Below are 144,179 nucleotides of genomic sequence, written 5' to 3' on the forward strand. Positions count from 1 at the left end.
ACCACCCAATCTCCATATCCCATCCCCTCCCCTGATAGCTTTCCCATTCTCTATCCCTCTGGGAGGATGGACCCAGGGTCGTTGTGGGTTGCAGAAGGTGGAAGGTCTGGCTTCTATAATTGCTTCCCTGCTGAACATGGACGTTGACTGGTCGGTGCATACTCCCAGTCCAGGCATAATGATTTATAGAATCTTTACAAAAATGATTTTTATATAATAACTTCCACAGTTTTATGAGAGCTCAGTCCAATAAGAGAGAGAGGTGAAGAAACAAAGCATTACAGTATCATGTGACAAATATCATGGTAAAGGGATTGCAAAATAACAGTATGGCATTTGATTGTGCAATGCTCACTCAATAGGTGAGAGAAAGACATCATCAGAACTGTATCTGAGAACATAGGTAATTATGTAGAAGGAAGAAATACCAGTTGGAGAGAGCAAGTAGAGGCATTTGCAAACAGGTCACTAAACCTTGATGATGTCTAGCTAAATATCTATCTGTTGGGACCCTGTGAAGAGAGGAGGATCCTTTACAGAAGGATCCTTTTTAGGAGTCATCAGTGAGAAGTGACAGTGAGACTTGACCAGATTAGTAAGATAATTCAAAGAAGCAGTGTCTTAGTGTGCATTGAGAAGAGACAGATTCGTGTAGGTGTATCTAGAAAACAGAAATAAAGGACAAGAAAAGGAAAAACAGGAAGGGAAGGAGAAGGGAGGAGAGGAAAGGGAAGGGAAAGGGAAGGGAATGGAGGGAAGAGAAGGGAAAGAAAAGAACAAAGGGGGGGGGTCGAGTGGTAGTGCACCAGGTTAAATGCACATAGTACAAAATGCAAGGACAGGTGCAATGATCCTGGGTGGAGTCTCTGGCTCCCCACCTGCGGTGGAGGGGTGGGGTCACTTCACAATCAGTGAGGCAGATCTGCAGGTGTCCATCTTTCTCTCCTCCTCTACCAATTTCTCTCTATTCCAACAACAATAACAGCAACAACAATGGAAAAAAGATGGCTGCCAGGAGCAGTGGATTCATAGTGCAGACACTGAGCCCCAGCAATAACCCTGGAGGCAAAAAAAAAAAAAAAAAAAAGAAAGGACAATGAGTGAAAGAGAAGACAGCAAATGAAACACAGAACTAGGGGCTGCATCCTGGAAATGCAGAGCAAGAGGCGGTTTTGGAAATGGATGAGTAAAGATGCCAAATATGGGAAGATCAAATAAGAAAGGAGTGAAGGGAAGCTACCAGAATCGACATGTTAGGGTTAGTCTCAGCCAAATATTGGGGCTTCATTCCAGATTGTGGTGAGCAGAAGAAAAAATGTTTGTTGAAGAAATGGGGAGGGGAGGGGAGGAAAAGAAAAAAATGTCTTTAACATGAGAAAGGCAGAGTCTATTTGGAACCACAGTCCAGGAACATGCAGCATTCTGCTGCTTTGTTCCTGTCCAGGAGACAATTTCAAGATAAGAAATCTTGTTAAATATTTTATGGGTCAAGAAACTCATTGAGAGATCGCTTTCTCTCCTCTCCTCTCCTCTCCTCTCCTCTCCTCTCCTCTCCTCTCCTCTCCTCTCCTCTCCTCTCCTCTCCTCTCCTCTCCTCTCCTTTCCTCTCCTCTCCTCTCCCGGATCAACTAGGAATACCAAAGGAGACCACCCGGACCGAAACAAGACAGGACTAGAATGACCACAGGAACCCAGTAAATCACCCGTGAGTACAAACACGCGTGGCTGGTGACAGAGAGGAGAGAGGGGCCTAAGGAGAGATTAAGTGGCTGCTAACAGTTCAACAGTTTATCAGTGGAGACACCACCTCCAGTCTGCTGCACAACAAGGGGACAGCTGAAGGGAGGAAAGGACTCCCCAGAGACTCACTAAGTGCAACTCTGAGTCTCCACTGCTACTACCCTCAGAATCTGGAGCAGCAACAGGGAGGGACACCAGGGGACACAGATCTAACCGGGAAACTCAGGAGAAGACCTATACCTTGGTGGCATAGCTGAGGGGCTGTGAAAGTCTCTTTGCATAACCACTAGATTATCTCTGCCACACCCTGCTTTATCTCTTGGTCAGGAGTCAGTGATTAAGCTAAGAAGCCTATTGATAGTTTAAAAGCCCTCAGGCTCCCATAGCCTACAGAAAAAAAAAAAGAGGCTTTTACACCACTGAGCTCCAACTAGGGATTGAAAAAACTGTTAACATATATAAAATGGTTAAAACAACAAGAAAAAATATTGGAGACTCGAACTAGGACAAGAGTCCAGCTAAAAGTCCTCCAGAGGGCGAAGCACAAAACAACGAGTTCAACATCCAAACATTAGCTAAGGAAATAATAATAGGAGTGAGTAAAGAATTTGAAAAAATTGTAATCAGAAATGCAGGAACAACAAATGAGAAAATGGAAGAAAATTCTAATTATCTCATGGTTATTAGAGAGCTGAAAGCTGAAATCGCTGAGCTAAGAAGGCAACTAGCTGAACAAGCTAAAACAGTATCAGAGCAGGGCAACAAAATAGATGAACTCCAGAAAGCAGTAGAGGGCAGAGAGAATAGAATCTATGAGGCTGAAAATAGAATTAGCAAGATTGAGGATGAATTAGAGACAACTAAAAAAGAAGTAAGAGATCTCAAAAAGAGATTAAGAGATGCTGAAAACAACAACAGAGTCCTATGGGATGACTTCAAAAGAAACAATATACGCATTATTGGCTTACCAGAGGAAGAAAGAGAAGGGGAGGAAGAAAGCATTCTCCAGGCCATAATAGCTGAAAATTTCTCTAGTCTAGACAACACCAAAGACACAAAGATTCAAGAAGCCCAGAGGGTCCCAAACAGAATTAACCCAGACCTAAAGACACCAAGACATGTCATACTTAGATTGGAAAGGAATAAGGATAAAGAAAGGATCCTCAAGGCTGCAAGAGAAAAACAGTCACCTACAAAGGAAAACCCATAAGATTAGCAGCAGACTTCTCCATACAAACACTACAGGCCAGAAGAGAATGGCAAGATATCTATCGAGTGCTCAATGAGAAAGGCTTTCAGCCAAGAATACTATATCCTGCTAGACTGTCATTCAGACTAGATGGAAGCATCAAAACCTTCTCAGACAAGCAACAGTTGAAGGAAGCAACCATCACCAAGCCTGCCCTGAAAGAAGTTCTGAAAGGTCTCCTATAAACAACCAGACCACCACAAATAGGACATATATCAAAACACTCTAAAACTCTACAAGAATGGCGTTAAAATATCTTCAATCTTTGATATCAATAAATGTCAATGGCCTGAATTCACCTATTAAAAGACACAGAGTAGGAAGATGTATCAGAAAACACAACCCAACAATATGCTGTCTACAGGAAACTCACCTAACTCAACAAGACAAACACAGACTTAAAGTGAAAGGATGGAAAACTATCATACAAGCCAATGGCCCACAAAAAAGGGCAGGAACAGCTTTTCTCATATCTGACATGACAGACTTTAAAATAGATAAGATTAAAAAAGATAGGAATGGACACTACTTAATGCTCAGAGGATCAGTCAATCAAGAGGACTTAACAATTATTAATATCTATGCACCCAATGAGAAGCCATCAAAATACATGAAACTTCTACTGAAAGAGCTACAGCAATATATTAACAGTAACACAATCATAGTAGGGGACTTCAACACCCCACTATCTCAACTTGACAGATCATCCAGGAAGAAAATCAGTAAAGATATAAGGGAGCTAAATGAAGAGATAGATAAACAAGAACTATTGGACATTTTCAGAGTCATTCATCCCAAGAAACTGGAATACACATTTTACTCAAATCCACATGGATCATTCTCAAGGATAGACCATATGTTAGGCCACAAAGACAGCATCAGCCAATTCAAGAGCACTGAAATCATCCCAAGCATCTTCTCAGACCACAGTGGAATTAAACTAACACTTAACAATCAACAAAAGATTAGTAACAGTCCCAAAATGTGGAAGCTCAACAGTACACTTCTTAACAACTTCTGGGTCAAAGAGGAAATCAAGGAAGAAATCAAAATGTTTCGAGAGTTCAATGAAAATGAAGACACAAGCTATCAAAATATTTGGGACACAGCTAAGGCAGTACTGAGAGGGAAGTTCATAGCTATACAAGCACACATTAGGAAACAAGAAAAGGCACAAATAAACAGCCTGATTGCACATCTTAAAGACCTAGAAGAAGAACAACAAAGGAATCCTAAAGCAACCAGAAGGACAGAAATCACTAAAGTTAGGGCAGAAATAAATAACATTGAGAGTAGGAAAACCATACAAAAGATCAATGAAAGTAAATGTTGGTTCTTCGAAAGAGTAAACAAAATCGGCAAACCTTTAGCCAGACTCACAAAACAAAAAAGGGAGAAGACCCAAATAAATCAGATAGTAAATGAAAGAGGAGATATCACAACAGACACTGCAGAAATTCAACATATCATCCGAGGCTTCTATGAACAACTATATGCCACCAAGCTAGAGAACCTGGAAGAAATGAATGATTTCCTAGATACCTACCAACTTCCAAAACTAAGTAAAGAGGAAGTGGATAACATGAACAGGCCCATCACAGCTAATGAAATTGAAACAGTTATCAAAAATATTCCCAAAAATAAAAGTCCTGGACCAGATGGTTTTACAAATGAATTCTACAAAACTTTCAAAGAAGAACTAATACCTCTACTTTTAAAAGTCTTCCAGAAGATTGAAGACACTGGAATACTCCCTGCCAGCTTCTATGAAGCCAACATCACCCTGATACCAAAAGCAGACAGGGACACAACCAAAAAAGAAAACTATAGACCAATATCTTTGATGAACATAGATGCGAAAATATTGAACAAAATTCTAGCCAACCGGATACAGCAGTATATCAAAAAGATTGTTCATCATGACCAAGTGGGGTTTATCCCAGGCATGCAAGGTTGGTTTAATATACGTAAGTCAATCAATGTGATCCACCACATCAACAAAAGCAAGACCAAAAACCACATGGTCATATCAATAGATGCAGAGAAAGCCTTTGACAAAATACAACATCCCTTTATGATCAAAACACTACAAAAAATGGGAATAGATGAAAAATTCCTGAAGATAGTGGAGACTATATATAGCAAACCTACAGCCAACATCATACTCAATGGTGAAAAACTGGAAGCATTTCCCCTCAGATCAGGTACTAGACAGGGCTGCTCACTATCACCATTACTATTCAACATAGTGTTGGAAGTTCTTGCCATAGCAATCAGGCAGGAGCAAGGAATTAAAGGGATACAGATTGGAAGAGAAGAAGTCAAACTCTCCTTATTTGCAGATGACATGATAGTATACATGGAAAAACCTAAGGAATCCAGCAAGAAGCTTTTGGAAATCATCAGGCAATACAGTAATGTGTCAGGCTATAAAATTAACATTGAAAAGTCAGTGGCATTCCTCTATGCAAACACTAAGTTAGAAGAAATTGAAATCCAGAAATCAGTTCCTTTTTCTATAGCAACAAAAACAATAAAATATCTAGGAGTAAACCTAACCAAAGAAGTGAAAGACTTGTATACTGAAAATTATGAGTCACTACTCAAAGAAATTGAAAAAGACACAAAGAAGTGGAAAGATATTCCATGTTCATGGGTTGGAAGAATTAACATCATCAAAATGAATATATTACCCAGAGCCATCTACAAATTTAATGCTATCCCCATCAAGATCCCAAGCACATTTTTTAGGAGAATAGAAAAAATGCTACAAATGTTTATCTGGAACCAGAAAAGACCTAGAATTGCCAAAACAATCTTGAGAAAAAAGAACAGAACCGGAGGCATCACACTCCCAGATCTCAAACTGTATTATAGGGCCATTGTCATGAAAACTGCTTGGTACTGGAACATGAACAGACACACTGACCAGTGGAATAGAATTGAGAGCCCAGAAAGGAGGCCCCACACCTATGGACATCTAATCTTTGACAAAGGGGCCCAGACTATTACATGGGGAAAGCAGAGTCTCTTCAACAAATGGTGTTGGAAACAATGGGTTGAAACATGCAGAAGAATGAAACTGAATCACTGTATTTCACCAAATACAAAAGTAAATTCCAAGTGGATCAAGGACTTGGATGTTAGACCAGAAACTATCAGATACTTAGAGGAAAATATTGGAAGAACTTTTTTCCGCATAAATTTTAAAGACATTTTCAATGAAACGAATCCAATTACAAGGAAGACTAAGGCAAGTATAAACCTATGGGACTACATCAAATTAAAAAGCTTCTTCACAGCAAAAGAAACCACTACCCAAACCAAGAGACCCCTCACAGAATGGGAGAAGATCTTTACATGCCATACATCAGATAAGAGTTTAATAACCAATATATATAAAGAGCTTGCCAGACTCAACAACAAGACAACAAATAACCCCATCCAAAAATGGGGGGAGGACTTGGACAGAATATTCACCACAGAAGAGATCCAAAAGGCTGAGAAACACATGAAAAAATGCTCCAAGTCTCTGATTGTCAGAGAAATGCAAATCAAGACAACAATGAGATATCACTTCACTCCTGTGAGAATGTCATACATCAGAAAAGGTAACAGCAGCAAATGCTGGAGAGGGTGTGGGGTCAAAGGAACCCTCCTGTACTGCTGGTGGGAATGTAAATTGGTCCAACCTCTGTGGAGAACAGTCTGGAGAACTCTCAGAAGGCTAGAAATGGACCTACCCTATGACCCTGCAATTCCCCTCCTGGGGATATATCCTAAGGAACCCAACACATCCATCCAAAAAGATCTGTGTACACATATGTTCTTGGCGGCACAATTTGTAATAGCCAAAACCTGGAAACAACCCAGGTGTCCAACAACAGATGAGTGGCTGAGCAAGTTGTGGTATATATACACAATGGAATACTACTCAGCTGTAAAAAATGGTGACTTCACCGTTTTCAGCCAATCTTGGATGGACCTTGAAAAAATCATGTTGAGTGAAATAAGTCAGAAACAGAAGGATGAATATGGGATGATCTCACTCTCAGGCCGAAGCTGAAAAACAAGACCAGAAAAGAAAACACAAGTCGAACCTGAAATGGAATTGGAGTATCACACCAAAGTAAAAGACTCTGGGGTGAGTGGGTGGGTGGGGAGAATACAGGTCCATGAAAAATGATGAATGAAATAGTGGGGGTTGTATTGTTAAATGGGAATATGGGGAATGTTATGCATGTTCAAACTATTGTATTTACTGTTGAATGTAAAGCATTAATTCCCCAATAAAGAAATAAATTATTTAAAAAAAAAGAAACTCATTGAGATTATTTATTTATTTATGCCTGATGATGAGAGACCCAAGGATTGAGAGACACACATTTTGCATATTCCCAGATAAAATTATTTATTATGTGAAAAGGAATATACTGAAGAGTTTGTAAGCATTTTCTTGGTTGCAGAAAAGCTATTTGAGGGGTTATTAGTTTTTTGGTTTGTTTGTTGGTTTTACTTTTTCTACTATAAATTCTCCCAGTTCAATATTTTTAGTTGCTCAGCGGGTTAAGCGCATGTTGCAGAAAGCTCAAGGACCAGAGTAAGGATCCCGGTTCGATCCTGGTTCGAGCACCCAAGCTCCTTACCTGCAGGAGAGTCGCTTCACAAGCGGTGAAGCAGGTCTGTAGATGTCTGTCTTTCTCTCCCTCTCTGTCTTCCCCTCCTCTCTCCATTTCCCTCTGTCTTATCCAACAACAATAATAACTACAACAATAAAACAACAAGAACAACAAAAGGGAATAAGTAAGTAAATATTAAAAAAAAAAGTAAGGATAACATTTAAATGCCACTTTGTCAAAGAAGGGCCTTTCACTATCCCCTTTATGAGAGCCTGCTGCCAATCCTGGATGTGTCCCCTTTCATGGCTTCTTTCAGTCAAAGCTATCATCATTATTGAATGCTGCTTGAAAAGATGAGTTGATTGTTAGCTGCTTTTTGTTCTGTATTCTATTAGAATGCAGGGACCTTGTTCAACTCTGAAAGCCCAGGAGCAGAACAGAACCTGACCCCAAATAAAAACCTGCCAATATCTGTTGAATGAGTGAATGAATCAAGGAGAAAATGAAGACAAAGCTCTGACTTATTTCAAATGAATGAAATTTGGTGTAAGAGTTAGAGTAGGTTTTAATGGAATCATTTCCTTCTTTAAATGCCAATTGAAAAATTATCTTTTAATTCATATTAAACTCTAGTTCCCCATTAAAATATGTAGATGCAAAAGAAAAGTAGAAAAATGTGTTTTTCAAAGATTATTGTTTTATCAAGTTTGTTAATACATTGTTAGTCAAAGCAAGTCAGATAGTCAAGGTCAGGGTCAGTGTAGAAGGCCATTACTGAAAATTTTGTAAGTAAGGGGGTGGGAAAACTGGGGGTAGGGATTCAGTAAAATTATCACGCTGTTTTTGAATTTACAGTGCTTCATTTTCTCTGAGACGCTAGCTGCAAGGCTTCTGGTTTTGTTGTTGTTTGCCTCCAGGGTTATCACTGGGGCTCTGTGTTGACACTACAAATCCACTGCTCCTGCAGTCATTTTTTAGATTTTTTTTGGATAGGACAGAGAGGAGGGGAAGATAGGGAGAAAGAAAGGTAGACACCTGCAGAGCTGCTTCACTGCTTATGAAGTGATCCCCTTGCAGGCAAGGAGCCAGGGTTTCGGAACCAAGATTCTTGCATGTATCCTTGCACTTCGTACTATGTGCGTTTAACCCAGTGCACTACCACCGGACTCCGGCTACAAGGTTTCTGTAATGCAGCTCTCACTTCTGTGCCTGCCATATACAAAGCTCTCAGTAAATGTTTGTACATCAAGGTGGGGAGGCTTCAAAGTCAGATTCAATGCTCCTACACCACCAAAAGCCAGAGCTGCCTCCCAGGAAGGCAGGCAGGCAGGCAGGCAGGAAGGAAGGAAATCACATACTCTAATGATGAGCTTCTTTAATTCTCTGGCTTATCACCAGAGGACAATAACATAAATGATATTAAGTTTTTAAAAAGAGGTGGATAAACATAAGTGAAGATATATATGTAATTGCAGATTTAAAATCACATGTTAAGAGGACTGGAGAGACTGTAATGGTTATGCAAAAGACTTTTATACTCGAGGCTATGGGGTCCTAGGTTCAGTTCTTGGTACCATCATAAGCCAGCAGCAGGATCCTTTGTGTTTTAAGTGGCAAAAATTCAACTCAGACTTTAAGAAAAAATGGACATGCACTTGAAGAATCCTGGGTTTTCTTTCATAACAGTCAGGCCACAGGTGGGCAGGGACACATGTGATTCCAGGAACCACTGGAGCCAAAGGCCTAAGATGGTGCAAGTTTTTTCTCTATATTTTCCATTCTTCCTGATGTTTCTTTCTTTAGACTCTTGAAGACTGCTGTTTCCATAGGTGAGAAATCTAACTATAGATAACTCCTGCACTTTAAAGTCTATGGCTTGTGGTCACTTTGGTTCTCAGCCCACCAAATTCAGGACTAGGCACTTAATCCAACCTGGAAAATGATTTTGTAGTCAAGCAATTGGTTGTAACCACTAGAATATGATGTAATAAGAGAAGAATTATGTGGAGTTGTACCCCTCTTATCCAATGTTTTTGTCAGTGTTTCCTTTTTATAAATACAAATTAACAAAAGAAAAATAAGAATTCCTTGCTTATGAAATGATGGAGTCATGGTTTTAAAGGAAGTAGGGCTGATTGGACAATCCCACGTACACCATTGCTGGCCTGGCTTTGTGCTGGACACTGGGGACAAAGATGTCTTTTTCTCTCTTTTTTATTTTTTACCTATAAACCCATATGTTGTCACTACTGAGCTACCACAATGTCTTTTTTTCCCCCCACAATGTCTTTGATGATGTCCCCCTAACACAGGGCTGCATGTAGAAGCAACTGAGACTATCATCACTCTGAAGAGGCTGTCCCTGATTTTCTTGAGGAAGGCACTTCCTGTTTCTTCAGTGTAGAAAGTTCACCTGTCAGTTGAAGGTAGTGAGCATGATGGAGATAAAGGTGATCATGGAGGAACTGGTTTGTCAACTTGGAGAGTCTGGAAAAGAGGCCAGTATGACCTCTTATGCGAAATAGCAGATAGAGAAGAGAGAAAGAAGAGATTACTTACTGTTAGTGGAGTGCATGTACCATTCACTCCAAATCATCTCACCTTTTCACTTCAGGGATGAGAAAATACTGTGCTTCTCAGCTCTTTGGGGAAAAAAATTTCTGAGAGGGCAAAGCTTTTTGATCTCAGACTGATCAACAACACCCCTTTTGCTTCATGACTGTTCCTATTGGAGAAAGGATTGGAGGCTGAATGAGTTATTCACCCCCTAGCTTTGTCTCCATGACAACTGATCCTCAAACACTGTATTGGGGCCCTCCTAATAGCCTTCCACAGGAGTATTTGAGGGAAGGATGGAGTTGGCTTATGTCACATATCTGGGCTTTGCAGAGATTTTCCAAAGGGCTGGCCTTTCCTCTAGAAATAGTTCCATTTTCAGTGCTTAAAACAATGATGATTCTTCCCATATGATTTGAAGTCAAAATCCTTCACTTTTCCCTTTAGAACACGATCCACAGGACCTGGAGTCAGCTCTGTTATTTGCTAGTCAAATGGGATAATGGAGGATACTCACACTTGGGGGCTGAAAGCAGGGCCCTGGTGCATCTTGACAGTCTGTCTCCTGCCCCACAATCCTCTAGGTGGCTTTGAGCAAGTCTATGTCATACTGTAATGTATAGTGTCTGGGACAGTACTCAGAATATGCCTGGCATATCCCAGTGCTTAATAAATTTCAAATAATATATTATTTACTTTTATTAGACTATTTTGAGATACTTTCTGAATCCAAATTCTGGTAAAGCCATCCTTCCACTTAAAATGCACAAGGGGCCCAAATAAACTACAAGACCTTTAGTATGACCTTCTAGGCTCCCCAGGACTGACCTTCTCCACCACCATCCCCTCCTCCCAGATCAAACATAGCTTGAAGACAACCCTTGCTTCTCCAAATACACGTTCTTTGTTCTGCCTGAAATACCCTTACCCCACTCACTCACTGGACTAAAATCAGTTTGTCCCTACACAAACCCAGAGATCTCTTCATCCAAGAAGCTCACACAAATAGGAGCCATGTGGCTTCAGGACACCTCTCACCAGCCTGAAACGGCTGTTTCCTGCTGTTTCCCCCCTAACACTGTTGACACTAGTTCCTTCTCTTTATTCATCATGGACTGTGTGCTCTTCTAAGAAATGGTATTATGTTTGCCACTGTTATCAAAGAGCAGTGATTCAATGCTCTTCAAAGGCCAAGAATCTTTAGAATAAAGGAGACTTAAATATGAAATCTCATGTTAGAGGATGGGCAAAAGAAATCTCAAAGAAAGAGTAACTCAGCCAGTAGAGCACAGGACTTGCCTGTATCTGAGTGAAAGCAGCACATGGGCTGATTCTCTGGTCCCTTCTCTCATGAAATCAGTCATTGACTTTTTACAATAAATAAATAAAGTGAGGGATCTGGGCAGTGGTATACCTGGTTGAGTGCAAACATTACCATGCATGAGGACCCAGGTTTGAGCCCCTAACCCCCACCTTCAGAGGGAAAGCTTGACAAACAGTGAAGCAGGTCTGCAGGTGTCTATCTTTCTCTCTCCCTCTCTAACTTCCCCTCCCCTCTCAATCTCTCTCTGTTCTATCCAACAACAACAACAAAAAAAAAAAAAATGGAAAAAATGGTTGCCGGGAGCAGTGGATTCACAGTGTAGGCACCGAGCCACATCGATAACCCTGGAGGCACTAAATAAATAAATAAAGTGGTCTGGGAGGTGGCACAGTGGATAAAGCATTGAACTCTCAAGCATGAGATCCCAAGTTCAATGCCTGGTAGCACATGTACCAGGGTGATGTATCATTCTCTCTCTCTCCTATCTTTCTCATTAATAAATCTTTAAAAAATAAATAAGTATATAAAAAGAGAAGTGAGAGAAAAATGCTCACCTATTACAGCTGCACCCTTTCACTTAAGACCTGGAATCTGCTTCTCTATTACCAAATTCCTTTAGGTCAGGAATGAGCCTGGTCTCTGAAGCTGCTACCTGATCTGCTTCACTTCCTTCCAATAACCTGGCACCAGCTCAGATCCTCATCTGGAAATTCTAAGCAGTTCTGCTTTCAAAATCCTTTTAAGCTGCTTATAGTTCTTAGAGGTAAGGGACCTGAGGCTCTCCATAAGCCAGATAATGCAGAGCCTGACATCAGGCCAGCCCAGCACTACACAAACAGTAATAGTTGCCTTTGCCATTATTCTGTGTCCTAGAGGACCAAATAATCCTTTAAAGCCCCCTGTGGGAGGAAATACCATCCTGCTATGCACAGATCTGGAACCTGATATCTCAAGGTGAAGTTCACATCAGCAGATCAGCTGCTGAACCAGAAGTTTGGACTTGCTGCCAAAGGGGTACTGGAGTCATATAATTCAAGCCAGTTTCTTTTTTTCCTTTGGCATTTTTGATTCTGGAGACAGTATTAGGAATTACAATTGAAGCAGGGAATGTGCTTAAAAACATATCTAAAAAAATCTGAAGTGGGGATGGGATAATGAGAAAAACATACTTGAATAAGAGATATATTTGTATGTTCAAAATATACAAATAGTAAAAAAAATAATAAAGTGTTTATGAAATTCCTACTTCCTGCAATCTGGAAGACACTAACAAAATACCCAAAGTTACTCCCCAAAATGACTATACTCACTTTTTTGGCATGAAGCCATCCACCCCCAGGGGCCAAAGTAATTAGGAAAAGAGTAAGAGAAATAATATCTCTAAAAAATCAGGAGCTAGATCTGTGCAAAGCAAGTTTAAAATTTGTGGAGGTCAGGGAAAGCAGGGCTGTGTCTAGCTCCTGCCCTCTGGTTGAGTAGGACAACAAAGGCTACCCACTGTCACCATGCTGGAATGTGTTGGTGCAACTCTGAGCCAAAGGCTGCTCTCCTTTCTTTTCTCTGCTCTTTTGGTCTGGTGAGCTTGCAAACTATGTACGTTCTCAGAGCTGCCCCTGTCAGGTCTCATATGCCTCCCTGCTCACCCAGGCGAGCACACACACACACACACACACACACACACACACACACACACACACACACTGAGGCTTCACACAGACAGCCTCCCTCCTTCCCCCCAACCCCCACTCCCACCTGCCCCAGGCCCTTATAGTCAGCACAGCTCCCAGAGACAATCTGCTGGAGGGGAGCATGTGCCTTGTGGGAGGACTGAAATGTAAGACAGGATGAAAATGCAATGTATTCATCTTCTGGGGTCCCCAAAGAAGGCAGTGTGGTTCATCCTCCTAGGCACTTAATAGTCTCTAAAATGGGGAACATACATTCCTTCAATCTAAGCACTTAAGACCTCAAATTGGTGATCTGATTGAATTTTAACAATGGGCTCAAATTGTTAATACATTTCTAATAATGACTTTTTCTTTGAAATATTTAATCATCTATAATCTTAGACCAGGGAGAACAGAAGCAACTGGTAGCGCCACTTTATACGATACAGCTATATGTAAATAGCATTATAGGATATAAATTATGGTGAGGTCTTGTGTGATACAGCAAATCCTAACAATGGGATTTTCAGAGTTAACCCAATTGCCAAATAATTTGGTTATAGCAATAACCATCTATTGCCTTCTTAAACCCTAAGACAGTAGGAAACGTCCCCATTCTCTATAAAGCCCATATTTCCCCCAGTCCTGGAACCTCTGGGGGGGGGGGGGCTCGCTTTTTTGCATGCTTTTCTCAATTCATACTAATTTTAATTTTCATACTGTATCTGCTGATCTCAATCTAATCAATGCAACTGATACCACCTTGGCATGTTTCACTTTGCACTGTGTTTAGAGACGACAGGCATGGGATGTCAACCCTCCAGCTTCATTACTTTGGTGAGACCTTTCTGAGCTCATAAGACTCCTTAATTCCACTTTGGATGGTGCACTTCCTAACAAAGCCTCAAAACTTAGATATTGACCAGGGCCCATGAGATAGGGCATATATACATGTATCCATAATTAAGGGGGAAAATACATCTTAAAAATCTTGTTTCCATGGGAAAATGACACCCTGAACTGACCACATGACAGTTTTACAGGGAGTATCTCACTTAATCCAAGCAATAATCACCATACCTTCTCTGAGCCTCAGTTTCCTCATCTGTAAATTGGGAAATAAATTAATACATAGTAAGTGCATTGGAACTGTGTCTGGCACATAGTCAACTCTCAGAAAGTGCTAGTGCCTATTATTATGGGGAATGGGGGCACAGAGATTAAGCTGGAAGAGATCACACAACTGATAACAATGAGACCGAGGGGCTGAATGGTGGCTCATCTGGAAGAACATATGTTACCATATGAGAGGACCTAGGGTTCAAGCCCCCAGTCCCTACCCTACCAGAGGGAAGCTTCATAAGCACTGGAGCAGTGCTTCAGGTATTTCTTCTTCATTTATTTTTTGTAAATTTTTTTTCTTGCCTCCAGGGTTATCGCTGGGACACAGTGCCTGCACTATAAATCCACTGCCACTGCTCCTGAAGGCCATTTTTTCACTTTTGTTGCCCTTGTCTATTGTTGTTGTTGCTATTATTGTTGTTGTTATTGCTGTCCTTGTTGTTGGGTAGGACAGAGAGAAAGAGAGAGAGGAGGGGAAGACAGAGGGGGGAGAGATAGACACCTGCAGACCTGCTTCACTGCCTGTGAAGCGACCCCCCCTGCAGGTGGGGAGTTGGGGGCAGACCTGGGGGCTTGAACTGGGATCCTTAGGCCAGTCCTTGAGCTTCACACTATGTGCACTCAACCTTCTGTGCCACCACCCAGCCCCCCAGGTATTTCTTCTTGTGTCTTTTCTTCCTCTCTCTGTCTCTCATTCTCTGACAATAAAAGTGGCAGATAGGAATAATGGAGTTGGGCAATGAGAACCCTAGTGGCAAAATAATAATAGTGATAATGATAATGATAATAATAAGGCTGAGATGCAGTCCCAGGCAACCTGATCCTATGTCTGACCTTCCAATGGCAAGATCAGTGCCCCAGCTGAAGAGGGGAGAAAAGCCAGGAACTAACTGGTACCTTTGGGTTTCATTTACCTTGACTGAGAGAAGTGCAAAAAGTGAATTTCTTTGGGAGCAGCAGAGAACTATCATGTGGGAGTACAGATTCATATTAGAAATCCAAAATGTGGGAGTTGGGGGGTAGCACAGCGGGTTAAGCGCACGGGGCGCAAAGTGCAAGGACCAGCGTAAGGATATCGGTTCGAGCCCCCTGACTCCCCACCTGTAGGGGAGTTGCTTCACAGGTGGTGAAGCAGGTCTGCAGATGTCTTTCCCCATCTTCCCCTCCTCTCTCCGTTTCTCTCTGTCTTATCCAACAATGATGACAACAATAATAACTACAACAGTAAAACAAGAACAAAAGGAAATATTAAAAAAATTTTTTTAAAAAGAAATCCAAAATGTCTGGAGTATCCTCAGTCTTTTGTCAGGGGTACAGTGGGCCTTTCTAGGGACTAACCTGCTCTCATATTTCCTCCTGTCATTCAAGAAATAACCCTGTGAAGAAGGTGCCATCTGAGCATGAGAATTCATTTGGCATTCATAGTTGCAGAAAATAGATTTCATTCCTGGTTAAGATGGTGGTTGCTGATTCCCACTGAAAGTGGACTTTTTTTTTTTTTTTTGAAAGTGGGCTTTAAGGGCCACTTTAAGTGGACTCTATGGGCTAAAAGCAATCATGGGATTCTCTGTGTGAAGGTCTATAGAGTGTGGGTGGGAGGCACTGCAATTGATACTGGGATTTTGAAGATTAAGTCAGGCCTGGTGGGAGGTCTAGAACCTCACAATAATCTTGTGGTTTCCTAAAGGCAGTTACAAAAGGGAAAAAATTCTCCAAGGATCAATGAAGGGGGTGAGGTAGTAGGAGGGGGCTTGCTCCAAGACGGGAGTAAGGTAAAGATTAAACAGCATTAAAAAGAAAAAAATATATATGTTTTAGGGAAAGACCAGAGAATCTTTTAAAAACATTTTTTGGGAGTTGGGTGGTAGCGCAGCAGGATAAGCACATGTGATGTGAAGCTCAAGGATCCTGGTTTGAGCCCCCGGCTCCCCACCTGCAGGGGAGTCACTTCATAGGTGGTGAAGCAGGTCTGCAGGTGTCTATCTTTCTCCCCCCCCCCCGTCTTCCCTGTCTCTCTCCATTTCTCTCTGTCCTATCTAACAACAACATCAATAACAACAACTACAACAACAATACAAAACAAGGGCAACAAAAGGGAAAATATAAAAAAAACATTTTTTTAAGAAAATTTATTTACAAAAGACGATATGCCTTTCACACATGCCTTTCACTTGCCTCAGTCAGAAGCAGCAACTTCCCAGAAGCTACAAGAAGCTTCAGGGTTGCTAGTGGATTCTGTTGTTTTGGGGGCACATGCTCTAGGCCAGCTACTGCTCTTTCTCCAAGTGTTAACATTTACCTAGATCTTGGCACAGATATTGTGAAAGTTCACTTACAGGAACATTATGTAAATGAGGTGGCATGACCTCATCACCACAGGAAGTGATATTCTCTCCCATTTCCCTGCCACCCCTGAAAAGGAAAGAGGCATGTACACCAACCAGCAAGTCCTGTAGAAGCTATGTCAAGTGATGCTCCAAAAAGGAGTACTGGCTTTGGTTCTAGGGTAGTGCACACTTATCCCCACAAGACTGCACTTTCTGGGGCTGGGTGGTGGCACACCTGGTTGAGCACATGTTATAATGCACAAGGACCTGAGGTCAAGCAAGGGCTCTAGCCTGCAGGGGGAAAGTTTTGCAAGTAGTAGAGCAGTGTTGCAGCTGTTTGTCTCTCTCCCTCTCTGTCACCCTTTCCCTTCTTAATGTCTCGCTGTCTCTATCCAATAAATAAAGATAAAAAAGCAAATATTTTAATTAAAAAAAAAAGACTGCACTTTCCAAATTGCCTTTCTTGTCATTTCTAAATAAGCCCATTTTGTTGGTGAAATAACTGTTGTTGTTTAGTAATTTGTCAAGAGGCCAACATGTTGCTCTGTAGTAGTGGTTGCTGAGTGTCTACCCTAGATGTTAGCTTAAAAGAGCTTCACCATGAGATCCAACCTCTTTGACAGAGATCAGGAAAGGAGGAAAGAGGGAGAGTGGGAGGAGAAGGGGACTAAAAACACAAGCCAGACTTGCTCCCCATTCTGCCATAGCCACACTCTGCCACTTGGATTCTCTGGGCTGGAGTTTGACACCCAGGACCTGTTCACAATGACATACGTATCACCACACATGCCAGGGAGCATCCTAAGATAGTATCAAAATCCAACCTTTCTGCACTTGGTTCTATAGACCTGAGACCCAAGACCTGTTCTGTGGTAGGCTTTGGACAGGACCTCCTGGTAGGGACCTGCCAGTTGAAGAGGCTGGTTTGACAGGTATAACCAAGTGCTCTCACATGCTCAGCCTTCCCCAGCAGTAACTACAGGTGATTACTTGCTCTGTTTCCCCCTAGGCATTTTCATAGGGAGGCTGGACTGCTTCCGGTTTCCCATTTCCATTGGAAAAACAAAATGAAAAGCCAGTTGCTTTCTACCTGGGAGATCACAGGTACCTGCTGAGGTTTCCAGGAAATGGCCAGCTCAACTCTGCTGATAACTGACTCTCTTAACACGTAGGCAATCAATTGTCAGTCCATAGTGCTGCTGACTATGGTAAATTGTTTCATTTAAGGAACACAAGGTATCTGTGGATACAATGAAATCACCCCTCTGCAGATGACAGAGTTGGGGGAAAGGTCAAACTGTTAAAACCTGTCAAGTAAACAGAGTACCCCCTTCTTGAGAGGCTGGTTCCTTTCTAGGACTCTGCCAGGCCCTGGAAGCACTGCTGAGCTTGAACCTACATCCACATCTAATCACTAGGTGGGTCAATTCTGCTGCTGGCCAGTGCTTAACTTTGGAATGCTGGGGGGCTGGTATAAGGAAGTTTATTTCAGAGTCCTCTTGAACATAGCCTTTTCTCAGATCCCAGTCCAGATTGTCTCCTTGCTTCCTGAACATTTTCTAGACCATCCAATAGATAAAAACCAAGTTATTATTTTCTACATACATTTTAAGCTTAACTTTGGCTTCAAATAAGGAAACAAAATGACCCTTAAGAGGCTCATCCTTGCAAAGCTAAGCAATGGCCAACATCAGACTCCCAGTAAGTGCTCAGGACTTGACCCAGACTCCCCAGTTTGAGCTCAGGGGTCATAAATAAAGTTAAAGTTCTCCAGAAAGCCAGTAGGGTTCCCCAAATCACAGAATCCCATCAGGAACTTCTTTCTAAGATTTAGCAATATCTTCTATGTATGGGTCATAGGGCTCGAACTAGAGTTAAACTAGTGAACCAGACAAAGTCTATGTTCTAATAAATATACACACGTGTCATAAAATTTTAAATGTATCAACTAAAAACATACAACCCCTACTATAAGGAGAAAACGAGCTTTATTTTCAAAATCAAAATGAGAATTGGCCTGGTGAAAGAGGAATAGTTAGACCCCATAGCCCCAAAGTAGGGCCCAGTATGCTAATTAATTTACTGTATTCCAATACTGGATGTTTTGAAACCAATAAATCTCAGATTTAAATCCAGATCTTTTCAACTCTTAACTACTAGTGCCTCTCACTTTAGGTTTATTTGATTCATAAAAAAGGAAAGTTTTATTTCCTTATTTAATTTTAATCAATTTATTTATAAAATGGAAACATCGACAAGGAACATTTTATTTATATCTCATCCACAAATACAACTGAGAAAGTTAACTTGAGACATATGAGAAAAAATAGTCATCAATCTTGATCAGTAGGAAATAACTTTCTTTGGAATTCTTGAAATTTCAGCTTAGCCAGGAAGTCAGTTAATACATTTTAGTGGTTTATCCTATGAGTGTTATAACCTGTCAAGCAGAATTATCAACAGCATTCATTGCTTGTCATTTCTAATTATGTTCCAGACACTGGTTATAATAATAAAAAGCAATTTCTCTACCAGTGCTCACATATCTTAAAAATGTATGTCTATAGAAATTTTTAAAAAGATTTTATTTATTTATGAGAAAGAGAAGGAGAGAAAAAGAATCAGACATCACTCTGGCACATGGGCTACCGGGGACCAAACTCAGGACCTCATGCTTGAGAGTCCAAAGCTTTATCACTTCACCACCTCCAGGACCACTATAGACATTTTTAAAAATGAGACCACCATTCAGCTCTGGCTACTGGTGTTTGGGATTGAACCTGAGACCTCTTCCATGCACGTCCTGTTCACTACCTCTACACTATCTCCCCAACCTCTCTAGGCCACATTTTCCTAGCTTGTATGTTAAAAATTACATTTGGTTTTAGTTGCAGTGATTACTGTCCTCTAGCTTTATTCTCTGGAGGTGACTACCACTATGTGAGTAGAGTACAGATTTCTGGGCACAGAGCCTCAAGAGTCAGTTTCTGTCTTCTACACATTAAGTGGTAGGAAGATAGCACACAGCATACTCACCTGGGGCCAGCAAGACTGTGCTTGCTACCAGCCTGACCTCATCTGGATTATTCATGGTGAGCTCAGAGAGCCCCACCTGCAGTCATGCCCAGTGAGCTCAGGCACAGGACACTTCAATTCTACCTGCTTGCTGACAAAGCCATTGAACTATCATTTCATCTCTCATGGTTTTGTTTAAAGTGACAACTCACTTCCTCTCTAGTCCTGAAGACATTTAGACACTAGAATACACATATCATATGCCCAACTTGCACCCGTCAACTTTAGATATTTCAAGCAATTAGCATATTTCACATAGCTTGAGGCTATTTTTCCCTTCACATTAACACAGAATGTAAGGATTAATGTTATGGCAGAGTTCTTGGATATATGTGCCCATAAGTGGAAGGAAGCACAGAATAACAGCTAGGTCAAATTTATTGTGTGCATATTTTAGCCTAGGTGACTAAACATTCATTGAGAAAAGTATAAATCATTTCATTGTTGAGAAAATAAAAGGGGTTTATTAGGCTCCTACAGATGAATATGTACAGGACACATTTTCCTCAACTATTAAAACTGCTTTTAGAACCAAGAACCATCTAATGGATATTGTGTGATATTAGGTGTTCTCTTCCACATCTCCTGATTCAGTCTGGGTCCAACTGATGTTCACACTGTACAGGCTGCTTCTATTACCTCATTTAATTGCCATGTCACTGTTCTCATTTTCCATGAACTTGGAGACATGAAGAGCTTCCAAAGCTTCAGAAAGTGTTGACTTAGAAACTGGACGTACTGGTGGGGGCTGTGTTTGTGCCGCTTCTGCAGTCCATTTTATCAGAGCTCATGAGTGAGATGAGGATTTGAAAATGGATTAACAATGAGGATAGAGAGGAAGAAATTCTTTCATTGTTCATTTTAACTTTGTGAGCAAATAAATCACAGTTAGGACAGAACCAATTTTTATTAGTTCAAATGAGATGGGGCATGTGAATACAGTGAAGACAGAGGAGGGACTCTCTTTATAGAGAAAAATTTGATGATCCCCATGGTACAACATAGCCCTGGACTTAACAGTGGAACCCAATGTCTTTGATGAGGACAGCGAAGGTACAGACCCAGGACTGTCACTGTGAAGTCTCAAGAGTAAACCCCCCACCCCCACCCACCCCTTCATGAACAGATCTGAGACTCAGCTTCTCACTACTATTTGCCAGGTCATCAGGAATGACCTGGATCATCCCCTCTGACTGCTACTTCCTGAGTGAAACTTGGGAAAGAGTTTCCAGGTTGTGGCTTTCAGTCCTTCCAAGGTCCATATGAGTGGTTGGGGACTTATAAGTTTTCTCAGGCCCACTTACTTGGACAACTTCAGGGGAGTAGGAGAGGGGACTGAGCAAAGAGAGCTGCAACTATCTTTCCAGGATTCAGAGGCTGTTGCCCATAATGGATATGAAAACAATCCACAGGTTACACAAAGATGCTTATTCTCCATAGCTACTAGCAGCAGAGCCTAAGAGACCTCTGGGAACAGTAGTTTTGTTTCTCTTCAAGGGTCTCAAGTGAGTGTTTTTTCTGTGCCCCGTAAGACTCTCTCTTTGAAATTAGACCTTCCTCTGTATACTGTAGTCTCATGACCCATTTCTGATTAAACAAACCTCTAGGAAGTCTATGCAAACCACTTCATTTCCTCTCAAAAAAAAAAAAAAAAAGACTAGAACTAGCTATATTAAACCACCTGTTGTGTCCTGAATCTTTGTGTATATGGTTGACTTTCATCATGCAAGTCACTCTGCTGCATACAGGTATGAAAGGTGAAACTTAGCAGGTTGAACTGCAGAGTCCACAGGTGTGTGCAGGACTCTACTTAGACAGTTTTATGTATTCAGCCCAAACCCTGTGGAGCATGTGTTCACAGACATCTGTGTCTCAGAAGCAGTGAAATCACATGAGTGTTATCAGAGGGTTCAGTGGCCATGTGGCACTGAAGATAAGCATTTCTTCTGCATGGTCTGTCTACACACTGTGCCAATTTTATAGGAAATGTCCTCTGAGCACATATACTCTCCTAGGAAAACAGGGTGACACATCTAGTGTTTTTCCTAAAATAAATACTGAAGTGTCAAGTGGATTATTAAGGAACAAATAACATTTATCCCTAAATACCTTGCTCTAATAAAGCTAATTTCACTTGTGAATAGTCCCTTTCTGAGGACATCACTATATTTTAGAATGCCCAGGGCTGGTCTCTTTTGATACATGACAATTTGTGCAAACTGGAATACCTGATCTTTCATTTTATTTTGAAAGCCCATGGCTCTTAGCAGCATGAATACATGTTTTCTGGACTGACTGGTATTTGTTTGTTCTTTGATATACTCCCTGGTGGGGTTTGGAAGTTCAAACCAATATCCTAAGAACAAAGTCAATGTACTAAGGTTGTCCCCAGTCATTTCTGGTGCTAAAGAAAGAGCAAGGCTGCTTCCTGATTCTGCATTTTCAGTTTCTGCAGCAGCCACAACAGGATGGCAGAGAAGGGGGCCCTAGTTATGATGCATTATTTATTTTTTTTATCTGCCCCTTTCTCTTCACACTATTCAGCTTCTAACTTTCATATTTTTAAGCAAGTCCTTCTTTTCTTAAAACACACAAACAAGTCAAGGTGATAATAACATTCTTTGCTATCAGTCAAAGGAACATTAAGAGGAAAACTGTAGGATAATCTCTAATGTACATGGGGGTCCTATAAATGTAGGTCAACTCTTCAGAGATCATTTTTCTTGGAACATACAAATCAGAGAAATGGCTTCCATGACTCACCACAATGAACAAAAGAGATACAGGACTTGCCCACATTTCCAACTCCCCACCTCACCCATCTCTCCTCTTTGACTTCCTGTTTTATTTTCCCCCTTCTCCCCATATCCTTTTATCTAGACAGGGTTTTAATGTGAAAATATTGAGACTAAGGAAAAAGACCTCTGGGTTCTGATGACAGGGCAGGTTCCATGAATTCCTTAGTTCCCTAATGACATTTTTTTTTTTTTTCACTTGGAGTAAACTATCCATTCATCGCTCCCATTAACTCCTCTCCAGAACAGTGACAACTTGTCCCTCAGGGTCATACCAGGTATTCCTGTCCCTTTTGATGACATGGTTTCAGGGATATCATAAGAATGAGACATGGTTATATGCTTGTAATACTTTAGGTCTTGTGCTTGTAAATGTTAGCTAGACAGTTCCCTGGGACCTCAAACTCACCTCTGTTCTTCCAAAACCAAAATAATTTTCCCTACAGATCTAAGACTCCTTTTGTTGCCCTTTTTTTTTTTTTTTTATTGTTGTAGTTATTGTTGTTGATGATGATGTCATTGTTGGATAGGACAGGAAGAAATGGAGAGAAGAGAGGAAGACAGAGAGGGGGAGAGAAAGAGAGACACTTACAGACGTGCTTCACCGTCTGTGAAGCGACTCTCCTGCAGGTGGGGAGCCAGGGGCTCGAACCGGGATCCTTACGGGCACTTAACCTGCTGCGCTACCACCCAACTCCCCAGATCTACGATTCCTGACTGTTCATGTGATGATCACACATCTCCTCCAAAACATCTTTGAGTTCTCTCTCTTCAGCGCTTACCTCCTGAATAATTCTTTCTCCAGCTGACCCCATTATTATCCTACCAACTCACGTATCTTCAAAATAGGTTAGCCAGCAATAGAAGCTCAAAGCTGGCATCCTATAGTAAAACTCTTTTCAAAGGGAAATATTATCTCCTGTTATTTGAAATGTAAACAGAACTGAACAAGCCAGCCCTGTAGTCTGTGATTCTAATGAAGAAGCAGTTTGTTTTCTTATCTACCTCTGAATTCTACATACACATCCTGAAGTACTCACCTCATTGGTGCTATTGAAGTAGATCTGGCAAAATAGTATAGGATTTCTTTAGATAGGGAGTAACTAAACACATCAGATGTGTGCTGTTCTCTGTACATACATACCTACACACACTCAAAGCAGTAGCGGCAAATGGAATGAGGACAAATAAGGAAATTGTGTTTATACTGTATCTATGTATAGTTAAAACATTTTAGTGCTTATTGTCAACATTATATCTGGGTTAGTAGTTTTTTGTCTACCAATATTTCTTTAATTCTCTGGTTTTTCTTTTTAATAAAACTATTGATTATTCTGGAAGCCATCATTAAGCTTTAGCAGTTCCTCTCAAAGATACATAAAGCATTTTCCAAAACTGGAAAGGAGACTTTTTAAATCTTTATTACATAGAGACTGCCAGAAATCAAGAGGAATGGAAAGATAGAGAGGGAGAGGGACAGACACCTGCAGCCCTGCTTCACCAGTCATGCTTTCCCCTTGCAGGTAGGGACCAGGGGCTTGAACCTGAGGCCTTGCACATTGTAACACGTGCTCTCAACAGGTGTGCCACCACCTGGCCCCAAGAAGGAAATATTGTTGTTGTTTTGTTTTTTGCAGCACTGGGCCCTTCTATGTGTGTGGTTACACCATGTGTTTTTTGTCCCCCCTCATATAAAGAAATTCCACAATACCACCATCTGTGAAGCTTTCCCTAGTGCTATTGTGTAGTGTAGAGGTTGGAACTCAGAGCCTTGCACAGAGCTTCACGTGTGATGTAGCAGGTCTGCAGGTGTGTCTCTGTCTTTTTTCCTTCTTCATTCTTTTTTTTTTTTTTTTTTTTGCCTCCAGGGTTATCATTGGTGCTTGGTGCCAGCACTACGAATCCATTACTTTGGGTGGCCATTTTTTTTTTGGGTAGGACAGAGAGAAGTTGAGGGAAGAGGGAGAGATAGAAGGGGAGGGAAAAAGAAAGATAGGTACCTGCAGACCTGCTTCACAACTTGTGAAGCTTCCTTCCTGCATGTGGGTAGCAGAGGCTTGACCTGAATTCTTGCACTTCCTATTCTGTGTGCTTAACGGGGTACGCCACTGCTTGGCCCCTCTTTCTGTCTCCCTCTTCCCTGTTGATTTCTGGCTGTCTATACCTAATAAATAATGGTGATTATAATAATAAAAAAGTGTTATGGGGAATAACACATTTATTAATTGTTTCTTGTAGAATAAAGTTTGGAGTGATGATTGAAAGCCCCAAATTATGCCCAAAAACAACTTGGAGAAAGAATGGGTTATAAACCCAAGAGTCAATGATATAAATGAGGACTGAAATTACTAAGTATGCAAGAGAATAATGAAAAAAAAAATCAAAACTGAACATTGAACTTTTTAACACAAAACCATGGGAATGATGTTAGTGAAAAGAGAGCAGTCTATTGATTAAAACAGTAAGGGTTTAATGCTTGAGTAGCAACTAGGTGAGTGTTAACTCTACCCCCGGAATGTTACTAAGAGCCCAAATATAGGAAAGAGGGAAAAAAAAAAAAAGGGTCAGGAGGAACTAGGTAGTGGTGTGAGTTTCTATTAATGTTCTTTTATTATCCAACTTCAGTTTTAGCATACTGTTGGCTAATAGTCAAGCTGAACCCAACTTATCAACCTCAGGCCACCTGCTCTGCCAGGGCCATATATCAAGACAATCCATCCCTTTTAGAGTTAAAAGGGGAAAACCCAGGACTGAGTGAGCACCTATGGGCGCGCGGCTGTTCCAAGGAGAGTTCCTGGTTTCCCTCCCAGTACCTCTCCCTCCCCCGCAGCGCCTCCAAAGCGGGAACTTTGGCGCACCAGGAACAATTGGCCCACCCAGTTCTAACTAACCCCAACAGGAGGAATGTAGGCTCCCCTGAAATTCCTCTTGGGGCGGAGCCTTTCCGTTATAACCAATCAGCTGAGAGGAGACATGGGCACACACACACCCCTTCCCAGCCACCAATCAGCACTTAACTCATTTGGCGGATCTCACAGACCCAGGGAGAGGTCCTTTTCAATTTTAGTCACATACCTTTGTTTCTCCAGTCACGTCACTGATGGTCCCAAAGAGTATCACACTTTCTGGATGGCACAGCTGTGAGCATCGGCGAAAGTAGGGATTTCGCTCCTCTAAACTCTGGTTCCACAGAGGGGCGCAGAAGATAGTGGTCTAAACTGCGGCCGAACTCCAATACCCAAGGGGCCTTGCGCGTGCAGGGTGCACCGGGCCCATTAGGCGGGGTCCTCCGCCCACTACATGAAGGGGTGCCTCCCATTGGGCGGAGCTGCAGTGACGCCCGAAGGGGCGTGGCGCAAGCGGAGACCGACGGGGGCCGACGTGGGGGACGCGTCGGCCTCCAGCTCAGCGCTGTGTGAGGTGGCACGGCGCGGCCGGCGATTGGCTGCAGACCGCGCCGGGCCACGGCCGTTGGTCGGGGCAGCACGGAGCGGGGGCCGGGCCGGGCGGGGCGGCCATGGAGCGGCGGTGGCGGCGGTGGAAGCTGCCTGCGGCGGGCGCGGACGGGAAGAAGGCAGCAGAGACGAAGGCACAGGTTGCCGGAGTCAGGCTGTGAGGCGGGCGAGGCAGCGGTTCTCGGGCACCCGCGGGTCGAGCCGACCGGCAGTCGTGCGCCCCGCTTAGGAGCCCTGCGCGCCTTCGGGCCCGGCCTGCATCTCCCGCTCCCGTTCCTCCATCTTGGGCTCCGCGGCGGGGAGGATGCGCCGGCCGGTCGCGGACGCCAGGGGCACACGATGAAGCGCTACCGGCGCGTGCTGGCGCTGGCCTCCTGCCTCTCCCTCTGCTCGCTGGTCTGGTGAGTTCCCGCCCGGCGGACGGCGCTCCCCTGGGTCCCCCGACTGTCCCCCGCACCCAGCCAGCCTTCTGGGGTGCCGGGGTCCCCTCCAGCACGACCCACCGGGAAGACAACCCACAGAGACCGATGGCGATGACTTCACTCGTGATGAGTTTATTGATGAGGTTCTGGGGGGTGATTCAAATCAGGCGAAGGATGCAGACCCAGGCAGCATCCCCTGACTCAGCGCGCCTCTGGCCCCGAACTTCAGTTCTGGTTTCAGCGCCGATGGGAGGCGGTATATAAATGTAGCTGATCAACTTGTTGCACGCCGGGAAAATCACAGTGCCACATGCCAAGTGTATTTCTGTCGTGTTTATTGTGTGCGAGCTATATTAGAATTTTGCACCAGAGTGAGTGAGTGAGAAGCTACCGCAGCACTCCGGTACTTGTGGTGCATGGAGATGAAACGGGAACCTCAGACGTGCAAGTCCTGTGCTGTACCAGATGAGCTATTCCCCCCACCTGCTTCAAATATATTCCCCCCTTGGAAAGAAATCAGTTTCTGGTGTGTTTTGAGCTCGAATGGGAAGTGTGAAGCTCTTTGCCCTATCAGCCATTTCAGGAAGAGTCGATGAAGAATAAGATGGGCAAGATGAAGGAGAAATGAAATATACATAAAGGTACAAGCAACTAGGTAGCATGAGATACAGAAGAAAGCACACTTCAGTTTTCTAGCAGAGATAAGAGACGTCAATCTATTACCAGTGATTAAAGGAGACATCTACTTTCAGGAAAAAGAAGGGCACACAGAAAATAAGATTGCTTGTTCTGCAGTCAGAATTTACTAGTTTGTGGGGTCAGCACGAGAACGGAGGCTCATCTCAGATGAGAAGACCATGCTGACTGGTTTCTCTTAGGTTCCTTCCTTCAGCAGCTTCCTACAATTGAACCAAAGAGGGTCTGACTCTGCTTAAGGGGATTTTTACAGCAAGTGTTGGATTGTTTTGAGTAGGTTTTGTTTTTTCCTTTAACTTCAGGCCTCTGCTGTTACTCTTTTAAAGAGTTTCCCAGAGTGAGAATCTCTTAAGTGAGCAGTGGGATGGAAGTATTGCTTTGTTAAGTCTGCACCTGGTGGGGAAGGGGGAGTGTCACACGTCTGTCTGTCTATATCATCTTGGCTTTGGAGTGTGGGTTCCTGAGGCCTCTGGGTATAGGTGGCAAGGGACCTATCACACCCCAAGGCTTCCCTGTGGCTGCATTCCACAGGTATTTTTCTGGGGTGTTTTGGGAGATAGAGGTGGGCGATGAGACTAGTGTGGGTCAGGGATTCCACTAGTGTGGACCCAGTGACTCTGCCCCTGGGGGGATGGTGCCAGGCTTGTGGCTTGTTCAGAGAGGTGCCTGCTTTCACGATGTGTTAGGGTTAGTAGTAGGTTGGATGCCCTGTTTTTCCTACCTGTTATCTTCAGAATGGTAGTGGTCAAGAGTGGAACTGGAATGGATTGACAGCAGTTATTCTGACCATTGCTTGCATGTCTTTGGTCTTGAATTCACTCAGGGCTGCTATTTAAGAAACTTTTGGGGACATCTTGAAAATATCTTTCCAAGAGAACAGGTGCTGAAAACCGTTGGTTTAATAGAGCATTTAGGTAAAGGATACACTATAGTTTTTGAGGGTATGCTTTGGATTATGTCCTTTGGAATGAGGGCTTAAACCCTGTATTTAGAAGACAGAATGCTTAGTACTAAAGTTTCTGCTAATTTGTAACACTATTCTCCTCCCCCCCCCTTTTTTTTTTAGCAAGCAGCTTGACATTCAAATGGGTGTTTTCACTGTAATTGGAAAACCCATTCTTTCTTCCCAGGGAATTTTCTCAGAAATGTGTAACATTTGTTGGTTGAAAACATTTTTCAGTGGTCTGGTGAGGTCGGGTCTGGTGAGGTCAGTGCTAAGTGACACAATGGAAAAAACACTGGACTCTTAAGCATGAGGTCTTGAGTTCTATCCCCAGCAGCACATATACCAGAATGGTGTCTTGTTCTTTCTATCTCTCTATCTTAAAAAAAAAGAAAAAAGAAAAAAGAAAGAAAAGAAAAAATTTCAGAGTAATTTGCAGTTTGTTACTAATAGTTAGCTATATTAAAACGTAGCCAAACTAAGTTTTTTATTAAGCTTATTTCTGTAAAATGCCAATATTTTCTTTTTGATGAATTTCTGATAGTTTCCAAAGACACTGAACTTGTAGAATTTTGCTCTTATAAAATAATTAGTAAGGGGAAAAGAAGACAGTTGCCTAGGACAGAAGTTTTGTTAGGGAAGTTTTAGAGAAAAAACAACCTGGTCACTTTAATTCTACACTCTTAAAACTTTTTTTTTTTTTTTTTAAACAGCACTGATCAGCTCTGGTTTACGGTGGTTCAGGGGATTGAACCTGGGACTTCGAAGCCTCAGGCATAACAGTCTGTTTGCATAACCATTATGCTATCTACCCCTGCCCCTACCCTCTACTTTTTAATATGCATGATATCAAGAAGCATATATAGAATATGAGACTGCTGACCCCATTTAAAATTGTAGATACCAAAACCTTGCATACATAAGCCACCTCTCATCTAGTTGTTTGTAGCTTACCTGTCATTTTTTTTGTCTTTCTCAAATCTGACCCATTTTTAGACTCTTGTTAAGTTTTCACAAACTTTTCTTGAGTTGACTGATAGGGCAAAGGAATTAAACTTTACATTTTCAACACCAGTATCTCTGATTTTTTTTTTTTTAATTAAAGTACATTTAATGTGTAACGTTGTGTACATTTAAGACTTGTAACATGTTGGTTAGGTACATTTACGTAGTGTAATATGATTAGCATCTCTGTCATAATTATTTTTTTGAGATGGAGATAATTAAGATCTAGCCTCTTAGCAAGTGTGATGATTGTCGTAAGTATTGTTGCCTATATATTTGTTATACTGTGTATTAGATCTCCAGGACTTATATTACTAGTTGCAAGACTGTATTTTTATTTATTTTTTCCCTTTTGTTGCCCTTGTTTTATTGTTGTAGTTATTATTGCTGTTGTTATTGATGTCATCGTTGTTGGATAGGACAGAGAAATGGAGTGAGGAGGGGAAGATAGGGAGAGATAGAGAGACACCTGCAGACCTGCTTCACCACTTGTGAAGCGACTTCCCTGCACGTGGGGAGACGGGTGCTCGAACCGGGATCCTTAGCCGGTCCTTGTGCTTTGTGCCACCTGCGCTTAGCCTGCTGCGCTACCTACTGCCTGACTCCCAAGACTGTATTCTTAAAGATGTTTGAAACAATGTATTGGATAGTGGATGAAATTAAGCATTACAATGCCATTCTTAAAATAATTTGTAGATTTAATTTAATCATTTCCCTGTTACTTGGTCTTTTTTGTAAGCTAACCTCAATATGCTTTCTCAGCTTTATTCATTAGCAGTAGTGAGTAAATTGTGGCCTGTTGGGGGAAAAATTAAATTGAAAACACTATTTATAATATATTGTAAAGGTTTTTACTCCTACAAAGAAAACTGGATGTTGAGGGCCTAAGTAAAAGGTGTGAAAAGTTAAAGAAACTTGAGCTAAAGAAACAAGGTCAGGTGGGCAGTCACACATCTGGTTGAGTACATGAGTTACCATGCACAAGTTACTGTGACAAGTCTCTAGTTCTTACCTGCAAGGGAGAAGCTTTGTAAATTGTGAAAGTGTTGCAAGCTTCTCTCTTCCTCCCTTTTTCTCCCCCCTCTCAATTTCTCTTTGTCCTATTGAATAAGTATTTTTGAAAAGTTATCAAAAAACAGTAATTGAGCTAGTATATTTCGAGATTTGTTTGATCTGCCATATTTGGAGACATTTGAACTTTTATTAATTGAAGCCATTCAAGACTTTAAGGTAGAGTATTTTGCCTTTATTTTTATTTTCTAAGGGTGGTGATGAGATTAGGAATGAGGTATGGTGTATATGTTTTGTTTTTTGAGACTTTTCTTCCTTGAAAGTTAAAATATTGAAATTATGGCACTAACTTAAATGAAGGTCTTCTCTTGCTACAACCTGGTCGTTATATCATTCCTCAGCATCTTCATTCCTCCTTAACAGATGTAGGCACTGAAAGCCATTGTAGAGATAGTTTGCAGAAGGATTAATAAGCTCTACCTAGCAGCCAATTCTTTTCTAATGTACTATTCATAAATTATGCCCAAATACTGCTAACTGTTTTTTCATTAAAGTGTACCACTTCGTAAATTTATGAGTACTCTGTTTAAATTACAGTACTCTATTTTCAAAAGTTCTCCCTCCTCATGCTATTGATATTACTGAGTGCTGTTATCACCATACTTACACTGTCACATTTTTATAGGTCTTGATAATGTCTCCCCTCCCCTTTTGCCTTACAGCCCGGAGTGCTATTTCTAGATTATTTTCTCAGATTACCTATCTGTGCTATTATTCATTCTGTTGGCTTTTTTCCCCTTTTGCATAAGTTATGTGATTCTTCTTTCCTTTATTGTTACTATTTTTTTTTAGAGGAAGAGAGTGAAAGAGACTACAGCACTGAAACTTCCTTTAGTGCATGGGGGTGGAGTTTGGACTCGCCCCTTCTGTCACTTAGATGGCAAAGCAACACACTATCCATGTGAGCTATTTTGCCATAAGTTATATGATTCTTTTTTTAAGGAATTTATTATTTTTGCTTACTTTTTAGTCTTTATGTTATTTATTATTGGATAGAGACAGAAAGAAATTGAGAGGGTAGGGGAGATAGGGAGAGAGACAGAGAGACACCTGCAGCCCTGCTTCACCGCTTGTGAAGCTTTCCCCCTGCAGGTGGGTACCAGGGGCTTGAACTTGTGTCGTTGCGCATTGTAATTTGTGCACTTAACCAGTTGTGCCACTGCCTGGCCCACGTGATTCTTTATAGAGTGGTGCTGAGTACTTTAGGTGTGAATGTATGAAAGTTGCAGAATAGGGAGTCGGGCGGTAGCACGGGTTAAGCGCAGGTGGCACTAAGCACAAGGACCAGTGGAAGGATCCCGGTTGGAGCCCCCAGCTCCCCACCTGCAGGGGGAGTCACTTCACAGGCGGTGAAGTAGGTCTGCAGGTGTCTGTCTTTCTCTCCCCCTCTCTGTCTTCCCCTCCTCTCTCCATTTCTCTCTGTCCTATCCAACAACAGTGACATCAATAATAACTACAACAATAAAAAAAAACAAGGGCAACAAAAATAATAAATAAATTAATTAAATAAATTGAAAAAAAGGAAGTTGCAGAATAGAGTAATACTGATAGTATTACTTCTTTAGTGTCAAGCCTGTGGTTTGTATTATATACATTTTAACATTCTTTTCAAAACAATTTTATGAGGTAAATATTACTTTATTAATAAATACTACGCATTTTACACTAACTAGTTGAGGAACTGGAGGAGATAAATAAGTTGGTAAGATGAAGCAACTTTTGAGGTTTGGGATTTAGACTTAAACTTGGGTAACCTGATTTGCAGCAGACTTCTGTTTGGCAGAAGAAAGATGTAGTTACTGCATCTTCACTGGAGCATGGAGCCCCAATGAAGCCTTGGCAGCAAAACAAATAATTTTAAGACTCTAGAAACGAGAGAAAACAAATTTGTACCTCACTGAATTGTTTAGAAGATGACTTGAGATAATGCACATGACAGCTCTCTGTTAAACAGTAAAAAAATGTAGTTACTAATGAGAGAAAGTGAGAGTTAAGAAGGCCAGAGCAGGGGTCGGGCGGTGGTGCAGTGGGTTAAGCGCATGTGGCAAAGCGCAGGGACCGACGTGGGGATCCCGGTTGGAGCCCCAGGCTCCCCACCTACAGGGGAGTCGCTTCACAGGTGGTGAAGCAGGTCTGCAGGTGTCTATCTTTCTCTCCCCCTCTCTGTCTTCCCCTCCTCTCTCCATTTCTCTCTGTCCTATCCAACGACGAACAACATCAACAATGGCAATAATAATAACCACAACGAGGCTACAACAACAAGGGCAACAAAAAAGGGGGGGAAATGGCCTCCAGGAGCGGTGGATTCATGGTGCAGGCACCAAGCCCAGCAATAACCCTGGAGGGGAAGGGGGGGCGGGGAAGAAGGCCAGAGCAGGAAGCTGCATTATGGTAGGGATTGAACCTGGAGCCCCAGTCACACAAGTCCTATGAGCCATATTTGACTGCCATGTTCTTTAATTTTTTAAATTTATTTTCTCTCTCTCTTTTTTTTTTTTTCTATTTTTCTTTTTATTTTTTATACCAGAGCATGGCTCATATCTGGCTCTTGGTGGTGTATGGATTGAACCTAGGAACTCAGGGCCTCAGGCATGAAAGCCTTTTTTTACATCTGCTGTGCTGTGTCCCTTATTCTGTTATGAGCCTTCAACAATTGGTCAGAAGGTGTGTATTCTAAATGTGACTGTTGCTTCCTATAATAAATTTGTATCCTTTGATATGTTATGTAATGTCTTTGAAATTATGATATTCTCAGGACTGGGAGATAGCATACTTTACCATGCATGAGGACCTAGGTTCAAGCCCATGGTGCCATCACATGAGCTGTGTGTGAAAGGAGAAGCTTATAAGCAGTGAAGCAGTGCTGTGGTGTCTCTCCTTCTCACTTACTCCCTGTTGGGGGAAGGGGGACAGTAAGAGTCTTCCCGGAGAAGTGGAATCATGCAGGTGTGAAGCCCCCAGTGAAGCCCTGGCAGCAAAACAATTTTAAGACTCTGAAAATGTGGAAACATTGGTTCCATACTCCGAGAGGGGTAAAGAATAGGAAAGCTATCAGGGGAGGGGAGGGGATCCGGAGGTCTGGTGGGAGGAATTGTGTGAAGTTGTACTCCTCTTATCCTGTGGCTTTTGTCGATGTTCCCTTTTTATAAATAAAAACATTGAAAAAAAAGAGAAAAGTTGAAATAGTGTCTACCAGAAAAAAAAAGAAAATGGGGAAACAAATTCATACCTCACAGGGTTGTTCAGAAGATGAATTGAGATGATGCATATGACAGCTGTTTGTTAAACAGTAAAGGTACATTATGTATTTAATCATGAAAAATCTTAAAGATTTCTCTCATGTTCATTGTATGCAAAGTGTTTTATGGGTGCTGAAGACCCAAACAGGGTAGCTTGCTTCTGGTTTTAGCAAAGAAACTTCCATATCCCATGAATCCTCTGTATTCATTTCCTACCTTTGCTGTAATAAGTTGCCACGCGTTCTGTGGCTGCTTTCCTGCATCATTCTACTACTAACTCTGGTTCTCTTACTGCTTTTAGCAAGGTCTTCTACATCGAACCCACCCAGACATTCTAGGATTATCTCCTATCGTAAAATCCTTCATTTAAACATTTCTGCAAAGACCTTTTAAAATAACTTTATGTAAAAACTTGATATGTTACTTATGTTAAGTAATGTATTTGGGGAGTAGGACTCAGATATCTCCAGGGGACCATTACTTCCCTCAGTTCTGGCAGACTGGGAAGATTGATTCTCACTCCAAAGAGGAAAGGACTTGCTCTGTGCTTTAAGCAGTAGATTTTCAATAGTTTACTTAATGACCTGAGTATATCCTGTGTGTGCATCTTTAATATGTGCTTAATTGCTTATAAATATATACATGTGCCAACATATTTTTAAGTGAGTATACTATACTAACGTAACATATACAAAGTAGGGTTATTTAGGAGGTACTTAAACAATAAGGGGAATTAGGACTGGAGTTGTTGGTTGGAGTCTTGGGTTTGAAATTAATAATGTATGTTTCTTGTAAAACAGTAAGGCTACACGTCATATATATATATTTTTTAGTTTTTATTTTATTTTTTTTGAATTTTCTTTTTCTTTAATTTTTTTTATTTAAGAAAGGATTAATTAACAAAACCATAAGGTAGGAGGGGTACAATTCCACACAATTCCCACCACCCAGTTTCCATTTCTCACCCCCTCCCCTGATAGCTTTCCCATTCTCTATCCCTCTGGGAGCATGGACCCAGAGTCATTGTGGGTTGTAGAAGGTAGAAGGTCTGGCTTCTGTAATTGCTTCCCCGCTGAACATGGGCGTTGACTGGTCAGTCCATACTCCCAGTCTGCCTCTCTCTTTCCCTAGTAAGGTGTGTCTCTGGGGAAGCTGAGCTCCAGGACACATTGGTGGGGTCTTCAGTCCAGGGAAGCCTGGCCAGCATCCTGATGGCATCTGAAACCTGGTGACTGAAAAGAGATTTAACATACGAAGCCAAACAAATTGTTGAGCAATCATGGACCCAAAGCTTGGAATAGTGGAGAGGAAGTGTTAGGGGGATACTCACTGCAAACTCTAGTGTACTTCTGCTTTCAGGTATATATTTTGCAGTAGTATATGGATATATGTGAACATATGCTCTCTCTCACAGAAACTGGTGTATATCTAGGTTATGGGACTTTGTTAGAAAGTGAACCACCTGAGATGTACATGTCATATTTTATAATGAAATCACTTTAAAAAAAGATTTTTCTCATGTTTATTGTGTGTCAGGCATTTCATGGCCATTGAAAACCTAAGCATGGGGTAGTTGGTTTCTGATTTAGCAAAGAAATTTGCACGTCCCATGTGAGGTTTGTAAACTACTGTAAAATACATGTACTTGGGCGCACTTGGTTGAGTGCATATGTTATAATGTGCAAGGACCTGGATTTGAGCCCCAGGCTCCCACCTGCAGGGGGAAAGCTTCACAAGTGGTAAAGCAGGGCTGCAGGTGTCTCTCTGTCTCCCTCTTTATCTCCACCTACCCTCTCGATTTCTGGCTGTTAACTATCCAATAAATAAAGATAAGAAAAAAAAAATTTTAAATGCATGTGCTTCCTGAAGTGAAGATGTTCTGGTCTTAAGTGTTCACAGTGGGCAGATTGTATTTAATTGCCAGAGAGAACAAAAGAGATGCACATGATTTGAGTAAGAGTGGTAATAAGATAAGCTTGAGTAGAAAGTAAAGGACATATTCTAGAGATTGTAATTTTTTGCAAGTTAGGTCTGGAATTATATAAGGATCAGCAAGTCAGTGCTGTTCCAAGGATGTTATTTTGACATCACTGTTTGAGATATATCTGAGAGGAGAGAGACCTAGGAAGTATAAGTACTAAATAAAAAGCAATTGAAGTAATTGAAGTTTGTCATAACAAGGACTTAAGCTGGCAGAAATGAAGAGAATAGAGATTTTGAGGAATGAAGTAATTTGCTCTAGTGATGGACTGGTGAGCTGACAGTGCAGTACAGAAGCTATCAGGCTGAATTTAAGACTCAAACAACTGGGTTTTTAATTTGCCTCTAGCAAGCTCTTGTTCTTCAACCTTTTTCTGCTGTCCCTCTTGGTATCAAGAGATATTGTCTGAGACTTATGTGCTATGCTTTTCCAGAATTCTGGCATATAAAGCAGTCGCAGTTTCCTTTGAGCCTACAGTGCATAATAGAATAAATCCTTGAATCTGAAATAAGGTTCAAAAAGAAAAGAAACATTTTTTTTTCCTCCAGGGTTATTGCTGGGTTTGGTGCCTGCACCATGAATCCATTGCTCCTGGAGACCATTCCCCCCCTTTTTGTTGCCCTTGTTGTTGTAGTCTCATTGTGGTTATCATTATTACCATTGTTGATGTTGTTCGTTGTTGGATAGGACAGAGAGAAATGGAGAGAGGAGGGGAAGACAGAGAGGGGGAGAGAAAGATAGACACCTGCAGACCTGCTTTACCACCTGTGAAGCGATTCCCCTGCAGGTGGGGAGCTGGGGGCTCGAACCGGGATCCTTACGCCAGTCCCTGCGCTTTGTGCCACGTGCACTTAACCCACTGCGACACCGCTGGACCCCCGAAAAGAAACATTTTTAAAAACATGGCTGATTAGAAGAATTGGAATATTAAAAAAGAAATGAAAGAGTTGCAAATGGTTTGAAAGGAGACGTATTTATTAGTTTGGAGACAGTGGACTATTCAGTACAACCCATTTGTAATGCTGGTTTCATTGCAAATATGATTTAGGCTTCAGTTAAATTCATAGTAGGAATGATTTGTGAAATGTGTCATTTCACTGAACACATATTCTGTAGGCACATAAAGGTGCCAGGGAGAGTAAAAAAAAAAAAAATGTAGTGAGGTGTAAGGGGATTATTTAAATGATCAGTAATATATAATGTCTCAGATAGCCTAGAGGAACTTGAACATAGAAAAGGCCTTTGTTTCCAAGGGACTTGATTGATAAACTTTGTGGAGTGGAAATAGAAGGTATTTGGAGAGTTGGTAACTGAGTTCTCATACAGCCAGAAGACTTATGCCCAATTAAAAAGAAAAGCTAATGACTAATGCTTTATCTATTTTGCATAGTGCTACTCACTTTATCTTACTAACACACAGCTCTGATTATGATGGTTTCTTGTTAAAACAGTTCAAAAGCTTCCTTCTGTGTAAAGGATAGCAATTAAACTCTCATGTTAAAGGCTTGACATCTGGCTCCAACCGACTTTTGTTGCTTCATTTTCTGTTGTTTAGGTGTTACTTTTTGTTGTAGCATGCCCAACCTGTTAGCCTGGTAGTTTGTTGTTGAGGTGGTCTGGTGTCGGGCTGCACCGCGGAGAAGAGAGCGGACGTCCAGAGCAAAGGGGTACACAGATCTTTATTATAGGATGGGGGGGGAGGTTTGGTTCAGACCACGTGGAGCCAGCCAGCAATGGCCGACCACGGGGGGAGAGCAGGGAGCGAGACCTCAGAGAGGGAGAGCCGAGAGCCCAGAGAGAGAGAGGGGAGGGGTGAGGGGGCTTTTTATTGGGCGACAACCAGGGGTGACGTGTAGGGCCAGGATTGGTTGAAAGGGGGCACTCTAGGATTTAGCGGGGCATAGAAAAACCTGGGGGCGGAGACTGCATCAGAATAAGTCCTCAGCAACATCTCCTCCTATCCCTTTATATCTAAATGGACACAGTAAAGAAAAATGGAGCATGCTTAAATGTTTTAGAGGAATGCCATGCTCAGGTGGGAAGATGTAGGATTTTCTGTGAAGGAGGGAAGGCTTAAATGGCTGCCAACCTTGTGAGATTTAAACGTCCTCCTGTGCTCAACCCCTCTTTAGAGAGAGAGACTTACCTGGAGAGACTCATGTCATAGGTTTAAGCGCAGCCTGCTCAACCATCTCTTCACAGTATCTCTACATCTTTTCTATCTTTCTATCTAGTAATCGCATAAGATGTACAAAGTCTATAAAAGACTATCATGGGGCAGAAACCTTTTGGGCATAAGCCTAAATGACATAACAAAATAGGAAGGGACACGAAGGGGAGAAGTAAAAGTCAGTGTGGTGTAAAGGGAAGGATTGGTGTGTAAAGGAACATTCCCTGTTTGGGTGGGGAAAAGGGCAAGGGTACATAATGAGGGGGAGGCGGGAGGCATGACCCACCAAACAGAGGGGCTATTTGGCATTGTATAGTCCTCAAGGCAACAGTCTGTAAAGTCTATGAATTACTCAGGATCAGTCTATGAAAACCCAGCAGCGTGAAGGGAAATAAGCTGCTTCAAAATTGTGTAAAATGTATATAGGGTATGTCAGAAAGTCCGATACAAGTCTCAGTCCGAAGTAGATGGCTAGGGGAGGAATTGGCAGGGGATGCAACGCTGCATGAGGGAGGTCAGCCGCTGGAATGTTGCTCTTTTGTAGATAGCTAGCTGGAACTGCCAACATGTAACAAGCAGGTCAGAAGCAGGAACGGTAACCAGGCATGAAGAAAGTTCTGTCCTTGGAATTCGTGTATCAGGTTCTTCAGATCATGTTGAGTGACATCTAGGGTTTCGGGGGTTCGGGGGGTGTGCCACGGTAGTCGTGCCATCTAGTGAGTGACGTCAGGGTGTGCAGGGGTTCAGATGGTTTTTCCGGGATTCCTGTGAAAGAAACACAATCTGCTTCTCGTGGTTAATTTGAACTGGTAACAAGTTATAGGTTTGTTATAGTTGATACCTCGATGATTATAATTGGTTTAGAATCTCTTTATGATTTATTAAAAGGTCATCTAATGTTACCTCCTGTAGCAGCCTCTACCGCAGGATCTTGAGACCAATTTTAGCTAAAATACGTATTTTAAACAGACTCAAATTGCTTAGAGAGTTAACGCATATTCATGACAATGATTTTAACGTTTACAGTGCCAGATTGATGCCAGATCTGTTGTGGATTAATTTCCACAAGATAGTTTACAGGGCACCTTTGGGGGCCCTTCAAAGGTGTACTGTATATAAAATTTATATAGTTTAGTTTTGGGAATGAATAGTCACGTTGAACATTTAGACTTTTACCTAAATAGTAAGTTACCTTAACAATTAATTTTTACCTTGTCTGGTAAAAGTGTAGCTGTAGGGTTACACTTCTGACCGTTAAGTTAGTGTTACCAAACTTGAGACATACCCATAAACATTTAGTTATAACAAACTGGAGGAAAAAGAACTTTTGTTATAAAAACACATTATTTAAAAACAATTTTAAATCTGTCATTAGTCACACAGTTTAAGACTAAACACTTACATATATACCAAAACTATATATAAAATTCAAAAGAGGGAGAAAGAAAAAAATTTTTGGAATGTTTCTGGACGTCTCCAGAAACTTTGGCTGCGTCCAGCATTCTTATATAAGGCCAATAACCTTTTAGAGTACTCCAAGCAGATGGGTCACGCAAAAAAAAGAAAAAAAAATTTTGTCATTTAACACACTCACTCACAAAAACAACTGGCCAGTTATAACATAAGACATACAGGGAAAGGGTAGGAGAGAGGTCTCTGTGAGCCAGACTTTGCAGGTTCTGCCATGTCGTATTACGGGTCCTGGGATGTATCCTGCATCTGGTCCTCTTGTAGTATTTCTTGTTCTTCAGGAATAACAGCGCCATCCTGCGGGTATTGTCGGACATGGCGGGCAGGAACCCAGACAGGTTTAGAGAAATTTTGAGGGAAAATGCATGCGAAACCCCTTCCCATGGTCAATAATGGGTCAGGCCCTTTCCAAACTTTATCGAGTGGGTCTCTCCATTTCACCTTAATAGATGGGAGGGTAGATGGTGTTTGCCAGTGAAGAATAATAGGGGGTAAGGCTGAGTTATTGTAAATATTAAAGAGATTTAACGTAGTTAAGGCTTTTGCTAGCTGGATATTGGGGGGGATATGTTCCTCCTTTATCTTTATTTAGTTGAGCCTTCAGTGTTTGATGGGCCCTCTCGACAATGCCTTGTCCCTGTGGATTGTAGGGAATGCCCGTGGTATGAGTAATATTCCAGAGGGAACAAAAATCTTTAAATTGTTTGCTTGAAAACATAGGTGCATTGTCTGTTTTCAAAAGTAATGGGACCCCCATAACGGCAAAACAAGAGAGCATATGGCTTACAAGCTTTTTAGCACTTTCTCCTGTCTGAGCTGTAGCCCACATAAATTTAGAAAAGGTATCAATTGAGACAAACACATATTTTTGTTTGCCAAAGTTTGGTATGTGGGTGACATCAATTTGCCAAATAGCATTAGCTTTTAAACCTCGGGGGTTAACCCCAAGAGTCTGGATAGCAGGTGTCTTTATGAGATTTGCACAAGAAGAGCATGTAGCAAGGATATGTTTTAACTGTGGTACAGGAACATCAGGGAATCGAGCTTGAAGGCCTTTAAGATTAACATGGGTTAGAGAGTGAAAATTAGCAGGATCAGAGACAGAGACTGGGAAAGTTCCTGTGGAGGCAAGGCGGTCAACTGCGGCATTCCCTTCGGACAGGGAACCAGGAAGAGGGCTGTGGGAACGAAGGTGTTGAATATACAGTGGTTGGGTTCGAGAACAGAGCATAGAGGCGATTTGAATCAAGAGAGGGGAAAGTGGGTTGTCATCAATTTTCACATACGAACGAGCAAGCCATGGAAGTAAGTTAACAGTATACACACTGTCAGAAAAAAGGTTGAAGGATTCTGGTACAGCTTTTAGTGCAAGAAAAACAGCATAAAGTTCTTTGTACTGAGGGGAATTCTCAGGAAGCTCAGTAAAGAGAGGTTTAGGAGATTGTTTGTCTGGGTAATATATAAGGGCAGCAGCTCCCCTTTTTCCGCCATCAGTAAAGATTGTAGGAGCAGAGGGAATGGGATCCCGAGAGAAAAGTTTAGGTGCTAGTAGAGGCAGAAGAGGTAAAGAAGCTATCAATTTATTAGAAGGAAAATGGTTATCTATTTGTCCTGGAAACCCCACGAAGCTTATGGCAAAGCGGGAATGATGGCGTATAAGCCACTCTGTATCTGTGAGAGAAAAGGGCAGAATGATTAAATCCGGTTCTTTCCCTAAGACCTGCACAGACCTATTTCTCCCTTGGCGAACCATGAATGCTAATGCATCTATCTCAGTGAGGAGTCTTGGAGCTCCTCCTACTGGCGTGTGAAGCCATTTGAGAACCCCATGGTCTTGCCACAGTGCCCCTACTACTGTGGGGGTGGAGTTGAAGATTAGAAGGTTTACCGGAGAGGAGGGGGAGAATCGAACAAGGTGCATGTCCTGGAGGGCCTGGTTAACCCTTTCCAGTGCCAAGGAGGCCTCAGGAGTTAACTTACGTTTTGAAGAGGGCTGTTTGTTTCCTTTCAACAGGTCAAACAGTGGTTGGAGGCAGCTTGTGGGCAGATAGAGATACTGCCTAAGCCAATTTAAATTTCCTAGAAAACTTTGTAAAGAAGCAAGAGTAAGGTTAGAAGGGAAGGTAACATTAGGTTTTAAGGGACGAATTTGCGTTAGAGAAATCTCTGAACCTAGGAAGGATATTGGAGGGATTAGCTGTATCTTCTCAGGGGCTACATTAAGGCCGCTTTTCTTTAATGCAGGAATGAGAAAATCACGTAAGGCATAGAGATCTGTATCTGATTTTCCCCATATTAAAATATCATCTGTATAATGAAAAATATTAAGGCCCTTATGAATATATGGGACAAGGGCAGATTTAACAGCCTCCTGACAAATTGTAGGACTATTGGCCATACCCTGGGGCAGCACCACCCATTCAAATCTATCAGCGGGGCTGGCATTATTAATAGACGGAACAGAGAAGGCAAAACGTTTACAATCTCGCGGATGCAAGGGGATAGAGAAAAAACAATCTTGTATATCAATAGCTATGATTGGAATTCCTGTGGGAATTGCAGAAGCAAGAGGCAAACCCCTTTGGGGGGAGCCCCAGACCTGCATGGTTTTATTTACTGCACGGAGATCTTGAAGGAGGCGCCATTTTCCCGAGCGCTTTTTAATCACAAAGACAGGAGTATTCCATGGGCTTCGAGAATGACGAATGTGTCCCAAGGACAACTGCTCTCGGATGAGCTCTTTTAAAATTTTTAGCTTATCCCTAGGTAAAGGCCACTGTTCCACCCAGACAGGCTCATTAGAAAGCCAGCTTAAGCGGGGTGTTTGGCTAAGAACAGTGGCATTTAGTATTGGGGGTGCTGAATAGACCTGGTATCGCGGGAATGAGTTTTACGCTCTGCAGAGGCGTCTGTGGATATCCTAACATTAAGACATTCCAGAAGATCCCTGCCCAGTAAGTTGGTGCTAATATTAGCTACCAAAGGGCGGAAGTGTCCGGTAGAACCTTCTGGGTCTTCCCACATAAGCAAGTCTCGTGTGCAAAATGCTCTTGTCATCCCTCCTATTCCATGTAAACTGGGTCCAGGGATGAGTTCCCAATCTTGGGGAACCTCTTCTTGCCTTAAAATCGTCTTTGCTGCCCCCGTGTCAATCAAAAATTTAAAAGGAATATTGCCAATCTTTACTGTCATAGAAGGGTGACCTTGTTCTAAAACAGGAGTGGTCCACAAAATCTCAGGCCCCGAATTTGTACCATTCAGGGGCGAACCATCTTTATGAAATTGGGACCAACAATCTCTCTTCCAATGAAACCCCTTACGACATTTTGGACAAACAGTACGTGGTCTCTGGCTCCCTGACTGAAAGCGGGGTTGCTCTGGCTGGAGGCGTGGTTTCCCTGACTGGAGGCGTGGTCGCAACTTATCAGGACATTGGTTACGCCAATGTCCTTGGCGACCGCACTGAAAGCAGGACCCGTTTTGCTTACGTGGGGCAACTGCATAGACCTGCGTCGTAGCGGGTGTCCCATAATTGCCTGATGTAAGTTCCTGTGTCGCTAGAATCCAATTATCTGGGTGTAGGTGTTTAAGATTAAGGCATACCTGACGGAATTGTGGTGTCATGCCTTCCCAGACAATAGAGCGCAGGAGTAGTGTGCGGACGTCAGGATTATAAACCTTTCTCTCTAAGTTTCTCTTCACCCTTGAGATGAAGCTCGCCAATGACTCATCAGAGCCTTGGTGAAAAGAGTTAATGGGAGCTGATGGATCTACATCAGGTGTGGTCACCCTTTCCCATGCTTGTGTTGCACAGATGCGTACCTGTTCAAAATAACCAGTTGGAAACCTGGCTTCTGCCTGCTGAGCTCCAGATTCATAAGCTCCAGCTCCAAACAAAGCATCAGAATTCCATTCTATCTGTTTGTTACTATTTTCCTGCGATTGCCTAGAGCACTCATCGCGGAAACATGCCTGCCACTGAAGATAGAGAGGGTCTGGGAGTGCAGCACGAGCCAGTTCTTTCCAGTCTTGTGGTGTATTTAAATGCTGGTAAAAGCTTCTCAAAACGGACTTGGTCCATGGAGAGTGCATACCGTCCTCCCTGACTGCTTGCCTGAGCGTTCCAAGTTCTTTCAAGGAATATGGCTGCCACGGCTGAGGGTTTTGTTTAGAAGGGGCCAAGTTTACCGGGAATGTGTGGATTTGGTCCGGTGGCACGGGAGAGGGAGCTACAGAAGTGGAAAGTTCAGTAGAAACTGCTGTAGTGGCTGCAGGGGAGACTAAACGCATATCTACGGGGACGGAGCTCCCGGGGTGGACTGCACATGGTTTAAAATCCTTAAATGCTGAAAAAATATCCTTTAGCTCTCGTATCTCAGTCACTAGGTCCCTTAATGGTGATGTATCAGCAGGGGGCAGGGTCAGGGACGAGGAAGCCTCAGGCGGAGCTGAAACCGCGGCAGCAGGGGCCAGGGGCGGGGTCAGGAAAACGGAAGCTGCAGGCGGAGCTGAAACCGGGACGGCAGGGGCAGGGTTCAGGAACGCAGAAGCCTCAGGCGGAGCTGAAACGGAAGCTGAAACCGGGACGGAAGGGGCGGGGTTCAGGAACGCAGGCGGAGCTGAAACCGGAACGGCGGAAGGGGATGGGGTCAGAGGAGGAGCGTCCGAACACGTGTGCGTGTCTGTGGGAACGGAATTCTTGGGTTTAGCTGCTGATCGCTTAGGATGTCTAAGTCTTAAGCATATGTGATTTAACTCTCGTACCTCAGCCTCAAGGTCACTTATCCTTATGGCATACCATGTTTTACATATCTTGAAAGTGGCGACCACAGTTAAAAAAATCCAAGGGGTAGCGAAAATTAAACCTTTTATGACAACGGGAATCTGTCCCAGGTCAAGAGATAATGACTGGGACACCTCCTCATAAAACGAGAAATTTCCCATGGTGGAGGGAAACGCGGGGCCACAGAAGTGGGCGGATGCCACTTACCTGTGTCTGGGCGGTTTCGGAGACCTCAGGCCGGGCGTGGTGTGGGTACGGAACACGATGGGCGCCAGATGTTGTTGAGGTGGTCTGGTGTCGGGCTGCACCGCGGAGAAGAGAGCGGACGTCCAGAGCAAAGGGGTACACAGATCTTTATTATAGGATGGGGGGGGAGGTTTGGTTCAGACCACGTGGAGCCAGCCAGCAGTGGCCGACCACGGGGGGAGAGCAGGGAGCGAGACCTCAGAGAGGGAGAGCCGAGAGCCCAGAGAGAGAGAGGGGAGGGGTGAGGGGGCTTTTTATTGGGCGACAACCAGGGGTGACGTGTAGGGCCAGGATTGGTTGAAAGGGGGCACTCTAGGATTTAGCGAGGCATAGAAAAACCTGGGGGCGGAGCCAGGATTGATTGAAAGGGGGCACTCTAGGATTTAGCGGGGCATAGAAAAACCTGGGGGCGGAGACTGTATCAAAATAAGTCCTCAGCAACAGTAGTTGGGGAACTATGTTTATAATTTCAAATTGAAAATTAAGGTAGCAAAGGTACTGTGACTTGAATTTTATAGACTAACTATATCTTAGGCGGTTTCTTAAAATATGCTGTTCTCAAGAGAGTTTAGTACATGGGTATTTCCAGCAGGTTTACAGACGAGTTGTATTTGCTGAATTTCTTTTTCTTTTTTCTTTTTTTTTTTCAATTTTATTTTTGAGAGAGACACACACACACACATACACTGAAATACCAGAGCAATGCTTAACTCTGGCTTATGGTGGTGCGGGGGATTGAACATAGGATTTAGGAGCCTCAGGCATGAGAGTCTGTTTGCATAACCATTATGCTGTCTTCCCCACCTGTATTGGCTGAATTTCTAATGGTAAGATATAAAAACAGAACATACACATTTTTAATATGTACTTCCCCATGTTAGAGCCATGAAGTTATACGCCAATTTAGTGAAACAGTCCTCTAATAGGTTTTGATATGTGGAATATTTAAGCTAAGAGAATTGAAGGCTAAACCTACATTAGAAGATTAAAACTATTCAAGGGTTTGATTCAAAACAAGCTCTAGGAGATAGAATTTTTTTCTCCTACTAAGCTACACTGGCATTTGATTTGACTCAGTTTACTGAGCATGCCAAATAGACTGAAAACTTGGAGGAAAAAGGGGTATAGTGTGACCCAGCAATAGAAAAGGAGCAGTGTTAGAAAACCCTTACTGTGAGAGACCAAGATTGGTGTGCTGGCATCACAGGGGGCACTTGCGTCAGGGGTGGGGTTTGGTTTCTGGTTCTGTGGTGTCTCTCCCTCTGTCTCTCTAAGAAGGAAGAAAAAAGGTCAGCCAGGAGTTGTTAAAAAAAACAACAACAAAACAAACTGGGGGCCGAGCAGTAGTGTAGTGCAGCGGGTTAAGCGCACATGGTGCAAAGTGCAAGGACTAGTGTAAGGATCGAGATTAGAGCCCTGGCTCCCTATCTTCAGGGAGGTTGCTTCACTGTGAAGCAGGTCCTCAGGTGTCTTTCTCTCCCTCTCTGTTCTTCCCCTCCTCTCTCGATTTCTCTCTGTCCTATCCAATAATGATGACAGCAATAACAACAATAATAGTAACAACAACAATGATAAACAGGGGCAACAAAAGGGAAAAAAATGACCTCCAGGAACAGTGGATTTGTAGTGCAGACACCGAGCCCCAGCAATAACCCTGGAGGCAAAAAAAAAAAAGTTATAATTTCTGTTTTGTGAGACACTCATTGAAAAAAATAATAGGATGCTTTTGAAGCAACGACACTGAAAGTCTAGTGATACTTTGGTCTTGTTTTATTACCAGTCTTGATCAAAATGTTTTCCAAATTTCCTAATTATTTCTCAAATCTCTCTGTACATAACAGAAATCCTATTATTTTTTCAAAGTTTAGGGAGTGATATTTAAACCCAACACCCTCCCACACACACACACACACACACGCACACTTTTATGCTTTCTTGAAAATACTTTTCCACCTCCTTGTTTCCTAAATATCCCAACTTCTTGTTTCCTAGAACACATCCCAACTCCTGTTTTCTAGGGTGGTGTGGGCAGGACATTATTTTAACAGTACTACCCTGTCTGGTTAGCACTGTCTTTCTGCACTGTATATTTGTCTTGTACTTATGCTTAAGAAGCAATCCTTTATTGCCCAGTTCAATTCTGTCTTCTACTACAATCTCTCTGATTACTTGGACTTCGCCCTTTCTAAACTCTTATCAAAGCGGATCCAACCCATTATCAAAGTAAAAACTCAGTAGGTCATGGTGCTAAGAACATAGCAGTGAGTTTTGCCCTAGAGGCATTGTGAGTTATGAGAAGAAATATTAATGGCTAAGTTTCAGTTTAGAGTTGTAAGTGAAGGAGTAAGAATTTAAAGAAGTGCCACCAAGGCTAGCTTGTGGCTCTCAGGAAAATCTAGTTTCTACCCTCAGAAGCCAGAAGAATGGTAGGACTGTAGTCAAGTTTGAATCTAGGGAGTGGAAGTAGGGTTAGAATATGTGCCAGAAACCTGAATGAGACAACATGGAAACAACTCCTAGTAATTCTGTGTCACTGCACTACAACTCCCAGAAGTGGCTTAAATAGCAGGGAATCAGACTGTTTAGTCCCATAGAAGTGCCCTCAGATATAGAAAATAATTTTTAAAAATATTTTTGCATGCTAAACAAATGTTGAGTCACTTTTGAATGTCCTAACAGTGATATGTTATTTCTTTGATACATTTCTAGAGACTTTTAAAATTGTTTTCTCTGGAAGTTTTATACCTGATAAGTATTAATGTACAGTAATGTTCAATTGTGTGAGTGCTGTTTACGTTCATTTTTATATCACTGATAAGTTCTTCTAATTACAAAAATTTGAAAGCTTTACTTCTGCCTTTTGCAGTAGTTTAAGTAGCTTTACAGGTATCCCCAAGTACTTGGTAGTTACGTAGATTATTGGCTTCTAGTACTATGAAAGCTTTCTGTTTCATATAATTGTCAGATACTCCTTTTGTGAAGTCCTTCCTGTCTTACTTTGAACTTACTGATAACTTTGTCTTTCTCAGGGCATTAAAACCCCTTACGTGTGTGTTTATTTTCATTTTGTAAAAATTAAGTTTATAAGGACAGGAACCATCTGTTTATTGCCTCAAGTTCATAGGGAATACTTATTGACTTAACTTCACTTTTTTCCTTTTTTTTTTTTTTTTTTTGTTGTTGGTGATGGTGGTTTTCACAGGCTTCCCAGTTGGCGTGTATGTTGTAAAGAGAGCTCTTCAGCTGCATCCTATTACTCTCAAGATGACAGTTGTGCACTAGAAAATGAAGATGTACAATTCCAGAAAAAGGTATCTCACATAAAGTTGACATTGTAATTTGTGTGTCAACTTTCTAAGACTTCCTCAAAACAGAATAAAAGTAATTTTAAAAGTACCATGGCAGAGTTCTTGGTGGAGATTTGTAGTTTCTCAGGGAATTAAGAAGTTAAGCTCTCACATATTTATAATGGCTTATATTTGGTATGTCATAACATGCTCAGAGAGAAAATAGTGCCCGTTTAAAGAACTGAGAACTAGAGGCTCTCTTTTTAATATTTATTTATTTACTTAATCCTCTGGGCTTCACTGCTCTGGGATGACTTTTTCAGATGGAGGAAGGGGACATGCATATAAATATAGATACTACAGGACTGAAGCTTCCTGCAGTGGTGATGGGCACACCTGGGTCACACCCATGGCAAAACAGGATGAGGTATTTTGCCAGCCTCTAGTAACTTTTAGTAGTACTCTAAAATGGTTAAGAGGGTTTCTAAAGAAATCCTGGATTTACATGAAGTGTGGAACTGTATTTCTAAGATTTTATAGTAATGTAAACCAGTAAGATTGAATTTTTAAAAAAGTTTTATAAATGAAAAACTTTTAGGAAGGAATATTATAGGGAGAATATGCTATGCTGCTAGCTTGTTTTTATTTTGTCTTCACTGCTCTATGGTGACTTTTTCAGGTAGAAAAACAGACAGAGAAAAAAACACAGGTAGCAATCAACTCTAACCCGAGTCCTATGCATGGCAAAGTGCACACATTATCTAAGTGAGCTGTCTTGCCAGCCCTGCTGGTAGTTTTTTTTTTTAACTGAATGAGTGGATAGACAGAGTCCAAACAACTTAATCATCTCTAAATAATTTATTATTTTATCATTATAAAGGAAGGATAAAAGATAAATATTGGCTAGATTTGGCTTTAGTGACTTTAAATTACACAAGTAATCTATACTGACTATATAGTAATTATATCTCGTTTCCCCTCCTCAGAGGGACCCCAGTTTGCCAGTTCTTTCATATATATGTTTATCTGCTTTAATGACAGAAATGTAGGGAGGAAGACAGATAGATAGGTAGGTAGATAGATAGATAGATAGATAGATAATGTGCTCATGCGTGCATGACCAGAACATTGCTCATCTCTCGTTTATGCTGGTGTGGGAGATTGAGCCTGGGACTTTGGAGTCTCAGGCAAGAAAGTCATTTTGCATAACCACTGTGTTGTCTCCTCCACCTCCAATTTGCTATCTCTTATTAAAATATTCAGGTTATTTTCCATATGAGATACACTATCATTTAACATGTAAATCTGTACTTTAATTATCATTGAAGTGTCATATTTCAAGGATTCTACAACTTGAGTTTCCCTTCTTCCTCAATAATATCTTCTGGACACACTTTTATGTTGCTTTTTTCTCCTGAGTGACTATACTTATATTCCATCATATCCTCTTATTAAACATTTCTCTAGTGACAGGTTTTTGCACTGTTTCTTACCTGTATGTGTACATGTTCTTATGTACTTTTGTATGTGTGCATGAACACATACTTAAAATCACATCCTTGTACCTTTTTTTGAATGATCTTTAGAGGGATTATTTAACATTTTTTGAATTGTATATATTTCTGGGGTGGAATATTTAAAATGTTGAATACTTGCTGAATATCTCTCCAGAAAAATATAATTTTATGATCTTACTCAGTCTCTGATACTTAGATCTAAGCTCTTTTTTTGATGGAAAATCTCAAGACATTTAGTTTCTTAGTAAGTGCTGCACTGAGTTCAGTAAACAATGTTGAATATAAGCTTTGCTTTGATGAAGCTTAAGAGCTAAAATATACATTACAAGGCATAAAAGTATCTGAAATCTGGACTTAGAAATATTGAAAGAGCTATGCAAAAGCTGTAAGTACATTTAACTATCAAATACTTTGGGTCTTTGATACACGCCTATCATATAGCGCTGGTTGATAGGACTAAGTGCTTATTAGGATACGAGGCCTGGGAGGTGGTGTAGGATAGAGCATAGGACTTGCATGAGAAGGGTTTCAAGTTTGATACCCAGTCAGAATAATGTTCTCTCATAAATAATTATTTTAAAGGGGTGCATCAGGGCAGTATCACAGTGGTAATACATAATACTTAGAGGGCCTGGGTTTGATCCCAGCACCACTGCTATCCAGAACTAAGCAGTACTCTGGTAAGTAAGTTGAGTGAAGTTCAAGAACTTATACAGTGCACTTTTTTTTTATTTGTTATTATTGGATAGAGACAGAAATTGAGAGAGGAGGGGGGGATAGAGAGGGAAACAGAGACAGAGAGACACCTGCAGCTCTGCTTCATCACTCATGAAGCTTTCCCTCTGTATGTAGGGACCAGGGGCTTGAACCTGTGACCTTGTGCACTGTAATGTGAGCACTTAACCAGGTACACCACTGCCTACCTAGCCTCAGTGCACATTTTTTTGTCCCCCCTCCCACCCCTCAAGTGCACATTTTAAGTGTAAGGGCAGGGAGGTAAATGTAGGAAGATAGACACTAAACTTGTAAATAAAATAAAACAATTTAAGTCCATTGCACACAAGGTGATGTTTTGGCTATAAATCATAGAGAGATGGTCTTTAATACTGTTTGAGAACTTCATTTTAAAGCAATTTTACCAGCTTGTCTTGTTTCTTGTTCCATTATAGGATGAAAAAGGGGGACCTGTTGATGAATTACTGGGGGAAGTGGGTTCAAACGTCCCTATTCTTCCAGAAGAAAGTAAATTAAAAGATGACTACATTGAGCATATTCAAGTAAGCTATTTTGCCTTTGAGTCTTTAATATACTGCATGTTCCTCTCGATGACTTAAGATAGAAACTTCTGTTTGTTTAAAATAACATGCAACTGGTTTGAACAGGGCGCAGTAGAAGAATATAGAAAAAGAATTCTTAATATTTTAATTTTACTTTAGGATAGAGACAGAGATTAAGAAGGAAGAGGGAGAAAGAGAGACACCTGCAGCACTGCTTCATTGCTCCTAAACCTTTCCCCCTGTAGTTGGGGATCTGGGGCTTGAAACTGTGTCCATGTGCACTCAGCCAGGTGCACCACCACCCAGAATGGCTAACTCTGTTCAGAGTTGGTTGTGGGAGAGTTGCTGTTGAAAGGTTTTCAATTCTGAGTAGACAATAGACAGATTTCAGATTTCATTTGGGATGGGTAAATGAGTGACCTAGGCATTTAGAAATGAAGGAGCAGTAAAAGTCATGTGTTGCTTTTTAATGTTACTTGTATATAACTTAAGGTTGTTAGTGATACACGTTAAACTTTAACTTAGAGCCAATAATATGTATTGTATTGTTTTGTGTACTTAGGTAGCATTTCTGTTTATTCATTAACAATAATTCTAGTAAAAGGTTGTTTGAAATAGGGAAGAAGACAAGTTCCTTTATCTTGTGTAATACCATGGACACGTGAACTTTTTTTTTTTTTTAATGTGAACTTTTCATAAGAAATGCCTTTTGTATTTTACACGAAATGTATTAATGTGGTAATGCTTGAAAGAGATTTTCTTTTATTTCTTTCTACTCAGGTATAGGAGCTTGGTACCTTTATAACTACACTATTTCCAGTGGTTATTTTTCCTCTTTTTCTCTCTCTGATAGAGGGTAAGAGACAGAGAGATAGAAAGGGTGAGACAAAGAAAAGGAGAGTATCTGCAGCACTGTTCCACGTCTTATGAAACTACCTTCCTGTAAGTGGGACTATAATTTTGAATCTGGGTCCTCACATATGATATGTGTGCTCTACCTAGCTGAGCCACTACTTGCTCCTAGTAGAAGAGATTTTTAAAAGTACATTTTTAGTGAACATTCTTTGTATGTTCACTGTTAATACATTCATATAGCTTTAATAACTTTTTAAAAATTTTTATTTTCCCTTTTGTTGCCCTTGTTTTTTATTGTTGCTGTAGTTATTGTTGTTGTTAGATAGGATGGAATGAAATGGAGAGAGGGGAAGACAGAGAGAGGGAGAGAAAGATAGACACCTACAGACCTGCTTCATTGCCTGTGAAGCGACTTCATTGCAGATGGGGAGCCGGGGCTCTAACCAGGATCCTCATGCCAGTCCTAGAGCTTTGTGCCATGTGCACTTAACCCACTGCGCTACCGCCTGACTCCCTCATGTCACTTTTTATGTTCACTTTGTATATCCCTTTTGAGGCATACTACTAAAAATACTTATTCATTAATGAGAAAAGGGAAGAAGAAACCAGAGCATCACTCTGTCTTATGCAATGCCATGGATCGAACTGAAGACTTCATACATGCTAGTCCAGAGTTTTAGCCACTTGACCATTTCCCAGACTGACACTTTTTTAAAAATCCTGTTTAGTTAAAGAGATAATTTAAAAATCTCTACATTTTCTGTAACTGACTTTCTTTTTTTCTTTAAAATAGAATACAGAGTCCAAAAAGCTAAGTCCATCTGTGATTGAGATACTCCCTGCAGTTGATCTTCACAAAGATTCTTCTAGTGTAGTTGTGGACAGTGAAGACATTGAAAATAATTCCAGCTCATCTACCTCAGAGATCACTCCTATCTCAAAACTTGAGTAAGTAATTATAGAGGGAAACAAAATAATCTCACTAGTGATAAAATATTTTTTTAGAGTAAGATAGTGACACATTTACTTAGCTGCCCAACTTATTAAAACTGTTTAGATTGCAAGCAAAATCTCTATATCATATAAATGAACTGAGGTTCTACTGGTTTGAAAATAATTTTCTCAAAAATTCAGATTGTTTATTTTTGCTGAGTATCACTGCAGCATTTCACTCATACTTATGTCTTCAGAGTTACCTTTCTCAAACTTAGGATAAATACTCAGAATGTGTAGAGTTTGAGTGTTGTTGTTTTTGCCAGGCTGGCTTCACGGGCGGGTAACAGATGACCAGAAACACATGGCTGAGCTGAGAATGCAGTTTCTTATCTTTATTCATGAGCAGGCAAACAGTCCAACACCTAATCACTGCACAGATCTGTCCTGCATCTTTCTCCTCCTGTGGCAGTGTCAGGAACTCAGGAAGTACGTAGGGTAGGGGGCGGGGAGAAGGAGGAAGCGCGAAACTAGCAAGGGCTAAACCAAATCTCCCGGAGATGGGGGTAGTGAGACCAAACCAGTGTAACAGAAAAGACCATGTAAATAGACCACAATGTCAAGCAATGTAACAGAAGCAGAACTAGAAGCATACCAACAATTCCCCCTTTTCTTTTTAACTAATTGAACATAGTATCAGGAGTGTGGGATGAACAGAAACTTATATCATACAGGCATTTTTAAAAAAGAAACTGGCACAAACATGGAGGAACAAGTAAGCGAGCAACAAGAACCAGTGTGCTGCCAAGGGAAGGCCTGAGGGGGGCATTTCTTGCCTCTGTGGGCTTTTTTTTTTTTTTTGCCTTGATGGGAGTTTCCTGCCTCTGTGGGCATTATCTAGCATGGGGGTGTATGGCCTAGAGTCCCAAGGCAACTGGCTGCAGTCAGTCTTTGAGAAACCCAGCAGCATAAAGGAAATCCACTGTAGCGTTGTGTACCAGTAAGTCCGATAGAAGTGCCTGTTCAAAGCAGATGTCCACGGAAGAATGCCAGGGGGTGGAACGTTGTATGAGGAAGGTCAGCTGCTGGAATTCCGCTTTTCTGTAGAGAACTTGACAGCTGCAATTCACTTACTTATGAAACAAAACTTGTAGCAGGTTAGAAGTTTACCACAATAGATAACTCGATGATTATAATTGGTTTAAGTATCTTTATAAATTTGGAAGGTCTTTCTCGTTTCATTTTAAGGCTCCTAACCAATCTAAAATGTGGTAAGTCAAAGAACTACTGCTAGAGCCTCAGGCATGAGAATCATAGCATAGCCATTGTGGAATCTACCGTTTCTAATTGAGAAGGTATTTGAGAGCTTTACATATCAATAACGTCTTATTTAACCTTTTGTTACACCCATTCAAGATGGAGACACACCCTAGGTGTGCACAGGTTTTTTAGACCAACTTAGTTAAAATATATTGATTTTTAACTTATTTTTACCTCAGACTTTAAATGTTAGGTTAATTTTACCTTTATGAGAACTATGTTGAAAACCTTTTTCATTTAACTTTGCCTGGTAAGAATGTAGCCTTAAAGTTACATTTCTAACCTTAAAGTTAATGTTTACCAAACTTTAAACACACACATAAACATGGTCTTCAATACACAAGGAGAAAAACTTTAGTTTGAAGACGTCATTTTAAACACGAGTTTAGATCTATGCTGTCTTAGTTGTTCGGGGTGTGTATTGTCCAGCGGTGGCTTCTTGTACAACTTCAGCTCAAGGAATTGCAGGTTGCGATCTCTGCAGGAATCTCTGCGTATTCTAGCTTCTCTGCCTTCAGAGCCGAGCTGGGGATCTTGGCCAGGGTGCCCAGTCCCGGCAGGGAGCCCGCGGTCTCCAGGTGGTCCGGGATCTGCCCAGACTTCATAGCAGGAGGGCGGGCGGGCCGCCATGCAGAAGGCACGGGCCGAGATGCCCCAGGGTGGCAACCAGGATAGGCTGCAGCCCTGCCTGCCATGCCTGCTGCCCTGCTCCCAGTGGCTGAGCAGCGTGGAGGGAGCCCACGCCCAACACTCTGTGCCACGCGGCGGCGAGCTGGCTCCTGCGGGTGGGCAGCAGGCAGAAACCAGAGTGTGGCACGGAGAGAAATGTTCCAGAAACACAGAAACAGTCTCATGAAGAAAGGGCAGAGGCCTTTGGAAACCTCTTCACAAGCAGAAAAGCAGCCCATAGTGGATAGGTAGCCAAAGTCTTCACTTATCTGGGGGATGCGCAGGTCAGGCCCCACGTTGTAGTGCCATATGTTGTTTTCATCTGGCTGGCTTCACGGGCAGGTAACAGATGACCAGAAACACATGGCTGAGCTGAGAATGCAGTTTCTTATCTTTATTCACGAGCAGGCAAACAGTCCAACACCTAATCACTGCACAGATCTGTCCTGCATCTTTCTCCTCCTGTGGCAGTGTCAGGAACTCAGGAAGTACGTAGGGTAGGGGGCGGGGAGAAGGAGGAAGCGCGAAACTAGCAAGGGCTAAACCAAATCTCCCGGAGATGGGGGTAGTGAGACCAAACCAGTGTAACAGAAAAGACCATGTAAATAGACCACAATGTCAAGCAATGTAACAGAAGCAGAACTAGATCCCAGAAGCAGAACTAGAAGCATACCAACAGTTTGAGTTTCTTTATTTAGAAAATTTAGGGGCCAGGTGGTGGTACACCTGGTTAAGCTAACATAGTACCTTGTGCAAGGATCTGGGTTCCAGCCCCCATTCCCCCACTACAGTGGGGACGCTTCAGAAGCAGTGAAGCCTGTGTGCAGGTGTCTATCTTTCTCTCTTCTCTATCTCCCCTTCCTCTCTCAATTTTCTCTCTGTCCTATCCGATAAAATGAAAAAAAAAATAAGAAAAGGAAAAAATGGCCACCAGGAGCTGTGGCCTTGTAGTGTCAGCACAAAGCCTTGAAGGCAAAAAAGAAAAAGTCTGCTGTATATTCCCCTAGGCCCTATCAAGCAACACACAAGAAAGTTGTCTTACTTTATTACTACATTAGACATTTCCATTATCAAGTGGGTTAAAAACTAGATAAAAACATTGAACAACGTACAGCACAGAGTAAGAATATATTGCTAGTTAATATCATTTACTTTTTATTACAAAATTTTTTTTCACCACAAGCATTAAAAATATATATTTATTTGGGGGCCGTTTGGTAGTGTGGTGGGTTAAGTGCACATGGCGCAAAGTGCAAGGACCGGCATAAGGATGCCGGTTTGAGCTTCCACCTGCAGGGGGGTCACTTTACAAGTGGTGAAGCAGGTCTTCAGGTGTCTATCTTTCCTTCTCTCTGTCTTCCCTTCCTCTCTCGATTTCTTTCTGTCTTGTCCAACAAAGAATGACATCAATAACAACAACAATAATACCCACAACAACAATAAAATAAGGGCAACAAAACGGAAAAAACAGCCCCCAGGAGCAGGAGCAGTGGATTTTGGTGCAGGCACAGAGCCCCAGCAATGACCCTGGAGGATATCTATCTATATCTCTATCTCTATATCTATATCTATATCTATCTATCTATATGTTTACATACTGTAAATAGAGATCAAAAGTGAGAGGGCAAAGGGAGGTACAGTGGAAGAGAGACACCTGCAGCACTGTTTCAAATACTTGTGAAGCTTTTCCCCTGCAGTCAGGGCTTGAGGGCTTGAATCCAGGTCCTTACACATGGTAACATTATATTCAACTGGGTATGCTACTGCTCGGTCCCTCAGCACAGTATTTATTTTGTCATCAAAGTTATTATAGGGGGGCCGGGTGGTGGCATACGTGCTTGAGCATACATATTACAGCCCACAAGGACCCAGATTTGAGCCCCTGGTCCCCACCTACAGGGTGAAAGCTTTGTAAGTGGTGAAATAGTGCTATAGGTGTCTCTCTGTCTCTCCCTCTCTTATCTCCTCTTCTCTTGATTTCTGACTGTCTCCCCATCCAACAAATAAAGATAATTTAAAAACAAAAACAAGGTTATCACTGGTGCTCAGTGCCTGCACAGCTCTGCCATTCTTGATAACCTGTTTTTTGTTTATTTTCTTTCTTTTTGGTAAAGAGAGAGATGGAGAGAGAGTGAGAAACAATAAGATACTTCCAGTACTGCTCCAGTGCTTGCGAAGCTTACCCCTTACAGGTGAGGACTAGGACTTCGACTCAGGTTCTCAGGTTATATACTTTACCAGATATGCCATACCTGGCTCCTCTATCAGAAGCATTTTTTAATAGTATTTATTATTGATTTAAAATAGGTTTACAAAATTACAAGGTAACAGGAGTACAATTCTATACCTTCTCACCACCAGAGTTCGTTTCTCCATTTCCTCCTTTGGAAACTGCAGTGGTTCTCCCAAGGTCACAGATATGGGTTATTATTTCTATAGCTGTCTATCTGTCTGCCTGCCTGCCTATATTTTTGCCTTTTTTTTTTTTTTTTTGTATAGTCCTGTATTCTCTTCCTCTCTAATTCACACCTACACTGATTACTACTTCTGAATGTCTTTCTTTTTCCCTTCCTCTCTCTCCAGGTCCCGATGGACTTGGGTTTCAGAGCCCTCTAGTCATCTTCCCCTAACATTTCTCCCACTTGGGAATATGAACCAAAATTCTTTTTGAGGTGCAGAAGGTGAATTAACATTCTAGCTTCTGAAATTGCTTCTCTGCTGGACATGGATGTTAGCAGGTTGATCCATAACCGCAGCCTGTTTTTATTTTTCCCCCGTGGGGTAGGGCTCAGGAGAGGTAGGGTTCCAGGATGCATTAGTGAGGTCATGCAAGCATTTTTTTAAATCCCTATTTTCCTCAAGAACATAAGGACCTTGGTAGAAGGAGTTGCACACAGAGATATTACAGTTATAATTTAGGTATTTGTTCTAGTAAGGTACAAGGGAACAGAAATGTGTATAGAAATAATGGTAGTATTAATTAAAAAAATATTAAATACTTATTCTGGAAAGAATTTAAGGCTAGAAATCACATCTTTGGACATTTCATGTAATTTTACTGTTATCTTGAACTTACATACTTACGTAGTGAAATGGAAGTGATTTAGGGGAATTTATTAGGGTATATGTGTTTTTAAAGGAAATTTGAAAACTGTCTTAACTTTTGTATTTTGTAATAGACAGTTTTGGTGCTATAGGCAGCAGTTCTGATGCTGATAGATTATATTAACAAATGAAATACTAGATAAGATGCATTCAGATTCAGGGAGGGGGAGTTCAGGTCCTGGAACAGGATGGCAGAGGACCTAGGGGGGTTGTATTGTTGTGTGGAAAAATGAGAAATGTTATGCATGTACAAACTATTATATTTACTGTTGACTGTAAAACATTAACCCCACAGTAAAGAAATTTAAAAAAAGATGCTTTCAGAATAAATTATATTCTTGATAGCATAAAATATTAGGCTTTGGGAGTCGGGCAGTAACAGCGGATTAAGTGCAGGTGGTGCAGAGCGCAAGGACTGGTGTAAGGATCTGGGTTCGAGCCCCTAGCTCCCCACCTGCAGAGGGGTTGCTTCACAGGCGTTGAAGCAGGTCTGCAGGTGTCTATCATTCTCTCCCCTCTGTCTTCTCCTCCTTTTCTCCATTTCTCTCTGTCCTATCCAACAACATCAATAACAATAACAATAATAACTACAACAATGAAACAAGGGCAACAAAAGGGAATAAAAAATAATAAAGCAAAAAATATTAACTTTATATTTTAAAATTTAGTAATTATGTAGAAGAATACAGATCAATAGTCAACAGTTAACTTTACATGGTTTAAAATAATTTTTGAAAATAGTTTGTCTAACTGTAAAATATTTTTCTGACTTAAATTTTGTTTTGGAGATGACTAGTATCTTTCAAAATTACATTTAATCCATTAAATTGCCAGATTCTTTTTTGTTTCAATTTTTAGTGAAATAGAAAAATCTGGTACTATTCCTATAGCCAAGTCAAGTGAAACTGAACAATCTGAAACCGATTGTGATGCTGGTGGGGCCCTTGATACAAATGCACCAGTTGACCAGCCTTCCTTCATCAATGCACCAGAAAGGTGGGTGTGGATGGTTGTTTGCCCTCGTATGATTATGTAATAGTAGCAACCCTGTCACATTTTAATGAATTTTAGTATGTGCTTAATTCCACTTGATGACTGAGAGAAAACTAATCTCTTTGTGTTTTCTTTTCCTTAGACATGATAATTATAAGAATTTGGATTGAATGTAGTTAAATTTGTTCATATATGTCTTTTGGTTTCAAATAGCCTTGTTCAGCAGCATATAGAAAATGTGTCATCCTCACATGGCAAAGGAAAGGTAACAAAATCAGAATTTGAATCCAAAGTTTCAGCAAGTGAACAGAGTGGCAGCGATACAAAATCTGCTTTGAATGCATCAGATAATTTAAAAAATGAGGTAGGAGTTTAATTTTCTTTGCCTGGACTTTGTGGTACAGCGTATTTTTTTTTTTTTTTTGTTACAAGCTAGTTAGTCAAAGTAATTTGCTACCCATACTTGCCACAACATCAGGGATTGATTTGTTAGTAGTGAATATAGGACTGAGGCAAGAGTTGTGCTCCCAAGAACAAGTATTATTCATGGTATTATTGCCAGTATACTGTTAAAATATAACAGGCGGTAGCACAGCGGGCTAAGCACAGGTGGCGCAAAGCACAAAGACCGGCATAAGGATCCCGGTTCGAACCCCGGCTCCCCACCTGCAGGGGAGTCGCTTCACAGGTGGTGAAGCAGGTCTGCAGGTGTCTATCTTTCTCTCCCCCTCTCTGTCTCCCCACCTTTCTCCATTTCTCTCTGTCCTATCCAACAACGACAACAACAATAATAACTACAACAATAAAACAACAAGGACAACAAAAGGGAATAAATAAAATAAATATTAAAATTTTTTTTAAAAAATTGTCCAAGTATAAACATTGTTTTGTTTTAATTAAATGGATTTTTTCTCCCACTGTCAGCTGTCTAAGACTAGATATATAAAGGCTTTATTTAAGCAACTTACTAAGAGAGCTACATAGAAAAGTTATATAACTACCAAATTTAAGTATCTTTAGGATGTAAGTTTAACTCAGTAACGTGAGCCATCATTCTAAAATTAGATTTCAATTTGACAGTTACGTTTACTTTTATAATCTGAGTTTTTTTTTCTTAGAGAGCTGAAATAAGTTTATTTTTGGCATTTTCCTCAGAGTTCTGATTTTACAAAACCAGGAGAAATTGACCCTACATCAGTAGGAAGTCCTAAAGATCCAGAAGATATACCAACATTTGATGAATGGAAGAAGAAAGTTATGGAAGTAGAAAAAGAGAAAAGTAAGAATTTTTTTTTTTAAGTAACTGGTTGAAATATGTTTTTCTCTTGTGCCACTGCCTGGCCCCTGTTTTTCTCTTTGTAATTGGTAAAATAAAGTATAAGTTCTTGGGGCCGGGTGGTGGAACACCTGGTTGAGTGCACATGTTACATACAATGCACAAGGACCCAGGTTCAAGACCTGATTCCCACCTGCAGGGGGAAAGCTTGACAAGTGGTGAAGAAGGGCTACAGGTGTCTCTCTTTCTCTCTCACTCTCTATCACCCCCCCCCTTCCCTTTTGATTTCTGGCTGTCTATTCAATAAATAAAGATAATAATAAAAACAGGTAAAAGTTGTTAGGAGCTTCTTAAAAGTAAACTTTATTAAGATGCAATTGATGTGTCTCTCTGTGTGTGTAAAATAAGAATTTTAAAGCCAGTCTGGGAGTGATGGAATTGAATATGTATAAGGCTCCAGTGCTATAAGATAAATAAACAGAACAGTAATTCTTATAAATTAAAGAACATGAGATACAGAAGGTAAAGCAGTGATTTTTATCATTTTCATTTTTTTAAAAAAATTTTTATATGTATTTATTTTCCCTTTTGCCCTTTTTTATTGTTGTTGTTGTTATTGATGTCATCATTATTAGATAGGACAGAGAGAGATGGAGAGAGGAGGGGAAGACAGGGGTCAGAGAAGGATAGACCTGCAGACCTGCTTTACTGCACTGAAGCGACATCCCTGCAGGTGGGGAGCTGGGGGCTCAAACCAGGATCTTTAGGCCAGTCCTTGAGCTTTGCGCCACATGCGCTTAACCCGCTGCACTACTGCCAGACTCCCCATTTTCATTTTTCTTTCAGTAATTTGTAAGAGGAAAATTGAGGCACAGGAATTTCTGGTTTTTTTTTTTTTTTTTTTTCTTCAAGGTTATCGCTGGGCCTCAGTGCCTACTGTACAAATCCACTGCTCCTGCCACCCATCCTTTTTACATTGTTGCTGTTGTTGCTGCTGCTGTTGTTGTTGGATAGGACAGAGAGAAATTGAGAGAGAGGGGAAGGCAGAGGGAGAGAGAAAAATAGACACCTGCAGACCTGCTTCAGTGCTTGTGAGGTGACACTCCCCCCCCCCCCCGCAGGTGGGGAGCCGGGGTCTCGAACTCAGATTCTTGTGCCGGTCCTTGCACTTCTCACTATGTGCACCTAGCCTGGCCCCCAGAAATATCTGTATCTTTAAGCTCAAACTATAAATGTAGTTGGACTAAAGTATTACATTTTCCTTGTGTTTTGTAGATTATGAGCTAATAATTCTTTTTTTTTTAATATTTATTTATTCCTTTTTGTTGCCCTTGTTGTTTTATTGTTGCAGTTATTATTGTTGTTGTCGTTGTTGGATAGGACAGAGAGAAATGGAGAGAGGAGGGGAAGACAGAGAGGAGGAGAGAAAGATAAGACACCTGCAGACCTGCCTCACCGCCTGTGAAGTGACTCCCCTGCATGTGGGGAGCCGGGGTTCGAACCGGGATCCTTATGCCGGTCCTTGTGCTTTGCGCCACCTGCGCTTAACCCGCTGCGCTACAGCCCGACTCCCCCGAGCTAAGAATTCTTAATAGTAGAGTTAGAGATTGAAGAATAGTATTTAAAATGCATAAGCAGAAAGCTTTTGGCTCTTCTGGATAAGCTTCATTAGTGAATTATTTTACTTAGAGATAAACCAAGTAATGTGGATTTTTGTAGTTAATAATTTCAGTGTGATATTGAGATGAGCTATTTTAAACTTCTGATGAATTTTGAAAATATTTTCTTTAAATGTTTTTTGAAAATATTTATTATTCCCTTTTTGTTGCCCTTTTTATTTATTATTATTATTATTGTAGCTATTATTGTTGGATAGGACAGAGAGAAATGGAGAGAGGAGGAGAAGACAGAGGGGGAGAGAAAGACAAACACCTGCAAACCTGCTTCACTGCCTGTGAAGCAACATCCTGCAGGTGGGGAGCCAGAGACTTGAACTGGGATCTTTACGCTGGTCCTTGCACTTGGTGCCATGTGCGCTTAACCAGCTGCGCTACCACCTGGTTCCCTGAAAATATATATATATATTTTGTGTTTGTTTTATTTTTTTATTTTTTCTTTTTTATTTAAGAAAGGATTAATTAACAAAACCATAGGGTAGGAGGGGTACAATTCCACACAATTCCCACCACCCAATCTCCATATCCTACCCCCTCCCCTAATAGCTTTCCCATTCTCTATCCCTCTGGGAGCATGGACCCAGGGTCCTTGTGGGTTGCAGAAGGTAGAAGGTCTGGCTTCTGTAATTGCTTCCCCGCTGAACATGGGCGTTGACTGGTCGGTCCATACTCCCAGTCTGCCTCTCTCTTTCCATAGTAAGGTGTGTCTCTGGGGAAGCTGAGCTCCAGGACACATTGGTGGGGTCTTCAATCCAGGGAAGCCTGGCCAGCATCCTGGTGGCATCTGGAACCTGGTGACTGAAAAGAGAGTTAACATACGAAGCCAAACAAATTTTTGAGCAATCATGGACCCAAAGCTTGGAATAGTGGAGAGGAAGTGTTAGGGGGATACTCACTGCAAACTCTAGTGTACTTCTGCTTTCAGGTATATATTTTGCAGTAGTTTATGGATACGTATGAACATATGCTCTCTCTCACAGAAACTGGTGTATATCTAGGTTATGGGACTTTGTTAGAAAGTGAACCACCTGAGATGAAATTAGAGTATACTATGAAAGGAAAGGTCTCACCCGAGTAATGAAGCTGAAGGGTTGTCATTCCACACGTGCAGTCTCTGGACACAATCTGAAGTGAAGCATGTTGAGGTGGCAATCGTGTTGGGTAGGTTGTGATCGGCAGATGCAATATTATTTGATATGGATTGGGAGAGGCATACGGGAAAGTGGGCCCTATCTAAGGGTTCCAGGACTGGGGGAAGTAGAGGTTCTATAGTGGAGATGTGAGGTTCCTGCTGTCTTAGGGTTCAAAAAGACAGTCAATAGTTAATGTTATCATCACATTATTTGTTAATTGGGTTAACTTTGAAAAGTCCTTTTGTTATGGTTTGCTGTACAGTACCCAGTATCTTGTATATAGCTGTGCTATTGGTTGCTTCTGATCTACTTGGTCTAGGCTTTTGAGAGAGTCTGCATATCAATTACACAGCCTATATATTGAAAAGATTCAGTTTGTGTTTTGAAAAACTTCGAGACATCCACTTTATTTTCCTCCTCTTGTATTAATTAACTACTGATTTATATGTCTACATTTTGCTAGGAGTGTACATAAACACCATTCCCACCACCAAAAGACTGTGACCCATCCCTCCCACCCACTCCCACCCCCCACTGTCCCAGGAAGCTGCATGTCTACCCCTCACCACAGGGTTTTTACTTTGGTGCCCTACTTACAATTTGGTCAGGTCCTGCTTTTAGTTTCCCTTTCAGATCTTCTTACTCAACTTCTGTTGATGAGTGGGATCATCCCATACTCATCTTTATCTTTCTGACTTAGCTCACTTAACATAATTCCTTCTAGCTCTGCCCGAAAATATTTTCTAAAGGTTTAATGCATGGTCTCTTGATAGCAGTTTGTTGCTTTGAGATGTTTGTATTGCTGAGGTATTTTTCAGTTGTAACATAAATACATTTATTATAATGTATTAATTATAATAAGGTTTGTCTGCAGGTCAGTCAATGCATCCATCTTCTAATGGAGGTCTGCATCCCTCAAAAAAAGTTCAGAAAAACCGAAATAATTATGCCTCTGTAGAATGCGGTGCCAAAATTTTGGCAGCTAATCCAGAAGCCAAGGTATGTGCTGTTTCTCTAAGTCACTAATAAGTGTAGCATCCTGCCAGTAGATAGATATATATATGAGAGGAGGGGAAGATGGGGGAGAGAAAGACACCTGTAGACGTGCTTCACCGCTTGTGAAATGACCCCCCTGTAGGTGGGGAACTGGGGGCTCAAACCGGGATCCTTATGCTTTGTGCCATTTGCGCTTAACCTGCTGCACTACTGCCTAGCCCCCCTGAAAGATATATTTTTAGTTCATTCCTGGTTACACTGGTACATGGCCTTTTCCTTCTTTTTCTCCTTTTCTTTTAAAGACTTTCATTTTTTGGAGTAGTTTTAGGTTCACAGCAAAACTGAAAAGTATTACAAGTTTGCATATACCCATTGGCCCCACATTAGGAACAGTTTCCTCAATTATCAACCTCACCAGAATGGTGTGTTTATTACAGTGGATGGACAATCATTGTCACTCAAAATGTGCTATTTACATTAGAGTGTGTGCCTATTTTAGATACTGTATGAGTCTGGAAAAAAACAGAATGATAGACATTCACCAGCAAGCATTTTTCACTTCCCCCCAAATCCTCTATGCTTTGATCATCATCCCTTTCCCTAACTTCACAAACACTAATCTTATTTTTCTATCTTTATAGTTTTGTCTTTTCCAAAATGTAATATAATTAGACTCATACAATATGGGACCTTTTCTCATTATTTTTTTCAGTCAGCTGTTTGCAGTTAAATTTTGTTTATGTCTCTCATGGCTTAATAGTAATTTTTTTTTTTTTTTACTATAAGTGGTAGATCATTTGAAGGTGCAGCAGTTTTTTTTTTTTTTTAATTAACTATCTATTTATTGGATAGAGACAGCCAAAAATCAAGAGGGAATGGGGAATGAAAGAAATGCCTGCAGCATTGCTTCACCACTTGCAAAGATTCCCCGCTCTGCATGTGGGAAATAGGGCCTTAAACCCAAGTCCTTGTGCATAGTAACATGTGCACTCAACCAGGTGCATCATCACCAGGCCCCTGGAGGTGCAACAGTTCTATCGGTTAACCTACTGAAATACATGCAACATGGTATTTAGCTTTTTAAAATCTGTGTGAAGTTTTAGAAACGAACTAGTGGGAAGTCATTTTTCCATTATAATAGGTATTTAATGCTGAATGTTTTGTTACAAGACTGATTTAGGATCTAACTCTACAGCCATATGCAGTACATTTTAGCCATCTTAGTAATTTTTCCCCCAAAAATAAGTGTTTCAAACTCAAGCATATCACAAGATCTGATAGTACAGATGTTCTAGAAATTTGTAGAGTAAAAATAGTTTTTCTTAACAAATTTATTCCCTTCTCTTCTTAAAATAGAGCACATCTGCTATTCTTATAGAAAACATGGATCTTTATATGTTGAATCCTTGCAGCACTAAAATTTGGTAAGTAGTATAAAATTCAATAGAACATATTCTATTTTTTAAAATATTTTTGCTTATTTTATTATTGGATAGAGACAGAGAAATTGAGTGGGGGTGATAGAGAGCGAGAGACACTCACAGCACTGCTTTACCACTTGTGAAACTTCCCTCCTGCAGGCGGGGGACCAGGGGCTCAAACCTAGGACCTTAAGCATTGTACTGTGTGCACTTAACTAGGTGCGCCACCACCTGGCCTCTTATAGTACACATTCTATACATGTATGTATTGTGTTCAGTTTAGGTATTCTTTTTAAAAAATTTTTATTTATTTACTAATGAGAAAGATAAGAGGAGAGAGAGAAAGAACCAGACATCACTCTGCCACATGTGCTGCCGGGGATTAAACTCAGGACCTCATGCTTGAGAGTCCAAAGCCCTATCATTGCGCCATCTCACGGACCACAGTTTAGATATTCTTTATAACGCTTTTATTTTTATTTTTATTTTTTTTGCCTCCAGGGTTATTTCTGGGGCTCAGTGTTTGCACTATGAATCACTGCTCCTAGAGGCTATTTTTTTCCTTTTGCCCTTGTTGTTTATTGTTGTTGTTGCTGTTGTTGTTGGATAGGACAGAGAAAAATCTAGAGGGGGAGAGAAAGATAGACACCTGCAGACCTGCTTCACCATTTGTGCAGCGACCCCCCTGCAATGGGGAGCCGGGGGCTTGAACCCGGATCCTTACACCGGTCCTTGTGCCTTGCACCACATGCACTCAACCTGCTTTTCTTTTTAAAGAGGTCACAAAAACACTGATATAGTTAAGCTGGTAGGAAATAATATAAAAAGAAAGTGCTACTAAAGTATACTCTATAACAGAGATGATAAGTAACTGTAAGAGAGCATGAGAGAGGGCTTTCTGGACAAGAAAATTCCTGACTGGAGTCTGCAAAAATTCATCAAAGTTGCAGGTGAAGGAAGCAGAGGTTTTTCAGGGATCATAAGAATAAGGGAACAGTTCCTAAAGGAGCATATTTCTTCTGGGCAACTAAATAAAAACTACCTGAAGGAGTTATTTACTAATGACAGTAGCAGTACAGTTACAGTAATGATGGGAGCTGAAGTAGGGGGGTTAGTTTAGCAGAAGTCAAATGCTTTAATCAACTCAGCTTATTAAAACTATCTGAAGTTTGTGACCATGAGGGGGAGTAATGATTGTTTTTAATAAGGAAGTGACATGACCTCACTGATTTAAAAAATATATATTTTGTTTATTTTTATTTATGTTATTTGATAAGGCAGAGAAAAATTGAGAAAATCTAGGAAATCTCTAAAGATTTCATTGTTTAGCTCTGATTCTACCTCTAACTTAAAGTATAGGAAAGGAAATAGACTTATGGGGAAAATAGTGTGCAATATGCCAACAGTTTTATTACTTGATTTCACTGCTCAGAAGCAGCTGTGTTGGTATGTTCCCTGACCTCTGAGAAGAATTGGTTTGCCCCTTGCTAGTTTTGTGCCCCGCTTTCTCCCCGCCCCCTATGCTAAGGACGGGCAGAGTCCCAGCAGCAGCGGCGGAGAGAGGATGATGGAGAAAAGCACATGGTGTGGTGATTTGCCCGTTCGTCAATAAAGATTAAACTGCGTTCTCAGCCCAGCCGTGTGTCTCTGGTCATCTCTGTTACCCGTCCGTGAAGCCAGCCCGGATCAAACAACACAACTTTTTGAAAAAAATTAAAAAACTATCATGTTGTTAAACTCCCCTTGACACTAGTCAATTTGTACTACTATAGTTATTTTTAATGAAGTCATACCTTCCTTAAAAGTGAACTTTGACATGAAAAAAAAAAACCCTCTTAAAAACAGTAAGTGGTCTTGCCTGGATAGTGCTCATATTTTACCAATGCTCAGTTCAGATTTTTTTTTTTTTAGTCATTTTATGATGATTTATAAGATTATAGTTCCATTCCATTTTACCATCAAAGTTCATTTTATCACCACCCCCTAACCCCCCAGGATAACCACCATATTTCTCCTAAGGTCTTAGAAGCAAACTGACTTTTTTTTTTTTTTACAAGTTCAGTTCAGTCCCCAAATGAGTGAAATCACCCAGTAGTTGTCTTTCGCTTTCTTACTTCACTCAGTATAATGACCTCTAATTCTATTCATTTTGTCACAGAGGAGACAATATCATCTTTTTTTTTTTTAATTGCTAAGTAGTACTATGTTGAGTAGATGTTCCATAACTTCTTTATCTAGTATCTGTCAATGAACATTTTGGTTACTTTTACATTTTGGCTATTGTGAATAATGCGGGTATGAACATGGGGGTGTATATGTCACTCTGAATTAGTGTTTTCATATCTTTTCATTAAATGCCTAGGAGTGCTATTGCTAGATTATAAAATATTTCCATTTTTATTGTTTAAGGACACTCCATACAGTTTTCCAAATGTACCACTTTGCATTCCCACCAACATCATCACCAGCACTTAACATTTCCTGTTTTGTTGATGTAGGCCATTCTCACTAGTAGGAGGTGGAACATCCATGTAATTTTAATGTGCTTTTCTCTACTGATAAGCGAAGTTTGGCCCAGATTTGAGTCCAGCCCCTACTGCATTGGAGGAAGCTATGGTGCTGTGGTGTTTTTGTCTCTCTGTATCTATCTCTTTCTTTTTCTTTAAAAAATTTTTTTTATCTTTATTTATTGGATAGAGACAGTTAGAAATTGAGAGGGTAGGGGAGACAGAGAGGGAGAGAGAGAGACACCTGCAGCCCTGCTTCACCACTTGCAAAGCTTTCCTTCTGCAGGTGGGGACCAGGGGCTCGAACCTGGGTCCTTGTGCACTACAACATGTGCGCTTAACCAGGTATGCCACTACCCGGTCCCAGTATCTGTGTCTTTCTGTCTGGAAAATGTCAACCTGGAGCAATGAAACCTTGGTAATGACAGTGTGTGTGTGTATGTGTGTGTAGTATGTTAAGGGGGCCAGGGAAATAACAGTGGTCATACAGAAAGACTTTTCATACCTAAGGTTTTGATATCCCACATTTAGTCCCCTGAACCACCATAGATCAGAGCTGAGCAGTGCTGTGGTAAAAGTAAGTGAAGCGGGGCCTGGGAAGTAGTGCCTCAGGTTAAGTGCATAGTGTGAAACACAAGGACCAGCTCAAAGGTCCCAGTTCAAGCCACAGCCTCCCTGCCTGCAGGGGGCTTGCTTCATAAGCAGTGAGGCAGGTCTGCTCTGTCTCCCCTCTGTCTTCCCCATCTCTCTCAATTTCTCTCTGTCCTATCCAACAACAATAACAGCAGCAACAACAGTGGAGAAAAGATGGCTGCCAGGATAGTGGATTTGTAGTGTAGGCACTGGCCCCAGCAATAACCCTTTGAGTCAAAAATGGAAAAAAAAATATTAAGGGACAAAAATCAATTTCTTGTTTTATTTATAATTTCTTCTTTGGTGATATGATATGAATGGGAAAAATTTAAAGGCTACTTATTATAATTAAGACTGTAAGTCCTTATATTTTTAAGTAACATGATGTTGTTTGTAGATACTTTAAAAAAAATTTTATTTATAAAATGGAAACAGTGACAAGACCATAGGATAAGAGGGGTAGAGTTCCCACCACCAGAGCTCCGTATCCCATCCCCTCCCCTGATAGCTTTCCTATTCTTTAACCCTGTTGGGATTAAGGACCCAGGGTCATTATTGGATGCAGAAGGTGGAAGGTCTGGCTTCTGTAATTGCTTCCCTGCTGAACATGGGTGTTGGCAGGTTGACCCATACTCCCAGCCTGTGTCTCTCGTTCTCTAGTTGGGCAGGGCTCTGAGGGAGCGGAGCTCCAGGACATATTGGTGGGGTCATTTTAATGTCATGTTTAATATGAAGTTTTTATTGACTTATCTGAATCATTGTCTTATGTTCTTTTCAAAGGTTTGTTATTGAACTTTGTGAACCAATTCAAGTAAAACAGCTTGATATTGCAAATTATGAATTATTTTCTTCTACTCCTAAAGATTTTCTGGTTTCTATCAGTGACAGGTAAATAGTTTCTGTTGCATCTCCAGAAAAATAACTTAAAGATAAATCATTTTTAGAGCTTCAGTTATTCTAAGAATAGTAATAATACTATTTACTGTATTACAATGAACGTCAGTTTACTTTCATTGACTAATATAGCACTTATAATGTCATATAATCATTTCCTTGTAAGATGAGGAAACAGACTAGGAAAGGTTAAATCACATGCTCTGGTCACATGACTTGTGAGTTAGAAAACTAAAATACCTTTTTTTTTTTTTTTTTAAACTGCCAGTAAGGTTACTGCTGGGGCTCCGTGCCAGCACAACAAATCCAGCACTCCTAGTGGCCATTCCCCCCACCCCCTTTTTATTATTATTGTTAGGACAGAAAGAAATTGAGAGGGGAGGAGGAGGTAGAGAAGGAGAAAGAAAGACCTGCAGACCTGCTTCAGTGCTCATGAAGTGTCTCTACTGCAGGTTGGGATCGTGGGCTCAAACCAAGGTCCTTGCACATGGTTGTAAATGTGCTTAACTGGATGCACCACTGCTTGGCCTTCAAAATACAGATTTTTTTTTAATTGTTTAAAATTGTATTTATTTACTCATTTTCACTGAGTAGAGAAAGAGAAACTGAGAGGGAAGGGGGAGATACAGAGGGAGAGAAGAAGAGTGACACCTACAGCACTGCATCATCACTAGCAAAGCTTCTCCCCTGCAGATGGAGACCAGGGCTTGTTCCTGGGTCCCTATGCAGAGTAACATGTGTGTTCAACTGAGTGTGCCATTACCTGACCCCCTCAAGATACACTTTGTAATTTTAAGAATTCTCACTTGTAGTTATTGTGTTTTTTATTGCTTTCACATGTTTTTTAAAGTTATAACTTATTAAAGATATACATGAGTATTTTGCATAGTGAAGTGTATTATTATTAAAGTATACTTTAGCATAGTTATTGTTCATGACATAATGTAGGAAATTTTTAGCACCATAATAACTTCTTTTCATGCTTTATGTGCTCTTTCATTCTGCAAAAAACTTAGTCCTAACTTATAAGACTATCCTCTTGTTTTTCAAATACATCATTTGTAAAGAGTACTTGAAATTTCCTCCCAGTGAAGATGTATGTTTAGTATATCAATACATTTTGAATGTTCAGGATATACTATGTAGGAATCTATTATTTAAGTATTCTGCTGGTCACTAAGAGCTTTCCATATTGTTCCCCCATTTTTCTCTCATTAACCTTGTGCAGATCACTTACTTTTCTCTAAACTATAATGTTTTTATATGTCAAAAAGACATAGCCAAGTCTAACATAAAATGTATCTTTTTAAATAAGAGAGTATGTTACTTGGATGGATTCTTTAGCTGCTGTAGTAAGCAGGTGTGTGTGTGTGTATGTGTGTGTGTGTGTGTGTGTGTGTGTGAGAATATATGTGGTTTTCCTCTTGAAAGTTGAAAGATGAAAGATGGACAGCTATGTAAAATTTATGAAATACATGGTAAAGGGTTTTCTCTTTCTTGTTCCACCAGTACTTTAAATTACATTTTGTATCATCACACACTCCTAATATTTGAAAAAATATCTCCATCAAAAGCAGTCCCTTGAGTATTTTCTGGTTAAAACCTCTCAAGCTCCTGGAAGAGGTCCTTGTACTATTTTTTGCTTCTTGATTTCCTTCTCTTTGATTCTTTGTGATCTTCTCCTCCTTCTCCCCCCACTCTCTTCTTCTTCTTCCCCTCTACCTCTTCCTCCTCCTTCTTCTTTTTCCATAAAGAACTTAGAAAAGAAAAGTATATCTTCCATCTCAGTGTTTAACTTATATTTTAACTGTCTTAAGTGAATGTTCACTCAGAGGAGAACAAAAATACTTAACAACACAGCATATGATTTGAGGATGTAATATAATCTCTCAGTATGTAGTTCATGGTCTTTTAAAAATAATATTTATATTTTCTAGATACCCTACCAATAAATGGATTAAGCTAGGTACTTTCCATGGGAGAGATGAGAGGAATGTCCAGAGTTTCCCTTTAGATGAACAGATGTACGCAAAATATGTGAAGGTAAGGCTTCTATGTAAAGAACTGTGTTTGTTCATGAAGGCATACTTGATAATTTCATACCTTATACCTCATTCCATCTGTTTAAAAGTCAGGAAAATTACGAGGAAATTTGCTGTAGTATTCATTTAAACAATTTATTCTTAGCTTTATTAATTTAATATTTCAATTCTTACTTGGATATATTGTTTTATGAGACAAAAGGTATAACTGAAAACCTATGACACTTATTTGATATTCATAACTGATAAGATTATTATATTATGACTCTTAATTTTAAGTCTTTATATAAAATGCCATCATCATAGTATTCTGTTTCCATTTTACAACCCAAATCATTATTATTCTCTGAAGCTGTTTGTGGCCCAGAGCAAAATGTTCCAGAGACAGAGAAACTGGCTCATGAAGAAAGAGTAGAAGCTTTGGGAAACCTCTTCATAAGTAGAAAGGCAACCCATGGCAGATGGGTAGCCAAGTTTACTTATCTGGGGGATGGGCGGGTTAGGTTCCACATTGGTTGGGCGCCATATGCCAATCCCTGTTCTGGCGCCATTTGCCGGTCTAGCTTCACAGGCGGGAGACAGCCGACCAGGGACTCATGGCTGAGCTGGGAAGCAGTATCTCGTTTATTAATCAGATACATTGCCTTTTATGCATCTCTTCACCGGAAGTAGCAAGGGAAAGGAAATGATTAGGAGAGGGGGCAGAGCAAAAAAAGAGCCCAAACAGAACATAGAAAGCTTCCATCCAACCAGTGGGGATTAAACCAATACCCTGCAGGCAGGTAAAACAGCGACTATGTAAATAGACCACATGGTAAGTAATACAAGTGAACCTTATGTGATGATCAAAACAGAAGGTCTTATAAGCAGAATTTAGAAGCATACCAACAGTTGTTAAAGCAAATATATATATATATGTTTATATATATATTTACTTATATATATTATATATATATTTATCTCTATTTATTTATTGGATACAGTCAGAAATCGAGAGGGAAGGGAAGGATAGAGGGGGTGAGAGACAGAGACACCTGCAGCTCTGCTTCACCACTTTCCCCCTACAGGTGGGGGACCAGGGGCTTGAGCCTGGGTCCTTACGCATTGTAATGTGTGCGCTCAACCAGGTGCATCACCACCCAGCCCCAAAAGCAGATATTTCTTACCTTATTAGATTTGATTCTTAGGTCATTCAGTTTTAGTATATAATTACTTGTCACTATCATAGCTCTTACCTTTCATTTTGTGTAGTGTAATAGCCTATACCCAAATACCAGTTTCAGATAAAATTTAATTCAGTTTTCCTGATGTTTCCTCTGTCAATATGGAATTAGTATTATTTACCAAGGTAGGATTATTATAACTCTTAAATTGGATTTAGACAGACTATAGGAACTTCATACTCTTCCTTCCCTTTTTTCTTAAAATAATATATACCTTAAAGTATCACTATTGTAATAATAATGACCTTTCAGAATGATAGCAATTTTAATTCCTATCTTTCCTTCTCCAAATCTGAAAATACAGAGCTACCTAATTGTCTTCTGGGATTTTACTGTGTCTTTTTTTATGCATGTATTAAATTGGCTTTTTTAAGTGGGTAAACTTGTAGTATTCTTAGTCTCAGTATAAATAAAGTGAATTCTAGTTTTAAATAAGGTTGATGTTCTCAGTTAATAGTTCAACAGTATGCAAAGAATGAAGCTGCATTTTCAGTTCATTTTAAAAATGAATATGCAAACAGTATTCAGTGACCTGTTTATTTAGCACAGTTTCTTACGTTATGAGGGAAAATGTTAAGAATTATTTAGCAGGTGATAAAATTATATTCGGTTTCAACTAAGAGAGTTCACATGTTACAAAATAGAAAAACTCCAGTAATCATTTCTTTATACCAACTATGTAAATAATGAAATAACATTGGTGCTATAAAAGGTGTCATATAAAACTTCCTACTTTGCTTTTTTTATGGTCAGAGGCTTTAGCACATTTTGATGATTAGTTTTTATATTTTCCTTTTATTAATGTACTTGATAGGATAGGTTAAAAAGTGGAGACAGGGAAGGAAAGAGACAAAGAAACACCTGCAGCAATACTTCACTTGTGGCAAGCAGGGGCTTTAACCTGGGTCCTTTTGCATTGCAACCGTGTGCTTTAATCAAAAGTGCTACCACTTGACTTTTATAATTAGTTTTCTAAAGCATAATTTTTGGTAAAATTAAACCTAAAAGCAGGACAAGTCACTTTCAGTTCTCACTTTATAATGATATGTTATATAAATTTACCTGTATTTTTTTCTCCAAAAAGAAACCCAAATTTATATATAAAACCACTTTTTAACTGCTTATATTCTAAAAGTAGAGTGAATATATATCTCCTGTTTATGTAAGTTATGTCTGAAATAACTTGCATACCAAAATTTCATGCTTTCCCTAAAGCAATTAGTATCTAGTATTATAATAGAATAGACACCAGTAAACATCATTTTATATTATGCTAGTTGATAATTTTATCAATAGGCTTAGGTATGTGATACAATGTATAAATGAAGAGATATACTTACCATGCTGTATTTAAAGTAATTCAAGATAAAGCAGCAGCAATGAATTTAGGTTATTAAACTCAGTAACCTAAAGTTAATTCATTATATTAGACTATATATTCTAGTAATGATAGTAAAAATTTAAATCATATGCCTAGATTTTTTGCTAAGAAATAAGAGTACTACAATGTTACCCATCATAGTACATTTCTTTCTGTACCTTGATTATACATTATAATTTGCAAATATTAAATGTTGCTTATGGCATGTAATCTAGACTTTGGAACTGATTTCTTTTTCTTTTCCTTTCTCTTGCTTCAGATGTTCATCAAATACATAAAGGTTAGCAATCTTCTCTTTCGCAATGTTGAATAACAAGGCATGGCATATTATACCTGCATGGCAGAAAGCAAAACTTCACAAATACTGATTTTGGAAAATTAAGAAAATTGTTTAGGAATGTGACAGTGGAAAAATAAAACTGAATTGCTAGATAGTCACACAGGCAGTGTGCTAGATTTCCATTGATGTGCATTTTATTCTCTAGGTGGAGTTGGTATCACATTTTGGATCAGAGCACTTTTGTCCATTAAGTCTTATAAGGTAATGCAGATTAAAATGTGCTTACTAAGTGATTTTTAAGAGATAGAGATAATATACAAAAATACTAATATATTTAAGGTAGATATTTTTATGTTAAACTAATACCATAGAAATATAAACTGTAAAACTTTACATTCATAAACAATGTCAGAATTTCCTCTGTTAAGAAAAATGGCCCTTTTTATGTATTTAGTTTATCTTGTTTGCTGTTTTGCTAGAAAAGATTTGGTCACTGTATTTATATTTTTATTTATTTATTACCAGAGCACTGTTCAGCTCTGGCTTATGGTGGTGCAGGGGATTGAACCTGGGACTTTGGAGCCTCAGGCATGAGAGTCTCTTTGCATAACCATTATGCTATCTACCCCCGCCCATCACTGTACTTTTAAATATCTTAAATATATTACATTTTAGTGGAAAATGAATGACAGTGGTGAAAGGAATAGTCATTTCAGAGTCTAAAAGCTAGTGATCCTCAAAATTTGCCCATTTATTGTGAGAAGATAAATCTTAGCAACTCCGTTGTGTTGTGTTTGGAAAGTTTTTATTGAGGTTGCTATTTCTGTAGGGTGTTTGGCACTAGCATGGTGGAGGAATATGAAGAAATTGCAGATTCCCAGTATCAGTCAGAGCGTCAGGAACTATTTGATGAGGACTATGGTAAGTGTCTTTAAGACAGGTGACTATTGTGTATGTTGTTTTGCTTTTTGAAATCTACAATAATGGGTAAGTCAGTCATTAAATATCATTATGGTGGGGGCTGAGGAGAGATAGCAAGGCGACGACACTCAAAGTCTCATGTGCAAGAGGTCCTAAGATATAATCCCCTGCACCATCAATATAGCCAGAGTTGAGTGGTGCTCTGATAAAAAATACAAACAAATAAATCATGTGCCAGCTGTCTTTATTTTTCAGATGTCTGTTTATTCATGAGACAGAGAGCCAGAACATCACTCTGGAATATGAGTTGCCTAGGATCAAATTTGAGACCCCATGCCTGGAGTCCAGTGCTTTATTCACTGCACCATTTCTTTGGCCACCTGGTTGTGTGAGACTTCAGTCTTTTTTTTTTTTTTCATTCTTTTAAAAAAATATTTATTTTAAAAATATTTTTATTGATTTATTATTCGACAGAGGCAGTGAAATTGAGAGGAGAAGGGGGGAGATAGAGAGGGAAAGAGACAGAGAGACACCTGCAGACCTGCTTCACCACTCCTGAAGATTCTTCCCCTGCAGGGGGAGAGACCAGGTACTCTAACCCAAGTCCTGTGCACTGTAAAGTGAACGCTTAACCAGGTGTGCCATCACCTGGCCCCTTTTTTCATTCTTTATTCATTTTTAATAGCTGACTTTTTTCTTAACTTGATTTTGTTTTGTAAATTGAGTTAATCAGTTGCTTATGACTGAAACCCATTTTCTCAACACCTCAGTGTTAGAAATTAAAGTGTATGTCCCTTTGCCTAATCCAAACCCTATTACATACATGTGGAAGGAAACTGAAATTACAGAATTGAGTACTGATTTCTTTGATTGGCTTGAGCCTTAGAGCATGCTCATTGATTTTAGAAAAACTCTTAAAAATTTGGTGGGGCAGAGATAGTATAATGTTTATGCAGAGACTCTCATGCCTGAGTCTCTGAAGTCCCAGGTTCAGTCCCCCTCACTTCCATAAACCAGAGCTGCTTAGTACTCTGGTAAAATAAACAAATAAATGCCTTAAGAGACTGTAGGTATAGAAAGTTGTTTGACTTTTTCTTAAGACTTACTTATTTCTTAAGAGATAGAGAAGGGAAGAATTAAGAGAGAGAGAGAGAGAGGAAGGGGCATGTGGGTGGTGGTGGCAGAGAAACCTGAGACCACTCTGGTACCTGTGGCTCCAGAGACAACAGAATCAAGATCCTCAGGTACAGAAGTCCTGTACTCTGCCAATTAAGTCATGTCCCCAGCCATTCAAGGTTTTGTTTTAAGATATCTTAAGAATTTTTTTTTTAATTTTATTTTTTAGCCAGAGTATCGCTCATCTCTGCTTATGGTGGTGCTGGGGATTGAACCTGGGACCTTGGAGCCTCAGGCATGAAAGTCTCTTTGCATAACTATTATGCTATCTCCCCAGCTTCCATAATTGTTTTATAAGCGAAATGAGGCTTATTAGAAGTTGGTGAAGTATATTGAAAAGTGAATAAAAGTCTTATAAAATTTTAGTAAGCAATAGAGTTTCCTTGGTTTATTTCTTTTTGATTAATGACTTGTGGTCTCATTTTTAAACATGTTTTAGATGTTTTTATATAGTGAATATAAAATTTTAAATGTCAGATGCCATTCAGTGATGGATCATAGCTTAAACTTTTTAAGAAAATTCTTTTATTGTTTTGATTTGATAGGATTGAGAGAAATTAAGGGGGAAGGAGTGAGAGAAAGGGAGAAAGAGAGATACCTGCAGAACTACTTCACTCATGAAGCTTCTTCCCCTGCATATGGGAACTAATGAAGCTTCCTCCCTTGCAGATGGGAACCAGTGGCTTATTAAATCCTGCTGCGTCCTTGTGGATAGCTACTAAATACACCACTACTCAGCCCCAGCTTGGGCTTTTAAACACACTATTGGAGATAATATTCAGTACAATTACCTTCCTTCTCTCTTTATATAGATTATCCACTAGATTACAATACTGGAGAGGACAAGTCCTCAAAAAATCTCCTGGGATCTGCTACAAGTAAGTATTTTAGGTTTTTACTGATCTCTCTCTCTCTCCCAGACTGTATTAAGATCTTTTCAACTTTTTCCCTGACATGTAGAGATTTTATTAGGTATTGTTTTATCATATATTTAATGTCAAATTTTGAATTGAATTCAGATACTGGCTTTTCAAATTTTTTTTTCTTTATTGGGAAATTAATGTTTTACATTTGATAGTAAATACAATAGTTTGTACATGCATAACATTTCTCAGTTTTCCATATAACAGTACAACCCCCACTAGGTCCTCTGTCATCATTTTTTGGACATGTATTCTCCCCATCCACCCACCCTAGAGTCTTTTACTTTGGCGCATTACGTCAATTCCAGTTTAGGTTCTACTTGTGTATTCTCTTTTGATCTTGTTTTTCAACTTCTGCCTGAGAGTGAGATCATCTCATATTCATCCTTCTGTTTCTGACTTATTTCACTTAACATGAATTTTTCAAGGTCCATCCAAGATCAACTGAAAACAGTGAAGTCACCATTTTTTATAGCTGAGTAGTATTCCATTGTGTATATATACCACAACTTGCTAAGACACTCATCTGTTGTTGGACACCTGGGTTGCTTCCAGGTTTTGACTATTACAAATTGTGCTGCTAAGAACATGTGTACACAGATCTTTTTGGATGGGTGTGTTTGGTTCTTTAGGATATATCCCCAGGAGAAGAATTGCAGGATCATAGGATAGGTCCATTTCTTGCCTTCTGAGAGTTCTCCAGATTGTTCTCCACAGAGGTTGGACCAATTTATATTCCCACCAGCAGTTCAGGAGGGTTCCTCAAAAGTGTTTCTATGGAAATAAAATATAAAAAGTAGATGAAAAGAATTATGAGAAAAAATAGAAGCATGGCCTAAGTAAATACATTTTTAGGTAAATTCCTTAGAATGGAGAGAAGACTATGAATTTACTTGAAGGGAGAGTTATTAAAGAAGTCCTTCACCATATGTGTTGGAGTACCTAGCCGCTCATACTAGATGGGAGAGAAATTTGGATAGTAATTTTGGAGGTGGATTGTACCAGTGAATTTTTCACAAATGAGCTTTCTTTAATATGTGGATATGGTTAGTTTCCTAATTACCAAAAAATGAGACTGGCTTTATCTGTAATAGTGATTCACATGTAGTAACAGTACTAGTAATGTACTTTTTATAAACTAAAGAAACAGTGATTAAGATACTAGCAGTTTAGTTTCCATCATTATAACCTAGACTCTAACTCTGGCAGCTAGCTAAGGAGACTTATGGAAAGACCATCCTCAACTAACAGATAATTTTATTTTTACTGCCGGAATACTGGTAGGTATATTTGAATGTTTGTTATTTTTTGTTATGCTTGCAGAATAAAAACTTTCTGGAAGAGTGCCTTTTTTAAGATTAATAATTTAATAAAGGTAAATCTAAGTAAAATACCCCTGTGCTCAGTGAGTTGAATTGCTTGAATTCTAATCTCATAATCCCACAGATAAACAGTAGTATATTTATGTAGGTGAATATTTTGTAGAGACATAGTATATGGAGTTACAAGTCATTTTTCTTTTCTATTTTTTTTCTTCTTCTCTTCATTGTAGACTCATTGTGTGTATATATATACACATATATATATGTATATATATATATATATATACACATATATAATTTATTTATTCCCTTTTGTTGCCCTTGTTGTTATTGGTGTCGTTGTTGTTGAATAGGACAGAGAGAAATAGAGGAGGGGAAGACAGGGGGAGAGAAAAACAAACACCTGCAGACCTGCTTCACCGCTTGTGAAGTGACCCCCTGCAGGTGTGGAGCCTTGGGCTTGAACCAGGATCCTTACTCTGGTCCTTGCACTTTGCTCCACCTGTGCTTAACCCACTGTGCTACCGCTGGACTCCCTGTTGTATATTTTTTAAGGAAAAAAAAAAAAAGAGTTCAAAATAGCTGCCTAAGGAGAGTTCTTCTATGTAACATTTAACTTTGTTACATATTTTTTTACTCTGTTGCTAGTTAACTGACTTTTTAACTATTTTTAAGCAGAATTCTTAACTATGTAATTGATTTAATGATACTAAAGTGCCTCATTCACTACTATGAGATAGTTTTTTTTTTATGAGAAAATGATGCTATTTTTTATCTCTGGATAGTATATTAATGTTTGTATCTTTGAAATTGTCAAAATTTCTATAATATCTAAGAGTCACCATTTTTAATTTATTTTATTAGTGAATTAATAATGATTGACAAGATTGTCATATAAAAGTGGTACGATTCCATACCATCCCCACCAGCAGAGTTCCATATACCCTCCCCTCCATTGAAAGAGTTCTTAGTTTTTATCCCTCTGGGAGTATGGAAGAGTCACCATTCTGATAGCTCAGTGATGCTGGAAAAATGGGATAAAAGCATTTATTTTATGAAATAAAAAATAACCCTAGACTGAAAGATATCTCTCTCTTTTTTTTTTCTTTTTCTGGTTCTGAAAAAGCTGGGCTAAAAGCATTATTATCTTATGAGGTAAAAAAAAAATAACCCCAGACTGAAGGTATCATGTTTCTAGAAACCTCTGGAAAGAAGGGTTCATCTTAGGAAATTAATGCCATATCCTAGTCTTAGGTAAGGAAAGCCCTGCTGACATATTTGTTTTCTTTTTCTGTCTTCTTAGGAAACCTAGCTATAGTTCATTGGAGAATATTTTCTTATTTATAAATCACTTCTTTAGCCAATGTATTATTTAAACAGTCTTCTTTAGATCATGATTTTTCAATCTTTCTTACTAAAGGTGTGCTTCTTGATAACACACCATTAATTTTTCTTTTTAAGTATTAGGGAAGGGCAGTGTGTTTACTGTCCAGTGTTGTAGGTATTGAAAGAGTTTGCATAATGAAACAAGATGGTGGGAGGATATCAATTGAGTCAAAGATTAAAATTGGGTTTAAGAAGATCTCCATCCCATGTGATTATGTTAAGTAATATAAAAGGTGTAGGATAATTGCTGGATGGTCTAGTTCGTCTTTATAATAGAGATGGTTAGAACAAATGAGATATACACACTGTCTCTAGACTTGGTGAGAGCTATGGTGTTTATGGGTGGGATAGAGAGAGCAGAACTTTAGAGGAAGGTGTGGTAACTTATATACATCATGTGTAGATGTGAAAGTATACCACTGAAATCTTACCATTTTATGAAACAGTGTTGAATCACTAATAAAAAAATACAGTACCAAAACAAACAGAACAGCTGTATTTTAAAAAGTTCTTTATCTCTTGAATTTTCAGGACAAGAGAATGAGTAAGATATGAATGAATGGATTTTGATGTCATGAAGCACATAGCCGTGATCACCTAACACTGCTGCCTTATTATTTTTTTTTTCTCTGTAGAGTTCATGGCTGTTTTTGAGCTTAGCTGCCACAAGGTGGTGCATAACATTAAGGATTTTGATCATAGAGCCTTTGGCACTTGAATGTCTAAATTTGACTATAATCATCCTTACTTTCTGTTGGGTTGTTGAAAAAGTTGTGGCATTTTTTTCCTACATTTTACCTCCAGATTTGTCACTGGGACTCTGTGCCTGCGCTACAAATTCACTGCTCCTGGAGGCTATTTTTTCCCCTTTGTTGCCCTTGTTCTTTTTTGTTGTTGTTGTTAGTATTGTTATTGTTGTCATTGTTGGATAAGACAGAGAGAAATGGAGAGAGGAGGGGAAGACAGAGAAGGGGAGAGAAAGACAAACACCTGCAGACACCTGCAGACCTGCTTTCACCCCCTGCATGTAGGGAGCTGGGGACTGGAACCGGGATCCATATGCCGGTCCTTAAGCTTGCACTACGTGTGCTCAACCCGCTGCACTGCCGCCCAGCCCCCTGCCATTTTTTTCTATGTAAAAATGCTTCGTGACGTTTTGGGCAGTCCAGTAGATGAGCTTAAACTGTCCAATTTTTGAACCTCATTTATTATGTTTACATAGAATTTATAAGGTAGAATTTTGTAGCTTTATTATTAATAAAAACTATTTTTCTTTTAGCTATTGAGTAGTTGGTGATTATAGAAAACTTAAGTATGTCACCAAAGTAATTGCTTCCAGTGGGACATGATTGTCAGAGAGCAAGCTTATCACATACTTAGGCATTCTTGGTATCACATGATTTACTTAAATAGAAAAGGAGGGAGAAACTTTTGCCTTACAGCAATAATCTATTCTACTTTGTATCTCACCTTTCTGTTCTTGTTTCTCAAGTTATGCCCATGTGTGAGATTATCCCACATTCATCCTTCTCTTTCTGGCTTATCTTGCTTAATATGATTCCTTCAAGCTTCATCCAAGATGAGATGATGAAGGTGACTTCATTATTCTTAATAGCTGAGTCGTATTCCATCGTGTATATATACCACAGCTTTCTTAGCCATTCATCTATTATTTGAACACCTAGGTTGATTTTTTTTTTTTAGTCTGCCTTTTTTCCCTTACTTTTTTCCCTTACATTTTATTAGAATCATCTAATCAGTTAAAAACTGTGTAAGTTTAAGATAACATGATTTTTTTGTGTTCTTTTGATCAAGTCAAAGTATTTTTTTATGAATGTATGAATATATATGTTATTCCTGGGGTGCCACTTCTCCAGGCCAACATTGTTTTGGATAAAGGGTTGCCCTCAGCATAGCATGACAGCCTTCCCCAGTGCTGTGGGATCAGTGACTTGTACCTACCTGGGTAGTGAGCATGGAAAAACAGGTGTGCCTTCCCAAGTGAGTTGCCTTGCTGACCCTGAAAGTGTATATATCTTAAGGTCCTAGAAGAAGGGGGAAAAGATAGATGGGTATATTTCAGAAGTAGAAGAATCACAGGGAGGACAGTAGTTTTTGTCGTTCTGTATTGTATTATGGCATAAGTGATTTGTTTCCTGTATCAAAGAGAGCCATTAGATTGTTAGAGACTGAGTATGAAATGGGCCCTAGGAAAATTTCACTGTTAATTGTCTATCTCAAACTTGAGTGTTGACTAGTCTTAAGAGAACTCAAAGACAGGAATCTAATTTGGCACTGTATTCCGAAGTATTACCTTAGTTAATTCTGAAGGCTCTACATGACCAGATTGCCACTGTTATAGACTATTATGTGTTTGGATGCAAAGTAAGAGTAATCAGAATTCACAATATTGCTTTCCTAAAAGGAGAGAGAGAGACTGCATTTGCTATATTCCTTGGATTTAGCAATATTATATGTTGTGTTTTAGCAAAGGGAACTTAAAATAGTAATAACTGATAAGGTTTAAAGTGTCACTTTAAAAAAATTTTCTTTATTGGGGGATTAATGTTTTACAGTCAACAGTAAATACAATAATTTGTACATGCATAACATTTCTCAGTTTTCCACACAATAATACAACCCCCACTAGGTCCTCTGCCATCCTGTTCCAGGACTCTCCTCCCTCACCCATCCCAGAGTCTTTTACTTTGGTGCAATACACCAACTCCAGTCCAAGTTCTGTTTAGTCAAGTGTCACTTTTGTTAGCATTATAATAGAAGTCCCTGATAGTAGGGAAATGACTTACAGTGGAATTTTAGAGGTTATATTAGAAGTGAAAGTCATTTTCTCGTGAAATAAGCATCATATTTTTTGCACAAGGAATAAGCACAGGGAAACAGCTTGTGCTTTTTTTTTTTTTTATGGAATTTTGCAGTTCTGTGGTGCTCATGTTATGTCCCATGTTATTCATCATTCAGATAGCATCTTTGGAAAAAAGGCAAAACTAGCAAGTATGCAGATTGTTTTTTCTATGACACTTAAACGTTTTATGACTTGAGTACATTGATTTGCCCCATGTCTATATCCATGCAATTATAAGAGTTTGTATGATTTATTATCCATAAAATGCTATTAATTCGTAAACAATTGATTCTATGCAGTATCAACTTGGGATTTAACCATATTACTAGTAGGTAGTATATATTCATAATTGAAAAATAACAAAATTTGCTGTCTTCTGGATAATTTCCAATTTTATTTTTTACTTGTGGCTATCACTTCATTCAGGAAAAACTTGTTTCTTTAAGCTTTTTTCTTGCTTTGTTTTAGTTTTAAACTATAGACGCTTGTTAAAGGGAAGGGGGAAAAAAAAAAGGCCTTTCTGTAAGATAAGAATACTGTTCATTGTATTTCTTCCCTGTCCCACTACAGACTATGCTGAGTTATACTTGAATATCCTTTAATGTGCCAGAGACAGTGTTTTTTGATAAAAAGCTTTATTTTAAGAGTGTATTTACATTTCGAAATCCTTCTAAATAGAAAAATTCAGATTTATGCTTTATACAATTTTACTAAAGTTTGTTTCCTATATTAGACTTACATAGTAAGGTCAAAAAAGCTATTAGTCCAAATAATACAAAAGGCTACTAGAAATGGCCTGATACTAAATTATATGACAATTATAGGTGTATCAGTATTTTTCTCTGATTGAATTTTGTTTTAGATGCCATTCTAAATATGGTGAATATTGCCGCTAATATTCTGGGAGCAAAAACTGAAGACCTGACAGAAGGTACCTAATCATTTTATGGGTCTTTTGAATATCCGAGATTCCAGGGCTCTTATCTAGTTAGGAAAATCAATAAGATAAACAATTTGATTTTTCATATAGAGATATAAAAATAATCCAAAAGAATTTAGCAGTCTTCTGTTATTCAATGCTTCCTTGAATTTCACACTTTTCTTTTTTTATTAAATAATAGGTCACTGCCTATATAATTCATGCATTTGTATTTTGACTCTTCACTAAGTAGAAGTAATGACTTTATCTCTGATCTCTTTACTGAGGTTTTGATGCTCAGTGGTACATCAAATATGCTTTTCTTTTACTTGATTTTAGAAAGATGTTTTTTCCTTACAGAATGTCAAAAAGGATATTATTCTCAAAATGAAAAAAACACTTTTGTATGTTTAAAAAAAGTACTTAGGTTCTTGTGCAAACTTAAAGTGACCCACTTAGCTCTTGTCATTCTTATTAATAACCCAGGTGTCTTAAAGTCATATTAGTTATATATGACTATATAAAATTCATAATTACATGTCTTTAATTATTACAATGAAATATTTTCATGGTATAGCTCTTGAAGTTAAACTCAGTATGGGCATCTTTCTTAAAATAGGAAATAAAACTAAATCTGAGAATGCCATTGCCACAACTGCACCAAAAATGTCTGAGTCAGCTCCTGCCTCGAGTCCTGTTCCAGCACCTGAGTAAGTTCTGTTGTGATTTTAGCATTGTATTAGAATGGAGAACTAAGTGTCCCAGTAAATACATACTTGTAATATGTATGTGAAATGACTATCTATAAAAACCTCCCAATCTGAGGTGGACAGTCCAGAGCCACTTAAGATATCTGAGTGGCTTCTTTTTACATTTCATTCTAGACCAATTGTTTGTCACCTTGCTAAGATGTGTTACTTTATTATTCACAATACTGAATCTTTTTCTCCTTACAAATAATTGACCAAACTGTGCAGATAAAAATTTGAGGAAAAATCTTAAAGACCTGTAATTGTAAAGCTGTGCTATGCTGGGAAAGCTAGGTATTTCTGGAATTAGGGTGCCCTGAAATATTTGGAACACAGCAAATTCTTAGTGTTCACATTCTAATTGAATGATTAGGTAGTATATATCCCTCCTCTTCAGACATTAGTCTTTTTTTTTTTTACTGCTATAGTTTATCTGGTAATTTATAACTGATATAACACAAATATGTAAGAAATATTATTAGAGGATATATAAACTGACATATCATCTACTTAGGAAAGCATTCCCCAATTATGCTTTGATCCAGTAACTCTTTGAGTGTCAACAGAATAAAAGTCCAACTTTTAGATAGTTTACTTAATTCCTATCTTTGCTGTTGTGATATTATTTGAAAACATTTTCCGATTTTTGTACTTTTTCAGTGTAGAATTTGCATATGAAAATACCTCTTTTTGGTACTCATTCTCTAAGATTGTAGTTTTTTTTCTATAAAGGCCACAACTGGAAGTTCAGTCTTTATCTTGGAAGGAACCACAGGCATTATAATTTATAGTACTGTTCCTACCAACTTCACACCCTCCACACACCCTATATACATATTCTACAGCCTGAAGATGGAGTTGGATTGATGACATTATTAATCAGAATTTTTATTAAAGTGGTTAAGTATTTGAATTTAAATAATGTAGAGTTAGTCGACAGTATTATTTTGGGGGTAAGGGAAATGTTTCTTTTCTCTAAAATAAATGAATATGTGCTTGTGTGTGTTTACTGTCATATAGGAATTCATCATCAGAGAAGAAAAATCTTTGAGAAATCTGGCTACCTTTTGAAAACAATATTCAAACACAAAGTGAATTCATAATTATTAAGAATCCTGGATTCTACCTTCAGCTCAGGAATTAGAGCCACTGAGTAGCTTAGTTTCTTATACAAGTAGTGATGAGACTAGTAAAGATTTGGGGAGTATTTATGAGAGGAAAGAGTATGGGATGAAATTCATTAAGTAAAAGTACTAGGGGAGTCGGGCAGTTGTTGTTAAGGTTCCGGAGCTCCAGCAGGCTGGGCTAGATTCGTGGCGGTAGACAGAGATGACCAGAGACACACGGCTGGTCAGAAAGGCTTTATTCACGATCAGGCAAACATGCTTTTCTGTCTTTCTGCTCTGGTGGCAGAGAGAGACCCTTAAACTAATCACCACACAGATCTGTCCTGCATCCCCTCAAGGCGGCCGCCAAGAACTCTGGAACTACGTAGCATAGGGGGCAGGGAGAAATAGGGGCACGAAACTAGCAAGGGCCAAACCAGTTCTCTCAGAGGTGGGGGGGAAGGAGACCAAACCAAAATGAAACATACAACAGGCAGATCAGATTAAGTGCACGTGGCACAAAGCTCAATAACTGGCATAAGGATCCCAGTTCAGGCATAAGGATCCTGGTTCAGGCCCCTGGCTCCCCACTTGCAGGGCAGTCGCTTCACAGGCCGTGAAGCAGGTCTGCAGGTGCAGGTGTCTTATCTTTCTCTCCTCCTCTCTGTCTTCCCCTCCCCTCTCAATTTCTCTCTGTCCTGTCCAACAATGACATCAATAACAACATAAAACAAGGGCAACAAAAGGAAATAAATAAATAAATAATTTTTAAAAAGTATTTACAACCAAACAAATTTTTAATAGTTGTAGATTAAAGAAAAGCAAGTTTGTCACAGTAAGTACTATATATGAGTCTTCTCATACTCACTAGATGGCTTTGTTACCATTTCAGAATAGAATTTATACAGTAAGAGGGAGTCAGGCGGCAGCGCACCGGGTTAAGCGCAGGTGGCGCAAAGCACAAGGACCAAGGACCTGCCTAAGGATCCCGGTTTGAGCCCCTGGCTCCCCACCTGCAGGGGAGTCTCTTCACAAGTGGTGAAGCAGGTCTGCAGGTGTCTAACTTTCTCTCCCCTTCTCTGTCTTCCCTTCCTCTCTCCATTTCTCTCTGTCCTATCCAATAATGATGACATCAATAACAATAACTACAACAATAAAACCAGGGCAACAAAAGGAAATAAATCAATGAAATATTTTTAAAAAAGAATTTATATAGTGAGAAATTATTCAAAGGAAAAAAATTTTATCCAAAAATATACTTTGAGTTTATTCTATATCTCTAGTCTTCCTTTTGTATATTTTGATTTTCTTTAAGCATAATTTTAACTTGATTTCTAGCTGAAGTTGTTTGTAATTAGGATCTATATTTCTAGGTCTGTGATCACTGATGGACATGAACATGACATTGAATCATCAGCACTGGATGCCTCCAAAGAAAGTCCAATTGTACAGCTAGTTCAGGAGGAAGAGGAGGAGACCAGCCCATCCACAGTGACCCTGCTGGGTAGCGGTGAACAGGAGGATGAATTATCACCCTGGTTCGAATCAGAGACGCAAATATTTTGCAGTGAACTGACCACAATTTGTTGTATTTCAAGTCTTTCAGAATATTTATATAAATGGTGTTCAGTCAGAGTTGCCTTTTATCGTCAACGCAGTAGAACTTCTTTGAGTAAACACAAAGATTACATTACAGCTCAACCACCATTACTATATCCTGTACAATCAGCAGATGCTTCAGTATTGCCACTTCCAAGTGGAGAATTGGACAGTAAAAGTACGGAAAGGGAAGCTGAAAGTGTTGTTTTTGGTGACTTAAGTAGTCCCAGTCAAGACAGTTTGATTAATCACACTGTTGATGTAATTGAACTTGAACCAAGCCATCCTCCAACTCGTTCACAGTCTCTTCTTTTAGATGCTACTCCTGAAATAAGTTACTTACCTAAAACAGAAGTACCTGCGTCGGCTAAATATGAGACAGGGCATACAGCATCACAAGTGATTCCCCAAGAGAGTGTTGTTGAAGGTGATAATGAAACAGAAATGAAGTCTGAGAGTTTCAGTTCTATAGAAAAGCCAACTGCAACCTATGAAACAAGTCAAGTGAACGAAGTCATGGGTAATATTGTAAAAGAAGACATGAACTCCAAGCAAATCATTACAAAGCTATCTGAAACTATAGTGCCACCTATAAACACAGCTGCTGTGGTAGACAGTGAAGACGGCGAAACCAAAACCAATATAGCTGACACACCAAAGCAAATTTTGACTCCTCCTATGGATTCATCTGCATTACCTGAAGTAAAAGAGGAGGAACAGTCTCCGGAAGAGGCCCTTTTGAGAGGATTACAGAGGACAGCTACAGATTTTTATGCTGAACTACAAAATTCTACTGATCTAGGCTATGCTAATGGAAATCTTGTACACGGATCCAACCAAAAAGAGTCAGTATTTATGAGACTCAATAATCGTATTAAAGCCTTAGAAGTTAACATGTCCCTCAGTGGTCGCTATCTGGAGGAACTTAGCCAAAGGTAAGTAAATTCTTAAGAATGAACCCTGGCCATTTTGCATAACAAATTAAGGGCAGAGTAGACTGTGACTGGAGTCTTATCTATTTCATGATATAATAGTGAATACAATTTTAACAGAAGTACTGAGTGACATATAGTCTTTATTAAATCATAGCAGGTTTGAGTTAATTTTTCTGCTGCTGCTTCTGTTACTTGCCTATCCTCTTTTACTGTTTGGTTTCTAGGATCCAGGAGGAAAATAATAGCATAATATCATAAAACTGTCAATGGTATCTGTCTAGATATTTGAGTTTCAGTGAGTGAAAACTAGAATAGACTGAACAGAGTGGTTAGGTAACATTTACACTGTTTGAAACAAGTCCCAGAACCCTAATTCTAGTTTCAGCAATGTATGCTCTTATACTGTAAGTGCCAATATGATTCCATAGTGATTAAGACTCCAGGGCTACTCTCTGTTTCATATACCAGTTTGTACTTTATTTTATCCACTGTGTCTGGTGTCCAACTAAACTAAAACAACTAAACTAAAGTTTCTGAACCATTCCCTTTTCTATTCTTAAATGGAAATGCTACTGGTGTGGTATTACCAAGGTCACCACCACATCCTAAAAGGGTTCTTTGTAATCCACATATATATTTTACTGGTAAACTGTATGTATGTTTATGCTTACTTAGTTACCTCTTATATGTTCTTGCCACTACCTCTCTCTCCTTCCTACCCTTCTAAGAGATCTATAGAAATCACTAAGTCTTCACATAGCAGCGAGGCACATGCATAGATTGGATGTTGAATCAATAAACCTCTCAGGGCATCTCTCTATTTTACCTTTGTAAGTACTTCTGTATCTCACATGTCCAATGAAAGAGTTGACTTCAGAAAAATGAATTTACTTTAATATTGAAATCAGAAATGTCCCAGGGGCCGGGCGGTAGCACAGCTGGTTAAGTGCACATGGTGCAAAGCCCAAATATCGGTGTAAGGGTGTAAGGATCCTGATTCGAGCCCCCACAGCTCCCCACCTGCAGAGGAGTCACTTCACAGGCAGTGAAGCAGATCTGCAGGTGTCTGTCATTCTCTTCCCCTCTCTGTCTTCTTGTCCTCTCTCTATTTCTCTCTGTCCTATCAAACGATGACAGAAATAACAACAACAACAATAATAATGATAAACAAAGGCACTGAGCCCCAGCAATAACCGTGAAGGCAAAAAAAAAAGAGGGGCCAGGTGGTGGTGCACCTGGTTAAGCACACACACTATAGTGAGCAAGGAACCAGATTCAAGCCCCTGGTCCCCACCTGCTGGGGGAAAGCTTCACGAGTGGTGAAGCAGGGCTGCAGGTGTCTCTCTGTCTCTCTCCATCTCTATCTCCCTTCCCCTCAATTTCTCTCTGTCTCTACATAATAAAAAATAGTTAAAAAAAAAAAAGAAATCAGAAATGCCCCCAGTAATAAATAAATTAAAGCTATTTAAACCAATTCTCACTCCCCTCCACAGGTATCGAAAACAAATGGAAGAAATGCAAAAGGCTTTCAACAAAACAATTATAAAACTTCAGAATACTTCACGAATAGCAGAGGAGCAGGTTGGTCACCTTCAGGCCATTATATAATTTTCTGCTGAGTTCTGTCAAATCTTGTTGGTGAGAAGGTTAAGTATTAGTGGCTTACTTTTTCCCTTACTAGCTGATAACTAGACCTGTTATGTCATAATTATGAAGGTATCTAGCTATTGGCCACTAACATGGTATTTATTAATATACTTTTAGACTATGCTATCACAAAGAAGAAACTTTATATTTAGCATCATAAAAGATTATTTGGGACTGGCACCAAGTGGAGTTTGTGTGTGTGTGTGTGTGTGTGTGTGTGTGTGTGTGTGTGTGTGGTTTAAGAGCTTTAAAAAATATTTATTTGTTTACTTATTAGATAGAGGCTGAGAGAAATCAAGAGGGGACAGACACACCTGTAGCACTGCTTCCCCACTCTCAAAGCTTCTCCATTGCAGGTAAGGACCAAGGGGCTTGTACCCAGGTCCTTGCACATTGTGACATGTCCACTCAGTGGGGTGCACCACTGCCCCGTCCCCTAGGAGTCTTTAATACTTTGTTGTTTCTGCTATGGGTTGGGGATGGGGGGGATCAACCCAGAAACTAATACATGCTCTCTACCACTGATATTCATGCCCAGTCTGAATCTGCATTTCTGGATTCAAACCCTATATCTATAATTTATTTTGCAAATATTTTCTCCATCTATTTCTCGCATTCTCAGCTTCTTAAAAATATATTTTGCCGCAAGGACCGGTGTAAGGATCCCAGTTCAAGCCCCAGCTCACCACCTATAGGGGGGTCACTTCTCAGGTGGTGAAGCAGGTCTGCAGGGAATAAATAAATAATGTTAAAAAGAACAAAAAGAACTGATATTTAAAAAGAGAAAGAAGAAAAGGGGAGCCTGTCTCTACCTTTTGCAAGGGCCTCTCATACTTGAAGTTCCAAAAAGTCTCAGGTTCAGTCCCCCACATTACCATGAGCTAGAGCCAAGCAGTGCTCTGGTTAAAAAACAAAAACAAAACCAAAACACACATATATATATGTGTGTGTGTGTGTGTGTACATACATATATATGTATATATACACACATAGATATATTTTGCTGGGAGTTGGGTGGTAGCACAGTGGGTTAAGCACAGGGGGTGCACAGCACAAGAACCTGCGTAAGGATCCCGGTTTGAGCCCTTGGCTCCCCACCTGCAGGGGAGTCGTTTTCACAAGTGGTGAAACAGGTCTGCAGGTGTTTATCTTTCTGTCCCCCTCTCTGTCTTCCTCTCCTCTATCCATTTCTCTCTGTCCTATCCAACAGTGATGACATCAGTAACAACAACAGTAATTACAACAATAAAACAAGGACAACAAAAGGGAATAAATAAATAAGTATTAAAAAATGCCTTTCGGAAGGAAGTTTAAATTTGTTGGAGTCTTATCCATTTGCTGTCTGCTGTGTAAACTCTTTGCTTAACTGAAAGTCATACCTAGTTTTTTTCTGTTCTTGAAGTCTTACACTTTTATATTAGACCTATCTGATTTTGAGTGAATTTTTATGTGTTGCAAAGTATGGATCAAAGTTTGTTTCAGGTGAGTGGGAAACCTGAATACTCCTTTTTTTTAAGCATCATTTTTTTGAAAAGATTTCTCTAATGAATTTCCTTTACATGTTTGATTAAAATCTTTTCTCTCTGTATATTTTTACTAGCATCTCCTCTATCAAGCAGAAAGGTATTCCAAAAAGCTATTCAAAATGAAAGATTTCGATAGCCTCAAAGAGGGCAAGATATGGAAGAGAAAGTGATTTCAGATTTAGATAACCTACTTATGGAGAACAGAAAACGGTTCTGTGGCAGATTATTTCATCTTCCTTTGTGCAATGGGAAAAGTTACTTCATTGATACTATCAAAAAATTTCCTACGCTAATTAAAAACTGTAGTCCTCTGTCAGTTTCATGCCATTGCTACTAATAAATCTTGCTGGACTTAGTATAAGCATTTTCATTTAGAGAGTATCATTTTCTTTTTCTTTATTTTTTTAATGTTCAGTGCCTGAAATGGTCTACTTAATCATTTCTTTTTAATTTTCTGTTATATTTATTGTATAAAGATAGAAATTGAGAGGTTAGGGGGAGATAGAGAAGGAGAGAGACAGAGACTGCAATACTGCTTCACCACTCACAAAGCTTCCCCCCCCCCCCCCCCGCAGGTGGGGACTGGGGACTCAAACCTGGGTCCTTGTACATTGAAACGTGTGCTCAACCATGTATGCCACCATCCAGCGCAAGGGATTATTGTTTTCTTTCTAACACTTGAATTTTGTTTGGAAAAGGCATGACTCATTATTGCATAAAAAATAGAAAAAAATGCATTAGGATTTTTCAGACAACACAATACCTTTTAACACCTTCATAGTAAATCTAATTTATGTCTAAAAACATTCTTCAGATATTTTTCAGCATGTCTTTTTGCTGACTGCTATAGAAACACATACTTAAAAAAGTGACTACTTTGTATGCAGTTTATTAATTTCTACTGCACAGGATTCTACTTGGTAGTGATGAGTGACTGTGTGTGTATTGTGTTGTGTTGTGTAAGAAGGAGGAGAGTGTTAAGCTTTCTACAAGTCTTGAAGTCATTTTTTTTCCTTTTTTCTATACTTATTTATTTATTTACAAGGGAGAGATAGAGAAAACCAGAATATCACTATGGCATGTGCAGTTCTGAGAATTAAACCTGGGATCTCATGTTTACAAGACTATTGTTCTAGTTGTTATACCAGCTCCTGGACCACTTCTGGTCAAAATTTATTATATTAAGAGTATCTATTAATATGTCTTCTGAACCCCTGAGACATTATTGTTTCCACAGACTATTTACTTGAACTTATAATGATATGGTTCATGTACAAATGAAACACAAAATTACTACCTAATTCTTCCTTTGTCTTAGGACCAGCGACAAACTGAAGCCATCCAGCTGCTACAAGCACAGCTTAGCAACATGACACAACTTGTTTCAAACTTATCAGCCACTGTGACAGAATTACAACAGGAGGTAACTGCTCTTGCTGGCATTGTAATATACTCTGTATTTTATAATATGTATATTGTCATAAAGATAGACTTGTTAAGAAGATGCTATGTAAGAATTTTAGCCAAACCAAATTAGCTAAAATACCTCATTTTCAACTCAGAAAAAGGCTTAGTAAAATTGATTACAAAACAAAAATTTATAGCTTTAATCAGTTTTTATTAAGCTACTGGTGTGAGATCGACTATATGCACAAGCATAGTTAGTGCTTGTTAAGAGAGCTATTCATAGTGGTTTTAAAATAACCAGTTTAGGTTATAGCTTACAGGAGAAAAAATCTGATTTCACAGAGATTATGTTTTGAGAGAGAAAGGGAACAATTTGTTTATGTATGGGGGTTATTTAATAAGATTTTTTTATATTTGTTGTTATTATTAAACCCTTTTCTCATCTCAGGTTTCAGATCGACAAAGCTATCTTGTCATAGCTTTAGTTCTCTGTGTCATCTTGGGACTGATGCTTTGTATGCAGCGTTGTCGAAACACCTCTCAGTTTGATGGAGATTATATTTCAAAACTTCCTAAAAGTAATCAATATCCAAGCCCTAAAAGGTGATTTCAGCATTATAGTTTAAGTTTTCGTTTAGTATACTTTTTATATTTTGGAGAAAGTACAGCAAATAAAGGAAGAGTAAGATAATCCCTTCCTTTTGTGATTTTCTTGAAACAAAAAGATGCTAAAGATTTTAAGAGCATAATTGTAGCTAGTGAGACAGTCCAATGCTAGGTGGTTCTATAGATTAATAAAGAAAATACTAGTAGGTACATAAAAACCCTTGAGATATTTGAGTTGTGAAAGTTGCTTGAATGTGAAATTCAAAAGGGGAGAAGAAAAGGTATGTTAGCAGTACTGGTTTTAGAGAAGAATCACTGTTTTACATTTACTAGTAGTGACTGGAGTTATTAGTGTCATTCTAGAGACCACTCGTTTGTGCTGCATACAGTTGTAGTTTTCTTTTAATCCCAGCTGCAGAATAAATTAAATGAAGTTTACTCATTATGCTCACTATTGTTTTTTCTTGATTTTTTTTTTTTAGGTGTTTCTCTTCCTATGATGATATGACTTTGAAAAGAAGAACTTCATTCCCGCTTATCAGATCCAAGTCTCTACAGTTAACTGGCAAAGAAGGTAGGTGTCTGCATATGGAGTAAGTATATATACATCTAACTTACTTCTGGCATACATATAATGTCACTGTTGTGTTTGAGACCATTTTCAACCAAAAGATACATATCTCTCTGGTGCTATGTCCAAAACCACCTTACCTTTTCACATTTTCCAAAAAGCCCAAGAGGGTGGAGAAGGGGCTTCCTTTCCTGATTAGACTTTAATAGCTTTGCTTGCATATGCTCCTGTTTAGCAGTATTTCTTTTTAGAAAGGGATGTTTGAGAAAGTTCAGCAGATATGGAAAACCTGAATGTCCTCCTGATAAGCATCCCGTGCTTATCAGCCTCCTCTTCCTATACAGGTAGGATCCCTTTTGCCTGTAGATTAGGACTGAGGCGCTTGCTGAACAGAATCTGATCTGTCCTTTTTATAGCCCAGCATCTGTAGTAGCAATCCACACTTTAACATTGCACACCTAAATTTGCATGACTACAGCTATGTGCTGAGTCACTGTTTTCTTATATTAGTGCTTTTATGATTAGCTTATTAAAAGACTTACATTTATAGCTGTATTGATATAACCAAATTATATATTTAGATTAGAAATGCTCTCAATGATCAGTGGCTTCTCTTTAGGATTTAGTAATTAAATAACATGCTTCAGTTGATTAAAATTGATTCACTGTTAACAGCACAACTGTACAGGAAGGGGCTGGGGGGGTAATGCATCTGGTTGAGCACACATGTTACAATGCACAAGGACCCAAGTTCAAGCCCTGGCCCCCACTTAAAGGGGGAAAGCTTTATGAGTGGTGATGCAGTGTTACAGATGTCTCTGTTTTTGCTCTCCCTTTCTTTCTTTTTTTAATATTTATTTATTCCCTTTTGTTGCCCTTGTTTTATTGTTGTAGTTACTATTGTTATTGGTGTCATTGTTGGATAGGACAGAGAGAAATGGAGAGAGGAGGGGAAGACTGGGAAAGACAGACACCTGCAGATCTGCTTCACTGCCTGTGAAGTGACTCCCCTGCAGGGGGGGACCCGGGGGCTCAAACTGGGATCCTTATGCTGGTCCTTGCGCTTTGCACCACCTGTGCTTAACCCACTGCACTACTGCCCAACTCCCTTGCTCTCCCTTTCTATCACCTTTTTCTCAATTTCTGGCTGTATCTAATAAATAAGTAAAGATAATTTTTTAAAACTGTACAAGAAATATTTTTCTTTTGGTTAACATGACATTAGCCAAGATATAAACTCACCTATTACATACAAAGAAATATAATTATCATATGTAAAGCTTGATGAATTTTCACAAACTGAACATTCCTATATGATCAATTGACAGATTAAGAGGCAGAACCATATTCAGTCCAGAACATTCCTTGGGCTGTTAGGCGCTAACATTTCTTCATGGCAGCCACTATTTTGATTTTCAACTATTGATTATGAGATTCACCATGTCATTGAATATAGTTGTACTTTGTTCTCATTCCGTATTCCATTAGATATTTTCATTTTCATTTGGGTCATTTTCATTTGGAGGCTATTCCATATCTTTTTGTACACATATATACATATCTATTAGATGTGTGACTGTGCATGTGCTAGAAATGGGATTGCTGCATACTCTTGGATGGAACTTGAGGACATTATATTGAATGAGATAAGCCAAAAAGAAGACAAATAACAAATGATCTCACTTATTAGTGGGACTTAATAAATAGGGATGGGGAGGGAAGACACAAAATGAAACATGGACTGCAATTGGTGTATTGTGCCAAAGCAGAGGACTCTAGGGAGTGCGAGGGTAGGGGAGGAAGAAAACTTTGGGGGCCTGGTCTTTATTTTATTTTATTTATAAAAAGGAAACATTGACAAAACCATAGAATAAAAGGGTTACAACTCCACACAGTTCCCACCACCAGAACTCCATATCCCATTCCCTTCCTTGATAGCTTTCCTATTCTTTAACACTCTGGGAGTATGGACCCAAGGTCATTGTGGGGTACAGAAGGTGGAAGGTCTGGCTTCTGTAATTGCTTCCCCACTGAACATGGGCGTTGACAGGTCGATCCATACTCCCAGCCTGTCTCTCTCTTTCCTTAATAGGGTGGGGTTCTGGGTAATCAGAGCTCAAGGACACATTGGTGGGGTTGTCTGTCCAGGGAAGTCTGGTTGGCATCCTGCTAGCATCTGGAACCTGGTGGGTGACAAGATAGTTAACATACAAAGCCAAACAAATTGTTGACTAATCGTGAACCTTAAGGCTGGAATAGTGCAGATGAAGAGTTGGGGGGGGGGGTTTTCTCCATTTTGTAGATAGCTAGTAGGCATATTTTAGTTATATTCAAAGTGCCTGTGGCTGGTTGGTTATTTTCCCCCTGAGCCTGAAATCTGATATGCAGGTGGATCCAAGTTACTGTCTGGGGTGTCATGGTTGGGAAAAGGACCAGAAAGCTGAATCAGGGAAGAGAGTAGCTCCCTAATATGGGAAAGGGGTATAAATATTGTTGACTGAAGCGGGGGCTGGGGGGAGACTAGTCTTTAAAGCATTAATCCCCTCAGTGAGAAACAGAGAGAAGAGATTGCTAGCACATACTGTAATGTGTATATTCATCTTTAGTAAATAGTGCGTGCTACACAGTTTTCTAGAATGTTGTATGAATTTGCCCTGACATCAGCTATTGAGAGAGTTCCAGTACTATCGCCTCAGTAGCACTTCTTCTTACTGATCTTTTAGCCATTCTGGTAGATGTATCGCATTCTTTGTTTGAGCTCTACAAGTGGAATTAGAAAACATGTTAGAGATGTTTTTTCTTCTCAGCATTACTGGTGTTCTTTTCTTTCTTTTTTTTTTTTTTAAAGATCTTATTTATTTATAAGAAAGGAGAGAGAGAAAGACCCAAACATCACTTTGGAACATGTGCTGCCAGGGATTGAACTCAGGACCCCGCACTTGAGAGTCCAATGTTTATCCACTGTGCCACCTCCCGGACCATGTATCATTTTCTTACGTTCTTCTTCTTTTTTTTTTAATTGCCACCACAAATCTACCATCCCTAGGGGTTATTTTTTCTTTTCTTTTTTTTCCCCTTTCCCACTTTTATTACATTTGATAGGACAAAAGAGAAATTGAGATAGGAGGGAGAGAGAGAAGGAAGAGAAAGATAAACACCTCCAGACTGTTTTATAACCTGTAAAATGTCCCTCCCCTGCAGGTAGGAAGCTGGGGCTTCACTGCAGGTCTTTGCATGTGGTAATAAAGTGCTTTTGACCAGATGTGCCACTAACCAGCCTCGTGGGGTCATTTTAAATGAATATTTTACTATTTACTATTTCTCTTTCCTTTATGCATCTCTTCAAGACCAGACAGAATAAATATTTTTGCCTGCTAATAGAATTCTATTTTTAGTTATGTTATCTTCATTTTCACAATAAAAAATGTAGGGTGCAGTAGACAGGGAGATTAGTTTTAATTTGGATTCTTTTCTATTTCATCTGTTTGAGTTAAATCTTTAATATTTTATCTACTTTAATGAGAGGATTTCAGAGAGAAAGAGAGGGAGGGGTAGGGGGAGAGACACAGACAGACTGACTGACTGACTGACTAGAGCATTGCTTAACTCTGGCATATTTGGGACCTCAGAGTCTCAAGCATGAAAATCTTTGCGTAGCCATTATGCTGTCAATCCAGCCCCCCTAAATCTTTTCTTTAGATGTTTATCATGGTCTGCTTTGGTTTGAGCCATCCTGTACTTGTCTTATATTCAATTGTAAGCTATATTAAAAGGGACTGTACCAAGCTGGGGAGATAGTATAATGAAAGACATTCATTTCGAGGCATAAAAGATCGCAAGTTCAATCTCCAAACCACCAGAAGCTAGAGTTTAGCTGTGCTGTGGTTAAAAATAAATAAATTAACTATACATACTTATTTTTGTGGCAACATGACATAAACTTTACCATTTGTGAGCATACAGTTCAGTAATGTTATGTATACCTGAACTGTTCTGAGACATATCCCCAAAACTTTTTCATTTTGTAATTCCATTAAGCAACTCCTTTTTAATCTTCTCCTGTTCTCAGTAACCACCACTATAGTTTCTATTTTCATAAATTTGTTTACTTCAGATACTTCATATAAGTGAAATCATAGGGTATATTTGTCTTTTCATGACTGGCTTATATCACTTAACATAATTTATTAAGGCTCACTTATATTACAGCATGAGACAATTTCTTTTTGTGCTTCCTGAAGGTAATTTCAAGCTAATATTTCATTTAAACAAACCTTAGTATAATTATCGTTGTAGCCAGTGTAATGCTTTAATATCTTGAATCTTTGTGAATCTGTTCATTAATTGCCCAAGGTGCTGTGTGTTTGTGATTATCTTTTCTATGCTAGTCCATCTCTTTGAAAAAAATTATTTGTTGGGATCATTTTGAGAGTGAGAATGTAGATTCTGATTTCATACAGAATCAGTGTTTGCTTTACAGAATATTTTACATTTGTGACTTGAAGTCTGTTGGGAATTTAGACTGTAAGTCTCTGCATAGCTTCATTGAGGGACTTCTGTGGAATCCTAGTTTGCTGTGGGGGCTGGGAAGCAATCGTATTAGATTACTACTTTTAGTAGACTCTGAAATTGGATTTTTATTTATTTATTTTCTTTGTTCATATCTAACTTGTTAAGATTTTCAGTTCTATCTTAAATAGAAGTAATGAAAATAGATACCCTTATTTTGTTCCATACAGTTAAGGAAAAGTTTTCCAATCTTTCATCACTGAAAGATTCCAAAGACTAAATCTCATTTGGTCACAGTGTGTAAACCTTTCAGTGTGCTGTTGACTTTGGTTTGCTAGAATCAAGTGACTCAAAATAAAAGTGACTTGTCCTACTTGATTGTCCAGATTTTCGTTTTTCCTTCAGTTTTGGTCTGGGGGCTGCTTACTAGTTAGCAGTTCTTGAATGCTTTTTATTTATTTTTTTGATTAAAAATTAATCACATTTTGCTGTTTTCAGAGGAGAGATTTATCTGAGTTACATTAACAATCATTTTCAGATGTAGACATCTTAAGATCCTGAAGATAACTCAACTGGAAGGGTGCACACTTTGTCATGCACACAACCCCAGCACCACTTTGTAGTGCCATAGCCCTAGGAGAAAATCCAGTACAATGGTTTTCTCTCCCTCGAATGAGAAAAGTGGACCCAGGGGTGGTGAAATTACAAATGCTTGAGGCCCTGGCTCCACATCAAAACAAAGCAGACAGGCAGTCTTGATCATAGTAAATCACAGTGATAAACAACTAGAATTTTTTTTTTTTTTTTAGGCCTCTGTGTCTGAGTTCCTTTAACTGGCTTTCATATGACTTCTTATTGTACCTTGTTAGTGTAGCTCAGACTGCTAGGGGGGAAATGGATGATGGGTAGGTTTGACATTAGTTTACTCAGTAATGCTGTTTTCTGACCAGGTCAGAGGCTGGGGCTGGGCCCAAAGAAGGGTTCTTGCCATGTTGGCTGATAGCCAGCTGTTAAACTTTTACTTAAGATATGTGAATATGTGTTTATCCGGGTAGAGTTATGAATTCATTGTTTCTATTACAGAAATAACTTTTAAGGGAACATTTAATACTTTTGAGGTCTGATATGTGTACCTAAAACTTTTTTATTTTCTTCATTACAGTGGATCCAAATGATTTGTACATTGTAGAACCTCTCAAATTTTCTCCAGAAAAAAAGGTAATGATTAGTTTCTCAAATGTATTTGTATGCACTGTGGTAATAAATGAAGAAGAAGGCTGAAAGATTTAACAGGGCAAGGCGATAGCATAATGATTATGCAAAAATACTTGTTGAGGTTTCAGAGTCCTAAGTTCAGTCCCCTACCAACCACCACCACCACCACCACCACCATATGCACGAGCTGAGCAGTGCTTTGGTTAAAATAAAAAAGGAAGACATGGGGGAGGGAGAGGAGGAAGGAAGACTTAATAACTCTTTACGTGGCCCTTAAGCATACTATTTATTTTCAGTCATGGTAGTGATAGAAATAAAGGTTTATGGGCGGAGGGTAGATAGCATAATGGTTATGCAAACAGACTCTCATGCCTGAGACTCCCAACGTCCCAGGTTCAATCCCCCGTACCACCATAAGCCAGAACTGAACAGTGTTCTGGGAAAGAAAGAAAGAAAGAAAGAAAGAAAGAAAGAAAGAAAGAAAGAAAGGAAGGAAGGAAGGAAGGAAGGAAGGAAGGAAGGAAAGAAAGAAAGAAAGAAAGAAAGAAAGGAAGAAAGAAAGGTAGGTAGGTTGGTTGGTTTAAGGGATCATCAAACTGTAACACATAGATCATTCTGTCCAGTGACTTGTTTTTTTAATGGCATAGAGCCACTTAGAGGATTATAAAATAAGAAGCAATACCAAGAGAGATAGTAGGTGACTTGTGAAGCCTAAAATGTCTACTATGTCACCCTTTAAAAACATTACTTGCTGGGGGCCAGGTGGCATCTCACCCAGTTAAGCATAAGCATTACAGTGAGCAAGGAGCCCAGTCTGAATCTAAGCCCTCATTCCCCACCTGCAGAGGGAAGCTTCACAAGCAGTGAAGCTGTGGCTACAGGTGTCTCTCTTCCTTTCTATGTCCCTTTTCCCTGTCAATTGCTCTCTGTCTCTATACAATAGATGCAGACAGAAAGAATATTAAAATAAATAAATAAATGAATAAGAACTTGCCGATTCTTAGCCTGCAGTTACTGTTTATGCTCAGTGTATGCACTAGTCCTGTAATCTCAGATGCCTGCAGGGTGATCTTATTCCCTCCCTTGAAAAAATATTTTATTTATGTAAGATAGAGACAGAAACTGAGAAGGTAGGGAAGATAAAAGAAATTGAGAGGGTAGGGGAGAGAAGGAAGGTAAGAAAGAAGAGAGGCAGACACCTGCAGTACCTGCTTCACTGCTCATGAAGCTTCCCCCCCACACACACACACAGGTGGGAACAAGGGGCTTGAGCCTGGGTCCTTGTACATAGTGACATGCACTCAACTAGATAGTGCACCTGGTTGAGTGCACAAATTACAGTGAGCAAGGGCCCCAGTTAAAGCCCCCTGTCCCGACCTGCAACGGTGAAGTTTCATGAGTAGTGAAGCAGTGCTGCGGTATCTCTCTGTCTCTCTCCCTCTTTCCTTCCATCTCATTTTCTATGAAAAAAAAAAATTTTTTTTGTCTTTTTTAAATTATAGGTAGCATAACTCAGAATACACATGTCTTTTTGAGCTACAAAATCTGTGCTTTTTCCATTTTGCTTCTCATCTGGCGCGTTTTGATTAGAGGTAGGGTTCTGTAGGGCTTTAGAATCAAATAGCCTTGGATTCAGTCCCAGCTTGGCCAGGGGACGGAACCTGTGGACTTTGTTTTTCTCACTTAGCAATCACAAATGAGATCTCCACCTGTCAGCTAGTAAGATGTATGTGAAATCTGCTAGTATATATATATGGCATATATTAGGTATTCAGATAAATTCCCTAAATATCTATCTAGACATGTACAGTAAGCAAGGACTTTTGATTAATCATGTTTACAAAATGGGAAGTTATGATGTATTTGTATAAAATATATAGTGTCTATATGCTGTTTGTATCTATAGTACTCAGCGTATTATTATTCTTACTTTTCCCTGGGAGGTAGCACTTTCCTCTTATTATCACGATAGATGTCTGAGTAACTACTGGAAGGTAACTATTTTGGAAGTTCAATTTCTGACCATCCTTTTACTTGTGTTACAGAAGAAACGCTGCAAATACAAAACAGAAAAAATAGAGACCCTAAAGCCAGCAGATCCATTGCACTCGATCGCCAATGGAGACATAAAAGGAAGGAAACCCTTTACAAACCAGAGAGATTTTTCTAACATGGGAGAAGTTTATCACTCTTCTTATAAGGGCCCTCCATCTGAAGGAAGCTCAGAAACCTCATCACAGTCAGAAGAGTCATATTTTTGTGGCATTTCAGCTTGCACGAGTCTGTGCAATGGACAGTCACAGAAGACAAAGACTGAAAAGAGGGCTTTAAAACGGAGGCGATCTAAAGTCCAAGACCAAGGAAAATTGATAAAAACTCTAATACAGACTAAGTCAGGATCATTGCCGAGCCTGCATGACATAATCAAAGGAAACAAAGAGATCACCGTGGGGACCTTTGGAGTCACAGCAGTCTCGGGACATATCTAAAACAAATCAAACTTTCTTACTGGAGACCTTTTTTGTTGTTGTTCTTTGAAGAACAGCCTGTGGTATTTGAAGGGTTTTGGGGAGGGAGAAAATGTTAATGGGAAAAGTATTCCAGAATTATGGTTCCTGCCTTTAAAAAAAAAAATGGGTGGGATTGTTAACGAACTACAGTTTTATAAGGCTGATCACTTCCTACAAGGACATTGGTAGACATTTTATAAAGATGTTTTTTCACAGATTAATTACTGGGACAAAAATAATTTGGAAACCCAGTTCCTTGGGTGGGATAGGAATGAAAGCCTAAACCTCTTCCTTTAGCTTTGTTCCTATTTCTTGCACCTTCCCATATTTATGTGCCTTTTGTCTATTTATAATGCCACTGGAAGAGGAGGGAAACCTTTTTCTGTCATATGATTTCTTTTATAACTTTGTTAGTCTTCTGAAGCTGCAAACACTACAAAGCTTGACGGTGCTCTGCACCTGAAGTTTGGAAATGTGAGTCTGATGATGGAAAGACCCTAAAAGACATATCCAACTAGCCTTCTGTTCAGTAAACTCACTAGAGACAAAACTTGCTGGGATTTTAAATATATTCTTACAGGGAAATGATAATGCTAGTAATGTTATTTTTTACTTAAACTGTTCACACTCATTTTCTTTAGTCACTAGCTCAATGACAGAAAGACCCTAGAAGATGTTTTCTGCAAAAGACTAGTATTTACATTGCTTTTTTTAACCAACTAAGCATATTGAGAAAGGTTTTCTTTTACTTTTATATTTAAACATTCACAATAAGTACTAAACCCCCAAACATTCTAATCATCGTTTTCTGTTTCTAAAACTGGAAAATCTGGAGAGTTATCAAATGAGTTCGGGTCTTAAATCTAATCACTGCCTATATACATATATACAGAACCAGCTAGTGCATTTGTCAAACCATGTCTCATTGGGTGAGTCTGAAGGGGTCTTACTTCCTTGATGTTTGCTTTGTATTGGCTATGAATGTGCAGAGGTATACATGTGTGATGTCACTGTGTCTGTCTCCACTTTGTTCTTTAAGAAAATTGGCATAAAGTAATTTGAAATAATTTCTTCGTATGTGTTTGTACAATAGTGAGTGAAAATGGAAAGGTTCTTTTTGAAAGGGAGAAAATTGACCATTTTGTGTTGTAAGATTTAAGTTATAACTTATTGAGCACTTTTTGTCATAACCTATTAAACTCGTCTAATACCTTTATTGGGGGTATTGTTTGTAATGTGACTTATTTAAAGCCTTTTTGTTTAAGTTGCTGCTTTAGTTTAACAGTGTGTCTTAGATGATTTTTTTTCCTTCCTTGTCTGTACAATTAGCCATTCAGAGCAAGAGAACCTGATTGTATAGAAGCCCATTGAAAAAAGTCCAGGGGGAAGTCAGGGGGAGAACAGGGTCACCCCATGTGTGCAGCTGCCAGTGTTGTGAGAAGACAACTTTCAACATGTAACTACAGAGCTGTAGTGCCACTAGAAACTGTGAATTTCCAAATAAATCTGAACATTGTCTTTATTAATAACTGACTCTTCTGTTCTTTGAAGAACTTGTGGATTTGTTACCATAGATTTAAATTTTCACCAATTGTAAAATGAAATAGCAACATGCCATACTCTTTCCACATCTGATTAACATTCTGCAATTTAAGAGTTTATTTTTTTCCTGTGACTATACTTACATATAAAAGAAAAAATAAAATCTTTGGTGAAAATAACTCCCAACAGAAAACTTGCAACTAAGAAGCAATGCAAAGATATCTGATAGGTTTTCAGGGACTGCATATTTTTAAAGAGATAGCTAAATGTTCTAAGAATATTTATTTAGCAATGGACACTCTTTAGAGCAATTCCTTGCTGAATTTTTCTCTCTTATATGATCCTTGATAGAGAATACACTAGCTTCACCTAATTAGTAGAAGTAGCTTACAAAAAAATAAAGGGATTTACTCTTGTTTGACTTCAGTATTTGAATACTTAAATATTATGCTATAGCGCCCCTTGGTGGGAACCTAAGGACACATTTTTTATTTGAGTGGGTGGGAAGAGACCAGAGACCATTGCTCAGCTTTGGCATAAAGTGTGTGAGGGGGCTGGGCATTGGCACATCTGGTTACCATGCAGAAGGGGTTAATTCCCCACTCCCCACCTGCAGGTGTCGGTCTCCCCTCTCAATTTCTCTCTGTACTATCAAATAAAATAGGAGCAAAAATAAAAGGGGTGGGATGGAGGGGATGGCTTCTGGGAAGCTGTGGATTTTGTGTGCACCAAGCCCCAGTGATAACCCTGGTGGCAATAAAACAAATAAAAGGTGTGGTACCAGAGATTGAGGTTAAGCCTCTGAGGTTTTAGGATTTGAGATCTCTCATAGGCCGAGATTTCTCCTTGATCCAGTACACATTTTGAGAGCCCAGAGGACTTACTGTTAAAGCAGATGGTGATGAGGTTTATTTGGATCCAAATTCAAATTCTTATTTACAGAAGCACCATTCTCTGTGAACTTGCCCTCCAAAGTCCACAATTATAGTTGGAACTAGGGAAACCTCGGTGGGATTCAGAAATGCTTTCACATATATTCTCAACTCCTACTTGGGCTAGAACATTGGCCAGTAATGCTCAGGGAAAAGAAAAACTCACAATGCTCTTTGAAGAGATTGTATGTTCATTCAATGAGAGAAGAAACCAGAATTTCATTCTGGCATGTTGAGTGCTAAAGATCAAATAAGGACCTCATGTTTGAGTCTAACCCTCTAGCTACTGTGCCACCTACCAGGCCACAAAATAAATGAATCTTTTTAAAAATATGCTAAAAACTAACTCAGAATTTTGTACTTGTGTAAGTCCTGTGCTCTACCACTGAGCTACCTCCCTGGTTGAAAAAAACTTGGTCCAGGGATTCCGTAGCCTGATGTTAGCTCTTTAAGAAAAAAGAAGAAAAAAAAAGTTGGGTCAGGTGGTCACACACTCAATTTAGTGCATATATCACTGTGTGTAAGGACCCAGGTTCAACCCCCCCATCCCCAATCTGCAGTGAGGAAAGCTTCACAAGTGATGAAACAGTGCCACAGATGTCTCTCTCTACCTTTTCTCTCTCTCCCCCTCTTCCCTCTCAATTTCTGTCTCTATCCAAAATAAATAAAATAAATTTTTTTAAAAAGTAAAAAACTGTCCATTCAAGCCCCTGGCTCCCACCTGCAGGGAGGAGCTTCACGAATGGTGAAGTAATGCTGCGGATTTCTCTTTATCTCTTCCTCTCTACTTCCTTCCCTCTCGATTTTTCTCTGTCCCTATAAAACAAAAAAAGCCCTAATTTCGAGGGAAAAAAACCCCAATAATTCCAGGAATACAAATGTGGTTAGTTGTTAGATGAGGATGTACATATCCTTTCAAGGAGGGATTTTGTTCAACAAGGTAAAGCATGTAGTTTCTGAGCACTGTCTTGTCTGGCAAGACCACAGCCTTTCACCTTGGGAGTAGGAAGTCAGGACACATGGTCTAACAGTGGAGGCCAGGCAGAGGGGAAAGGAACAACCTCTCCTCTGTGATAAAGAAAAGCCTGTCCTCCCCAAAAGCAGACAATCAGAATGCTTACTTATTGGGGTTTATGGAACTTTAAAAAAGGAAGTATGAAAATGACTCAAAATCCCCACATGAAAAAGAATATTGATTGAGGAAGCATGAGATGCTCATTTACATCACTTCAAAGAGGCTGTACTTAAAAATAACTGCCAGCACACAGAGAACGGAAACTGTGGCTCCTCATCCCCCCCCCCCAAGTCTCTGACCTTCCCCTCTGGCCCCAGAATACCCTTCGCAATTAGTGCACAGGTCCCGCTCACCTTACTAGCTCTGACCTGTGTCACCTCCGAAATCTGGAGAGTTAAGCTCCTCCAGAATTCCTGGCATTCATATCACCAGGTCAGTTCCAGCCAGACTGATGACAGAATCATCAGATAAGTGAAGCTATGTATTGGAAAATACAAACTATCTCCATCAGGCTCTTGACTATCAACTCTAACACAACTTTGTGTTTTCACAGAAGAATGTCTGAGCTGAGGTCACCTTTAGTCCACCCTGTATTTATTCCATTAACTGATCATGGATAGTTATTTATGACAAAGAGATTGTCAAAGGATTCATCCTTGAGAAGTGGCTATGAGTTTGTATTCCCATTCTGTGAGGATCCTGAAAGAGTGTTAGAACCATGACCTATTAGGTGAACTCTAGGACGACAGTCACTTGTTCTCAGTATTTCCACTGAGGAACATGAATTACTCATGTATTTTATACCTCCTACAGGAGAGCTTGCATGCTACCACTGGAATTATATGAGCCAACTTTCCCAGATCTTTTTTTTTTTTTTTTTGCTTCAGGTTCTCCATCAATCAGATATTACATAGGTGATATCACTGTCTTTCAAATTTCCTTCTCCAGAATCTTTTTCATGAAATTGACCTTTTTGCCAAAAATATACTTGGTGGGAACATATGACAGATTTTTTACTCCCTTCCATAATTCTTTGGTTTTGAGACAGGTGGTTAATGAACATAAAATAGTGTCTTGTCGGGGGCCCGGTGGTAGCATGCCTGGTTGAGCACACATATTACCAAGCATAAAGACCCGGGTTCAAGTCCCTGGTACCCACCTGCAGTGGGGAAGCTTCACAAGTGGTGAAGCAGGACTGCAGATGTCTCTTTATCCCTCTTCTATCTTCTCTTTCTCTCTCAATATCTCTGTCTCTAGCCAATAAATAGTGTCTTATCCAAAGCTAACTTCACTTGGTTGTGATCTAGACACATATACTTGCGTAATTGGCATATTCATTTCCTCAGCTTTTCATATTTGCACATTTGTATACAGAAGTGGCTGACAGTCATGTGCTCTCCTGTGGCAGCTTAGTGAAACAGGATGCAAGTTTGACAAGCATCAAATGCTGAGAGCCCAGCTTGAGTGACATCTCCAGTTTGCTATGGCTGTGGTACTGTCTGGCTGTTGCTGCCTGAATTTCTAGCTGGTATAGGATCCCCTTCTAATATTCTGAGAGTCCTAGTGTGTGCCAAGACTGGCTGGATTTCTAGAAGGCCCTGTCTGCTGCTTGTGGAACAAGATGAGTCCAACTTTCTGTTGCTGGGGCACATGTTCCATGCTCTCTGGAACACTTCAGCTCCTAGCCCAGACCGCGGGGCCCTGTGGGCAGAGCAGCCTCTGATCTGCCTCGTTTCTGGAAACCCTGACTTTTAGGCTGTATCAGAATTGCTCCAAAAGAAACTGACCAGGTTTGAACCCCACGTGAGGAAAGGAGCTACCTTGGAAGGGAATTTGGTGCCCTGAGATGGTGGCTGTGCATCATTCGTGTGTCTGTTCTCACAGAGGGAAGGCTGGCCATAGGAGGTATAGCCAGGGCTGTAGCCATAGCTGCTCTTGATGCTGGTGAATAGGCTGAGCTATCTGGTCCCCTACACCTACACTGAACTTCTCTGTTCCAGACTCTTGGAAACAGAGTGGCAGTCAGCTGAGGTAAAGAACACCTCATCACAGACCCCTGCAAGCGTCAACCCGGCTTTAACCTAGCACGTTATGATTGGGCCCTCCTCAATCGCTATCGAACAGGCCATGGCCAGTGCGCTGCTATGTTCCATCGCTGGGGAGCCAGAGACGACCCGAACTGCCCCTGCGGCTACAGACAGACTATGACCCACATAGTCAACGACTGCCACCTCTCCAGATTCAAAGGAGGTCTCAAAACTTTACATCAGGCTCAACCTGACGCTATTGACTGGCTACGGAAGAAGGGCAAACGCTAGAAGAAGAAGAAGGCTGAGCTGGGCGGCAGCATCCCAGAGTCCCTCACCAACTGAGCCATGACACCCAAGTTCACATATCCCTTTCTCTTCCCCTATGACATGCTCACAGGTCATACACTCTACCCTGTATACCCTCTCCCAGGCTGCTAGAGAGCAATCCTTACCTCAAATTCAACCTCCTTGAACAATCTCCTTAGCTTCCAATGTGGTCTAGCACTCTGTTCTCTGTCCTAATGTGATTTCTCTTTTTTAAAACCTATTCTAATTTGGAAGTGTCTGCAGAGGGTTTTTTTAATTAATTTTTTAATTTAAGAAAGGATAAATTAACAAAACCATAGGATAGGAGGGGTACAACTCCACACAATTCCCACCACCTAATCTCCATATCCCATCCCCTCCCTTGATAGCTTCCCCATTCTCTATCCCTCTGGGAGCATGGACCCAGGGTCATTGTGGGATGCAGAAGGTGGAAGGTCTGGCTTCTGTAATTGCTTCCCTGCTGAACATGGACGTTGACTGGTCGGTCCATACTCCCAGTCTGCCTCTTTCTTTCCCTAGTAGGGTGGGTCTCTGGGGAAGCGGAGCTCCAGGACACATTGGTGGGAGGTCTGCAGAGGTTTGTACCTGACTTTGCAATGTGGTTCTTGTTGCATAAGGCTCTTTCTGCTTTTACCCTGTATTTCTGACCTCAGGAAGCCTGTTCCAAGGGCCCCTCAGACCCATATTTCCTCCAACCAGCAGGCACAGACACAATGTCACCCACATTGGTTTCATGTTGGGGGGGGGCATCTAGTTCCTTGAAACATGTTGCAAATTTTCTAGGTCAGGTTGGCAGAGTATAGGATGCCGTGAGTTTCAGAAATGTGTTCTGTTCTTGGATGGCCCACCACTGTAATGGTTGTTTTCCAATTAGAGAGCTACAAGTAATAAGGCTTCCCACTAGTGGTAGGTTGAGGTCCTTGAAATGGGGGTATTTGGGCTGTGCTGTATCCCCGTAGTGGAAGGTGAGGTTGGCAGAATGGATGGTTCCTGGCTGCGTGGGTGCTGTTGACAAGCCAGCAGCTGTCCCTCTCTCCCCTCCTCATCCACAGGCTGTCACCAGGAAACGCAGCTGGGCTTCCAGGTGTCGACTTTAGAGGTTCTAAAAGTCCGAGGTTCTGACTTTGTAAGGGCTGCCATCCCTCCCCCATGCTGGGTAGACATGGGGGGGTGGACAAAGTCACAGACAGGAGGGCTCTGTGGAGGGATGTGCTATATAAAAGGGGTTGGGAGACCCCAACCCAGGCATCTCAGAGTTTCTATGTTGTAACTGTGTTTCAGGGACTTGGAAAGCCTCATGGGAGTCAGAGGAGGCAAACTCATCATAAGCAGTTTCATCTTCTTACTGGAAGATTATGTGGGTGGAGAGCTCTATGTCAGCTCAGGATGAGTCTGTGTGTGTGTGTGTGTGTGTGTGTGTGTGTGTGTGTGTGTGTGTGTGTGTGTGCGCGCACGCTTTGTTCCCAGCAAACCCTCCTTAGGGATAGGACCCCCCCCACCCATGGGTTGGACATCTCTGACCTTGACTGATGGGGTTGGGGGCTGTGGCAGGGGGACTGGCTCTGCCACTCATAATCTAGACAAACCTGAGTAATTCATTTTTTCCCTTGGGTCTCAGTTTTCTCATCTTTAGAAATCTGTGTAATCCCCAGAACTACCATAAACAAAACCTGAAGAGTGCTCTGGTAAAAAGTAATAATAATAATAATAAAACTTATATTAAAAATAAATTCTATGTTGAGGTCAGGAAAGGTTGTGCAATAGAGCACCGGACTTGTAGGTGTAAGGTCTTGAGCTTGATCCTTGGCATCACATGTGCCAGAGAGGTGCTCTGCTTCTCCCTCATCTGTCATCATAAATAAATGAGTAAATCTTTTTTAAAGATAAATTTTATTTAATGAGAGTGAACAAGAGTACCAGAGCAGCACTCTTGCATGTTTGATGCCAAGGCTCAAACATGGGACCTCTTGCCAATAAGTCAGGAATTCTACCACTGGCTGTGGGTACTGATTGAACTGTTAACGCCCATGTCCAGCAGAGAAGCAATTATATAAGCTAGACCTTCGACCTTCTGTGCCCCATAGGAAAGATTCTTTTGTCCATACTCCCAGAGGGATAAAGAATGGGGAAGCTTCCAATGGAAAGGATGGGATGTGGTATGCTGGCAATGGAAGGTGTATGAACTGTACCCCTTTTATCCCATGATCTTGTTGTCTATTGGTATTAAGTCACTAATAATAAAGAGAGAGAGGGAGAGAGAGGTGAAAAACAAGAAAACACAAACCAGAACTTTTACTGGGTCTGGTGTACTGCACCAAATTAAAAGACTCTGGAGTGGAAGGTTCAGGTAAAACATGATGGCAGAGGAGGACTTAGAGGGGGTTGAACTGTTATATGGAGAACTGAGAAATATTACACATGTACAGACTACTGTATTTTACTATTGACTCTAAACCATTAATCTTTCCACTAAAGAAAATTTTAAAAAATTGTGCCACCCTTCCATATTGTTAAATAGGTAAGTCCTTAAGAAATTAAAACTGTTGGGGGCTGGGCAGTTAAGTGTACATATTACTATGCACAAGGACCTGGGTTCCAGCCCTTCACTCCTCACCTGCAGGAGGCGCATTGGAAAAGCAGTGAATAAGGTCTGAAGGTGTCTCCATCTTCCTCTCTATCTCCCCTTGTCTCTCAATTTCTTTCTGTCATATCAAGTATAATAGGAAAAAATGGCTGTGAGTGGAGCATTCATAGTGCCAGCAGCAACCCTGGTGGCAATAAAATAAACATAAATAATAAATAAAAATCACAACTAGTGGAGTAACATTGGTTTAGGACATTATTTAGGTCCAGGTATAAGTCACAGTAAATCAGCATGTTCATTAAGTACATCAAGTTCATCATTGAATTCAAGTGAAATTCCACTTTTCACCAGACAATTCTTTTTTTTTTTTTTTTTTTATAAAAAGGAAACACTGGCAAAACCATAGGATAAGAGGGGTACAACTCCACACAATTCCCACCACCAGACCTCCGTATCCCATCCCCTCCCCTGATAGCTTTCCTATTCTTTAACCCTCTGGGAGTATGGATTCAAGGTCATTATGGGATGCAGAAGGTTGAAGGTCTGGCTTCTGTAATTGCTTCCCCACTGAACATGGGCATTGACAGGTCAATCCATACTCCCAGCCTATCTCTCTCTTTACCTAGTGGGGAAGGGCTCTGGGGAGGCAGAGCTCCAGGACACATTGGTGGGGTTGTCTGTCCAGGGAAGTCTGGTTGGCATCCTGCTAGCATCTGGAACCTGGTGGCTGAAAAGAGAGTTAACATACAAAGCCAAACAAATTATTGAACAATCATGGACCTAAAGGCTGGAATGGTGCAGATGAAGTGCTGAGGGGTTCTCCATTTTGTAGATAGCTAGTAGGCATATTTTAGTTATATTTCAAAGGGCCTGTAGCTGTACTAGTGTTGTTTTTTTTTTTTTTTTTTTTTTCCCTGAGCCTGAAATCTGATATGCAGGTGGATCCTAATTATTGTCTGGGGAGATGATGTCATGGCTGGAAAAAGGAATCCAGAAAGCTGGATCAGGGAAGAGAGTAGCTCCCTAGTATGGGAAAGAGGTATAAACATTGTTGACTGTAAACCCCATTGATTTGATGTGTTCTGGGGCCCATAATTAGCTTAGGAGCCTGTGTGAGCTCTGCATCCCTCTAGATCTGAGCTCACACTCTGTGGTCATGAGTAGGAACATTCCAAGCTGCCCCAATATTGACCCATCTTCCTCAGGTGTAGCATAGAGTATGTTGTCCATCTTCCCTTCAGTGGATGGAACATTCTCTACCATTATTGATCCAAGTTGAGGCAAGGTCCTATGGGGGCCCACAAAGGGGTCTTTTTTGTTGTTCCTGATAGAAATGACCAGTAACAGTGGAGAGAGGGATTGATTCGAGTTCTAGGACCATCAAGTCTGTTTGGGAATCTCAGGACTCCCTGTCACCAGACAATTCTAAGGACCCCTTTTCACCCAGTTCACTCACCCTCTTTTTCCTCTCTTTCTGGGAACCATTTGTTTTTCTCAGAATCTAAAAGCTTATTTTTGTTTCCTTTAGTTCACTAATTTTTTTCCTTGAGGGTTAAGCTAACTGCTTTCACTCTAGTGAAGTCTGTTTTTTTCCTTTTTTGCCTCCAAGGTTATTGCTGGGGCTTGATGCTAACACTGTGAATCTACCACTCCCAGTGGCCAATTTTTCCTTTCTTTCTTTCTTTTTTTTCATTGTACTTTATAGGACAGAGAGAAATTGAGAAAGCAGGGGGGAGATATAAAGGGAGAGATAAAGATAGACCTGCTTCAATGTTTGTGAAGTGTCCCCCCACTGCAGGCGGGGAGTAGGGACTTGAACCTGGATCCTTGTGCTGGTCCTTGCGCTTACTATGTGTGCTTAACTGGGTGCACCACCACCTGGCCCCTGTATCTGTTCCTTTCTAAAGTGTTTTATTTTTAGCTAACTCTTTATAGAGTCTTGGATCATCTGGGTTTCTCCTCCCTCACATGTACAGATGACAAAACTCAGGCATAAGAACCAATGGTGGCTTAAGTGGTAGAACATGGGATTTGCATGCATAAGGGCCCCAGTTTGTTCCCTGGCCCCTCACATGCCAAAGGGATGCCCTGGTTCTTTCATATTCTCATTGACAAATAAATATACAAACTTTAAACAAAAGCCCTTTCTGCTTCATTAGATGGAGAGCATGCTTTATGGTGGTTCTGTTCTTGGTCTCTGATGTCTTGTGAGTAGAGAGTGAGCAGGAACAGAGGGACTCAGGACTTGCAGTGCCAGCGGTGGCTCTCTGACTAGAAAAAGCTTTGAGTAGAAGCTGTGGAATGTTGGCTACTTCTTAAATTAATCTAAGAGTGTGAGTTAACAGAATCACTTGTTAATATTTTTATCATCTTTATTTATTGGATAGAGACAGCCAGAAATTGAGAGGAAGGGGGAATGTAGAGAGGGTGAAAGAGAACTGTAGCACTGCTTCACCACTTATGAAGTTTTCCCCCTGCAGGTGGGGGACCAGGGGCTTGAACCCAGGTCCTCAAATGTTGTAACATATGTGCTCAACCAGGTGTGCCACCACCCGGCCCCCAGAATCACCTTTCTTCAAACTTTATTTCCAACAAAGGCCAAGAAGTTAGCTTAGTGGTCACTGGGTACCTCTGGAGAGGGTGAAAGGAGAGCATGCAGATACATCAAGGGTTTGAACCAGGAAAATGAGTACCATTTCACTCAAGAGCCCTGGAGGAAGTGGAAGAGGGGGTGACAGGAGGCTTCTTCAGTGTGAGGGAAAAATGATCAGGGATGGGTGGAGCATGGGGCAGTTATTGGCACAGGAAAGTGACATTTGAAGTCAGGGAAAATGCTGAGGCCAATCCAAGTAGTTTCCATCTTGAGTAATCAAATTGGACACTTGGTTAAATAAAAACGTTGTAGGATCCTGGTTCAAGTCCCTGACTCCCCACCTGCAGGGGAGTCGCTTCACAGGCGGTGAAGCAGGTCTGCAGGTGTCTTTCTCTCCCCCTCTCTGTCTTCCCCTCCTCTCTCCATTTCTCTCTTTCCTACCCAACATCGATGACATCAACAACAACAACAACAACAATAAAAAAACAACACGGGCAACAAAAGGGAATAAATATTTAAAAAAATAAAATAAATAAAATAAAAACTTTTATTATGTTTCACATAATGATTAGGACTAATTTACCCTAAAACCATTACTTTCTGCTTGTTTAAAAGTCAGAAAATTTTAGGCCAGCTGCCTGCAGGAGACCCTCCAGGAGTCTGTTCTACTGGTTCTAGCCCTGCAGTAACCTGGGCACTGGAACACAGCTTTGGGTTCTTGCTAGGATTGCAAGATGCCTTTTAGCAATAACCATTAGGAAACTTTGAAAAACTGAAGGCTGCATACTTTTGTGAAATATGATAATCTTTTCATTAACAGAGTGGTTTTAAAAACCAGTCCTGTCAATATGTGCCAATAGTTTAGTGTAAACACACCCTCCCTAGCTGCTTATCTCAGACCCTCAGCTGATAAGGAATCCTAGATAGCAACCTATGTAGTCACATCTGCAAAAGAATACATGCCCCAGATAGGTCCTAATCTTGAAGGAAAGAGTTCTAACAACTCCCTGCCCCACCACATGCTCTACCACAAATTGTGAATCTATATCCAATCCTTGGAGAACAGGTTTTTTTTAAAAAATAATTTTTATTTATTTACTTTTTTTGTTGTTGTTGCCCTTGTTGTAATCATTGATGTCACGTTGTTGGATAGAACAGAGAGAAATGGAGAGAGGAAAGGAAGACAGAGAGGGGAAGAGAAAGATAAACACCTGCAGACCTGCTTCACTGCCTGTGAAGGAGCTCCCTTGCAGTTGAGGAGCCCGGGGCTCCATCCAACATCCTTATGCAAGTCCTTGTGCTTTGTGCCATGTGTGCTTAACCTGCTGTGCTACCACCCAACTCCCAAGGTTTTTTGTTTTTGTTTGTTTTGCCTCCAGGGTTATAGCTGGGGCACTATGAATCTACTGCTCCCTGTGGCCATTTTATTTTATTTTATTTATTTACTTTTGAAATAAGATAAGACAGAAATTGAGAGGGGAGGAGAAGATAGAGAGAGGGACAAAAAGATAGACACCTGCAGACCTGCCTTACCACTTGTGAAGTGACCACCCTGCAGGTGGGCGGTTGGGGGTTCGAACCCAGACCCTTGAGTGGGTCCTTACACTTTGTATTATATGTATTTTACCCGGTGCCCTACTGCTCGGCTTCCAGAACAGGGCATTTTCAAAATGAGTGCTAAGAATAAAAACTGGGCAAACTCCCACCCAGAGTGCCAGCCTGCTAGATTCTTGATGGGTCTGGACACCCTTTTGTATAAAACAAAATAAAATGACCTTCCTAAATTCATAACTAGCATATGGTGCCTCTATATTTTGGGCAAATTACTCATTTCTAATGTTAGCGAGAAAAATCAAACCACCATCCACTGCAAGGAAGCAAAAGATGTTTATTCACGAATTGCAATCCGGGTCGAGTGGCAACAGACAACTGTCTGCCAGCTCGACCCTGCACAAAGCTCAAGCCATACAATTTATAGGAATTCAGACTACACTCAGGGAGGGGGAACACATGACCTTATCAGCCTATATCCAATCATTTCAAACTTAGCAAAAGCCTGATCCATTCAGAGCAAAGCATGGGCTAGTTCTAAAACATCACACCAGACCAATAGGTCCCGGCCAAAGTGGGGGTCACCACATTCTTTTGTTCTTTGTTGGGACCACCCAACCATCTGTTTGCAATCTATCGGGCCATCATTTATCAGGCCATCTGTTTTTAACTGTCTGGTAACAGTATTCTGTTGCAGAGGTCATGAGGAGGCCTGCTCGCTGCAGGGTCTGTCAAAATAATTGATGGCCTCTTAGGTTCTGTCGAGGGGAAAAGGGCAAGGAATTTTCCACCTCACTGGGCAGGAGGGCAAAAAGCAACTATATTTAAACTATTCTTAAAACTCAAACTCAAAAAAGCAACTATACTTATAACTATTTTAGAGCTACTGCCTCTAACATTCCCCACTAGTCTTAGCTGGGAATCAAATCCTTGATTCATCATCTTCTTCTTCTGAGCTGTATTGCTCCTCGACATACCGAGACTCTAGGAGCATAACCTTCTCAGTTCTCCTTTTAATCAAGGAGATCAAAGACCTTCATAGACAAGGCCCCAGGGTAAGAAGTAGAAGTAGGGTGATCAGAGGCCCTGCCAGGGAACTAATTAGTGTTTTTAACCAAGAGGGCCAAGAAAATAGGTTTGCGAACCAGCTGTCCTCGCCCAGGTCCCTTAGACGGTTATCCCTATCTTCTATTCTTTTCTTGACCTCGTTTAAAGTTTTCTTCACCATTCCGGAGTGATTGGCATAAAAGCAACAGGCCTCATTCAGGGCCACACATAACCTACCCTGTTTCATGAATAACAAATCAAGCCACCTATGATTTTGCAGGACCACCTCGGCCAACGAAGATAGGGACCCTCCGAGAGATTCAATAGTGCCCTCTAGTGTGGCCATATCCTGATTGATCTGCTGATCTAATTGTACTAGTCTCCTTAGCTAGGGCCGCAGCTCCCATTGCCGCTGTCCCTGCTATGGCTGTCCCCACGAGTATAGGAACTACTATCGGGACGCGCTTCCATCTTATTGGTCCAAAGTAGTCTGTTCCTTGCCGTTCAAGGTGCGCCCACCCTTCTTCGCCATGGGAATAGTATACATGGGGCAGGATATGGGCCAAAACACAGAGGTCCTCTTTGGTCATTCCGTAGGGGATGATGCAGGGGGTCATGCCTGAAGTACAGGCCCACAAAGTCCCCTCAGGGGCTTTGAGGAGGGTCGCCCACTCTTGAATCTTACTAACTTTAATGGTTAGGTTGCAATTTCCCCTGTACGGGGAGGAGTCCAATTTATAGTTGGCTGTGATAATACAAGTTCCTGATCCCTGGATATCTCCCAGTGTCATGTGGGGCTGTACTCCCCACTTACATTCTGGGCCCTTAGAGTTGCTAGAGGACAGAGCCAGCTTCCTTATGTCTCCCTTTTGGCTACCTATTCCTGCAGAGGCGGCCATACCTATGTAATAAGGAGGCTCAGGGTGTAAACACAGCCAACAGTTTCTGGTTATGTTAGGGTCAGACTCATTCAAAAGGTAATACATTAATTCTACAGTTCTCACTAGTGGCTTTACCCTGGGATGCAAAGGTTCTGCGTTAGTCGGTTTAGTGCCACTTGGTGCAACGTCAGTCTGATCCCCATTAGTCTCATTCTCTCCCCCATCCCTAAAGAGGGGGAGAGAGTAGGTCGGGGGTCTTCTCCCAAAATGATGGGTCTCAAGGGCCCAATAGGATTCTGAGTCCATGGCAGAATCTGCAGTTGTATAGTGCATAATGTCCCAAAGTCCTTTTCAGAAAAAGGAATCTTAATGCCCCACATTCTCCCTCTCATCCATGAATCAGTCTCATTCCAAGTTTTGACTGTCACCTCCACAGGGTTACAGTGTCCAATATAGCAAGTACCTGGTTCGGTTGGGCCGCCTGGTCGAATCACTCTTGTGACTTTCAGGTGCTTATCACCATCCCTCCCTGGAGATGCTGTCAGACATTCCCCCCACAACCCACAGAAAAAATATGGTTCTCCTCTACATTTGGTGGGGCTGTCTTCTTTGGGACATACATAATAGGGTCTGTCCCAAAGGTGAGCCTCCAGGTCAATGGAGCTACACCCCCCCATCTATAGTAGTCCTTCTGGTTGCAGTCTGGCCAGCATAGATTACCCTGGTCCAGTTGGCACCAAATAGATCACACAGATCAAGAGTGAATATAGGCTGCCCGGCAGTTAGTTGGTTGGTGACCATCTTTCCCTCTTTGTTTTCAGCTCCCATACGTACAGAGAGGACACTCGGGGGTGGGAAGCATGTGAGCTCAGGCAGTGGCAGAGGTAAAACAGAAGTGCACCAGGCAAAACACACACACAAGTTAGCAGGAGACCAAGCGGACCTTCATTGGGTCTGGGGTGGGTACGGCACACCATTTCCTCAGATTCTCTATTTCCGGGGGGTCCGCCACGGATTTCTTCAGGTGAGTATGATGAATCCAGTGTCATTTCCCGGCAACCTTAGTGGCAGTTGGCGTGCTCAGGATCACGGTGTATGGTCCTTCCCACCGGGCTTCGAGATGGTCAGGATGCAGCTTCTTCACCAGTACGGAATCACCAGGCTCGAACAAGGGGACTTGGCCTCGGATCTCCTCCCTCCGGATCCCAGGCTTTTCATCCCAGACGGCGGCTCTGGCTTTTCCTCGCACCACCTGCAAGGCCTGTAGGGACTTGAGGAGTCTGCCCCGTGACACTTCGGCCAATTTTTCGGTCTCAACCTGGGGCACCAGGGTTGGCAGTTTACCATACACAATCTCAAATGGAGTAAATCCAGACACGTATGGGGTATTCCTGCTTTTAAGCAAAGCAAAGGGTAAAAGGGAAATCCAGTCCCCGCCAGTCTCTATTTTTAACTTGGTTAAGCTTTCCTTAATAGTCCTATTCATTCTTTCTACTTGCCCCAAACTCTGGGGGCGGTAAATGCAATGTAACTTCCATTTAATTTTTAAAATTTCTGCCAATTGTTGGGTGACCTTGGCAATGAATGCCAGGCCATTATCCGACCCCAGTGAATAAGGGAGCCCGAACCTAGGGATAATTTCAAAGGCAAGTTGTTTCACTACTACCTGGGAAGTCTCTTTCTTAGTGGGGAAGGCTTCGGCCCACCCTGAAAAAGTATCTACCATGACTAAGAGATACTTATATCCTCCTTGAGCCACAGGCATCTCAGTGAAGTCCAATTCCCAGTGTTCTCCAGGTCCCCTCCCCCCCCCGCCACCTGGTTCCAGGTCCTTTTACTTGTACTGGGTTAGCGTTGACTCTGGCACATGTTGCACAGCGACCTGCCACACTTTGGGAGATCCTGTGCAAACCAATTATCAAATAAAATTTACTGATCAGTTCAGCTAATTTGTTTCCCCCAAAATGGGTACCTTGGTGCATTTGAGAGATCACCTGTCTTCCCAGTGGCTGGGGTAATAGAATCCTATCATCCGGGAGGACGATCCATCCTTCCTCATTTAGTCTCCCCCCCAGTCTCCGGTTCATCTCCTCTTCCTGTTTCGAGTACACTGGTTTCTGTCCTTTTGTCACTTCTCCTGGTATAGGGGTAGCCACCACCAGTTGGGCCAGGGTCCCCACTAGTCTTTGGGCCACTTCCCTAGCTGTCTGGTCTGCCAACCGATTGCCTCGCGAGACTTCTGAGTCATCCTTCTGGTGTCCCTTACAGTGGATGACAGCAACCCTCTCTGGCCCCCAAACAGCTGCTAGCAGGGCCAGTATCTCCTGAGCATGCTTGATAGCTTTTCCCCCGGCCGTCAGCAGTCCTCTCTCTTGATATAGCGCCCCATGGACATGGACGGTGGCAAAAGCATACCTGCTGTTGGTGTACACATTTATCTTCTTCCCTGCTCCCCACTTGAGTGCTTGAATGAGTGCTATCAGCTCCGCCTTTTGGGCTGATATCCCTTGTGGCAAGGATGCAGCCCACAAGACCTCCCGGTTGGTGACCACCGTGGCACCTGCATACCATACGCCGTCTTCCACGAAGCTGCTCCCATCCATGTAGAGGGTTTCCTGTGCGTCCAGTAGCGGGACGTCCGTCAGGTCAGCTCTCAACGAGGTCAGGGCTTCCAAGATTTCTCCACAGTCATGGGTGGCGTCTTCCTCTGGGTTGGGGAGCAAGGTAGCTGGATTTAAGGCTGCAGTCTGTTTGAAAGTAATGCATGGTGGGTCCAACAACAGTACCTGATAATGGGTGACCCGAGAATTGGTCATCCATCGGTCCAGAGGGGAGCGAAGTAAGCTGGCCAGATTGTGGGCTGTGGCGATTTCTAGGGTCTGCCCAAAAGTTAGTTTGGTAGTCTCTTTCACCAGTAGGGCGGCTGCTGCCACTGTCCTCAGACATCCAGGCCATCCAGCCTCTACTGGGTCCAGTTGTTTAGACAGGTAGGCGACAGGCTTCTTCCAGGGCCCCAGGGTTTGAGTGAGTACTCCCTTAGCCACACCGGCACTTTCTGCTACAAACAGCTGGAACGGTTTGTTCAGGTCTGGGAGACCTAGAGCTGGGGCACTTACCAGGGATTCCTTCAGTGCCCGGAAAGCCCTTTCCTCCATCTCAGTCCATTTCAAAGGAGTGTCGCCTCCTCCAGTGGCGGTGTAGAGTGGCTTTGCTAGTTCAGCGAACCCTGGGATCCATAGCCTACAGTAGCCTACCTCTCCCAGGAATTCCCAGACCTGTCTCTTGGTAGTGGGGGTCGGGATCTTTAGGATAGCCTGGATTCTTCCCTCAGATAGGGCCCTTCGTCCCTCTTTAATTTGGTAGCCCAGGTAGGTTACTTCTTGGGTACACAGCTGAGCCTTTTTGGCCGATACCAGGTACCCCAAGTTCCCCAGTACCTCGAGTAGGTCTCTGGTTGCCGTTTCGCAATCCTCTCAAGATAAGGCAGCGATCAGCACATCGTCCACATATTGTAGGAGGCTGCACTCAGGGTGCTCACTTCGGAAGGTCAGTAGGTCCTTGCTTAGGGCTTCATCAAACAAGGTAGGAGAGTTTTTAAAACCATGGGGAAGTCGGGTCCAAGTTAGTTGTCCTGACTTACCTTCCTCGGGGTCTGTCCATTCAAAGGCAAAGATAGGTTGGCTCTGTGGGGCCAAGGGGAAAAAGGCATCTTTCAAATCTAGGATGCTATACCAGGTTAGATCAGGCAACAGTAGACTGAGGAGAGTATAAGGGTTGGGAACTGTGGGATGAATGGTCTCTACCCTCTTATTTACCTCTCGCATGTCTTGCACTGGTCTGAAGTCATTCATTCCAGGCTTTCGGACTGGGAGAAGGGGTGTATTCCAAGCTGACTTGCAGGGCACCAAGATACCAGCCTCTTTTAGGCATCTAATATGGTTCCTGATACCATGCTGGGCTTCTCGACTCATGGGATACTGCCAGACTCGGGCTGGGGTGGCAGTGATGACCAATTGGACTATTATGGGGGTCACATGCTTAGCCAATCCTGGGGAGCTGGTCTCTGCCCAAACTCTTGGGATCTCCCGCTTCCACCTTGTTAATAGGTCCGAGTTGCCTACATTCCATGGTGCTTCATAGAGACGATATTCCTCCCTTACCGGCATGGTGAGCAAACTTCGGCCACCTGCTTGTACTATTGGTCCTTCATTTGTCTCAAAGGAAATGGTGGCCTGTAGCTTATGAAGGAGATCCCTACCTAACAGTGGCTCAGGGCACTCGGGGATCACCAGGAAAGAGTGAGTAATAGTCCTCAGGCCAGGGCCAGCGACTCTTCTTATGGACTTTGGGTAACTCCTTGCTTCCCCAGTGGCTCCTATAATCTTAACCTTATCCCTTCTGGTGGGTCCAATTGGTTGTTGAAGTACTGAGTGGTACTTGAAGTACTGAGCGGTATCCACCAAAAAATTAATTACTTTCCCCCCTACCGCGAGTTTTACCCTAGGCTCCCGGGGGCTGGAGGAGCCCTGACTTCCTCAGTCTAAAATTAAGAGGGGGGCTTCCTTCCCCATCCTCTTTCCCTCATCTTCTTTTCTTTTTGGACATTCTTTCCTCCAGTGCCTTCTTCCTTGCATAGGGCACACTGAGTCTTTCTCAGTCCTCTTAGGGGTTTATCTTTTCCCCTCATCTGCCCTTTTTCTCTCACATACCTCCCTCTTTCCTCTCTATTTACTGTTTCCCTAGCCAAAAGGACCTGTGCCATCTTCTTATTCAGTTCCAGAGTGGCTTTCGCGGGGTCCTCTCTATTATCAAAAACCTTCTGTGCTACAGCCAACAGCTCTGAGAGAGACTTCCCCTCAAAACCCTCTAACTTCTGCAACTTCTTCCTAATATCTGGGGCGGATTGGACCACAAACTGGAGGGCGACTGCCTGCACATTCTCAGGGGCCTTGGGATCTATGGGCATCCAGGTTCGATATACCTGGTACAACCTCTCCAAGAAGGCAGTCGGACTCTCATCTGCACCCTGCTTACACTCGGTCACCTTAGATTGGTGGGTTTCTGACCCACAGCCCGGATACCCCTTAATAGAGTCTGGCGGTACCTGGTGAGGGCCTCATACCTGGTGCTTGTGTTGGGGTCCCACTTAGGTTGGGATTGGGGGAACACCTCCTCCACCTCGTCCTGGTCAGTGGGAGGCTCTCCCTTTTTATCCCGGACCTGCTTCTTTCCCTCAATTTTAATTCTCTCCCTTTCTTCTAGAGTGAATAGGGTACTCAGCAGCTGCTGATAATCATCCCAAGTAGGTTGATGAGTGTAAAAAACTGACTCAAGTAGGGTTGCCACCCCTTCTGGGTCTACAGAGAAAGGAGGGTTTTGATTCTTCCAATTATACAAGTCAGAAGTGCTAAACGGGACATAAGTTCGGAGGGGCCGTCCTGACGTATCTAATTCCCCCACCTCCTGTAAAGGAAAAGTCCCGACTGGCGTAGACTCTGACCTGAACATAGTTCCTGTTCTGGTATGAGGTGGGCTCAGGACCCCTGATGGCAACCCAGAAGTGGAATCGGGTTCAGGAGCAGTAGCCCCTGTAGTGCCAGCATATGGTGGAGGGTTCTCATCTCTCCTCTTTCTCAGTTGTATGGGGGATTCGGGCTTAGCAGGGAGGACAGGAGGAGCTGTAGGCCTCCTAGGGAACCTATCCCCCCTCGTGCCTTCGATCACCAACACTCTCGACCTGCTTTTGACCTTTTTTTCTTTGGAGTTGCCCTGACACTCCCGCAGATACCTTGGTTTATCATTAGCAATACTCATCCAGATCTCAATATATGGCATTTGGTCAGGGTGCCCGGGATTCCCAAAGATCACATCGTGCACTGCCATGCACTTTCCCAGGTCGAGACTTCCCGTCTCAGGCCTGCCAACCTTAAAGGTTGGCCATTCCCTTTCACTTCCTCAGTGTGAAGACATCCACCTGGGCTCCAAACCCAGCGGCTCTCCTGGAAAAATCTGAAAAATTTTTAGTCAAATATTCAAGGGGGGTGAGCGAGCTGGTTTTGGACTGACTCTGTCCCATCTCCTCGTCAAAGTGGAACAGAAGGAAGACAAACACTGTAACAAGAATCACAGCGATTAGACCAAAGATTCCTCTCACTCTTCCTTGTACTTGCTGGACAGCACACCATACACTCTCACATGTTCTCTCACTCTCAACCATTTTTCCTACTAACCCAAAGGGTGTCCATCTGGGACTTTCTTCCTTATCTAGACTGCGTGGAGCTTCTATAAGTGAGGATTCCAGTTTTCCTACCCAAGAGTTCCTTTTTGGAGCCTGTTGGCGTCTGGACACAGAAAGACGGCTGACACAGAAAGAGACAAACAGTGAGTGTTGGAAAAAGAACTGACATCCGATGGATGCCAGACAATCAACTATGCTCGCCTGGCCGGGCCCCTCGCGGGACCTTAAGGAGTCTTAGCTTAGGAGTAGCCGTATAAACCCCAGCCTCGGTCTCAGCAGGCTGAGAATCTCCACTGAGCTGAAATGACTCCACGGACTCGCAGGTTGGAGCCCAATCAAGCCCCGTAGTCTTTCAACCGTGAGGCACGCAACAGGCACACTAGCATTCACATCAAACCATTCACTCAGTCAAGGGAGGGTGATTACCTGTCTGGCTGCCGCTACTAAAGTGTCACAAGTTAGGCCTTCAGGAGTCACCGGAGAGTAGCTCCGGCCAGACCCGTCAGTTGCACTAACAAGGTCAACCTTTTCGCGAATCGCCAAAGAGGAGAGAAGACAGACACAACAAATGGCCACAAAAGACAGAACTAATATCCTGGGCTGTCGGACCCTATTTCAGATCCTTAGGGTGTGGACCCTGTTTCAGATCCAGTTATCACCCAACCCTGGGCTGTCGGACCCTGTTTCAGATCCTTAGGGTGCGGACCCTGTTTCAGATCCAGTTATCACCCAACCCAAGCAGCCTGGAAGTCGTCACTTCCCAGTGCTGCAGTCTGGGATTTTAATGCGGCGTCCCGCAATCCACAGACCCAGGCCCCGTGGGGACACACAAGCACACAAACGAAACGGTACCATGCACAAAAATCAGGCCTGACTTACCGGCACCGGGCAAAAGCTTCCAAGGTTTTTCCTAGGATCCAGACCTGGGATGGGGTGTCCTCAGGAACCACCGTCTGAGGAGATTTCGCTGGGGCCTCCAAATGTTAGCGAGCAAAATCAAATCACCATCCACTGCAAGGAAGCAAAAGATGTTTATTCATGAATTGCAATCTGGGTCGAGTGGCAACAGACAACTGTCTGCCAGCTCGACCCTGCACAAAGCTCAAGCCATACAATTTATAGGAATTCAGACTACACTCAGGGAGGGGGAACACATGACCTTATCAGCCTATATCCAATCATTTCAAACTTAGCAAAAGCCTGATCCATTCAGAGCAAAGCATGGGCTAGTTCTAAAACATCACACCAGACCAATAGGTCCCGGCCAAAGTGGGGGTCACCACATTCTTTTGTTCTTTGTTGGGACCACCCAACCATCTGTTTGCAATCTATCGGGCCATCATTTATCAGGCCATCTGTTTTTAACTGTCTGGTAACAGTATTCTGTTGCAGAGGTCATGAGGAGGCCTGCTCGCTGCAGGGTCTGTCAAAATAATTGATGGCCTCTTAGGTTCTGTCGAGGGGAAAAGGGCAAGGAATTTTCCACCTCACTGGGCAGGAGGGCAAAAAGCAACTATATTTAAACTATTCTTAAAACTCAAACTCAAAAAAGCAACTATACTTATAACTATTTTAGAGTTACTGCCTCTAACATCTAACACTTTTTAAAAATAAATCTTATTTATAAAAAGGAAACACTGACAAAAACCATAGGAAACTTTTTTAAAGGTTTTTTTAAATATTTATTTTACTTATTCCCTTTTGTTGCCCTTGTTGTTTTATTGTTGTAGTTATTGTTGTTGTTGTTGGATAGGACAGAGAGAAATGGAGAGAGGAGGGGAAGACAGAGGGGAGGAGAGAAAGATAGACACATGCAGACCTGCTTCACCGCCTGTGAAGCGACTCTCCCTGCAGGTGGGGAGCCGGGGTTTGAACCGGGATCCTTATGCCGGTCCTTGTGCTTTGTGCCACCTGCGCTTAACCCGCTGCGCTACAGCCCGACTCCCCCATAGGACACTTTTTAAAAAATATATCTTTTTTTAAAAACTTTTAAATTTTTTCCCTTCTGTTGCCCTTGTTTATCGTCGTTATTATTATTGTTGTTATCATCGTTGTTATTATTATTGTTGTTATTGCTGTCGTTGTTGTTGGATAGGACAGAGAGAAATGGAGAGAGGAGGGGAAGACTGAGAGGGAGAAAGATAGACACCTACAGACCTGCTTCAACAGCCTGTGAAACAAACCCCCTGCAGGTGGGGAGCCCAGGGCTCCAACCAGGATCCTTACCCAGGTCCTTGTGCTTCGTGCCATGCACACTTAACCTGCTACATCACTACCTGGCTCCCTCTGACACTTTTAAGGCCTAGAAATTACATAGCACTCAATTGGAGTCACACAGCAAGGTTTAGGGTGGAAAGAATAAGAGACCACCAGCCTGTGTCCTGCTTTTATTGATTGGGTAAAGGGTAGAGGATTTACAATTTCATGGGCTCCTTAATTAATTAATTTATTTGGCCTGCAGGGCTATTGCTGGGTGCTTGGTGCCTGGTGCCAGCGCTATGAATCTACTGTTCCTAGGGGCCATTTTCCCCCATCATTTTTAATAGGATAGGACAAAGAGAAATTGAGAAGGGAGGGGAAGATAGAGAAAGGGGGAGAGAAAGATAAACACCTGCAAACCTGCTTCACCACTAGTGAAGCAACCACCCGGCAGGTGGGGAGCAGAGGAGCTTGACCTGGAATCCTTAAGCAGGTCCTTGGTGCTACCACCTGGCACCCATGGACTCCCTCTTTATTGATGAATTTAAAATGTAAGAACCAGAATTTAAAGTGAGGGAAGATCAAACAAGTGAAGAAGAAAGAGAACAAGAAATACCCTCACAAATACTCCCAGGACCAGTTACCTAAAGGGCCAGGACCAGTAAAACAAAGGAAATTCCTGCTGGGGAGGTAGCTGGTCTAGTACTCATTCATCCATTTGTAGTGGATGCCTTGGGGGAATCAAAGCTTAAGTGCATCATTTGTATGACAAAAAGAAGGCAACTCTAGAGGTCGGAGGTTTTTGCTTCCTGGGGGAGGGTGTGTGAAACCTGGGTGAGCTGTGGGTGGGTCTTCAGTTCCTTTGGCTCTCAGCAGCTCTCCAGCTCCTGAGCTCAGGGTCTGTGGAGGAAGCCTGGGACAGCTGGTGTGCTAATTCCAATTTATCAATACTTGATGTTTAAATGGGATACACTTATGGAAGGAAGTCAGGAAGAGGATAAATAAAGCAAGCTGGAGACCTAATTCAGAGAGTGGGAGAGGCAATTTCTCAAACTAACCCTCTAGGGAAGGGATGCAAGAAGTGAGGTATAGGTAGGGGACATCGGACTTTGGGCCTGGGCAGTGGTGAGCCCCTGGCCCAGGTGGTCACCTGCTGAGCCAACTTACTTCAGCCTTCAGGTAACCAGGGCTTAGGGCTTCCTCAGAAAGCTGTGGGCAGGCACTTCCTGGGGTGTGCTCTGAGATACTTGAGGGTTCACAGCTTTAGAGGTGAAGTGAGTGGGTGGCTCTCTGAGTAGTGGAGAAGGCACAGAAGAGGTGTTTCCCTGGGTCCTGGAAACTCTATAAAGAGCTTGCAGTCTTCACTAGCAGTCAGCAACAGGAGTACCTCTTTGCCAATAGGGTCTCCTCAGGATTCAGAGGAGGGGATACCCTTTGTGGAGTTAAGCTCTAGTCACCAGCTGCCATGCAGCAGTCCTTTAACTACCCGTATCCCCAAATCTACTGGGTGGACAGCAGTGCCCCAAACCCCTGGGCCTCTCCAGGGTCAGTCTTTCCCTGTCAGTCCTCTGTGCCTGGAAGGCCAGGGCAAAGGAAACCATTGCCACCACCACCACCACCACCACCACCATCACTGCCACCACCGCCACTACCATTGCCACCGCCACCACCGCCACCTCCTGAGCTTCCACCATTCTCCCTGCCATCTCCAAAGAAGAGGAAGAACCACAGCACAGGCCTTTACCTCCTTGTGTTATTCTTCATGGTTCTGGTGGCCCTGGTTGTACTGGGGATGGGGATGTACCAGCTGTTCCATCTGCAGAAGGAGCTAGCAGCTCTCAGAGAGGTATGATATGCCTGGGGGTGTGGGTACAAGATATGTCTGTGCAGATGGGCTTGTGTCCATATGGGCCTTAGTCCTGCTGGAAAAATGCTTTTTTCCTGGTTAGAAAATGGCTTTTCTAGGGACCTGGAGGTAGTTAGTTCATCGGGTAGAGTAAATGTCTTGCTATATTCAAATCCTTGGATTTGAGCCCTGGTATCACATGGGAGCTCCAGGGATGGAAGACAGTGCAATAATCTCCCTCTCCTTCCCCCCACCTCCCTTGAAAAAAATCTGGGCCTAGGAGACTGCTCAGTGGTAATGTGCATGTGTGAGGCCCTAAGATCCTTTGGCACTACAATGAAAAAAAAAAAAAAGATCATTGTTCATGTTCTATTCTATAGGTTTAGAAATGGAGGCCCAAGGGAATAAAAAGAAAATCTCCCACTTCTAAAGGAGGCCAGGTAGTAGCACACCTGGTTAAACACACATAGTACTCTGTGGAAGGACCTGTACAAAGACCTGGGTTCAAGCCCCTGCTCCCCACCTGTAGCTAGGACTTCATGAGTGATAAAGCAGGCCTGCACGTGTCTAGCTTTCTCTGTCCCTCTCTATTTCCCTCTTACCTCTCCATTTCCCTCTGTCCTATAAAATAAAATAAAAATAAAAGTTGGGGGGAATGGATTCACCAAACTCTAGCAATAGAGCCTCAGCAACAGCCTTGGAGGCAAAAATAAATAAATAAAGTTAAATAAAGAGGCAAGATCCCAAAATGAACTGACAGTTAGAATTCTTCCTTCTTTAGTTGGCAGTATGTGGAGCCCATACCTAGTGATTCTGGAATGAAGGGCCTTGGCTTTTTACCTGGAAGAGAATTTGCTCAAGTGATCAAACTAAGTGTCTTCGGAGATACTTAAAGTATCTACTATTCTTTCTGGAATCACAAAGAGAAGGCAGTGAGAGTTGGGTCAGAGTCAGAATTAGAAGAGGTTCTGAAGCATTGGGTTTTCTTTCTTTTATTATTATTGTTTATTAAATGATCTTGATTTATTTATTGGATAGTGACAGCCAGAAATCAAGAGGGAAGGGGATGATAGAGAGGGTGAGAGAGACACTTGTTACATTGCTTCACCACTCATGAAGCTTTCCCCCTACAGCTGGAGACCAGAGCCTCAAAACTGGGTCCTTACTCATTGTAACATATGCACTCAACCAGTTGTGCCACCACCCAGCCCTGGGTTCTCTTTCCAGAATATGGTTTATTTGATGGTTGGTTTCTTTAGCTTCTTTTGCCTAGTTTAACCTCACATGCATAAATCTTTCCTCTCTTTTGCCAGTCTTCCAGTCAAAGTCATAGTAAATTATCTCTGGAGAAGCAAATCGGTGAGTCCTTTATGTGTTCACATTGCATTTGCATTTACATTTTCTCAGTTGGGCCATGTTGATGGAATGGCTAGCATTCCAATCCACCCTTGCTCATAAATGTACTATATTAGGAAGAATCCTGGCTCATGTTGAACCTGCTATTTTGGTTCTCTGAGCTGACCTAAAACATAATATGACTTTAATTGTTCAGAATTAGGGCAGCTGAAAAATGCACACAATTGAAAATAATTTTCACTTGACTTTGGAAATATACAAGTGCATGTACACACACACACACACACACACACACACACACACACACACACACACACACACACACACACACCACTGAACATTTACCCTTGAATAACAGCCTCCAGGCCTGTATCCTTTACCTCCTCAGATGTCCTGGTCTCTCTGCAGTATCTCTTACCTCTACTAGGTGAGGGGGATGGGTTGTGAGTTGGAACTGGAGACAGATGTTTCTGTGAATGGACTTTTCCTCTTTAAACTTTGGAAAGATGACTTGAGAGTCAAACTTTATTTTATAAAAGGTATTTTATAAAAAAAAAAACAACCAAGTAGACACAGACCTTTGGTGATGGGAATGGTGTTAATATATACTCCTATTCACTTATAGTCTCATAAATCACTATTTAATTAATATGAAAGGGGAAAAATGGATTGAACATCTCAAACTTTTTGATGCATAGACCATAGTTCTGAGTATATGTTCCTTCAATTTAATCACTTAAAACTTCAAATTGGTAATCAGATTGAATTCTAACAGTGGGTTCAAATTGTTAATACATTTCTAATAATGACTTGTCCTTTGAAATATTAAATCTCCTAAAAGTTTAGACTAGGGAGAACAGAAGCAACTGGTAGTGTTACTTTATAAGTTACAGCTATATGTAAATAGCATAAAAGGACATAAATTATGGTGAAGTCTTGTATGATACAACAAATCCTAACAATGGGATTTTCAAAATTAACCCAATTGCCAAATAATTTGGTTACAGCAATAATTATCTCTTGCCTTCTTAAACTCTAAGACAGCATGAACCTTCCTCTTTCTCTAGAAAGTCCATATTTCTCCCAGTCCCGGAACTTCTAGAGTAGAGCTCACTTTCCTGCATGCTTCTTTCAATTCAGACCAACTGATACATCACCATTGATCTCAATCCAATCAATGCAATCAGTACCACATCATCATGCTTCACTTTTGACTGTGTCCAGAGATGTCAGGCAAAACAAACAAACAACCCTAAGTAGACAAGTAGTCATTCGCAGGGGCTGGTTCTATTGTGGTTGCTGGAAGGCTCAGGGAACACTTTCATTATTATTCAAAGTGTAGGAGCCCAACTTCATGTATCTTCAATGATGGAGAATATTCTTCTGTTTTTTTTCTTTCGCTCCAGGGTTATTGCTGGGGCTCGGTGCCTGCACTACAAATCTACTGCTTCTGGTGGCCATCTTTTTCCATTGTTGTTATTGTTGGATAGGACAGAGAGACGTTGAGAGGAAAGGGGAAGAAGAAAGGGAGAGAAAGACATCGGCAGACCTGCTTCACCACTTGTGAAGTGACCCCTCCTGCATTTGGGGACCTGGGGGATTGGGACCCTAATGTCGGTCCTTGCAGGAGGATATTCTTAGAAGTAGTTCCAGGGCAGGGAGATGATGACAATATTGAACACACCACACATACTTCTAGGTTACAGTTTTGGAAACTGTGGGCAGATGGATTTTTAGCATTCTCCTTACTTGTATAAGATGTTTTGAACTTTAGATTTAAGTTGAAAGGGAGTTTAGAGAGCATTTGGTCTAGCCATTGCAATTTTCAGCAGCAAATCAAAATGGCAAGACAAATTAGGGGATATGCCTAAGAGTTCTGATGTATTCTGTGGTCTAACGGAACATAGACTCCTGAGGCTGGTCACCATAGGGCTTCCCAGGAGATGGACTGACCCTTCCTTACATTGAGAGATACCCCCCTACACACACACACACACTTCGCCTAGTGGGCCCTGAGATGAGAATAAAGATGACAAGATGCCTCTGAAAAGATATGGGTAAATCTCATCTTTGGAATTTGAGGAGAGAAAATAATGTAGATGGTCCATCTTGTCAGTGGAACCCAATCCTTTTCTTATTTTAAATTTATTTTCCATTTTGTTGCCCTTGTTGTTTTTTATTATTGTTATAGTTATTATTGTTGTTATTATTGATGTCGTCATTGTTGGATAGGACAGAGAGAAATGGAGAGAGGAGGGGAAGACAGAGAGGGGGAGAGGAAGATAGATACTTGCAGACCTGCTTCACTGCCTATGAAGCAACACCCCTGCAGGTGGGGAGCCAGGGCTCTAACCGTGATCCTTACACTAGTCCTTGCGCTTCGCACCACCTGCACTTAATCTGCTGCGCTACTGCCCAACCCCCTCTTTTTTCCTTTCCTTTCCTTTCCTTTCCTTTCCTTTCCTTTCCTTTCCTTTCCTTTCCTTTCCTTTCCTTTCCTTTCCTTTCCTTTCCTTTCCTTTCCTTTCCTTTCCTTTCCTTTCCTTTCCTTTCCTTTCCTTTTATCTTTCTTTCTTTCATTTATTTATTATTGGATAGGGACAGAGAGAAATTGAACAGGTGGGGAGAGGGAGATAGAGAAGGAAAGAGGTAGACACCTGCAGCCCTGCTTCACTACTTCTGAAGCTTTCCCCCTGTAGCTGGGGACCTTGAACCTGGGTCCTTGTGCACTATTGTGTGTGTGCTTAGCCAGGTGCACCACCACTTCTCCCCCCCCCCATGCCTCCCCCAGTCCTTTTCTCAGGAAGTGCCTACTCAGGTGACCAAGCAGTCTCACTACCCTGGAATAGAAGCTGTTGTAAAGCCATCCAGGATATTCTAGCCCTTAGTCCTAAAACTGAGTTTCTGAGTGTCAAGATGTATACAAGCCGAGCAGAAGTTATTTGTTCTACAAAGGAAGCTTCTAGAGGGTTTCTGAAGCAAACTAACTTTGAAAATCAGTGGAGTGTGGTTGGTGAGACAGGTATGTGGTTACTCATCCTTCACCCACTCTCTGAAGCCATTTCAGCAATTAAAAGTCAGCTTCACAGATGAGTCAGGTCTGCCGACCTCTGTAAACAAGTATCTTTTTTAGATCAGTTCAGATGGATCAGAAATCAGTGAATTAGCACATGGAAATCAAATTAGTAACTTTACTAATATAAGAAGATGCAGACTGAGAAAAAAAAATTTTTAAAAAACCTATTTCTGGGAGTTGGGTTGTGCGCAGCTGGTTAAGCACACGTGGTGTGAAGCTCAAGGATCCTGGTTCGAGCCCCAGCTCCCCACCTACGGGGAGTCACTTCACAGGTGGTGAAGCAGGTCTGCAGATTGTCTATCTTTCTCTCCCCCTCTCTGTCTTCCCCTCCTTTCTCCATTTCTTTCTGTCCTATCCAACAACAACATCAATGACAACAACAATAATAACTACAACAACAAAAAAACAAGGGCAACAATAAATATTAAAAAAATTATTATAAAAAAAAACCCTATTTCTACCCATTCAGCCAGGTCACAAGATATGACAAAAGGGTCTGCTAAAATATTAGCTGGTAGTCAGGGTTCTATGAATTGCTATAACTTTACTGAAGGGCAATTTGGAAAAATAATTAAAATTGTTAATGTACCTTATAGTGTCATCACTAAGAATTTATTTATTTATTATTTATTTACTTGCTGGATAGAGACAGCCAGAAATTGAGAGGGAAGGGGATGATGGAGAGGGAAAGAAACAGACACCTGCTTTACCACTCACAAAACTTTGCCCTGCAGTTGGGGACTGGGGGCTTGAACCTGGGTCCTTGAGCATTGTAACGTGTGCACTCAACTAGGTGCACCACCACCAGGCCCCAATCACTAAGAATTTATCTTAAGAAAATAATCAGAGATGTGCCCAACAATTTATCTATAAGGATGATCATTACTTCTTTATAAAACTCTTTGCAATAAACAATTCAGGGGCTGGGAGATGGCTTTCCTATAAGAGCACACACTTTGCCATGTGCAAGGGTCTGGGTATGAGTCCCTGGCCACCACATGGAAGCATCTGAATGGAGGTAGCTTCACAAGTGTTGAAACAGTGCTATGATGTCTCTTTTTCTTTATCCCTATCTCTGAAAGAGAGAGAGAGGAAAAAAGTCCATCAGGATGGGAGGAAAGGAGCCCCAGGGATAAACCTAGTGACAAAAAAAGTTCAGAAAAAAAGGATAAAAAAAATTAGAGGAAATATGATGCCTCTTAATAGAATTATTTGACACATTACAGTGAATTCAAACGATAATATCATGTAACAATGGAAAACTATATTAGGGCACTTAACATTATGGAGATTGTAAATCCTGCACTGTTAGATTAAAAAACAAATTGTAAAACAGTATGGTGAGTTTAGTATTGACTTCATAAAATAGATACAGATTTTTATTCTTTTTTTAAATTTTTAAAAATTTTTACCAGAGCACTGCTCAACTCTGGTTTATAGTGGTACAGGGGATTGAACCTGAAATTTTTGGGCCTCAGGAATGAGAATCTGTTTGCATAACCATTATTCTATCTATTCCCTCATATAAATATATATTAGTGATTTAAGATTGATTTCAAAAGTTATGGGGTAACAGGGTGCGTAATTCCACACCATTCCTATCACCAGAGTTCTATGCCCCCATTGTTTATATTGGAAACTGCAATAGTTCTCCCAGGGTCACAGATGTGGGTTGACTATAGGCAAAGTTCTAGAGGTTCCAGGACTAGGAGAAATACAGATTTTGAAGAGAATGAGGAAGGTTCCTTTCAGTCTCAGAATTTAAGATGGCAACAGATAATTATTATTGTAACCAAGTTACTTGAGAGCTTGACTTACTTTGATGATCCTACCATACTATATTTGACCTCACCATGATTTATGATATTTTTAGATCCTTAAGTAAAATAACTAGAACACTTTATACTCCAATGCATTAACAGTGATATTTTTTTCCTCTGGGAAGTTTAAACTTTTCAAACTTTCTTATTCACATTTTTATTTTCTGTAGTTAGCTCTTTAAATTTGAAATTTTTTTCATTTTATTGGTATATGATTTATACTACTGTGTAAGTTTCAGGTGTACACTGCAATAAAGCTTGATCAATCTTTGATTCACTCCCAAAATGTTCTCAGAGCATTTTAGCTATACCAGGCTTGAGAGATAATCTAGAACTAGAGGAGCAAGAGTCCTTCCTTCCTGGAGGCTTTAGCAGACTGCAGAAGCTAAACAAAACCACACAAACAGGACCAGGCTGGTGACCCTGGCCTTGGATTCAAACATCATAAATGGCAGAGTAGTGCTATGATGTTTCTCCTGCACTTCACTCTTTCTTACACAATATTTTTTAAGTACACAGCTAACAAACAATAAAATTAAAACTGTAATAAGTATACTCTAAGCTAGAGTGGTTTGGAAAGTCCCCTCTAATGAACATCGGTTGTGCATGTAAGTGGGCTGTGCATGGTGTGGAGTGGGAGGATTGGGGAAAGCATTCTATCACTGAGAATAGCCTGTGCAAAGGTCCTGGGGCAGGAGATCATCTTCATAGAGTATAGGATATACTTTTAGCTTATTTACTCCAGTTTTTATGCAGCAGGTTTTTTTTCTTAATTGAGCAGCTTCTACCAGAACTATATAAAGATGTGCATTTCTGTTCTACTTCCTGTTGCATGTGGCTCAAAGCCAGGTCAGATGCACTGAGGTTTGTGGTATAGGAATGTACGGGAGATTCAGAGCTGCCTTTCCGGCTCTGACACCCCACCCTGGCTGGTGGTCTCAGGTGGTTAAAGAGATACTGATTGCTCAGTAGTATTCTCAGTAACTCAGGCCTTCTCAGGGCATGTTTGAGCCCAATGTAGATGAACACCTTTCAGCAATTTCATCTTGAATGTCTTAGCTGAACACATTGGTTAAGTGGTAACTATTCAGCTGAAGTCTTTGTGATTAGAGAAACAATTTGGGAACTCTAGTCTACTTTAACTTTTATTTAGTTTGGCAAGCAACTACTAATAATGTCCACTGTGCTAAAAACCGAGCTAAACACCCTGGTGGTTTGTTTCAACATGTAGATAGGATTTTGTCCTTTCAGAAGGGAATTTGAAAACAAAGGTTTGGGAGGATTTCCCCAAAGAAAGAGGCCTTTCAGATGATGTTCCATTTCATTTCATTTCATTTCATTTCATTTCATTTCATTTCATTTCATTTCATTTCATTTCATTTCATTTCATTTTTCTTCCCTTTTCTTTTTTTCCCTTTTTATTTTATTTGTTTTTATTATTTTTTATTTATAAAAAGGATACACTGACAAAAACCATAGGATAAGAGGGGTACAACTCCACACAATCCCCACCACCAGAACTCCGTATCCCCTCCCCTCCCCTGATAGCTTTATTATTCTTTATCCCTCTGGGAATATGGACCCAGGGTCATTATGGGGGTGCAGAAGGTGGAAAGTCTGGCTTCTATAATTGCTTCTCTGCTGAACATGGGCGTTGGCAGGTCAATCCATACTCCTAGCCTGTCTCTCTCTTTCCCTAGTTGGGTGGGGCTCCGAGGTCCTTTTCTTTTAATTTTTACTATGTTTATTTATTTATTCGATAGAGACAGCCAGAAATCAAGAGACAAGGGGGTGATAGACAGGAAGAGAGATACCTGCAACACCACTTCACCACTCATAAACCTCCCTGTAGGTGGGGACTGGAGGCTCCAACCCAGCCCTTGTGTGTTGTAATATGTGCGCTCAACCAGGTGTGCCACCACCTGGCCCCTAGATGATGTTTCCAGTGTTGTAGGGAGTTTGACACCAAGCTCTGTTTTGGGGGACACCAGGCAGAAGGACAGCATGAACAGAGACACAGTGGCAGGGAATCAAGATGTGTTCTTTCACAAAGAATTCTTGCTAGATAGGAGATATTTGCACATAATACACCTTTAGGGAGGAGCCATTGAAAGCATTTGTGACCATAAGCTATTTACTTGAAGCAGATGGTAGCTGGTCAAGAGGCAGGGGACACAGAAGCTGCACATACCCTAGCACTCTTCTTCACCTCTGCCCTTTTAGAGTCATAGAAGTAACAAAACTGGAGTGGAAAGAACCCTGAGCTCCACCTTTGACACTGAGGAGTTGGGGGTCTTTGGGGTGGTCATTAGCAAACTCATATTACCCTGTTTAAAGTGAGGATAATGACAAGTCCTTGAAAAGCCAATTCTCCCTGACAGCTCTTGATTCAACTGATACTGTTTGGTCCTAACACATATGATGCACATGTCTATCTTCATTTGGTATATTTTTAAAATGTTTACCTTTTCTTATATTTGATAGGGTGCAGAGAAATTGAGAGGGAGGGGATGAGAGAGAGAGACAGAGGAGACCTATAACACTGCTTCACTTCTCATGAAGCTTTTCCCCTGAAGGTGGGTATGAGGGACTTGCGCCAGGGTCCTTGCACATGATAACATGTGCTCAACCAAGGGTGACAACACTTGGTCCTCATTTGTTGTATTTTTATATACACCAAGACACCCCAGACTTGAAATCTAGACTTTCCCGAGTCTTCTCTATTTTTTGTTCCTCAGGGGCTTCACTGCTCCAAGCTGACTTTTTTTTTTTTTTTTTTTTTTTTTATAGAAAGAGTGAGACAAGAAACAGAGAGGGGGGAGTCAGGCGGTAGTGCATCGGTTTAAGTGCACGTGGTGCAAAGCGCAAGGACCAGAGTAAGGCTCCTGGTTCGAGCCCCCGGCTCCCCACCTGCAGGGGAGTTGCTTCACAGGCGGTGAAGCAGGTGTGCAGGTGTCTATCTTTCTCTCCCCCTCTCTATCTTCCTCTCCTCTCTCCATTTCTCTCTGTCCTAACAACAATGACATCAACAACAACAATAATAACTACAACAAGGGCAACAAAAGGGAATAAATAAATATTAAAAAAAAGAAAGAAACAGAGATGGGAAGATACCACAGCACTGAAGTTTCCTTAATATGGTGAAAGTCAAGCTCAAACTTGGACCACACACTTGGCAAAGCAGTACACTATCCAAGTGAGCTATTTTATTGGCCTGCTGCCTTGAGTTCTAACAGCTTGAATTAAGATGATGAATATATGCCATACTATTTGACTTATACTTTATGAGACAGACATGCTGCCTACTGCACTAAGGAGGCAGCTTGATTTATACTTTAAAAAGGTTTTTATGTACATGCCCTGTTTAAATTTCCACCCCATCATAACTGATATGTCAATTTCTTCATATATATTTTTAAGGTCAGCCCAGCGTGCCCTGTGAGAAAAGGGAGCCAAGGAAAGTGGCCCATTTAACAGGTGTGTATCTGGAGGGTTCTAAAGGGGCTTGGAGAGACACTGGCACAAAGCAGAAAGACTGACTGGCTTCCATTTTCTGCTTCCAGGGGAGTTATTTTTCAGAAACATTGTTTGAAAGGCACACATAGTCATATCTTTCTGGTTAGGTTACACATATATGGAGCTCCTACTCTGGGTAAATTCAAGATTGAAAGAAAAAGAAACAAAACAAAACAAACAAACAAAAAACAGTTACATCATGAGCCCACCCCCCAAAAGAGCACACTCTTTTGAATCCTTTCAGACACCTTCAAGAGCATATTCAAGAAGTTTAAGCTGGGAAGATAGGGAATAATGAACTAATATTTTAGTCCATGCTTCCTTGGTTTTCTTGATGTTTCTGCTTTGCCCCAGAGTAGAAATAGGAATGAGAAGGAAAGTCAGGCCTGCTTCAGCATGTGGTCATGTAATGGTCTGATGTGATTTGGTACAAATACTTCTCCCAAAGTTATAAATACTTGAACAATATGTACATTTCACAGAAGGTGGGGTGTCACTCTCCCTGGAACAAACTGAGGCAGAGGCTGTGGGCTGATCAGTCACATACATGCTAAGCCCTGGGTACGTGGACATGGTTCCTACCTTCAGGAAGTAGGGAAAGATATACCCATAAGTAATAATTTCAGGATTGGAGAGTTTCTTTGATGGAGGTGTGCATATAATACTCTGGGGATGTAAAGAGAAGGGAGATTTGAGTCCAAATCAGAATCTATAATGTAGGTGAAGTTAGACAAGATCACCAAAGACCTTCCCAACTTAAAATTTTTAGATTTCTGTGGATCTAGATTTTACTCTCTTGGAGGGACCTAAAAACCAAGAAGTTTTGGAATAGTTCTTTTACTTACTTACATATTTATTTTAATGAGGAGAGAGAGAGAGACAGTCCAGAGCACTGCTCAACTCTGACTTAGGATGGTGCTTGAACTTGGAAGCCTCAGGTATAAAAGTCTTTTACATGACGATTTTGCTGTTTCCTCAGCCTTGAAGTAATTCCTATCACATCTATCATATGCCTATCATAATGAGGAATTAACATTATTATCCCAGTTGCATGGATGATAAAATTGAGGCAGGCAATTTGATAAAGGTCTTGATGGAATTTGAATTGGCTCTGGTCTGATCCCTTTGCCATTTTGATCTATCCTTGAGCATTTACTCAAGGAAGAGCAAACAGTTCTGTCCTGGGAAGTTAGTTTGTTGGATCTGTGAACATTCCTGGCTGAAACTACTTCTCTGTTTTGATTACAGGCAATCCCAACTCACGATCCATGTCTCTGGAGTGGGATGACACCTATGGAATTGCTCTGGTCTCTGGGATCAAGTATAAGAGGGGCAGCCTGGTGATCAATGACACTGGGCTGTACTTTGTGTATTCCAAAGTGTACTTCCGGGGTCAAATCTGTAATAACCGGCCCCTGAGTCATAAAGTCTGCATGAGGGGCTCTAATTATCCTAAGGACTTGGTGCTGATGGAAGAAAAAATGATGAGTTACTGTACTACTGGCCAAATGTGGGCACGTAGCAGCTACCTGGGGGGAGTGTTCAGTCTCACCAGTACTGACCATTTATATGTCAATGTATCTGAGTTTTCTCTCATCAATTTTGATGAATCAAAGACATTTTTTGGCTTATATAAACTCTAAAAGGAACTCTTTAGGATTCTTTCCGTTACGGTTCCTTGTTCCAAGCATGAAGAATGTCTTCAATAATGGTCTTCTTCAGTCTGCTTGAGGTCACGTGAGAAGACATAAGAGAACAGTTAGGACACAGGATTCAACAAGCTTGCAGTTCCTTAAGTTCTCTACAGTGGGACAGGAGAGGGACCATGACTCTAGAACATGCGTCTTTGCGCAGCCAAGTGAAGACAACAGGCAGGAAAGGCAGCTCCCAAGGTGTCCCTCACCCATCTTAAGTGTTCAGCAGCTTTCCAGCGCACTATAAAGGATACCTAACTCACCACTTAGAGTGAGTCTACCATCTACCTCAGGGGAGGCTATCTTTGAGCTACCTGAATGGGAAATGAGTAAAGAAGAATGAGAAAACAGAGATAGGCTTGCACAATAAGCTGAGGCTTAGATAAACTCTTAAAGGCCCACTGGAAGCATTTACTTTTAAATGTAGTGCCTGAACCCCCAGGTGAGGCTAATAAAGTGGGATCTGTTGGGGACTTGGTCTGTTTCTTAAGTTGCTTGTATATTTCTAGTGCAATTGTAGTTATGTGTATGTATGTGTGTGTGTGAGAGAGAGAGAATAAAGATTTATAAAAGTAAATAACATAGAGATTGTGAAGTATATGTGAAGGACATGTGGGTTGTGTTAGATAATAGAATTTGATTGTTTCTGAACAACCAACTCTAATACTCTTCAAAACTCTTTGATTGTCAGCAGTTGATGCTATTTTCCTTTACTGTAATCAATATTTATATACAAATTGTGCATTTTTCATGAAAATAATACATATAATAAAAATACATTTTATAATGCAGATGAACATTGTGAATGTTCTTTTTGGGGGATTTATATTTTTTCATTCCTTCATGGCTTCTTCATTATGACTTGAGGCCACTGTAAGAAGAATTTTCTGTATTGAGATGAGCTGTGAAGCAAATCTTTCCATCTTGCCAGGTTCTACTCCCCTCTCTCGTTTCTTTACTCCCCACTTCCCATTACCCAAAATTTCCATGACCAGCATTGATGCTGGTGGTAACCACACCCAACTTTCCATAGATTTGATGACAATGTGTCTTATCTGGGGGTAGAACCACAATATAGTAGAAAGAACACAAACTCTGGATTGAAAATACTGAGTTTGAATTTTTTTTTAAATTGATTTAATAATGATCAACAAGACCATAGGATAAGATGGGTACCATTCCACACATTTCCCAACACCAGAGTTCTGTATCCCATCTTCTCCACTGGAAGCTTTCCTGTTCTTTATCCCTCTGGGAACATGGACCCAGGATCATTATGAGATGCAGAAGGTAGAAGGTCTGGCTTCTGTAACTGCTTCTCTGCTGAACATGGGTGTTGGCAGGTGGGTCCATTTCTATATTTCCCTAGTGGGGGAAGGGCCTGGGGAGGTGGGGTTCCAGGGCACATTGGTGAGGTATTTCGTCCAGTGAAGTCAGGTTGGTGTCATGGTAGCATCTGCAACTTGGGTGGTTGAAAAAGCATTAAGATATAAAGCAGAACAAATCATTTGATAACCAGGAATCTAAAGGTAAGACTATAGTCGACATTTGGGGTCTCCATTTTGGAAGACTCTAGCATGTCTATTTTAGGTATATTCCAAGAGGCCCATGACTTTACTAATTTTTGCCTGAGCCCGACAGCTAACATGCAGGCAGGCTAAAGGTATTGTCCGGTGAGATGGCGTCAGAGTTGGAAATAGGTCTAGAAAGCTGGATCAGGGAAGAGAGAGTAACTCACAAATATGGGAATAAGTATATAAATATTGTTAACTGTAAACCCCATTGATATGATCTGGAGCCCATACTCAGCACAGGAGCCTGTGCAACCTCTGCATCACTGCAGGTCTGAGTGTGCATTCTATAGTCATAGCTAGGAACATTCTAGGCTGCATTCATTGCAGAACCTATCTTCCTCAAGTTACAGAGTATGCTGACCCAACCTTACTTCAGAGAATGGGATAGTCTCCACCAATGTTGACCCACATCGAGGGCAAGATCTTGTAGAGGCCCACAAGAGGGTCCACTAAGTTAATACGTTAAGTATATATACCTTAATGTAAAAGTGAACAATAGTTTGCAGTGACTCATTAAGTGCAGTAACCAGGTAGAAAGATCTAAAAAAGACACCTTTTGTATTAGGTACCATAAAGTACTTATTCAAATAGTTTCTTTTTGGGAGTCAGATGGCAGCACAGCGGGTTAAACGCAGGTGCCGCAAAGTGCGAGGACCGATGTAAGGATCGTGTTTTGAGCCCTCGGCTCCCCACCTGTCGTATGCTTTACATTGGCTTGTTCTAGCCCTCTCCCTCCAAGAGAATTGGATGAGTCCTGTTAATTTCGCGGGCCTGCTTGGCCCCGCCCCAAGAGACCCTGGGAGAGGGTTCTGGAGTCCGAGAGTTCCTGAGTTCCCCAGTGACAGAGTTCCTGAGTTCCGGAGTTCGGGAGTGCGAGGGTGCGAGAGTTTCTGAGTTCGAGAGTAAGGGAGAGGGTTCCTGAGTTCGAGAGTGCCAGAGTTAGCCAGAGTTCCTGAGTTCCTGAGAGAGACAGAGTTCCTGAGTTCCTGAGTTTGAGAGTTTCAGGGTTACAGAGTAAGAGAGAGTGCCAGAGAGACAGAGTTCCTGGGTTCCTGAGTTCCAGAGTAAGAGAGAGAGTGCTTGTGCCGCCGCAAAGAGACAGCAGAGTTCTGTTTGGTGATTAGTTTGTCTTAGTTTATGAATCGTTGTTCCTAAATAAAGAAATACAGCTTCCCTGCTCAGCCATTGTCTCCGCGTCTCTGTTACCCGCCCATGAAGCTAGCCGGCCCGGCAAGAGCCCCGGAAATTTTAACAACACCCACCTGCAGGGCAGTCATTTCACAAGCAGTGAAGCAGGTCTGCAGGTGTCCATCTTTCTCTCCCCCTCTCTGTCTTCCCCTCCTTTCTCGATTTCTCTCTGTCCTATCCAACAACAACATCAATAACAACAACAACAACAACAACAACAATAACTACAACAAAAAAACAAGGGCAACAAAAAGGGAATAAAAATAAAAATAAATAGTTTCTACTTTGACCTAGACACCCTCCTCACCTACTTCCTGCTTTACTTCCCTCAATCACTCCAGGACTAACCTTGTCAGACAAGGTAGGGACTGCAAAATGTGAACAGGGGCAAGAGATAGGCATACTTTAATGATGGCTCTTTTGGCCACTACCGGGCCTCCTTGTTGTCCATCACCCTAGTCAGGGAATTCTGGGGTTCCCACATAGATATGAGGGGCCTAGACCTCTAGCAGATGCCTCTCCCCACTGTCACTGGTTATTTCTATCAGGAATAGCATAGTGGATCCTCTTGTGAGTCTGAATTTTTGTCCCTTTACTTCCAACTAATTCTGTAATCTCTGGGTATAACTTAACTTTTTTGATCAAAAAAAGGTTAATACATACATAAAATATATGACACACAATAGAATATCGAAAATGGCATCTACCATTACTTTTAAGAACTTCATGAGAGGCATTTCATTTCTCTGGAAGAAACCACTGATCCAAAATCTCAACTCATTGTCTAGTTTCTTTCATTCCACTCTTCCTCACTCACAATGCCCTTTTCCTATTTCCCTCAACCATACTCTACCTTGATTTCCTTCTAGACCTGGTTATCATTATAAGTGAGAATGCCTGGGGCTGTGCGGTGGCACACCAGGTTAAGCACACACGTTACCATGTTCAAAGACCTGGTTCTCCCCCCACCTGCTAAGGGGGATGTTTTGTAAGTAGTAAGCAGTGCAGCAGGTTCTCTCTCTCATTCTTCCTCAATCACAATTTTTCTCTATCTTATCAACTTAAAAAATCATAACAGTTAAATATTTTTTAAAAAAAGAAATGAGAGTTTCTCCAGTGGGTGTTTGTTTCAAATATCTAATTTTTACAATGTCATTTCAGCTCTGTGCTTCAAAACTTTTACTCCTCTTGGAAAAAAAAATTTTTAATCTCAGTAAGATATCTGGTTGATATTTTTCTTATGTATTCATCAGCTCCTTTGCCTTCTTTCTTCTCTCTGTCCTGCTGAAATGCTATCACCTGTTATTATTACTAGTTCCTTGAAAAACTTTCCTCTCTTAAATATCGCACTCAGTCCTGTAAAAATCCAAGGCTATTAGTTTTGTCAGTGGATCCTGCTAGATAATAATTCCAGGGCAAGAGGAAATTGTACTGGGACATGTTGATATGACCTAATGTCTTCAGGAAGGAGAGGTACCACTGCATCCTTTTAAACTTGAACTTTACTATATAGGGTGCCTCTGGGAGTCTTCTGATGATAAGGTCATAGCTTATTGTGCTTTAAAACATGATTACTGGAAAGAGATAATTAATAGTTCTTTCAGGAACCCGAAATTATTATTTTTGCATATTTTGATATACATTTATTTTATTTTTAATTAATTAATTTTTACCAGAGCACTGCTCAGCTCTGGTTTATGGTGGTGCCGAACATCGAACCTGGGACCTCTGGTGCCTAAGGCATGAGAGTCTTTTTGCATAAACATTATGCTGTGTCCCCAGCTTGAATTACTACTTTTTTTAAAAAAAAAAAACCTGTCAGAACGTGACAAGTGTCAATGCCCCCAACTTTTGAGTATGTTTATTAGAAATAGGATCTGTCTTTGTTCCTTTATGAAAGCTAAAGCCGAAGTAGAACAGTTAAAAAAATTATTCTGGTTGAGTAGTTTGAGGTTTTCTTATCAAACAACTGACAGCACACAAAACCCTTCCTTTTTTCCTAGCCCCCCCAAGTGATGACTTTGTATTCTCTGAAGTAGGTTTGACCTACCACAGCTAGACAGGAAGAGAGTTCTCTTGGGGGCTGTGTCCACAAGATTAACTGAACTGAAATTGTAATTCACTGAAGAGAGAGAAACCTGGCTCTTTTAAGTCAGACTGGGTTGTCCTGGGTGGGGGGAGGGGGCGGGTGCTGAGCCTGCCACATTCCCTGATGTGTTTTCTAAGAGTCTGTAGGCCATATCAAATTTACATATTTCAAAAGAAATGGGTCAAGTGCTGATGTTTGCAGAAATTTATTATTTTCTTTGTTTTTCTCCCAAGGTTTTGGATCATCCAAAGACAGAATGAGGTGACTCAAGGAAAACAGAATAAGAATATATTCCTTAAGTGTTGCAGATTCAGAAATGAGCTTTATTGGGGCTAGATGGTGGCACACCTGGTTGAGTGCACACGTTCCCATGCTCAAGGACCTAGGTTCAAGCTCCTGGCTCTTACCTGAAGGGTGAGAGCTTCTCAAGTGGTGAAGCAGGACTGTATGTAGATGCCTCTCTGTCTCTCCCTGTCTCCCCCTTCCTCTCAATTTCTGGCTGTCTATCAAATAAATAAAGAAACTTTTAAAAAATTAAAAAAAAGAAATGAGCTTTATTCAGAGACAAACACAGTATAAGTCACACTTAGAGGTGAACATCAGACCATGACTACCATTACCTTCCACATTTTCCAGATTATCTCCTTCAATGTGTCACCTCTAATCTTCATACCGAAAATAAACTTATTCATTCAGTACGTGTTTGTTTAATATCTGCCACATAAAATAAATTGCCCTGGCTATGGGGGCTACAATAAAAAATAAAGTCTTTATTGAGTTATTTTTTTAATGAAAGATGATAAAGAGACAAAAAGAAGTAAATATTTGCTATTATCCACAAAATTGATCATCCATAATTCTATATGTGGATCTCATCAAGCATTGAAAACCAGTTAGGGACAACTGACAGGACCACCCTCTGAAGCTTAAAACTTAAAGGGTTATTACAAATTGTGCTCCTATGAACATCGGTGTACATATATCTTTTTAGTTGGGTGCTTTGGTGTCCTTCGGGTATATCCCTAGGAGAGGAATTACTGGATCATATGGAAGGTCCATGTCTAGTCTTGTGAGGGTCCTCCAGACTGCTTTCCACAGGGCTTGGACCAATTTACATTTCCACCAGCAATGCATAAGGGTTCCTTTGTCCCCACAACCTCTCCAGCATTTGTTGCTGCTGTCCTTTTTGATGTGTGCCATTCTCACAAGAGTGAGATGGTAACTCAATATTGTCTTTATTTGCATTTCTCTGACAATCAGTGACCTAGAGCATTTTTCGAGTGTTTGTTAGCCTTTTGGATCTCCTAAGTAGTGAATATTCTGTTCATATCCTCTCCCCATTTTTGTTGCTAAATTTGGTGAGCTCTTTATATATTTTGGTGATTAGCCTCTTGTCTGATGTATGGCATGTGAAGATCTCACATTCTTTGAGGGGTCTCTTTGTGTGATGGTTTCTTTGGCTGTGCAGAAGCTTTTCAATTTGATGTAGTCCCACTGGTTTGTTTCTGCTTTAGTCTTCCTTGCAATTAGGTTTGTATCATCTAAGATGTCCTTGAGGTTTAAGTGGAGTAGTATTCCACCAATGTTTTCCTCTAAGTATTTGATAGTTTCTTATCTAACATCCAGGTCCTTGATCTATTTGCAGTTGACTTTTGTTTCTGGTGAGATAAGGTGGTTCAGTTTCAGTTTTCTGCATGTTTCAACCCAGTTTTCCACCATTTATTGAAGAGAGCCTCTTTCCTCCATTTAATACTTTGGGGGACCTTGCCTTCAGTGTGGATCTACAACAGTAGAGAATGTTCCATCCCCCGAAGGGAG

At 40.9% G+C, this 144,179-nt stretch overlaps 2 protein-coding genes across 7 annotated transcripts; both read left to right on the top strand.

The window, feature by feature from the left end:
- The first annotated feature begins 26,102 nt into the window (after positions 1 to 26,102).
- Positions 26,103 to 102,792, top strand: SUCO (SUN domain containing ossification factor). 6 transcript variants are annotated; one of them, XR_009551588.1, is made up of 24 exons: positions 26,171 to 26,330; positions 47,158 to 47,266; positions 49,929 to 50,036; positions 51,685 to 51,839; positions 57,777 to 57,914; positions 58,125 to 58,275; positions 59,067 to 59,190; positions 62,859 to 62,995; positions 64,349 to 64,416; positions 68,334 to 68,441; positions 70,385 to 70,490; positions 73,353 to 73,373; positions 73,579 to 73,634; positions 74,203 to 74,294; positions 76,283 to 76,348; positions 82,827 to 82,895; positions 83,503 to 83,593; positions 86,112 to 87,272; positions 88,766 to 88,853; positions 91,764 to 91,868; positions 92,301 to 92,455; positions 92,941 to 93,032; positions 93,281 to 93,373; positions 98,701 to 98,756. XR_009551588.1 is itself a non-coding variant. In XM_060197879.1 (24 exons), exons 1-24 carry the CDS (start codon positions 26,269 to 26,271, stop codon positions 101,240 to 101,242), a joined length of 3,762 nt encoding a protein of 1,253 aa, XP_060053862.1. In that variant the 5' UTR covers positions 26,171 to 26,268; the 3' UTR covers positions 101,243 to 102,792. The 6 variants fall into 6 exon arrangements, 5 of the variants coding, with proteins under 5 accessions (XP_060053866.1, XP_060053862.1, XP_060053863.1 ...); XM_060197879.1 differs by lacking the exon at positions 93,281 to 93,373 and adding an exon at positions 100,799 to 102,792; XM_060197880.1 differs by lacking the exon at positions 93,281 to 93,373 and adding an exon at positions 100,799 to 102,792 and having other exon boundaries at positions 62,871 to 62,995.
- A 22,717-nt stretch (positions 102,793 to 125,509) lies between these two features.
- FASLG (Fas ligand) lies at positions 125,510 to 138,194 on the top strand. The gene is made up of 4 exons (XM_007525188.2): positions 125,510 to 126,048; positions 127,362 to 127,407; positions 135,721 to 135,777; positions 137,065 to 138,194. Exons 1-4 carry the CDS (start codon positions 125,668 to 125,670, stop codon positions 137,457 to 137,459), a joined length of 879 nt encoding a protein of 292 aa, XP_007525250.2. The 5' UTR covers positions 125,510 to 125,667; the 3' UTR covers positions 137,460 to 138,194.
- Positions 138,195 to 144,179: the final 5,985 nt, after the last annotated feature.

The sequence above is a fragment of the Erinaceus europaeus genome, chromosome 9 (genome assembly GCF_950295315.1).
Source record: "Erinaceus europaeus chromosome 9, mEriEur2.1, whole genome shotgun sequence".
Taxonomy (NCBI): Eukaryota; Metazoa; Chordata; class Mammalia; order Eulipotyphla; family Erinaceidae; genus Erinaceus; species Erinaceus europaeus.

What these genes read in the sequence shown, in the direction of transcription:
- SUCO (XM_060197879.1), top strand. Translation starts at nt 26,269, where the DNA reads ATGAAGCGCTACCGGCGCGTGCTGGCGCTGGCCTCCTGCCTCTCCCTC. An exon ending in TCCCTCTGCTCGCTGGTCTG is followed by an intron (nt 26,331 to 47,157) that starts GTGAGTTCCCGC and finishes TGGTTTTCACAG; the next exon opens with GCTTCCCAGTTGGCGTGTAT. An exon ending in CCTTGCAGCACTAAAATTTG is followed by an intron (nt 64,417 to 68,333) that starts GTAAGTAGTATA and finishes TTCTTTTCAAAG; the next exon opens with GTTTGTTATTGAACTTTGTG.
- FASLG (XM_007525188.2), top strand. Translation starts at nt 125,668, where the DNA reads ATGCAGCAGTCCTTTAACTACCCGTATCCCCAAATCTACTGGGTGGAC. An exon ending in AGCTAGCAGCTCTCAGAGAG is followed by an intron (nt 126,049 to 127,361) that starts GTATGATATGCC and finishes CTCTTTTGCCAG; the next exon opens with TCTTCCAGTCAAAGTCATAG. An exon ending in ATCTCTGGAGAAGCAAATCG is followed by an intron (nt 127,408 to 135,720) that starts GTGAGTCCTTTA and finishes TATATTTTTAAG; the next exon opens with GTCAGCCCAGCGTGCCCTGT.